The 138,471-nt window shown below is 41.7% G+C and overlaps 16 protein-coding genes across 20 annotated transcripts; 11 read left to right on the top strand and 5 right to left on the bottom strand.

Annotated features, from left to right (window-relative positions):
• Window positions 1-12,098: 12,098 nt before the first annotated feature.
• psat1 (phosphoserine aminotransferase 1) lies at window positions 12,099-17,306 on the bottom strand. The gene is made up of 9 exons (XM_062381501.1): window positions 17,108-17,306; window positions 15,861-15,921; window positions 15,629-15,698; window positions 15,295-15,500; window positions 14,085-14,257; window positions 13,769-13,938; window positions 13,143-13,271; window positions 12,644-12,781; window positions 12,099-12,477 (listed from the first exon to the last, which is right to left on the bottom strand). Exons 1-9 carry the CDS (start codon window positions 17,162-17,164, stop codon window positions 12,375-12,377), a joined length of 1,107 nt encoding a protein of 368 aa, XP_062237485.1. The 5' UTR covers window positions 17,165-17,306; the 3' UTR covers window positions 12,099-12,374.
• A 3,280-nt stretch (window positions 17,307-20,586) lies between these two features.
• On the bottom strand, window positions 20,587-24,989 carry isca1 (iron-sulfur cluster assembly 1). Its single transcript, XM_062381518.1, has 4 exons — window positions 24,884-24,989; window positions 22,971-23,024; window positions 22,382-22,487; window positions 20,587-21,927 (listed from the first exon to the last, which is right to left on the bottom strand). Exons 1-4 carry the CDS (start codon window positions 24,962-24,964, stop codon window positions 21,779-21,781), a joined length of 390 nt encoding a protein of 129 aa, XP_062237502.1. The 5' UTR covers window positions 24,965-24,989; the 3' UTR covers window positions 20,587-21,778.
• A 769-nt stretch (window positions 24,990-25,758) lies between these two features.
• Window positions 25,759-37,338, bottom strand: tut7 (terminal uridylyl transferase 7). The gene is made up of 29 exons (XM_062381476.1): window positions 37,234-37,338; window positions 35,833-36,268; window positions 35,538-35,692; window positions 35,096-35,212; window positions 34,801-34,978; window positions 34,567-34,655; window positions 34,248-34,299; window positions 34,063-34,132; window positions 33,809-33,935; window positions 33,551-33,670; window positions 33,309-33,443; window positions 32,980-33,157; window positions 31,725-32,395; window positions 31,466-31,616; window positions 31,088-31,174; window positions 30,897-30,997; window positions 30,638-30,695; window positions 30,319-30,422; window positions 30,114-30,203; window positions 29,908-30,021; window positions 29,507-29,584; window positions 29,228-29,405; window positions 28,976-29,023; window positions 28,757-28,848; window positions 28,551-28,666; window positions 28,248-28,447; window positions 27,937-28,010; window positions 27,768-27,831; window positions 25,759-27,311 (listed from the first exon to the last, which is right to left on the bottom strand). The coding sequence occupies exons 2-29, from the start codon at window positions 36,248-36,250 to the stop codon at window positions 27,253-27,255; spliced, it is 3,924 nt and encodes a 1,307-aa protein (XP_062237460.1). The 5' UTR covers window positions 36,251-36,268; window positions 37,234-37,338; the 3' UTR covers window positions 25,759-27,252.
• A 3,801-nt stretch (window positions 37,339-41,139) lies between these two features.
• Window positions 41,140-48,686, top strand: LOC133933537 (WD repeat-containing protein 19). The gene is made up of 5 exons (XM_062380674.1): window positions 41,140-45,154; window positions 45,623-45,633; window positions 46,943-47,311; window positions 47,852-48,037; window positions 48,135-48,686. Exons 1-5 carry the CDS (start codon window positions 41,140-41,142, stop codon window positions 48,684-48,686), a joined length of 5,133 nt encoding a protein of 1,710 aa, XP_062236658.1.
• Window positions 48,687-50,594: 1,908 nt separating this feature from the next.
• mcidas (multiciliate differentiation and DNA synthesis associated cell cycle protein) lies at window positions 50,595-52,987 on the top strand. The gene is made up of 7 exons (XM_062380663.1): window positions 50,595-50,678; window positions 50,772-50,844; window positions 50,938-51,017; window positions 51,492-51,552; window positions 51,671-51,897; window positions 52,252-52,362; window positions 52,473-52,987. Exons 1-7 carry the CDS (start codon window positions 50,595-50,597, stop codon window positions 52,911-52,913), a joined length of 1,077 nt encoding a protein of 358 aa, XP_062236647.1. The 3' UTR covers window positions 52,914-52,987.
• Window positions 52,988-57,112: 4,125 nt separating this feature from the next.
• On the top strand, window positions 57,113-68,719 carry LOC133933516 (cell division cycle protein 20 homolog B-like). The gene is made up of 12 exons (XM_062380650.1): window positions 57,113-57,163; window positions 57,730-57,789; window positions 62,352-62,574; window positions 62,959-63,068; window positions 63,484-63,535; window positions 64,395-64,511; window positions 65,044-65,249; window positions 65,348-65,442; window positions 65,666-65,894; window positions 66,668-66,793; window positions 66,869-66,992; window positions 67,169-68,719. Exons 1-12 carry the CDS (start codon window positions 57,113-57,115, stop codon window positions 67,264-67,266), a joined length of 1,491 nt encoding a protein of 496 aa, XP_062236634.1. The 3' UTR covers window positions 67,267-68,719.
• On the bottom strand, window positions 59,494-61,793 carry gpx8 (glutathione peroxidase 8 (putative)). Its single transcript, XM_062381516.1, has 3 exons — window positions 61,406-61,793; window positions 61,004-61,265; window positions 59,494-60,301 (listed from the first exon to the last, which is right to left on the bottom strand). The coding sequence occupies exons 1-3, from the start codon at window positions 61,610-61,612 to the stop codon at window positions 60,138-60,140; spliced, it is 633 nt and encodes a 210-aa protein (XP_062237500.1). The 5' UTR covers window positions 61,613-61,793; the 3' UTR covers window positions 59,494-60,137.
• A 732-nt stretch (window positions 68,720-69,451) lies between the features above and the next one.
• LOC133938661 (uncharacterized) lies at window positions 69,452-73,107 on the top strand. 3 transcript variants are annotated; one of them, XM_062381507.1, is made up of 5 exons: window positions 69,452-69,534; window positions 70,078-70,446; window positions 70,623-70,931; window positions 71,089-71,193; window positions 71,294-73,107. In XM_062381507.1, exons 2-5 carry the CDS (start codon window positions 70,140-70,142, stop codon window positions 71,395-71,397), a joined length of 825 nt encoding a protein of 274 aa, XP_062237491.1. In that variant the 5' UTR covers window positions 69,452-69,534; window positions 70,078-70,139; the 3' UTR covers window positions 71,398-73,107. The 3 variants fall into 3 exon arrangements, with proteins under 3 accessions (XP_062237491.1, XP_062237490.1, XP_062237489.1); XM_062381506.1 differs by having other exon boundaries at window positions 69,452-69,769; window positions 71,092-71,193; XM_062381505.1 differs by having other exon boundaries at window positions 69,452-69,769.
• A 199-nt stretch (window positions 73,108-73,306) lies between these two features.
• Window positions 73,307-75,783, top strand: LOC133938788 (granzyme A-like). Its single transcript, XM_062381515.1, has 5 exons — window positions 73,307-73,616; window positions 73,705-73,846; window positions 74,009-74,147; window positions 74,252-74,527; window positions 74,623-75,783. Exons 1-5 carry the CDS (start codon window positions 73,553-73,555, stop codon window positions 74,779-74,781), a joined length of 780 nt encoding a protein of 259 aa, XP_062237499.1. The 5' UTR covers window positions 73,307-73,552; the 3' UTR covers window positions 74,782-75,783.
• An 854-nt stretch (window positions 75,784-76,637) lies between these two features.
• On the top strand, window positions 76,638-78,731 carry LOC133938746 (granzyme A-like). 2 transcript variants are annotated; one of them, XM_062381512.1, is made up of 5 exons: window positions 76,638-76,788; window positions 76,878-77,019; window positions 77,525-77,594; window positions 77,777-78,052; window positions 78,148-78,731. In XM_062381512.1, exons 1-5 carry the CDS (start codon window positions 76,725-76,727, stop codon window positions 78,301-78,303), a joined length of 708 nt encoding a protein of 235 aa, XP_062237496.1. In that variant the 5' UTR covers window positions 76,638-76,724; the 3' UTR covers window positions 78,304-78,731. The 2 variants fall into 2 exon arrangements, with proteins under 2 accessions (XP_062237496.1, XP_062237495.1); XM_062381511.1 differs by having other exon boundaries at window positions 77,525-77,672.
• Window positions 78,732-83,247: 4,516 nt separating this feature from the next.
• Window positions 83,248-85,582, top strand: LOC133938772 (granzyme A-like). The gene is made up of 5 exons (XM_062381513.1): window positions 83,248-83,379; window positions 83,468-83,609; window positions 83,820-83,958; window positions 84,063-84,338; window positions 84,415-85,582. Exons 1-5 carry the CDS (start codon window positions 83,316-83,318, stop codon window positions 84,574-84,576), a joined length of 783 nt encoding a protein of 260 aa, XP_062237497.1. The 5' UTR covers window positions 83,248-83,315; the 3' UTR covers window positions 84,577-85,582.
• A 273-nt stretch (window positions 85,583-85,855) lies between these two features.
• Window positions 85,856-88,243, top strand: LOC133938729 (granzyme A-like). Its single transcript, XM_062381510.1, has 5 exons — window positions 85,856-86,101; window positions 86,191-86,332; window positions 86,922-87,069; window positions 87,173-87,448; window positions 87,544-88,243. The coding sequence occupies exons 1-5, from the start codon at window positions 86,038-86,040 to the stop codon at window positions 87,700-87,702; spliced, it is 789 nt and encodes a 262-aa protein (XP_062237494.1). The 5' UTR covers window positions 85,856-86,037; the 3' UTR covers window positions 87,703-88,243.
• Window positions 88,244-91,406: 3,163 nt separating this feature from the next.
• LOC133938713 (granzyme K-like) lies at window positions 91,407-92,972 on the top strand. Its single transcript, XM_062381509.1, has 5 exons — window positions 91,407-91,497; window positions 91,579-91,720; window positions 92,063-92,210; window positions 92,315-92,590; window positions 92,686-92,972. Exons 1-5 carry the CDS (start codon window positions 91,434-91,436, stop codon window positions 92,842-92,844), a joined length of 789 nt encoding a protein of 262 aa, XP_062237493.1. The 5' UTR covers window positions 91,407-91,433; the 3' UTR covers window positions 92,845-92,972.
• Window positions 92,973-93,083: 111 nt separating this feature from the next.
• pmpca (peptidase, mitochondrial processing subunit alpha) lies at window positions 93,084-99,453 on the top strand. The gene is made up of 14 exons (XM_062380639.1): window positions 93,084-93,309; window positions 93,480-93,676; window positions 94,964-95,166; window positions 95,265-95,344; window positions 95,474-95,556; window positions 95,691-95,785; window positions 95,917-96,017; window positions 96,459-96,722; window positions 97,082-97,174; window positions 97,268-97,386; window positions 97,487-97,577; window positions 97,781-97,843; window positions 97,943-98,087; window positions 98,178-99,453. Exons 1-14 carry the CDS (start codon window positions 93,241-93,243, stop codon window positions 98,345-98,347), a joined length of 1,773 nt encoding a protein of 590 aa, XP_062236623.1. The 5' UTR covers window positions 93,084-93,240; the 3' UTR covers window positions 98,348-99,453.
• A 47-nt stretch (window positions 99,454-99,500) lies between these two features.
• On the bottom strand, window positions 99,501-106,297 carry inpp5e (inositol polyphosphate-5-phosphatase E). 2 transcript variants are annotated; one of them, XM_062381489.1, is made up of 11 exons: window positions 106,080-106,297; window positions 104,311-105,177; window positions 103,340-103,463; window positions 103,135-103,232; window positions 102,889-103,013; window positions 102,215-102,334; window positions 101,995-102,102; window positions 101,647-101,808; window positions 101,434-101,549; window positions 101,151-101,287; window positions 99,501-100,971 (listed from the first exon to the last, which is right to left on the bottom strand). In XM_062381489.1, exons 2-11 carry the CDS (start codon window positions 105,105-105,107, stop codon window positions 100,839-100,841), a joined length of 1,920 nt encoding a protein of 639 aa, XP_062237473.1. In that variant the 5' UTR covers window positions 105,108-105,177; window positions 106,080-106,297; the 3' UTR covers window positions 99,501-100,838. The 2 variants fall into 2 exon arrangements, with proteins under 2 accessions (XP_062237473.1, XP_062237474.1); XM_062381490.1 differs by having other exon boundaries at window positions 106,027-106,098.
• Window positions 106,298-106,875: 578 nt separating this feature from the next.
• Window positions 106,876-108,905, top strand: LOC133938820 (gamma-crystallin M2-like). The gene is made up of 3 exons (XM_062381517.1): window positions 106,876-107,806; window positions 108,253-108,498; window positions 108,607-108,905. Exons 1-3 carry the CDS (start codon window positions 107,774-107,776, stop codon window positions 108,883-108,885), a joined length of 558 nt encoding a protein of 185 aa, XP_062237501.1. The 5' UTR covers window positions 106,876-107,773; the 3' UTR covers window positions 108,886-108,905.
• Window positions 108,906-138,471: the final 29,566 nt, after the last annotated feature.

Raw genomic sequence — 138,471 nt, 5'->3', positions numbered from 1 at the left:
AACAATAATACTCCTGACATGATAAAACACCATCAGGAAGGGGATATGAACCACACAGCGCTCCCTGCAATAAGATTACAGGCCATCAGCCCTCAGTAGAATTGCCAGCGGGACTCCCCAGTATAATAAAATCAGATTAAAGGACAATCATATTTATTTCTAGTATATACAATATATCAAGGTTGCTCAGTAGCTGTTATTGTGATAGGCTGTGAAAAGGCGAGCGTCTGTGTGCTCTCCTTCCTCTAAGTTGACGTTAGGCTGTGTTTAATGAGCTTCAGGTGTCAAGGAGTCGGGAATGTAACAGGATGTGTTGGCAGGGCTTATTGATTTATTGTTTTTCAAGGAAGCTTTGGTGCTTTTGTTATTGCGCGGCTGTCACTGGTAATGTCATTTCACCATCATTGCAGGTGAATAAAAGTTGAGGGACAGCATGTAAATGTGAGGCCTGTGATTGCTGGATGAGATATTAGAAAGTAAGATGACTCGGCGCGGTTCAAGTGAGTTATGACACGTGAACGTACCTCCTGCTCAAGAGGACAAAGTGTGGTCATATATTCAGAGTGAAAAATCAAAGTGGTTGAAATAAGAAGGCCTAATTAGTCGGCTGATTAATTCCATCGGTAAAACCACCACTAGTTCTGTTTCTACCAACAGACATGGCGCAGGTGTAACAAATCACAAAACACAATAGTTGAAGTTGTGAAAACGGATTTGTTGCACACTTTGATGATTTAATTCCTGTTGTGCTACAAATGTAAATGTTACAGTTGTTTTTGGGGCCAGAGGCTCTGCAGTAAAACAGGCAGGGCAGGTATCACTCCTTCAGTGGCAGTATCGCAAATCCCAAGGTTTAACTGGTTATATATTTATGATACTTTAACAAACTAAAGGTTTGTTAGATAAATGCAAGATAGATACACATGTTAATTTTGTATTGAAGCTGATATAATCAATATTCTGGAAAGGGGTGCTCATGGTAATAAATCCACAGAGATTTATGACCACAGACCAAGAAAGTAATTGTCCTTACATTATTTGTTGTGGTTTTTATTGTCACAAACCTAAACTTCTTGTTCGGTCTCAGCACTTAAGTCCCGGCAGGCAGGTGTTTTCATTGGAAAAGCATCAAAAACCCACTATAGGCGCTGCCTGCACCACACATAAACATATAAGTTATTGATTTGTTGACTAGTTGGTGAAAACAGCAGCAAGTGAAAGATATTTCTAACGAAGGAGGTGGAAACCCAAATGGAGCTAAAAGGAGAGTGAATGCCAGATTTGTATCTATGTGAGACACTTAGCTCCATATCTTACGGTTTGCTAACATTTTTTTTTTTTCATGCAACTACAGATGCAGATTTTATTTACATTACAATAATGGTATACCAAGGTCATTTGAAATGTCCTGTTTATCTTTATAACATTTTATTTTTGAATACACAGACTAACCACATCTTATTCCAGTATGTACCATTCTTTATTGTAACAAGAGTTTTAATGGAAAAAAAAGTTTTTAAAATCTAGTTTGAGCATAACATAATACAACTGTAGTACTTCTGGGTTTGAGGTCACTCGTACACCCTCCTGTGGCCCCTGTCTTCTCAGAGGCCCTTCTTCCCTCACTACCGGTGCCTCCTAACAATGAATAAAGGAGGCTCCGTGCACTCTGCCCTCACTCAGCTTTGTGCTTTTGCAACCAGCTGTTTGTCTGCTTCGCTCATCGTGTCCAGGGAAAGCAACTGTCCAAACAGAGCTTGTATCACCAGATCGAAGCGTTTTTCTAAATCTGAGCCCAATAACATAGGAAAAGGGTTAAAAGCCCAAATAGACAGAGCCTTTATATTAACAGTCTATGGATATAACAGATTTCACCGCAGGTAGGAATGGGTTTTGTGCTACATTGAAGTTTAGGTACAGATTTATGTTACCACTTTCTAATAATTAGTGAACTATACAGCACTCAACCACTAGGGGGCGATCAAGCTGATTAGGCGTGCATCATGACACCCGGGATCTTGCGGCTAATTATTGTCATGGGCTTCAATTACAAAGCTCTTTTTTAGTTTTTGCTTAAATTAGAACCCTGTTGTGATTATAACAAACAATTCCAATTCAATCAAAGCTCTCATTAAATTAGTATTTGTAGTTCACCTCTTCAGCCTCAGGAGAATGGCAACTGTGTTTAATAATCCTTAAACAACAGCCCAACGTGTAGAAGTGGAAGGCTCAGACTTCTCCCTCCTCTCCACTCGCCCACACGACCATAGACGTCCCTCCCCTCTGCCGAAATGCCACGCAATTATGAGCAACTCCGGGTTTGGCAGGCCAAGACGGTTGTGGGGTTATTGAGGAGAGAGATTGCATGTGTGAGCGCGAAAGCATGTGTGCGTGTCTGTGCGTGTGTGCATTGTGTGAACAGAGAAATCATCTTATTTACCCACCTTGGTGTTAGGGGTGGCGATTGCCCGCCCCGTTAAATGCCATGCAAATGCTGCTGCTGCCGTCAAGCTGCCAATCACGCCAGTGTTGGCATTCACGGCATGCCGCTGGAGCATTTACAGCGGCTGTGATCTTTACTAAATGAGAAATAACCCCGGCATGTCCAAGCCGGCCGCGACGTTTAAACAACGCAATCCCCCAAATTCCCTTTGGGGAAAGCGCTGCTAAGTGAAGACAACTTATTGTGCCAGAGGAATGATAAAGAAAACAGAGAGGGTAAGTGGGAGGTGGGTGGATGTGTGGGTGGTAAGGCAGGTGTCTTACTCCCCTCGTACAGCCTCATTATGATGATGTGATTTGCCGGAACGGCAGCAGTAGCTCTCGTCACTAATACCAGCTCCCCTTAGCCAGGAAACAGCGCTTTATTAAACTTTATGAAAGGCTTAGCCGTCCAATTTATGAGCCTGCCTGCTGAGGACATGTGCATGCTGAGAGAGAGGGAACACCGCAGCACTACATCAGATGAGATTACTCAGAACAAAAAGTTTTACCCCTGACGGTACTTCTTCGCTCGCTTTATTCAGAAATGCAAACACACGACATTGGGTTGGATTGTTCTTACAGGAAGTGAGGGAATTGTCTCAGCTCGCCTACTAAAATACGCCCCTGTCATCACGCACAGCACGGAGAATCAAGCTCCAATGAAAATCCTCTTAATATGTTTATTTAATAGAATCATAACATAAAACAACATTAGTGTGTCAAAGTCATGAAACTCTTTGTTGGATAGAGTTCTCTGAAAAAAGAGATTTGTGAATTTTAAAAGATAAATTAGGTCACATTCATTTTGAGTTCATTATTAAAAAAAAGGTACATCATTTACAGATTATTCTAAATATTACTTAAATCGTCCCCAATCAGATGGAGAAAGTGTCCATCCATCAATCTTTTGAAGGTTGTGATGAGGCTGGAGCGAATCCCAGTCGAAATTGGGCGAGATGCAGGGAACATTCATTTTCCCTCGGCTGCATGTCCTCGAGTTATGGGAGAAAGTCAGAGTACCAGGATTTAAAGCCCACTCAGAAGTGGAGGAATTGAACTGACGGATTTCTACATGAAAAAACATAAAAACTAAATGGGATCCATTAGTGATCCCTGAGGAACCCCATATTTGACCTCTGAATAAAAGTGAGAAGCAACTGAAAAGCGTTTATTACGTAGGAAGTGAACAAACTCCAATTTACCAAAGCTATTACTAAACACGTCGACTTAATCAGGTGGAAACAGTTGATTTTAACCTCACTTAATTTGTGATTGAAACTATTTCTGCCCGTTGTAATTGTACTTACCTAAATATTGCTCCCTGCACCTCATCTTGTTTTGAGCTCTTCTGAAGTAAACCACTGTTACGATAAGCATTTAATTTACAACACTATGAAAGCCTTTTTTTTTCATCACTACTCAAGCATATTACTCCTTATTTTCTTTCCCTACACTCATAAGAAACAAAGTCGTGAAAATCCTGATTAGAGGCTGAACACTATTCACATTCTGGGGTTTTCCGGTGGGTCTTCGGGGTGTGAGGTTTGCAGAACCATCCAAAATCAATACTTGGCAAGTGGAATGTTTATTTACTGGAGTGATAATGAATTTGAGTATCCGTTCTGATACGCTGCACGATGGCTGCACAGATTACACACATGACAGTCGTGATTACATCGTGCCAACGGAGCTGGATGCATCATGTTCGGTCCACACCTGGCTGCAAACAAGGCCTCATTAACTCCTCTGTCTTTGCTGACATTCTGTTATCACACACTGACAGACACACACAGATAAACATGTACATTAAATATTCACTAGCTTCTGTTGGCGGAGGGGAAAGCACACAGTAGAAACACACAAGCACACACACACACACACACACACAGACACACACACATGAAGACAGATCCCCAGGCGTCAATTAGTCCTGCCCCAAAAGAGGTCCTTCCCTCATGTCTCTTTGCTGCAGGTGAAAATTGTATTTGTCTTAATGCACTGTCACTGGTCTGATCGTCATACAAGGTGTCAGGGCCACAGGGAGGAAAAAGACACACATGCACTCGTTCACGTGCACATTGAACACACGGAAAACACACAATTACAGAGGGTTTCATTTCTATTCCTGCTGTGAAAGGTAGAATCTCAAAAAGCTGCAGAGTGTGAGTCTGTGTTTGCAGCTGTGAACAGGGTCAAATTTATCTCACAGCTCAGATTAATGTCAGGCTGTAATTTGCTTGTTGCATGAAAGCATGTGAACATTAGAGAAGTTTATCCACAGTACTCCACTACTTTACCTCATCTTCTCCTATGAGGGTGTGCGAGTGGGACTCTGTTTATCCTTCATATCTGTCGTGTTTGACTAAATTCTAACATTTCATTCATTATGTTCCTGGAAAAATCTGAATTTAAACTGATTGAAACCTTTCAATTTAGTTTAGAATAATCACAAAAAGATAAATGCAAAAAACATTATGCATAACCTTTCCTGCATTACTGAATCCCGATTTATCACAGTTATTTATAGACGCAGGGAGTGACTCAGCAAAACCACGACAAAGAAATGTGCAGTGATGCCCGGCCATGACTTTGCCACATGAGTAAGTTGAGCCGGCTCACAGCTCGGCGGCGAAATGACAACGTAGCTCTCGAATCAATGGCACTACTCCGCTAATGAATGACAAGGCTAATTGTGGGAACGGCTTGCTGCTCCTTGGTTTAGATAAATACTTCGACAATTGAAGTGCTTTAATTATCCCCAGCGTGTTTGTGCCTGAGCGCCGTCGCCGCCGCTTCACTCGAGACGCCTGGCGAATGAGACAAGCTAATTAAGAGTGATTTCCCCGCGCCCCGCTCATTAATAACACAACAGCAATTAAGAGGAGCTAGCGGAACATGGCGTATTTGGTGCTAACAAGATTAGCCTCATAGAGCAATGGGTTTATGAGAGAGAGAGCGAGCGACACACACACACACACGCACTCACAGAGTAAAAGACAGGAAATAGATTCATGTGAGAGAGGGAGATATTAGAAGGTCTTGGAGAGGGACATGGCGTTGAAAAACGTATTAAGAGGTATGGAACTAAAACGTGACAAGTGGAGGAAAGTGGGCAAGAAAATTGAGAAGGAGAGAGAGAGAGAGAGAGAGAGAGAGAGAGAGAGAGCGAGAGAGAGAGTCAGAGGAGAGTACAAGAAAGAGAAAAAGCCGTCTGCTTTCTGAACAGAACCTTTTTTCTTTTTCCAGTTTCCTGCATGAATCACCGGAGTGGCCTTTAAATGAGCTGTTGCATAAAGGACATTCAGCTTCATGAGCTCAGTGAATAATAACAGAGGCTGCTGGGAGACTTTGCACAGATGATTGTCACAATCCTCTCCCTGCGAAAAGTGATAAATAAAACCAGCTATGATTAATGAGGCACCAGTTTACTGCATGTATGTAAAACCACCGGAACATGGAACTAGATCAAGCCTATAACCCCAATAACTGCTAACGAGAAAGCAGGCTGTTCAGGATTCAAGGGATTTTTTAATTAAATGAAGTAAAAGGTAAATTAGCGGGTGAGTGATTTGAACCAAGATATAAACAGTTGTACATTTTTGGCAGTTTTAAGGACGCCCAGTTAACGAGCTTAGCTTTTTTCCTGATTGAGGGTCAGTTTGCTTCTTCTTGACGAAACCAGACGATCTGGTCGACGGAGGATTTCTGTGATTTGTCCCGTTCTCACCGCTGTCGCCTAGCAACAGAGCTACAGTTGGACATGACGGGGAAAGTATACATGTCCCATGTTTTTATTTTTACATGTGTGTCATCAGCTGAATCTTTGTACATGTTTAAGCAAGTTTAAGGCTCCTAACGCTCGCCAGTGTCGTTATACATAGAAAAGTTGTGACCTTTGTTGTTCATGGATGACAGGATGTATTCTTAAGAGCCTTTTTCGTGTTTTCCACAGTGATTTACTGTTTTCTTTCCACTTTTTATTTATTTTGTCCATTTATTTTTATTGCTTTTATGTGTTCGTGCAACACATCTCTATATTTAATGATTTAATTTGAACGCTACCTTGTTTCCCACCACCTCAACGTGATCATCAGGCCTCCTTGTCCCCCTGCATCCTGCGTGTGTGATACAAATAGCTCCAGTGTCCTCTCCCATCATGCCAGCTCGCCCTGCACAGACATGGATCCAGCTGCTAGGACACCCACTGCTGGAATGAAGGCAGAACAACAATGTCCCCTAAGCACGCAAAATACAGTATCTATAGAAAAATAGACTTTGTGAACATGCAGACAGTGTGTGTGTGTGTGTGTGTGTGTGTGTGTGTGTGTGTGTGTGCGCGTGTCAGTCACAGTAACTTTTCATGCAGCAGGCATGGAGCTCTTGACAAGAGACTCAATCAGCAGCACTAAAGCCGGCTGCTGCCTCCTCTGCTCCGCCACCCTACTTTTTTGTGTCGACTAATCTCCAGTGTAGGATGTAGAGGAGCCATTTGATATTGTCTTTCCCGGTGTTTTTCATTATCGCTGCCTTACCGCGGCACACCGGTGGCATTACCTCGACATTAGTGGGCTTGACAGGCCGAGAATCACCACACGATCCCGCCGCAACCTCCCATCTCCGGCGTAACCCCACTCGCATTTCAAAGCTCCTCTGCCGCTTCTTATCTTTCACTTGCTCCCCCCCCCCCCCAGCCGCTCTGATCTGCAGCAGGGTCATGGACAATGCTTTTCGGGAAATTACCGAGAGGTTTGGCATTTTGTCGGAATCCAAATTGCATTTAGGCCGAGAGCAGAGTATAAAGAACTTGTCTCTTTATACCTGATGGAAGCACAAGAGCAAAATCTTCATTGGTAAGTCTGAAAATACAATTACCATTGACATACAACATTTTCATCTATTCAAATGATTGAAGTTCCTTTAATTCAGCAGCTGACTTACCTCAACTCAAAGCACAATCTTTTTGTGTTAAATTTGTGCTTCTGGTTTTATTATTTTCTGACTGCCGGGTTTAACAACGCCCAGTTCATTTCAAAGCTATGGGCTCAAGTAAAAATGTTTGTTTAACACAATCACAATTTGCACAGATCCACAAATTGTTGACAAGCCTGTTCTAGTGAACGCTTGACTGCAATTGAAGCTTGCATCCTCTAGTGGCTGTTGTAACTCATCGCAGGATTTTTTTTAAAACCAGATTTTTTTAATCGACTGCAGCTCTTCGATTGAGCAATTTGAAATCTGTTCGGCGTTGCTCATTAACATGCCCTGATTTGATCAAGACTCTTGCTTCGGGTTAAGTTCCATGAACTTTTGGAGGTGTATAGGTATCTTAAAATGGCAGTTAAGATAAATCCTTTATTCCAGAAACATGTTGTGTTATTGCACGTTTCTTGAGACAGAGGTGGAAATGCCTCTCACTGAACAAAAATGAAACCAAAATATCCTGGACACAGGCGCTGCCATTTTGAGATTTTGACGTCACTTGGTGCCAGAGTCAAAGGAGTGACCGTTTCCTGATTCGGTCAACAGAGGTTTGGTGATACGCCCCCTGCTGGATGTGCATCTAAACTGGATATCGAGTTCAAACCTGTCATTTTGGTTTGAATATGAACTTTCTCCCGTTTGAATCAATGTTAGAAATTAAGAATAACAGCGACAGCCCAGGACATCAGACTTTTTTCTTCACATGTTTCCAAGCACAGTGTCTGTGAAGTATATTACACAAAGTATTGTGAGTTAAACTAGGAACTGAGCCAAAAAACACACAACAAATAAGTTAAAAAACAGCAGAGCCAGCTGCAGTTGCTGAATTTGCTGGGAGCCTTGAAGTCTCGCTACACTGAAGAACCAAATCACACTACAGTAAAGCTGGAAGTAAAGGATTTCAGATATGTGCTTATATGCCCCTGTGGCTTTAATAGAAAGTTGCAAAGGAATCGACGGCTGGACTGAAATGAGCATGATGCTAAAGGTCCTCCAGCTGATGGGAGAGCAGAGGCTTCTCCAGGCCACAGTCGGAGATGACCGTGAAACCGCCTCGGAAAAGCTGCAGATATAAAGAAAGTGATGAGTGATGTGTCTTATCGTTCTGATGGTGGGGAAAAAATAACTCATCTCGCTTAAAGCAGCTCCTCGATCTGGCAGAACATTTTTTCCCTTTCAGCACACAAACCTGTGCAGCAGGTCCAACATCTCCCGCTCTGGGGAGCCACAGTCAACAGCAGCATTCAGAGTTCCTCCCCTGCTCTCGGTATTGATATTTGCTAACAGCCAAAATTACTTTTTTGGAAAGAATCATCATGGATGTTATATAAAATAATAACTCCAGGATCAACTTTGCCTTGTGTTTCATTACATTTCAAAATGAAAGTAAAAAAAAAATAGCTTTAGGCTCCCTCCCTCCTCCCTCAGTTTCAGATGTTACTCTTCATGATTACCTACAACCTTGATATATTTCAAATAAGATATAATAAAAAGAAATAAATAGGATGTATTGTGCTTCCATTAAAAGTGGGCTGTAACATAATACACATATTACCATGAGAGTCTAGCAGGTTAATAGTTCAACTCCCACTCATTCACGCACAGATACAGTTGTAAAGCATGAAAGATAAAGAGAGCTGAAAATGGTGCAGCTCAAGTTCTATTAACATCACTGCTCACTAATAGCCTTTTTATACCAGTGTGCATCTGGAGAGCACTCACCTAAATAGCCTGCTCCCAGATATCAAGTGGCTGCAACAACCGTAAACAATCCTCCTTCAAATCTTTTTTTGAGGGAGACGTGTCCAAGACGATAAATAATTTGGAGGTTAGAGAAATGTATGATTTGAGAAAGAATAATGAAGAAGAATAAAGTGAAATAGAGCTTGTTAAAAACCGAAGAGAGACACCAGAGAGAAAAGCTCAGAAGCAGCATTTGCACTCAAAGTTACACACGTCTTTTTTAATCAGAGATTTGAAGTGTCCCAGTGAAACACAATCACAAAGCAGCAGAAGGTTCTGGAGGTTTTCCTACAGCCAGGGCACAAAGTAGAAGAGAGCTGCTCCACCAAGTTCACATTAAATCCTGGAACCTGGTGGAGCAGCCGGAGCAAAAACCACATCATAGCAGCAGTAAGTGAGTAACAGGCGATTACAGATATGGAGGAGTTTGAGAAGAAATAGTTTATATATAAACAACTCTGTCTTCTACAAGTTGGATATAAGGATTTATATATATCCATTATGTTTTCAATGCTGCCACTTTCTTTGGGCTCTGTGCAAATCCTTTGTAGTAAGTAAAATGCAATATCGTTTATGTTTTACATTATATGACTTTTACTTTTGTCATTTATTTACTTTTTTTGAGTGGCCTTTGCCTGTGGTGGTAAGTTGACCTTATCAGACGAAACGAAACATGAATATACGCGTGTGTGTGTGTGTGTGTGTGTGTGTGTGTGTGTGTGTTTGTGTGTACTCGACTTTAATATCTCTTGAGGATCTTGTCCAGCTTAAACACTGACCTTGTCAACTGAGGTCATGTGGTCCATCGTTTGTGAAAGCCCGGTCGGTCATGTCAGCTGCCCATTAAAAAGTGTAGGTTCTTCTATTCGTGGTTTTACGGTACAGGTCTATGCTGCAGGGAAAAGGGCGAAGATTGAACGTTAAATGACACTAATTACGAACGATTGATTATATTTCCATACTAAACTAAATAACCAAGTATAAAGACGTGGAATATTGTATATGTTTATGAGCTTTTTCATTTTGCACTCATAACTTGCTCATATTACATTTTAGCTTTTTAAATCCTTGAGAGGTGACACAGATATTACACCTCACTTGTGTTATATCAAAATCCTACATTTTTGGAAAGTGTGAACATCTCCTGACCTTTTCAATGGGCTGCTTGAGGGTGAAGACTTGTTTTTAGAATTAGAGGAATATTTTATGTCAATGAGGGTCCTTAAGAAAATAGTAGTACTGCTTGTGCTTCCATCTTTGTAAGGTAGTTAAATAGTAGTTAAATACTTAAATAGAATAGCCTGTGTGGGGACATTGAATGATGAGGCAGTAACGTCCATTTTTTCCTTTTTAAACTCAAGATTCTTGTAGAACACCTCCACCTTGAGGACATCTGCAGCAAGAACATCTAGTTTTCATGGTTTGTTCCTTCATCTTATTTTGTTTTTCATAACAAATTAAAAACACTTTTTATTGATGATTCTTTCTCTTTTCATGTCTCTTTCTTTCTTTCTTTCTTTCTTTCTTTTGTGCCGTTATGGTGTCATTCTTCTTGTATATTTTATTTTCTAATTGTTAATTTAGGTTTCGGCCTTATTGTGTCAAACTCTGTGTAAACCTCATTCTGAAAAGCACTTTATAATAAATGTTCAGACACTTTGAATTTCTTTAAAACTTTCTCGTGACACATCCTCTTACTTTGCCCAGAAAAGTGGAACTAGAAGATAAAATCTTTGTACACGTCTGACAGATGATTTAAAACATGTTCATGTTTCTTGGGTTTTTCAGTTTTTCTCTGAAAACTAAAAACAGCGGGCTCACTCTCCAGGGAGGTCAAAGGTCAGAGTCGGATACACACTGGGCTCCTGGAGCTGGGGCGGCTGCAGCGTCGTGCTGAGGAACAGCCTCAGCGGGGCTGATGCAGCAGGAGGACTGGCCTCTGGACGTCCAGATGGAGGAGTGTCTCCCTCGCCACGGGCCGTCCCACCCCCCCCTGCTGATGTCTGCAGACCGGCTCAGTCCACTGAACACGGAGCCGTTCACACTGTCAGCAAAGCAGCTGGAGGTGGTTTCTTAAATTCACATGCAAGAGACAAACTGTGCTTGAGAGGAAGCTACATAATAAACTCGACAGCAGGTTAATTTATAAAATTTCCACTGCTCTCTAACTTTCAAGTCTGTTGCATCACACACTTCATCGGCTGCACAAATAACCAGACCGACCACAGATGCTCCGACACGTCGGGGAATTCACTAAACTATGAATTGTTTATTATAGATGTAAATGCAATCACCCACATGTTAATGCAATACTCTATATACGTAGGGGAACTTTGGGACAGACACTGGAGCTGGGGATCACATCACAGACCTTCTAGTTAAGGAACCACACCTTTCACCTCCTGAACGGAAACCACTTGAGATCGGCTGCAAATGAGTTATTGTTAAAGTCAGCGTAAATTTGATGTCATTTTTGATTTTAGAAATAGCAGGTTGACAGAGGTCCAGTTTACTGAGGCTTTAATGCTCATCTCCCAGCTGCAGCAGCCACATATGAGGGATTTATCCCCTTTCTTGTCTGTGGTTTATTTCACTGTTGGAGGGTTAAATATTCTTTATAGTGTGATAACAACGTCCTCCCACCATCCAGAAATGAAGCTCAAATATCAGAGACACGAACAACGGCATTATGCGTATTTGGAGTTTTAACCAATTACAAGTAAATGATAGAAAGTGTCATTTTAATGGTTACTTGGATTTCATTGGATTGGTTCATGTCACATGGAGGGAAGATTTATGGCCTTTTCAAACAACGAGTTCGTAGCATGTTCGTTTATCATTGACTTCTGTGGTCAGCTAGAAAACAGCACTTAAGAAAACACACTGTGAAATGGAGGTATCACCAAGTTAGATTTACTGGAATGTAAACAGGCTTTCAACAAGTAACAAGACTTAATGAAACTATAAAAGCACTTTCACCCATTACATTTGTTAGAGCTGTAATTCTATGAAACACAGATGTAATAGAGACATTTCTGGGCACTTGAAGGGGTTAAATCTTTTCAGGGAGAATGAATGTGTGTTACGTTGCAGGACTCCTTTTACAGATCCAACACTTTTTAACATGATGAAGTCATGAGAAGCCACTGGGCGATGTGAGGTCTGTTCTATTGGTGCTCTTTGAGGAAATCTTTCATGTAGGCAGCCAGGGTCTGAGTTTCCTCCACTGTCACAGCGTTGTACAGGGATACACGAATTCCTCCAACTGACCTGCAGGGGGAGACAAATTGTCACATTTGAGGGCTTTGAATCAGAAGCGGCACTGCCACAAGACACAAATTGTCATAACATATCATGTAGGACTCAAGATCCTTCCTGATAACTCACATAAGTTTTCACAAAACATCAAGAGGAGGCCGGTGCTCGACAAACTGACCTGTGACCTTTCAATGATATCATTCCACGTTTGGCTGCTTCGTCCAGGAACTTCTTTTCCAAAGCTTCATCTCCGTCTTTCTTCCCCATACGAATTGGGATGTTCATGCGGCTTCGACAGGCCATGTCTACAGAACACCTGGAATGAAACAGTAGCTCTAATATGAATCTGTCATTTCATTGCTCTAATCAGTTTCGTCACTCTCAGTGTTTACTTTAGTGTGTGTGAGGATTTTGTCCATTTCTTAAAATCCCTGGTTCCGTGCATGGACTGTTAATACAGATGTTGATCAGCCCATGGGCTTTTTCTACAAGAAGGGTCACACTGTGTTGGGATTTCATTAATGTACTTTATATAATTTTTTTTTATAAGAGCTCTTATTTTGAAGGTGTTTCTCCAGCAGTGTAAAGTTAAATTAAAAAATTAAAAAGGATATTTAAAAAGTTTAGACAAGTCCTCAGGAAGTTTTTCCTTCACACAAGTTTTGTTTTATACTCACGTATAGAAACCTTTAGAGGCGTTGATGATGTCATAAATTATGGAGGACTTCTGGATGTTGAGCGTTTCCATGGCAGCACTGCCGCCATTGTTCTTGATCCAGTCCAGAACCAGACACATGATGTAGATACTGAACAAAACGATGGCGACGGTTAAAAACACGTAATGCACCTTTTTGTGAAGTTAATTGACAAAGTAAAACTGCAATTTTTTTTTTTCCCACATAGTTTTACACAGTACAGTAAATATTAAGATTAAGATTAAGATTAAGATCCATTTATTCATCCCAAACACATGCACAGGCACACTCATGCAGGTAGGGAAATTTAATCTCTGCTTTTTACCCATCTGGTGCAGGACACACAGAGCAGTGAGCGACCATGTACGGCGCTCGGGGAGCAGATGTTGGGGGAGTAAGGTGCCTTGCTCAGGGGCACTAGACAGGGTAGGGAGACTCTTGGATTTTTGGACAGATCAATCCAGGTTCGTCTTTTGTTGTCTCTCCGTGGAGTCGAACCAGAGACGAACCAGAGACCTTCTCTTTCCATAGTCCAAGTTTCTGCCACTAGACCACCGCCTCTCAATCTGTAGGAGATTGTGATGCAACCAACCGAGGAGCGTCTGTACCTGAAACACGGCGGCGTGTTGTAGAGGGAGTTATTCTCAGCCTGCACCTTGTAGTCCAGGATGATGGGACACTCCTTCAGGGTGTGGCCTAACAAGTCCTCACGCACGATGACCACGGTCACACCGGCAGAGCCCACGTTCTTCTGAGCTCCGGCGAAGATCAGCCCAAACTGCACAACACGATGGGAAACAATGCCTCAGTGATTTGATGTAATCAACGCTAATAACAGGTCTTATTTTCCTTAATTCTTATATTTTAACATGAGAGATGAGAGAAAGAGCTGAATAACTGATTCAGGTCCATTGTTGTCCTCACCTTCGACACGTCCACAGGTCGGGACAGGAAGTTGGAGGACATGTCGCAGACGAGCACCACCCCGTTTGTTTCAGGCGTGAAGTTGTACTCCACGCCGTGGATGGTCTCGTTGCTGCAGTAGTAGACGTATGAGGCCGAGGGGTTCAGAGTCCAGCTGCTGGGGTCTGGGATTTCTGCCAAGAGCGAGAGAGAGAGATTCAAACAAGACATTCGTGGTGAAACCAGAGCAAAGAGTCAGTGAGGACGTGGTTGATATCAACACTTATGAGTTAAACATATGAGTTTAAGGAGATAGCCAAGTAACTTTTGCTAATTAATAAAAGCAGTTCCTGCCCACCACAGATTATCTGAACAGAATTTTAATAAATCAAATATCTGTCGAGCCATTTCTGTAAAAAAAACATAAACGTCAACCTGCTGGTGGCGCTAGAGGACATGTCAGAGAGAACAACCTCAAATGACAGAAACCATCTTTGAGAAAAAACGTCTTTCAGAAATGTCATTGTTGATATATTTCAGTCTGATCCGAGCTAAGTGGCTAAACCTGAATCCAAATACACCTCTCAAAACCCTCCTGCAAAAAAACTGTTTAACTAGTGGCTTTTAAAACCTGTGATATAATTAACACTAATCTAGTGTTAATTATCTGGTATCTTTTCAATTCAGATAAACATCCAGATTCTATTGGGATTTGTACGGCTGCAAATTAAAATAAGCTTCATGACTGATTCATCAACAGATGTTTTAACAATTCGTCCTTTTTTATTTAAAAACATTACTTTCAGATTTTCACTTTAAAGGTTTCAGAAGCTAAAGTTATTTAATATCAAGAACAAGACAGAGAGAAGTGATAATTTAATGTTGTTCCCAGATGAATGTAATTCCAACACAATATAAACGTGTCTCTACTCATCAGGATTAACAAGTGAATCCAATGGAACAGGCACAACAATGTGGAGGAGGCTGCTCACATTCCAGAGCCTTTCATTGGTCCTCGGCTCCTATTGGTTGGTTACATAACCGCCTGGACTCACAGCCAGAGAGCTGCCGTAACACAGCCTGAATGACAATGACCGATTCATACGAGGGTGAACTGTGTGCGACATGGGGATGGTTAAAGGTTCAGTAGGTTGGACTTAGGTGAATGGGATCTACTGGCAGACACTGGATATAAAATAGTGCCAGTGATGTTTTCACTACTGAGACTTACTCGTGTAGCTGTCCAGCTTCGGGTGGACGATGTTGGGTTTGCCGTATTTCTCCGCTTCTTTCGCCGCCTTGGCCGACCACGTGCCGGTCACCAGGTAGTCGGCACACCTGTCCTCCTTGAGGCCAATCAGGTTGAGCGGAACGGCGCTGAACTGCCCGGAGCCGCCGCCCTGCAGGAACATCACCTTGTAGTTGGAGGGGATATTTCTGTGAAAGGCCAAAGGTCCCAGTGTGAAAAAAAGAGTTTACAGAGCAGCCATCAGTAAACTAACTTAAACGCACTGATTCTTTACGAAGTTTGTCATGTGTAAATGTGAATATTAAAAGTAACTTACAACAACTCACGCAGGAGACTCTCTGTTTTGCTCATGATTTTGCTGAAGTCCGACGAGCGGTGACTCATCTCTGGTTCGAAGAGAAATCAACAAATGTCACGAAGGAGGATTTAATGTAACTTTGTTATTGCCTTAAGCTTTAATCTATAGGTGTCCCTAATAAACTGGCAACTGTGTATAGTCCGCTTTCATTATCATTCACACGCAACTCATGTCGTGCTTCTACACTCACCAAGAACACTGATGCCGGTGCCATTGTAGTTGATGAGCTCCTTCTGTGCCTCCAGCAGCACCTGAAACAGGCCACAGCAAGTATGTTAACACTTGGCATCGAGAAGGGATTAAAAAAGTCATGTGTCTGAACGAGGTGGAAAGAGATCAGCGCCTCCATCTGACCCAGATCCAGATGTTCCTGAGAACTCAAGTGGCTTTTCTAACTTATTCTCATGAATCTGACAATTCTCCTTTTCAATCAATCACTCACTCAAGAGTCAGTCACATGTGAAAGATAGTTGGTCATTATACACACAGACAAAAGTGACCCACATTTGTAAAGTTGGAACAGTAATGATTGGCTATTGGAATTAATACATGATCTTGTAAAACACAATAATGATATCAAATGTCAGAAGCCCTCAATGCAATAAAGAAGAGATGAGGGTAATAACAGTATCTGGCATCAGTTTGGAATCAGTTGGGTCACATGACATTTTTTTTAATGTTAATATTCACATAAAATAGAGGACACAGCAAAGTCCATTTAAAAGAAGTGTGTCCAGTTTGTCTTAGGAAGTAATTATATCTGATATTATTCATGGTAGCTATTAAAAACAAATTCAGTTTTTATTTATTTGAACCTCTACGTGAATATCCAATCTAAAAATAAAACTGCAGGAATTCACAGAACTCAATCTGCAGGGATTGTCTTCACAAATCCTAAAGTAATGAAGTTGGAACAATTAACAGATCGAGTAAATGGTTGAAGATCATTTTTCAACAGAGAAACTTTGCAAATACATCTTTAACACAAAGCCTTACACTCTCTGAACAGATTTTTATAAAAATGTTTTAGCAATAAAAGTTGTCTTTGATCTGAAGTGGGTCTCTGGGGGGTTTTGCTGCCACCTGCAGGCGCGTGTGTGTCACCGAGTCGCAAACAAACCGGTTTTCCACCTGAACGGCTCGAGGCTGATGCAACTCATCGCTCAGTTTTCAGGCTCCGCTGCAGCCAGATGTCTCCCCCCCCCCCCCCCAGCACATCTGCACGCCTCGATCATGTTTAAACGTCGTCATCAATCAAGCCGAGGCTCGAGACGAGAGAGGCTCGAGGTTTGAGGATGCGCGTGCGAAATCACCCGACACGACCGAATGAATCAATGCGTTGCTCAGCGACGCGTCGGTGGCCCCTTTCTACACATTCTCTCTCACGCGGATCGATGACGTCACTGGAGAGCGAACCGACGTTGCACGGTAACTCACAGATTGCGGGAGTTTCGCGGGTCCAGCGCAGAAGTTGATGGGTGGTTTCTGCTCCATGGTGAAGAGAGACGTGTCCCGTGTTCTGCTGCTGCAGGCTGAGGAAGAGGAGGAGGAGGAGGAAGATGTGTGTGTGTTCAGCTCCTGTGCTGCTGCGACGTATGGCTGCGAATCACTGGTTGTGCTGGTTCGTTAAAGGAGGCATTCAGGGACACGCCAGTTACTCAGCTTTGTGGAAGGAGGCGTTCAGGAGCTGCTCGTTATTCTGTAAACGTTACGTAAAAAAAACGTGGTACATCTTTTGATCAGTGCGTCGAGGTGCTGCAGCAAGTAATCGATTCATCTGGTAGTTATTTAAAAATGTATACGATTTATATATACTGTATATAATTTATATACAGTGTATATTATTCATATATACTGTATTTGATTTATAAATATACTTTATTGGATCTATAAATGCTGTATATTATTTAAATTTTTTGTACTATCCACTCCAGCAGCACAAGAACACTTTACTACTGGACACTGACACAAGCACATCATTACTTTCTGTACCATAGGATCAGACCCATTCCTGTATCTGTAATATATTCTCCCTATTTATATGTGATTTATGTATGTTTGTCAGTGAGGTATATAAGTGTATAAGCTACTGGATGATCTGAATTTCCCACGGGATTAATAAAGTATCCATCTATCTATCTATCTATCTATCTATCTATCTATCTATCTATCTATCTATCTATCTATATATATATATATATACTGTAGCCTACTTACTGTACTTTATACAATATATATTTACCATTTATTAGTAATATAATTTTGTATACTGCTGTAAATATATATACTATATATATAAACATACATAATATACTGCTGTGTAATGATTCCCATATTATGTGTAATTTGCAGGTAGTTAATTAATCTAGTGATTATTTGAAAGACAGTCGTTCAATCCTGCAGCTGTTTTAGTGTTAAATTTATAATTTTAGCATCTTTATATTCATATCTAATTGTGCGCTATGCAGACACACAAACACAAGTATGTATACAAATACATCTTTACTCATATTCATGCTGTATACAATAACACAATAATACAATTTATAACACAAATTGTCAGACTACCACTTGAAGGCAACACATCGACATCAGCAACCAGAGCCTCCCTATTGGCTGGGGTCCCATGTCTGATTATTAAACTATTATTCAAGCCTCACCAGAGACATGAGACAGACAGTAGTCTCCCACCGTGTAGAATAAAAACTGGAGAGTTTAAACATTTTATACAAAATCCACATATGGAACAGCAGGGAATAAATCCAGGTAAACTGTGACGAGCCTGCGTCCAACATTGAATAAAACAGATAATACACACTTGTAACAATTAACCCATTTAAAAAGGGAAAAAAATGGAAATTCTAGTGCGTCACACGTTAACACCAGGACATTGCCCATGCAGCAGCAAACTCTTTCAAAGTAAATGGAGAGTTTCCCTCTGTCGTCCAGTGAACCGACAGATTCAGTTCAGCTCAGTCAGAAAAGTGTGATTGAGATAATTCAGCAGCTTGTGGAGGTTATGCAAGGAATCTGACTACTACTGTGTGCCCCCTTTTAAGATATCACATGGTGTATGCGTGTGTGTGTGTGTGTGTGTGTGTGTCTGTGTGTGTGTGTGTGTGTGAATCTTGAATCTTGATTCGTGTGTGTGTAAAAACCTGTCACTTAATTGCGTTCTTTATACTTGTCGATACGTCTCTGTAGGATTACAAAACAACTGAGCAGGTTTCTGCTAAACTTGGTGGAAGGCTGTGGTTTGGGTCAGGAAAGAACTTTTTTTAGGTTTTGGGTCAGGGGGCCAATCCTCGAATTCAGATTTAAGGCGTATTTCAACATTTTAATTAATTTCTAAGGTTATAATCCATGGGTCTGATGAAAAGAATCAAGCATGTTTAAGTTTGAGCACAATTTTGGTTATGTGTGTGTGTCTGTTTGTGAGTGTGTACATCTATGCAACACAAACAGTGGACCAGACTCCTCTCATCTCCAGGACAAACTATTCATACACAATGAGTGCAAATGTCCATAGTGGCCATCAGGGCCCAGATGAAAGATAGTTCATCTCTGCTTCTCCTTTGGGTGTCGAGTGATCTATGTCTCCACATTTTGGAGGCATCATGTTCTCAGGTTGTCCATCCCACAAAGAATAACTTTATTCATACAGCACCTTGCAGATATAACAAAGTGCTTCAGGTACACCCATGTCTTTTATTATATAACGGGTGGATCCAAAGCTCAAAGATCAAAGTCAATTTGACATCACAAAGACGGTTTTGGTCAAAACTTAAAATCTCTAACAAATACGCATAATTATGACACATTTTCAAATATCACATTTTACTGCGTCATCATCATGTTTTGTTCGTAAATATTCAACATTGTCAAACGGGGTCAGCAGATTGTAACGTATCTTATATGTTCAGGGACAAATAACATGTATGATGCAACCATTACATCATCAAAGTTGATGGATTTCATAAAAACTAGGTAGAAGTATCTTGTGTGTCTCTCACCTGCTGCAGGTTGTTCACCACTCGACACATAAACGCTCCAAAGAGCCAGAGCAGCTGCTGACGTTTTTGACTTTTTAAAATTCACAAACTGGCTTGTGTCCTGTAAAGCTAAATGTTAACACTATACCAGAATTGTACTATCTCTGCTCATGCATACTATTTATCCTTGTGAAACTGTTAAGATGAGCCACAAACGTAACTGGGCTTGTCCCCCCCAGCCAAGACCCCGAAGAGGCCTTCAGCATGTGTTTGTGTCTTACCTCCTGGCATTTTACTATTCACTCAGTTCACACACATAAGATACATAGTTCACATACATAAACACAATCACACAAACTTCTACTATTCACACACACATCTCTTCCCTAAATCTGCATAAAGAGCACACGCCTGCAACTGTATCTTTGTCATTCCCTCTGCAGAATGCTCTTCACTTGCTGTATGATTGCAAGGAATAAAGTATCCTTAAAAGACTATGATTCTCTAATCTCTTTATTTCAGAAGTCTCACAAGGTCAAATTCCGACTATTGGACATTCTTTTTATCACTGAGAAAAAGAGAGAATTTGTATTTTCCTTCATCAGCATAAATTGAGTTTGTTGACACCATTTGATTTCTTTCTTAAATAAAAAAATGAAGATAATCTTTCTTTGTCTTTGTCTGAAACAATCTGTAACAGGTTGGAAAAAGTGGAGAACTCCCATATATTCTTTGTGTGGGTTAAAAATACACTTCAAGTGGAATATCTGTGCATATTTCCTTCGTCCCATATTTAACCTTAAGCAGAATAAGAGATGAAAGCTTGTCTGTTTGGTGCAGAAACGTGGAGATAGTGAAACACCAGATCTAGTGATGAGTCATCACCAAGACGAGATGAGATGATGGAAACACAGTTGCATAGAACAGAATTTAGCCTTTTATTATTTCATATTTACAGACCTATTGCAAATTATACACTGTCACAAGTTCCAAGCTTTATTCAAGCAAAAAGGAACCTCGTATTTGAGGGTTACATGTTTTGTGCGTTACATTTTCTTGTGTGCGTGTTTGTGTGGTTCAAGGGAGATTTACATTCTTGACATAGAAATAAATAGATACTTAGACATTTCAAATACTATACAAACTGAAAAGCAGTTTCAAGACACTCAAACTCCATGTTTGCATTCTGCTGGGACGAGACACTGAAGAGTGGCTCGCCTTCTCACGCCGGTGGTTAGCGAGCTGTTTATCAAACAGCTGATTTTGGTGGTTCGGGTTCAACTTAACGGAGACATATTATGCTGAAGTTTACGTTTGTGATTTAAATTTATTTCTTGAAATGGTCTATACACTCTAAGGTTGAGAGAACCCATCACTGTCCTCATCCTTTCCATTGCTGCAGCTCCTCTTTTCAGCCTCTGTCTCAAAAACTTTTAGCTTCTGTCACTTTAAGGCCCCCCTCCAGATAAAGCCAGGTCTGCTCTGATTGGTCAACAACCTCCAGTGAGTAAGAAATGCGTTTTGTCTCCTTCTACCTGGTTGGGTAAGCTGGGTGTACAAAACTTTTACATAACTCCTGCCTGAACACACTTGTGGAAAGATAAACTTATAAAAGCATAATATGTCTCCTTTAATAGTATCATGGTTAATCCTTTCAGATTTATCAAGTTAAACCTCTCTCTTCACATCAGTGAGCATTTCCTCCTGCATACAAGTCACGCTGAGATCTACCCATTAAATAATGTACGTATAAGTGTGAAATGGCAAAAAGTCACTAAATATAAAAACACCTTGTTTTCAGGTCCTCCTATGGGGTGATTTTTAAATGCAGATCCAAGAACTAAAATACTGACATCAAAAGGTTTCTGAAACTAAAATCTGTTATGCTGAGGTGTTTTTTTACAACACATATTGTGTTGAAACCTTCCTTTGATCGTAGATATGCATACATGGGCTTCAAACCAGTGTGTGGGCTGCAGGAGAGGAGGCAGGAAAGGAGACGTCCGCATCTCAAACGATTTCCTCGTTTCTAACTTCCTTGTCAACATTCAGTCTCTCGGTCTTTATTTCCGATGGGACAAGCTTTGGAGCAGGGTTGGTCATGGAGGACGGAGGCTCACATGTTGAAACTCTCTCCACAGCCACACGTGCCCTTGATGTTAGGATTGTTGAAGACAAATTCACTGGACAGCTTTGAATTGACAAAGTCCATCTCAGTTCCCAGGAGGGTCAGCTGGGCCTTCTTCTCTATGAACACCGTCACTCCTGCAGACAACAAAACAAGTTTTTCATTATCAAAGCATCATGTAAATAATTTGAGAGATCATCAAGTGGTAGTATTTCAAATACCCTTCACAGACAGTGGTACGTGATCCGAATAAGATGGGATTAGTTTTATTGATCCACATTGGTGAAATTCTATTTGACCCAACGGCAGTAAAAAGGAGCAGCACAAGGGGAAACTAAATAAGAATAAAATAACAATCGAACAGAATCCAAAACAAACAAGTTAAAATAGAAATATTATACACAAGATATGAACTTTAAATAACAATAAATTGAATATTTTTCTATAAAAAGGTGCAATATTGAAATGAAATGCTTGTTTGCTCATTATGTCCCTTAAATCAGGAATTATATGGTACATATGCAAAATGTATTAAATATAGATTATTTATGTCATTTGACCTGGGATTCTTGATAATAAAACATTATTTACCATCCTGCTGCACTTCCTCATCAGACTTGGCTTTCTCCTTGGTGTAATCCAGTGTGTACGTCAGTCCATTGCAACCACGAGTTCTCACTCCAACCTTCAAACCGATCTAAATAACCAAAACACTGCAATTAACATCCTGTGTAATTTACCCTCAAACAATCACTGCATTGTCATTAACTTTACAAAGAGAACCTGTATTTTCTATATGCATGACTGGAGGAGCATGTGATGCAGATGTGTTAAGGTCACATAGGGTGGCACCAGTCAGAAACAAAAATGTTTATAGTTGATCTAATCAACCACATTGAAAAGTAGAGTGAAAAATACAGGAGAGAAAGAAACACTAGTCTTCAAGTACAGTTTCTTATAGAACCTTTAGATTCAGTGGCCTTATATGAACTCAAATACTCTTACACTCCTTGTAAGGACGGAATGAATCGATCAAAAAACATCCATAAACATTGATAACGGTTAATTTGTAACAAACCAGTGCAGAGGAGGATAAGTTCCTCTGATGAGGACAAACCAGTTTATTGACAACTAGCTGATATACCATTTCAACGGACGTTGGTTTAATGTGTTTACTCACATATTCCGGCTTGTCCTGCAGCAACACTCTGATCTTGTTCACAGCTGCTGGAGTCTGAGGAAGAGACAACAGAAGAAAAGGGCTTCAGGGCACATCAGGTGAAAGCACTTAGACCGAGACAACACCCTATCTCCTGATTAAACACCATCAGGACACTTTGGTGTCGAGCCGATGTGTATTGCTATTCCTTAGTATTGCTATACAATAAGTACTGTGATCCAAACATACAATTAACCTTTATATTTGTTTAATGTTTTTGAAAGTAGACAATATGAAAAAGATGAATTATACACCTTTTGGCTAGAAAAGAGTTCCCAACAGGGCCAGCTTCAAACATACTGAGCAGAACAATGACAATAGAGAGACCAAATATGCTGCTATAGTTTAAGTTGAACCTGCACCCCTGTAGCTCCTACTCTGTGGGATTGGATGTCAGTACAGAAAAGGAGGAGGATCTCAGGGTGTGAGCTCTCTCTTGTGGACGCATTTTGGAAACTAGCCATATGGTGCAATACCCTTAGAGCCTCTGTGTTCATCTGGACTTGTTTCATATCTATCAACCAACTAAATGTAATAGCAATGTCCAAAACTCAACATATGGCTTCTGTTAGAGTACAGTTCATAGCAAATATTACTAGTTTGATATATTACAGCTACAGTGCAGCTCCGTGTAATGACATCATCTGCACTTGCCTCCCGATATGTCGTGTTTACTTCAGCTCCCATCCTTTATCACCTCCGGCCACACACATTATCTTGACATAACACTGTGAGGGTGATGTTCACCAACATCCCAACGATAATAACGATCAATGAATCTGCACTAGCAGCTCACTACAGTGGGAGTCGTTTACAGTATAAGTTCACAGTTTACAGATTAGTTACATTCTTTACTAACTGGGACAATCGTGACGATACTGAGCTCCTGAAGTCTCAAAAGATGATTTTTTTAATTTTAAGAAGATGTTTGTGTTTTAATAACTCAGATACACACAGACACCAGATCTGTACTATTACATAAAGACAATTTAGCTCAAATAGTTCCTGTTGCTCTTGAACACAGACGCAGAATTTGTCAGGAATAATTTGATGAAGGAAACAGGTTAATGCGACAGGACTGTGTTTAAATCATAAAACTGGAGAAATTAATAAACACAACTTAGTGTTGTTTTCAAAGCATGGGCCAGTCGAGTCTCTACTGCAGATATCAACTCTGTGCTTGCTCCCATTGGATAATAAATAGTGCGCACAAGATAAACACACATCATATTGTGGGACTTCAGGGGCTGCGCGTGAACTGGCTAAATAAACAATAATATAAAGTTGTATTGTTTTTAGTTGGAGCTGCTGACTTAATAAACAGTCTTGACCTCTGGATAATTCTCATTAACATTGTAGCTTTTGTCCCGAGGAAAAATCTACGTTGTTCGGTTCGACTTCGTTTTGAGTTACTGTTGAGTTACTAACTAAGCTATAACTTAGTATATAGATAAAAACACATATTTATACATAACAGTTACTATTAACTAACAGAAGTCTGTGGCACGTCATGGAGGGACAGTTAGCTTAGCATCCTAACGCTGTACTGCCTGTCAGTAAGGTTAGCATCTAGTAAAAACAAAGTAAATATGTACTTATACAACCTTGTGTTGTACTTGATTTATCACACGAGTTTGTATCGGGCTTAAACGGTCCAAACAAACCCGACGACACTTTACAGAAGCTTCTACGAAAGATATTCGGCGTGTAAAGTTCTAGTCACCGCTGGCTAGCTAATTAGCTAGCTTAGCCAATTCCGGATCACGTAACGTTAGCTAACAGCTGCTGGTGATGACGCCACACGACCTGAATCAACACTGAGCAGATATAAAATAGTGATTTAGATGATATTCGCACCAGTAGATCAAACTTACCAGTGTGAGAGCGGCTCTGGTCGCCAGTAACTTCCTCTTGCTGACCGCTCGGACGGTCGCCCTCACCATGGAGGCAGACATGTTTCTGAAGCGAATAATCACAACAATGGAGTGCGCAGGCGCCTACAGCTCCGGTTCCGCCCCAAACAGGATAGCCGTTCAAAGATTGGCTGGTATTTTTGACGGACGGGCAACTGAACCAATGGGATCACGGATAAACCCTCATGAATTTCTGTTGCGTAAACCCTAATCTCACTGATGTTGTTCTTTTAATTTAAATTAACTCAACTCTTGTCAATTGTTAATTTTTTTGCTCAACTAATAGTTAATTATTTTGTAAAATATCTATTAGATGATTTATTATATTCGATGGGGACATTGCTGAGTAAACAAACTAAATACTTGACAAGCTCATTTTCATGTTGTATAAGGCCAGTTATTACAAGGCAACCTGAGACAAAATAAATGGACCATCTTATATAACTGCATTTAACTATTATTACCATAGCTGTTGTATTAACTGTAGTAACAAATGTATCAAAGCAGATATACGTAGAAAAGTGATTTAATTTATCAATAGTTTCAGCTATTTCATTGTGATGGCTCAGAAACATCTCTTACATAGTCAACACCAATGGTTATCTTAGTATAATAATTATAGTTACTGATAATGAAGAATAGAGTCCTTTATAGATATCTGCATGTCTTGAACAAATTAAAAGAAAATGTATTTTTTCGAGGACAAATTTCAGTTTAATGTTTGTTTGTTCTGGGGCACAGATTGGATTGTGAACACACCTTTCCTGGCAGGACTGGTTTTCCTTAAACTAAGTCTCCCATTTAAGTAAAACAAAAGAAACACAACAAGGCCGGCATTAAAACAAAGCTACTTTTAAAATAAGGAATTTCATTACAATACCATCAACAACACTTTTTTTGTAAAATTGCCATATTAGGGCGACAATAAAGCCAAACAGTCCATAATCAAAGCTGAATGATAAGCAGCTCTCTGAAACATAATCTAGCAGCAACAGAATACGAGGATGTGACCCTCACAGTGCAGCTACCAATCTGTGGCACCATTACTACAAAATTAAGCCTTTGTGGCAAATAAATACATTCATATCTCCACTGAATGAAATTAAATTTCCAACAGAACATGAACATAGCGCTTGAAGCAGAGTATGTCATCAGCAGGAACAGTCAATCGTTACCACTGAGCATAAGCATGGATCTTTCGTAATTACATGTTTTTGCACTGAAGTCACGAAACTTTCTAATGTGTGGAACAAATACAGGCCAGATTTATCACAGGACAAACAGTTTTACTGCCATGTTATCTTCAATTTGCACTTGTTACTCACAGTCGAGGGGAGGTATTTATGCATTCATGAAATCAGGGTGTATCAGTTATGTCCAAAAACGAACAAAAAACATTTATGATCCGGAAAAAAATATCAACAAAACGTTTTTATAAATGCACGGAGACAAGATTCACAAAGAGCTGCTTTCAATTCTGAATGAGAGACTGAGGGACGTCAGTGCACGTGACAAATTAAATAGACTTTAAAAGAAATTCCATTAAAAAATATCCTGGGCATCTCAAAAGTTACACTGCCATTTAAACATTTTTCAACCTTTTCCGTCTTATTTTTGTTAAATCTCAAGATTAATGACCAGACACTCAATCATAAAAACATAGTGATGAGAAATAATGAATAATTGAACTGATGAATGACTTTCTGGTTACGCTGCTCTTGATGAATCTGACCTCAGGACACTTTAAGAAGTAAGCATCACACGTTATCTGTTGTCCGTTTGTCTGAATGCTGAAAGCACCATTTACAAACACTAGGTCTTACCTGTGAAGGCAGTTGAGCCTATAAAGCGCAGAGAAGCGTCATCATTGATTACAACACAAATCTGCAGTAGGTTGTCTGCAGATACCTTCTGATGATGATGATCAAGATCTGAGTCATATAGATGATCCTTCTGAATTACTTACATTTTCTAATTTAAGCAGTTCCACACTGAATCTGCAATGACATTGCTCGAAAGGTAGGGCATATAAAAACGTGACTGGCAGTGTGGGTAAACAAGGACATGAGGGGCATGGGTTAATGGCTTGTCTTGTTAAAACGAAAAAGGTTTAAAAAGCTCCTCTTAGGAGAAGCACTGTAGGGGGAAAAAAAGAATAAACACACTTAAAAAGGCCCTATTTGGCTTCAAGTCTAGGCGTCCTGGCTTTGGCTTTTAATGGGCTCTCATTGGCCCAACAGTTCCATAGAGATTTAGGGTTTCTGGATTTTCTGTCTGCCCGGACAAGTGGAGAACCTCATGGTGTGTGTAGCCACAGCTGCTGCTGTTGTTCATTCCACTGGGCTCTTCCTGGGACCAGAACGACCCACATTTCGGCAGGCGGGACTACCTGAAACAAACCAGAATGCAACGGTCAAGATTATTCCATTACATACTGTTAACCTGCACCTTTCACGTTTGTTCATCTAGAAATACATCTGCCATGGATAATTTTATGCTGATCAAGCTGATAAACTTGTAAGCCGTATTTGATTTAATGCAGTTTTATTTGCACAGAATCCTTTCAGGTTACAGGGATGGTAACTCACAGGACATGTTCTCAGAATGTGTTGAAAAAAAACAGATAAAAACAAGAGCAAAATGCTAAAGGTGAGCCAAAACATCAGCCAGCGTTCAGTGTTTCCCCAAAAAGATTCAACATCAGCCAGTTGCCAAAATATCTTTCTTTCATTCCCTCTAATCACCATTCCTAAAACAAGACAGATGACCCAACATATAAAGTATTTTGATAACAAATCTGTAATTGTGACAGTATCTAATGAATTTCAACTGAAACTCTTCGTACCTGCTTGTTGACTTGACATGACATTCTGCTGCTTTCTCTTCTTCTCTTCTTGTAAAGGTAAACCCTGAAATAGTAGAACGCCATCAGGACTCAGGTGTAGGAGTGCACATAGCTGCCTACAGTTATAAAGTAATAATTCTTAATTGACCTTTAGAAATTGAGATCATACCTGTTTTTCCTTTTCTCTCAGATTCCTCATGTGGCCTGAAGCAGGGTAGTTATAGTTGTCCATCTTCACATTACCTGCCAAATGATAGATCAAAGAGTAAAATTAAACAACTGATTTTTCCCTCTGTTATTTTTTCATTATAATTTCCCATATAACTTCTTATTCTTGTACATATATAATGCAAGAGTAAAGGGAATGAACTTACAAAACTGCCAGTTCTACATGGAGGGAAGAATTTGATCTTGTGGAAGTACTCGACAATACAAATGACAACCAAGTCAAATTAAATAATACAAAAAATTAATGAGAACCTGCAGGATTTCTGTACAGCTGACAGTCCTTCTTAATGTGGGTACTTGATCCACATAGGTAGCAGCAGCGAATTTCCAGTGCATCTCTTTTCCTCCAGTTCTCATTCTTGTGTCTGACCTGATCCCTGGTGTCATCGGCTGAATCCATTCTGTCTCTCTGGTGCTCTTGCCTTTTGTCCGAGTCCCACCTGTGCTTAGACCTGGACAGAAATGATCCACAATACAGGACAACGATGGGATAGACATTTATCTACAGGTCATTGTTTTGTGACTAATTCAGACATGCATTGTAATGATACTCACCTCTTACGCAAGGGACAGTCTTTCATGAAGTGGCCAATCTTGCCGCAGATACGGCAGCAGCGGTCATTGGGCGCCACTTCTCCCTCAGTGAGAACCTCCGAGTCAAAGAAATACTCCTGGGACAGATGAGGACAAATCACAGAACGTCAATGCTTAGAGAATGTTGCCTAAATGTGCATTATGATATTTACAGAGGAAATACTAACCATCTGGCTGGGGTATTCAAGAGGTAAGGATTTGATGGGTGTGCCAAACAATGTTCTGCCGTTGATAAAAGCCTTCATGATGAAGTTAGTCACTGTTTTGAAGGAAAAAGACAAAAAAAATATTTAAAAAATACATGCATAGGAAGAGACAGCAGGAAATGAGACAATAGGACATATTTAAACGAGACAGAACTAAAGAGAAAACAAAGAAAATCATACTTTTCCTGGACAGACCGGCACCCAAATTATGATTCAGGTCAAACGGATCTGTAATATAAACAAAAGAGAAAGAGACGCACTTTAACTATGACAAAGCTTCTTGCACAGCAATACATTCATTCTTTTATAGCATTGAGTAATAATTATATGCATTCAATTAACTGCATGTAAAGCAGCATGTTGACTAGTTTTAATATTGTGCAATAACACTGGTATGCTAACTGTGTACTTTTACATTTTACACACACTGACCTTCAATGACGATGTATTTGGACGTCCACTGCTTGTTGAAGGTGGTGAGGCGGCCGTGCTGACGGATACAGATAACATGCTCTCTGAAGTCGAAGTCCTCTGTGTAAAAGCGGAGCAGGCCGAGCCACAGGTCTCCCACTGACTCGGTGTTACCCCCGTACTGTGACCAGCGACTGGGCTGCAGGTAAAAAAACACAATGCACAGTGTGAAAAACCATGTCAATAAAATGATTATATAGACATATAACAGTGGATTTGTAAAAAATATAAAAGACTCACTAATGTTTTTAAGTCATCAAAGAAGTACACGTTCCAGCCATCAACTAGCGACTCCGGCTTCTTCTTTCCATCATAGATCTGCAATGCAAGTGATGTTTTAAATTGTTTTAATGAAGATATAACAATTGAAACCTCATTATTTGTACATTTGGTAATATAACATAAAGAGATAATAGTATATAGAGGTTTTCTTAGATTAGTCTGCATCCCAAATGAAAAAGCTTCTGCAAAAAGAAACCTATTTGACGCCTTAGCTGTAAAAAGGCCTCAATGGGAGATAAGTGTTTCTGGGATTATAAAATAACAAACCATAAAGTTATTCTCATGGCAATGCCTCTGCGGCATCTAGTCAAAGGGCAAAGAACTGACTTTGAACCTTTTGACAAACATGTAATTGGTACCTCTTGCAGAACAGGGATAACCGGTGGGTTCCTCTGCTGAAGGAAGTAGAGCACCATGAGCGTGTAAGCGTAAGACGAAAGGCTGCCACGAGAGGCATCCCCAATGTCACACATCTGTAATGGGACAATTACAGTGGTACTTCAGTACAACACAATTAAACATATTGTTACAGAAATTAGTGTATATTGATTTCTGTAATATTCACCTTGGCAAAAACCTTCATAACGTAGCAGAGGATCTTCACTCTCCGGTCAATGGCAGCATAGGAAGCGAGCAGGTGCGTGTTGTGCAGCGCCTTAACAGAAGAGTTTCATTCAAAGGTCAATTGGAAATGTGTGATTTTCTCCAACCCCATCAGCTTGATTTTAATGAGAAAACACAGCAGCAGCGTGAGACAGCGAGAGCCCCACCAGTGTGTTGTAGAGGCTGATGTCTCCCTCCAGACCGGTGCGAACATGGTAGAACTTTACAATGGGTACTTTGGCCGTAGTGATGGGCAGGATGTTCTTCAAACCTGGTCACAGGGTGCCGATGAGGTGACGGATTAGCATGTGCTTACATTTTCTATTTGAATACATTTTACTCGATGGGTCATTATGGTGACCTAACTTTCCCTAGGACAACTTGTGATTCCCTCAAACTTAAAGGAACATCAATTGCAAGTTCAAAAAAAACAAAAAAAAAACAATGACAAAAATATAAATCTAGTCATGCTCTGTTTGACCGTACCTGGGTGTTTCCGCAGTAGTCTGGCAAGGCTTTCAATGATAGTGATGCATTCAGCATCCTGTTGGGAAGAAGAAAGCTGTACTTTAAGCATATTCCAAAAGGAAGTCACTAAAATAATTGCTACAAATGTCCCAGAACAAAGTTTTTAATTTTGGGAAATACAAAATTAATTGCTAAACAGAGCCTGACCCCAACAATAGATGTATACCTGCACAATGTGACTGAATGCATGTGAAATGAGCAGTAACATAAAACCTACAGGTATGGTGTCCTGTCCCTCCAGCACCATGCAGATGTCTAGGTCACTCTGTCTGAAGCCGTAGCCATTTTTAGATGATCCAAAAAGCTGTAGCCTAGCTCCTATACATAACAAAGAAAGGGTGAGTCAATAAAATGTTTCGGTCTGAATAAGGGAAGCATCTCAACAGCCAACATGTTAGTTTAAGTCACCAGCAAACTGTCGTCTGACAAAGTTCTCCACGTCCTTAAGGATGTGCTCCCTCACTCCCACTTCCAGTTCATCTGGGGCAAAGTCAGCTGAAGAGGGAAGAGACCTTTAGTCAGAAACAAGGCCTTTTTCGCAGGATACATCTTGACATGTTACAGTAAGAAAAGCACAAGTGTAAAGAATAATTTAGATGAAAGCTTGAATCCATGAAGCTGTTTTACTTTCAGGGTCGTGGTATTTTGAATGCTGGTTTAATGACCCAACCATGAGTCATTGTTAATGTTTAAAGCAGCACCTGTACTCCTCCTACTATAACAAATGTCTGCTGTGAAACAGGCGTCTTCAGAGTTTACTAATTAGTATCATCACATAATACTCACTGTAGCACTGCTCACAGACTTTGTCAAGGCGACCTAGAAAGTCTGATGTCATTGGGGGCAAAGGCTCCAGCTGCACCTTCTTGAAATCTTCCGGGCAGTCTTTTTTCAGATGTCCATCACGCTTACACAAGCTGCACACGACCATGTGAGGCTAAGAGACATGGAAAATAATTCAACTGAGATGATGTACCAATGCTTTGTATAGTTTTAAAAAAAATTATTTGTTTTCTTACACATTAAAGTTAAGAACTAAACCTACCTTTCCTCTGGTGAAAGCTTGTCTGGTGAACTCATAAGACAGTCTTTGTTTTGGGCTTTTGTTTTCTGGCAGCCCGTCTTTAACGGCTTCCTCTGAAGTTTGAAGTGACAGGTTGGACTCGTCCTCCTCCTCTTCCTCATCCATTGAACCAGGTGTGTCCAAATCTGGACCTTCTTCATCAGACAAAAGCTCCTCCCCAGAAATCTCATCCACTAGGAAAATCTCCTCATCCTCTGTGGTGAGGCTGTCTAAGTGGTGCCTGGTATGGGCATCCTCGTCCTGCTCGTCTTCATCCTCTGAGAGGCTGCTTTTGCCCAGATCCACCTTCTCCTTCTCTTCATCCGAGTCGCTGTATTCTTCAACTTCCACCTCCTCCTCGATAATGCAATCAGAGTCTTCAGGACCATTTTCCACAGCTTTAGGTTGACTTGCATGTTGTGACTGAAGGGTGAGCTGACTGAAATCTGAGGGATCTAAGATCCCTTTATTCAAAGCCTTCGCATCTACCCCTTGAATAGGTCCACGCCGCGCTCCTGTCTTACAATTAGCCGCTGGTGTGTTGAGTGGAAGTGCAAAGTACTTGTACGTGGTTTTGAGGCAGTGGACAATGTACTCAAACATTTGCTGGCTGTTCACTGTCCGGGCCACGTTTCTCTTCACAGCAAAAGGGTCTGAGTACAGAAACAAACAGTAGAGGGATCAACCATGTGCGGGTAAGGGTAATATAATTCTATATTCAACAGAAATCATATTGAATTGCATTAATCCTTTAAAATGCAAATAGACCCACATAAACACTAGCACACCAATAGTACATGATCATGGTTGAGTATCTTTCCCAAGGATACATTGACACATGAGCTGGAGTAACCAGGAATGGAAACTCTAGCCTCTCTGCTCAATCTCCTGTACCACAATTGCCCCAATATCTCAAAGCCACAGATACACTATCAATAGTATTAATAATTTATAGCCGGGACAGAATTAACCTCTGAATATTGAGCTGCTCAAGTGTCATTTCATTGGAGCTTCTTTTTTTCAACCTCAGCGTTAACATAGGTGTCTAACCCTGGAGGCTGCACATCCAACAGTGATCCATCTCACCAAGAACTGAGTGACAATAACATGGACTTTTCACTGACATCATTTTCCACATACTAAATTATAAATACATGCAAGTAATCAACCGATTTCTGTAATACCCAAAAGCAAAAAAAACATTTCAAAATCACGCAACACATGAAAAAACTCTGACCTTCCACTGCGATGCGTTTCTTTGGCCAGTCTTTAATCTCTCGGGAGAGGACGGCATTGGTCCGCACACTTATTACATTGTCAGCCATGTTGAACTCCAGCGAGAAGAAGCGAAGCATTTCAACCCAGAGGAGCCCGACTTCAACAGGCGGATGAGGGCTCTGAAACACCAGTGGAACCTGCACGCAAACACACCGCACAGCAATTCATATTTGCCTTGGACCCATTCCATTAGATAAACAAGACAAATCCATTACCTCTGATCTAGAAAAAGGCATTCCATCTTTGTAAAATGTGCATATAGAACAACCCAAACAAGTATATGGTTACCTTTCCCTTGATACAGGAGCCCTCTGCTGGCTGTGAGGAGTCTCTGGAGGCAGGAGTGTAAGTCCAATGTAAATACCCATCTTCTATTTGGACGAGATTTAAGTCTGACAACCTGCCGAGTGAAAACACCTTGATCTGAAAATAATATGATAAGATTAGTTTCTACTGAAAACAACTACCAATGAACAATGCTGAAATGAACACTGAATATCTTGTTGGACACAATGCAAAGAAACACCCACCTCACTGTTCAGGTAGGTAGGCAAGAGGGACTCTTTGCGCTGCTGTAAAAAGAAAATAACCATCAGGGCGAAGACGTACGGTGGCAGCCCACCTTCCTCTGCACGGTCAATTTCACAAATCTAAAACAGAAATAAGAACAACACGTTAAAAAACAAAAGTTATGTTTTACAAAAATAAAGAAATGGATTTGTTCATCCCCTATCTCAAGTTGCCTGTCAGATGAGAGCAAGAGGTCAGGGTATCAGTTGGAAAAATACCTTGGCCCAGCGTCTGAGGCCCAGAACCAGTGGGAGGAGAAGCTGCTCCCGATTCGCAAGAGTAGAAAGATAGGAGGTGGTTTGAAATGCGTTTTCATTCCCTGCGCTCACTTTGCAGATCAAGCCACTGTTGAGAAGAAAAACAGCATTAAAACTTCTACAATATCTGAAAGATTACAAGTTCAGCAATTTACTAGATCAGAGACTCATCAATTAAAAAATAATCTAACTGAGTAGCTACTGGACACACCCACCTCTTTTTCTCTTTGCAAATGACAACAGGCACCCTGGCATGAAAATCTGCTTCCATGTCAACAAAGGCAGCTGAGGACACAACGAAACATGTTCAATTGTAAACTTCCAAAACAGCCCGGCACCTGACTCGAGTTTACAATGGTTCCTATGTTCATTGCAGTTAAATGAGTAAGAGGTGACTCACGGCTCACAGAGAGACTTTCCTTGACCAACAACAAGACGTCCGGCTGATGCAGCTGTGAATACATCCAATTTCAAAACCTTTATACAACATGAATACAATATAAAAAGAGCATGTGAATGTGATTCAATCACTTTTGAAATAACAGCTACATATTCATTCCAAAGTGGGATGTTGTTATATATTTATCCTCTTATCGTGTATATTTTGAGACTGTGAGCTTGTAAAAATCCAACATTGTTTGTTGAGAGCTGTGTTTATTGTCTAAGTCATATATCAATAAACAGTATTCACACAATCAAACTCATTCTGGGCTACTCACATTAGGTGGATACTGAATGTCAATGTTAACATCAGAATCCTTAAATCCAAACTTGGTGCAAGACGATCCATAAAGCCTGAGCCTGATCTCTACAGGTGAGAGAAATAGAGAGGGCATAATGTTATTTACGTTAAAACAACAACTGCCTGTTTGGTACAAAATAATATCACGATCAGGTCGAATTAAGGTCACATCTCTGTCATGAAACAAACACTATGTCCTCTGGTGACGTACCAGGCAGGACGGAGAGAAGGAGGTCTTGCATGATGGAGACAACAAACTGTCTTGTCTCAACATCCTGCTCGTTCATCCCATGCTCCAGGACAACAGCCTCTAGTGCAGCAGTCACTGCACTGATCTGCTCCGGACCTGGAGGCAGAATCTCAGTCAGCATCACCTGTTCTTGCCTCTCCTGAAAAACACAAACACCCATTACTATAACTGCACAATGACATTATAGTCTGATAGCATAACCTAAATGTTCATTGTAATCTTATTAATGATTATGCTAAATAAATACATTTCTTACCCTGACTCTTTTCTTGTGCCGTTTGTCTCTGACATGCTTGTAACCGTCAGACACAGATTCCAAGAGAACATCACACAGAGTGCAGGTGTACACTGCATTGGGGTTACTGTGGGGCTTCTGAGACCGTTTAAAACGGAGGGAAACCAGACATTAGACAATGGCTGCAAAAATGTTGTGTCTATCAATGTTCTTAATTCAGTCACGAATCATATATATATATATATATATATATATATATATATATATATATATATATATATATATATATATATATATATATATATATATATATATACATACATATATATATATACATACATACATACATACATACATACATACATACATACATACATACATACATACATATCTATATATCAAATATTGAATAGCTGATTTATCAAAGCAAATTTACACCAGACTGTACAATGAATGTTTGTACCTTCTTCAAGGAGCAGATCCCGTCTTTGAGGAGTCGACTCTCTGCTTGACGCAGGCTCTGCAGCTCTTGGGTTGATAGTGTGGAGTCTTCATTTACACGGCTCCTGTTCTCTTCACCAAAAGATGTCTTCTTGTTTCTGTTTCTCCGTCTTTTCCCTTTGGATGGAAGAAAAACATGAGTCAAATGTACAAGATGTTTTTGTGGGGATGTAAATCATTAACGATGGATTGTTGGACGTTTCCCTCCATTTAAAAAAAGTGTCCATTTATGAAAAACATATTGTTCAAATCTTTACCTAAATTATGGGCACTGCCATCGGAGTCCTCTCTCCTCCCCTGCTCCCTGTCTTCCTTCGGACCATCGGTCTGGCCACTCCTCCTCCAGTGCTGCTGCTGTGGACGCTCCCTCCAGACATCGTCTCTGAGCCCACCACTGTTCTCGGGACCAGGAAACCAACGACTGTCATCCTTCTGTGAGGGGCTATGGCCGCCTCTAAATCCACCAGGGGAGTAGCTCAGAGGTCCCAGTGGCCCCTTCCTGGGGCTGGCCCGAAAGGGCCCACCCTGATTCTTCTTGCCCTGCTGACCTCCCTCTGGTCTGAAGTTCTGTCCTCGACCCTGGTCTGGGATCTTCCAAGCTTCTTCCTTGTCTGGTGCTCCTCCCCTCTCCCAGCCGCTTGGCTTGGTCCGGTAAGGCCTGCCTGAGTTTTCCATGGTTCACTTGTGCTAAAACTGAAGGATGAATATGTTAAATGTGAAACAGCAGGATATCATGTTCCGTTATTATGGAAACATATTTGACTAAAACTGAGTGTCAGGATCATCTGACAAAGTGCTGACTTATTCAGATGTCCTGTCTACGAAACAGAAGCAAGCTACTGTAGTTGCCTTTATTATCCTTCAGGGCAGAAACCTTCATTGACTTGTTACAGCTCCCAACTTTAACATCCTGTCATTTAATTCAAACCAGGCTGTGGCGGATAAATGCAACAAAAACACACAAGTTTACCACAGTAACTTGTGGAGGTTACTCAAGGAGATGCCTGGCGATAAACTGAGTAATTACAGATTAACTTAACATCAGGTTGTCAGAAATATACAAAACAGAAGTCTAGTAAAGACCGACTTGTGTTAGCAATGAACGCTGAGAGCAGAAATCTGACCACCGTGGGAAAACTGAAGCTACCATCGGTGTTTCTAATGCTACCGGAGGTATTTATGATAAATCATAAACTCCAGGGTTAATCACGATGCCCGATAAACTGTGAATATCACGTTAAACAACGGTTCGAGTCCCTCGGCTAACTGTAACATTAGCCACGTATCCTAGCGTTGTTTAGGCACGCTCTGTTAGCATTAGCTAGCTTACTAGCCTCTGTATTGGCTCCATCGCTCTTCTCCCTTCGTTTAAATGCACAAACCAGTGTCTCGTATGACGTTAAGTCACTGTCAACAAACCGCGGTTAGCCCCTTCCACACGCAACGTTAGCTAGCTTGTCTCCCACATACCCTAAGCTAGCAGCCCCGTTTAGCCTGCTAGCTAAAGTGACGACACCAAAACACCTAGCAGCTAGCACCCAGCTAGCGTGGCTGTTTATTTGAGTTTTCCTGCCGGTGTAAACGTGCAGATGAGGCAGAAGCCAACCACTGGTCGAACTACTGGGTGGTCATCTATTCCGATGGGAGCCATTAGATACCTGTGGTCGGGGAGCAGACATCATACTGGAAGCCTTGTTTAGCTCTGGTGATCGCTGGTCTTGAACTGGAGTTTGAGAGGTGAAGTCCGGACTGATCTGTTTTGTAGCCGTCAGCTCTTCAGTTCCGCCCCCTGCGGAAAAAACAGCTCGGGTTCCTCTTAACCCGGGACAAGGTTGTTTTAAAAAATTCTAACTATCGTCGTAAATGCGACGTGAAACAGAGAGAATAGATAGAATGTTTGGAGCTAAAACTCCAGCTGCTCTGGATAACTTGTGTTGTTCCAGGGTCTGGTTGACCCAGCATGTGTTTGTGTGCGTGTGAAAGTCTCCCATCTTCGCGCGTGGCGAACAGCAACACAAAATATTAAAAAAAAAAAAAATCTTCTTCTTCTTCTTCTTCTTCTTATTAATATTACTTGTTTTATTATCACTGAGCAAGAACAGGCTCGAGTACACAACACTGGCAGCCGGGGATGCTCGCTGCGTGCGGCTCAGGGTCACGGGGACCCCGACCGACCAGACTACGTCTTCGCGTGTGTCTATACAAAAATAATGAAAATGAATTCCTTTTTTTAATTATAATTACTGCACAATAGTCTTCTTCTTCTTCTTCTTCACATCACTGAGCAGGAACAGGTTCAAGTACACAACGGAGGGAGACGGGTCGGTCCGACGTCGCGAGTCTCAGGGTCAGTTAGTCCCCGATCGAGAAGCGACAGGCTCTACATTACACCGTCGATAAGTGTGTGTTAATCAACACAGTGGCATGATGCAGGCTGTGTCTACTCTTTCAAGGCCAAACAGACAAGATAACACTGATAGCAGAGCCAACTTCACTGAACTAGGAAGAGAGGGGCATTACAATAGTGATGCTTTAAGAAAATGCCTCAACTCCAAGTTAACGGTCACAAACTTAATGTAATGGTTGACTCTGGTGCAGGTTATTCTGTGGTTAGGATGTCAAATTAGCCAACATCTTCTGAGATGAGTGGTCGCTTTATATTCTTTCAAATGCGCCGCTCAGTTAGACAAACATCCCATAAGGTTTGAACATGATTTTCTGCTGTCTACCTGTTGCCCAATTAATCTATTAGGAAGAGATTTGATGATTATGTTAGGCCTCAATTTAGTATCCTCCTCTGATGGAGTGACGGTTACACACAATTCTTCTTCACCCACCTTCACAATGTCAAAGACCACACATGAGCAGCTGTTTGCATATCAGTGGCAACTTCCTATAAATGCCTCCACTGATCTGCTCTCCACGTCACACTCTCTTATCACCCTTTTTTCTGATGTTATGCACATGGATTCATTGCACTGCACTTCACATGTGACACAGCAGATCAAGTTTAGGAATATCTGTTTATGCCTTTTTCTGATGATTCTCTAAAAGTTTCCAAAGTTTTTTTGTCTGGTTCCAGAAGTGCAGCAGCCGTCTAACTCACTGACCAGCAGTCGGCACTGTTTTGCGTCTCAAATTCCAGCCCTCACATCCCGCTCTCCAAGTCCCATGATGACCAGTGGCAAGACTTAGGCCCATTTGTCAGATCATGCCAGGCTGCCGTTGATTTGCAACCCACACCCACACCTGACATAATGTATTCCCCCAGTCTGAGTGCATTTGATCTAAAAACATTCTCAAACCTTCTGTTCTCCAGCCACACGCTCATTTGTTGTGACTGAAAATCACATTAATTCTTATGCAATGTTGCCCAGCCCCTCTGATGTTTCTCCTTTACTTTCAGATCTGCCTGAAACACTGTAGGCAAAGGACAAATATGATGTGGGCCTCATCAGAAATTGTGATCCATTCAAAATCACTCAAAAATCTGATTACAGGCCACATAAACAACAATATCCACTCAGACAAGAAGCAGTGGAGGGGATACGTCCTGTGTTTGAATCCTTTTTGCAGGCTGGTGTAAATGTCCCCTGCCCTGATTCACCGGTCCGCACTCCACTGTTCCCAGTTAAGAAGATCAGAGACAAAGGTCAATCTACTGAGTGGCGGTCTGTGCAGGATTTGAAGGCTGTTCCCAACCATACACGCTGCTTTCCCAAATTACACCTTATGCAGCATTGTTTTGCGTTGTAGACTTTTTTTTGTATTCCTTTCTACAAGGACAGCCAGTACTGGTTTGCTTTTAATTTTGAAAACAAGGACACAACCATGGCATCCATTTTGACACCCAGGGTTGTGTGTCCTCAGAGGCTCACTATTCGTGTTACTCATGATCTCCTTGATTAGTGTTTTGCCCATTCATTTGTCTAAGCACACTCCTGTAAATGTCTCTAATGATCTAACGAACTCCTCTTTTCCTACAGTGTCCTCTCAGACCCATAAAAGTGATTCAAGTCCCCTTTATCTGTAACTTATTCCCTATCCCTCCTTACCTGGACACTGACAGCACAGATGATTCTGATGACGATACTCAAATTAAGTTTTATTTGACTCTTTATTTCATTTTCTTTTTATGTTATTTTCTCCCTCCAACTTTCTAAAGTGTTTCATAGTGATGAAACACTTTTAAGGTTGATGTGTTACTTTATGAAGTTTGTACATAATTAATAATATACCCCTTCTGTCCGTCCTGGGTGAGGGATTCCTCACATGTGGCGCTCTTTAAGGTTTCTACTTATTTTTTGCCCTGTGAAAAGGGTTTTTGGAGTAGTTTTTCTTCCTGACCCTTTATGAGGGTTAAGGGCTGAAGATGTTACACCATGTTAAAGGCCTATGAGACAAATTGTGATTTGTGATTGGGCTATACAAATGAAATTTGATTGTTTTATTGACTTATCAATTTAGCTTCCTAGCATTAATTTTAAACGCTTTTACTCGATATTTTCAACCTTAGGTATACTTTATGTTGACATTTAACGTTTTATTACATTTTAATACGAGTTAATTTTACCAATCAATACAGTATGTAACATTTTTATAATGGTTAATTAGAAGATGATTTTGTTTGACCTAATTTCCTTCCATATTTTTTGCATTTTAAATGCTTGCTCCATTAAAGGAAAATAACCTTTTTTTTTTCTTCTCACAAAAACAGCAGTGGCTACCTATTGTGGCCTCATCGCCAGTGATTATGTATGTACGCAAAGTACCAGGGTTGCAGACTCGTCGATTTTCTTCTATGATGTGATGTTTGTTATTGATATTGATATGACATTGATTTATGAGGTGTCTTAATTATTTTTCATTAGTGATCATATTTTTATTGATGATCAAATGGGGGAGTGTAAGGGAAAATTCAATTGACCAAGTTTCTCACTGCTGTGGCCTTGGCAAACAGGGAGTTTGCTACAGTGGACGGACACAGCAGATAGACACAGAGGAGGATTTCATATGTTTTTTTTTATGAAGCACCTCTTTGTATTAGTTCTGGCATGTCTTCTGTTTTTCATATTGTCTTCTGAAACGCCTCTTTGTATAAGTCCTGGCTTTTTCACACTTGCAGCCAGCTGTTCCATTTTTCACACCCGTGCTTGTTGTGTAAACTCTGCAGAGCGTATTATTATAGAGCCTCAATGGCAACTCCAGCAACTCCAGTCTTCGACAAAACACGCTACGCCGCACAAACACAAAGAAGAGACGTCTTCTTCTTCGTCGACTGTTTATTAACATCGCCACTCCGGCTCCTCATAGCCTATTCCTTAAAGGTCGATGTTAGGTAAATGCACCTTTATGTTGTTATATACTAATATCTATATGCTATGATGTGCTACTGATGGTGACCTCTTAAAGGTCGATGTTGAAGGTCGATGTTAGGTAAATGCACCTTTATTTTGGTTCATCAAAGGAAAAGTGGTATAGTGAGTCAAGTGTCGCTCACTTGACTCACTATACCAGTTTATCAACACCTGTTTATCAGCATAAGAAGAATCCGGATCGCAGAAATGAAGAAGGTTTTTACTCTTGCTGACAAAGCCTGGGTGGGTTCTAACCTACTCTATAAGTGGCAGAAAACGGTTGGTAATTTCATTGCTGTTGCCGGAAAAGACAACTCAGTGAAAATATTTGACCGACATGGACACAAGTGGACTGAATTAAACCTGCCAGGGCGCTGTGTGGGTATGGACTGGGATAAGGATGGCGACATTCTGGCTGTGATAGCTGAAAAATCCAGGTCCATCTTCCTCTGGGATGCGAGTGTCAATAAGTCTTCCAAGATAAACAGCGGCATGAGAGATCAGATGTCTCTGATCTTGTGGTCAAAGACGAGCCCAATGTTTGCTGTCGGGACGGTCAAAGGAAACCTTATGATCTACAATCAGCAAACTTCATGCAAGATCCCTGTTCTGGGTAAACACTCTAAAAAGATCACCTGTGGGTGCTGGAGTGCTCAGAACCTCCTGGCTCTCGGAAGTGAAGACAACACGCTGAGCATCAGCAATCATAAGGGGGACACCATCAGACGGACAACACTTTGCGGTGAGCCTCATGAAATCGACTTCTCTGTGATGAAGACAGATGAAAGGTCTTCTCCAGGAGAGAGCACTGTGAGTGTGTCTGTGGGAAAGAAGATATTGATGCTTTTCAACATCAATAATCCTGATAACGGGGTAGAACTGACCTTCCAGCGCCGCTATGGGAACATCGTGTCATATCACTGGTATGGTGATGGGAACATACTCATTGGATTCTCCAATGGATACACAGTGGTTATTTCCACTCACCTCAGGGAGATTGGGAAGGAGCTCTACCCGGCTTACAACCATAAAGATAGTCTGAACAGTGTGGCTATCTCATCATCATTAAACAAAGCTGCCTCCTGTGGGGACAACAGCATAATGATCCACGACCTGTCTGAGCTCAAAGATAACACCAATGTTGTTCGATTGGATTATGAGACTAAAGGTCTGGACCATCTGAGCTGGACAGATGACGGACAGCTACTGGCTATTTCCACACAGAAAGGGACACTCCATGGTTTCCTCACCACGCTGCCTATTCTGGGTGACAGGTTTGGAACACGGCTGGCGTACCTCACCTCCCCGCTGGAGGTCACCGTCTCCAACCAGGTGGAAGGAGAGACCCCTGTGGCCATAGAAGTGGACATCGAGCCCACTTTCATTGCAGTCGGACCGTACCATGTGGCGGTGGGGATGAACAAGAGAGCCTGGTTCTACGCACTTGTAGAAAATGAACCTGGTTTTAAGAAGCTTGAGGACTTTGAGTGTTTGGGGACGATAGCCAGCATGTGCCTGAACTCCAACTACGCAGCAGCGCTCTTTGAGGGAAAGGTGCAGCTGCACATGATCGAAGGCAAAGACCACAAGGAGAAGAAACAGATGAAGATGTTTCCTGATGATGACAGGTATGGTCGGATCCTTTGCCACGCCCTCACTTCTGACTTCCTGTACTATGGCACTGATTCAGGTAATGTAGTGTGTGTCCTGATGGAGGACTTGAGGACTGTGAGCAGCTACAGCCATTCAGTCGGCGTGAGGAAAGTGTTCCCTGACCAAACTGGCACTCGGCTGGTCTTCATCGATGACAAAAACAACGGCTTCCTGCTCTCCCCTGAAAATATCAAGGACCCCTGCATCGAGCTCCCCAACTTCTCTCCCACCATCACAGGAGTGCTGTGGGAGAACTGGTATGCTGACAGAGGAGTGTTTGTAGCTTATGACAACGACAAGGTCTACACCTACGCCCTGCATAAAACCACCATATACGGTCCCAGAGTGGTTCTGGTGGGAAGCACCACGCTCCTGTTTCCCCAGAAGCCTTTGCTATTGTACAACGGCGTTCTGACTTGTCAGACAGCAAGTGGGAAGACCAGTGAAGTGGCTCTGAGTACAAACTCATTCCTCAAGCACTCAACCAAGTGCACAGATTCGCCGCCTGAGTTCAGCAAGCAGCTCACACAGGCTCTCATGCTGAAGAGGTTCCACGAAGCCTGGGATCTGTGCAAGTCCGCAGGCAGTGATGCAGACTGGGCAGAGTTAGGCAAAACGTGCCTGCTCCACATGGAGGTCGATCTGGCCATCGAGGTCTACAGCAATAGTGGGAACACGGACATGGTCCTGTTTTTGCAGGGTATCCAGGGTACAGTGAATATGAATCTGCTGGCAGGACATTTGGCCAAGGTTCTGGAAGACTACAACCAGGCTCAGAAACTCTACCTGTCCTCAAACTGCCCAGTCGCTGCCCTGGAGATGAGGAGAGACCTGCAGCAGTGGGAGAGCGCTCTTATGTTAGCGAAGAGGCTAGCAAAAGATCAGATCCCTTTTATATCAAAAGAATATGCTGTCCACTTGGAGTTAATTGGAGACTATGAGAACGCACTGGCTCACTATAAAAGAGGCATGACCCGCAATAAAAAATTCCAGGAGCACGACGAGGCGTGTCAAGCAGGTATAGCCAGGATGTCCATCAGAATGGGTGACATCAAGAAAGGAGCCGCACAGGCTATTCGGCACCCGAGCAGTGTGCTTAAGAAAGTATGTGGAGCCATACTGGAGAGCATGAAGAAATTCCCTGAGGCTGCTCAGCTCTATGAGAAAGGCCAATATTATGATAAGGCTGCGTCACTTTACATTCGTTGCAAGAACTGGTCGAAGGTGGGAGACCTACTGCCACAGGTTTCCTCTCCCAAGATCCACTTGCAGTATGCCAAGGCCAAAGAGGAGGATGGAAAGTATGAGGACGCAGCCCGGGCCTATGAGAGCGCGAAGGACTGGGACAACGTGATCCGAGTTCTGCTGGACCACCTGAACAACCCTGAGGACGCTGTGCGCATCGTCATGGAGACGCCGACCATTGACAGAGTAAAAATGGTTGCCAGGTTCTTCCTACGGTTGAACGACGAAAGCTCAGCCATCCACTTCCTGGTTCTGTGCAAGTACAAAGATGAAGCCTTCCAGCTGGCAGCGCAGCGCGGAAAAATGGAGGTCTACGTCGACTTCATCGGCTCTGAGGCGACACAGGAGGATTACCAGAGCATCGCTTTCTACTTTGAAGGAGGAAGGAAACATCTGCAGGCTGGAAAGTTCTTCCAGAAGTGTGGACACTACAGCAGAGCCCTGGGACACTTCCTGAAGTGTTCCAACACAGACGACAACCTGGCAGTGGAGATGGCCATTGAGACGGTGCGTCAGGCCAAAGACAGCTCTTTGACCAATCAGCTGATAGATTACCTGATGGGGGAGAGTGACGGCATGCCCAAGGATGCCAGGTACCTCTTCCGTCTCTACATGGTGTTGCAGCGACACAAGGAGGCTGCTCGAACGGCCATCATCTTCGCCAGAGAGGAGCAGTGTGCAGGGCACTACTGTAATGCCCATAACGTGCTGGTCAGCATGTACACGGAGCTGAGGGCCCAGAAGGCTAAGATCCCTAAGGACATGACCACCGATCTGATGATCTATCACTCTTACAAACTTGCGAAGCTGCATTCAAACAGAGGAGAACACCTTAAAGCGGGCCACATGCTCCTTCGAGTCTCCAACTACATCAGCCGGTTTCCTAAACATGTTGTTACCATTCTGACGGAAGCAGTCATAGAGTGTCACCGCTCCGGGTTGAGAGACTCGGCCTATAAGCTTGGAGCCCTGCTGATGAGACCAGAGTACCGAAACGAGATCGACAAGAAGAACCGGAGGCTGATTGAGTGGTTGGTTCGACGTCCCGATAAAGATCTGGAGGAGGAAAAGACTCCATGTCCGTTCTGTGGCTGCAAGCTCCCACAGAACGAGCTGCAGTGTTATTCCTGCAAGAACAACGTGCCCTATTGCATCGCCACGGGTCGTCACATGCTGAAAGAAGACTGGTCAGAGTGTCCTCACTGTGAATTCCCTGCTCTCTACTCGGAGTTCACTCGGTTGTTGGAGACGGAGGGTGTGTGTCCGATGTGCTCAGAGACTGTGAGGGTCAAACAGCTGAAGAAGATCTCGGATTGTTCCCAATGTGATCACATGAAATTACCGTCATCTCTTACAAACAGGGACATGCATACAGGTATAAAAGATATTACAAAAGCCGGCATGGAAAACAAGAAATAAAATGATCAGTTCAACCCCCGTTGCAGGCCTGTTTACTGTGTTCTTCTGCGCCCAGTAAGGGCTACTCACAACCACAATCTCAAAGAAATGAGTTTAATAAATTGATGAATACATTATTAAATTATTCAATAAAAGAATGAAAGATTAAAAGTCTGTTGAAGTGTCATTTAAGGGAGAGCGGGGTAGTGTGAGAAATTTTTTGCATTTGCTCCCCTTTAGGCGAGCGAAAATTATATATCAGTAAAATTTACACATGTCCCATTACTTCAGAATATTTTCTAGCAATGGAAAAGATCAGAATGTCTTCAGGACAAAGGGCAGTGAAAATATGATTGTTTTTTAAAAAGTGGTCTTGTGTCTCACTCTACCCCAGCTAAGGTTAAAGTGAGACAGACTAGAGAAATCAAGGGGGTAAAGTGAACCACTGACTTTTTCCACTTTAAAACTACCATAACAAAACATGTTGCAATTGTTAAAATCCTGACAGCTAGATTTACAACCACACATTCCCAAACTAATATTGGACTAGTAACAGAATCATGGTGATTGGTCAATTAAGCACATTTATGATTATTATGATTCATGTGATCTCTTGCACAACCTAGCTTACCTGCACATTGTTTCTCTGTCCAATTGGCAGGGACTGGGATATTGTTTTTCTCTGCATATTCAAATGCCAGTTCACAGCACTTAATTGGAGCAAGGCCATGAAACTGGTCAGCTAGTTGTTTCAAGTGTTTGGCAAGCTCCTCCTCCATCTCATCTGTGAATATTCTCGTTGCCTCAGCTACTGCAGCCCAGGTTACTGATTTTACTTCCCCTTTCTCTTTTTTCTTTATGAATCTTTTGAGGCTTGTCTTATCAATAATTCTATCCCTTCCAGCTTTTCTTAAGGACTTCTTCCCCTGCATGACCTCACTCTCCATCTCTGCGAGGGGTGTTTGGCCCCAGGTTGTCTTCCTGGTGTAGTTTCTTGGCATGATGGCTTTTCTATAAGGTTTATGACATTAAAAATAAAACATATGTAATGTAATATTATGCAATGGTAGGGGGTTGAAAACATAATGGTCACATGACCACAAATGTGTTCCGTTGCCTAGATACAGGGGGTGTCTCACATTACCCGATATCCCATATTACCCCGCTCTCCCCTACAGGGGAAAGAAAACTTAGATGAACTCACTAGTGAAAACATCACAAGGATTATTTCATATTCAATATCTGCCAATAGATCCATTTCACCTAAATCCTACAAATTGGACCTTTAATTCATTAAACAGATGACAGGGACTCGATAAGTTTAAACTTCTTCTTCCTTCTCAGGCATGATTTATATAGTTTGTTGTGCATTTCCTCTTGTTTGCTTATAAAGATAACTTATGGGAAATAAACATTCAAAGAAAGTGTGGTGTGTGTTTGAAACGACACATTCATTTTCTTAATCTCATGACACCTGCAGCACAAAGGTCTAACATATGGTTGAGTGTAATTAGAACATGGGGCGGGGGGGGGGGGGGGGGGGGGGAGTTGTCTGGCCTCGGTTGCCTGGGGCGACGGGAGAAAGGTGCGCTGCACGAGCGGGGAAGACCCCGGGAAAGTGACGTCAGCGGGCGGAACTCCCCCCTCAGCGTCCCGCAGCTCAGTGAACTGTCCTCAGTGACTCCGCTGGGGACCGTGTGACCGTGTGACCGAGGAGATGGTGTCTGTTGTGGACGGTGGCTGCGGATCGGAGGCCGGACACAAGCGGAGACGCACGGGCAGCTCGTCCCCTCCAACAGACGCGCTCACCCCGGCTCGACAGCGCAGGTCAGAGGCCAGGCACAGGAAACAGAAACTCATATCCAGGCTGAGTGACTCCGGTTTCCAGGAGGACCTGGGAGACTCTCCGGTCTCAACCCCGAACCAGACACCCACAGTGTCCCCGCTCCGAGTGCCGGAGCCTGCAGCAGGACAGCAGCTGTCCGGCGGCTGGTTCCTCCAGTACGGTGACATCGGCTTCCGCGTCCAGAGGGAGAGAGAGGATCACTTCCATCCCTGCAGGAGCTTGGCACGGCAGCCACAGGTAGGACGTTTGAGACAGTACAGTTATAATGACATAGAAATGTGGATTATTGGTGCAAATCACAATATATATATATAAACATGAAAATATTAGTTGTTTCTATAAATTATGCTCCACGACCTATTTTGTATAATCAAACTTTATTTAGACTATACAGCACCTTTCAAACTATTTTCAAATGCTATTCAATATGCTTCACAGGTGATCGACCAAACATAGGATGTTACAAATTAATTTAAAATTGGACATGATTCCATTATCAAGCATCATTGACAAATGAATGTCACTGATGCATGATTTTCAAAGTTCTTTATGAAAACTAAAGTAAAATTGAAACATGCGCATCTTTGCTACATTTTGTATTCTGGAAAATAAAAGTATTCATATCAGCAAACATGAGCATTAATGTCTATAGAAGGTTAATCTGAACAGATTTTAGTTTTTAATGTCCATGAGTTTCACAATGACAATTATTATGTTATTTTATATATAAAAGGTGTCACGTTCATGCCGGTTCTAATGGATTCTGTTTGCTTGCAGCTGACGGCAGAGGCGCGCTGTAAGCTCGTCAGCTGGCTCATCCCTGTGCACAGACATTTCCGTCTGTCGTTCGAGTGCTGCTGCCTGGCGGTGAACATCATGGACAGGTTCCTGGCGTCCACAGCGGTGGCTGCTGACTGCTTCCAGCTACTGGGGGTCACTGCACTTCTTTTAGCCACTAAACAGGTGAATCTACGAGTGTGGAAAATGCTGAAGGAAATAATAGGTTTGCGTGTTTGGCTTTCATTCACAATAACACCATCTCTTTCTCTGTGTCATCAAGGTGGAGGTTGGCTCGCCACGGATCAGCCATCTCTTGTCATTGTGCTGCGATGCCTTCACCAAGGAGCAGCTCTGCAACCTGGAGTGTCTCATCCTCCTTCGCCTCAACTTCCGCCTCGCTGCACCCACCCTGGCCTTCTTCATAGACTACTACACCAACTGCATGGAGGCCGCCCAGAACGAAGCTGGTGGTGGTTTTGCAAGAAGAAAACTGGACACAAAAAGACCCAGGCGGTGCAGCGACCTCGCACAAAAGGTGTGCGAGCTGAGTTTAGCAGACTATGCTTTCAACAAGTACCCAGCATCTCTGACTGCCAGCTGTGCACTGAGGCTCGCCAGTGAGGTAATGAAAACAGAGCAGGGGCTCAAAATCCAGTCAGGGAAAGACCAGTGGGACAGTTTTGTGGATGAGCCATGTGTCCAAACAGCCTTATCCGAGAGATCTGTAGGTCAGGAGGGCCACAACCAGAATCTGGCTCGGGAATGCAAAGACAACCTGAAGATGCTGGTGTCTTTAAACCAGGAGAAACTGGACAGGATGTCCAACATGTGACTGCAGTGAGCCATCCAGATGTTTGCAAAATGCCAAAACTCCTCTCTAACTTTGTATTTTAGAGATTATTACAACAAAACACAGAAGTGAGGATGAAGTGCCTCATGTTTATGTGTTGATGAAGGTTCATCATGTCCACTCGACCTCAGCCATACTTGATACCAGTCACTGAATGTTTTACAGCTTATTGTTTACTGTTTATTGATAGTAGGTTATTGTCTATAAATGAAGTATTTTATGCCTTGATTAATTCTAAATCAAAATCTTTTTTATGCACTGACTTGCTGCTGGTTTACATGTTATATTACTGTTGCAATCTCTAAATGAATGTGTTGAAAACTGTGCTGTACTGAACTGCTTGATGTTGTGAAATAAATGATCAGTAAATCAATTTGTGTTGGTGTCAAATGATGAAGAATGAATTAAATATCAACTGAACACTATTACAGTGTCAGGAAGTCTCAATGACATAATGCAAATGCTGGAAACTTAACTGCAGATTTTTGACTTTACTCACTTGGATGTTCTATAACTTAGGTGAGAAGTAAACTATGGATAATATTAGGTGAGATGATATAAATAAGATCATTCATAAGAAGTCAAATCAGCGAAGGTGATATACCAAAAATAAAGGAAGCATCAGTATAAGAAATTAACAAGAATGATAAACATAAGGAAATATAAACATTTCAGAGAATAGCAAAGATATTTTGAATGCAAACAAGATATATTCAACATAAACTGGATTCCATGTGAACAGTTTTGCATATGGTATAGATTTAGAAATCAGTACCTAATAAACCCATTTAAGTAGTCTCTCTTAAATAATGACTTCATTACTGTAAATCTCATAATTACACATCACATTCCTGTGAATGGGTTACATGGGTTACTCAGGTTTCACAGGTACACAGCCCCTTAAAGGACAAAAGAAGGAATAAATGCTTTTTACCAAGTGTAACTGATTCTTGTGTCTTTCAGTCTATTGTGCTTGTTTGCCAGGAGGTCGGTTTAAACACGTTTTTATTCAACGTTGCATCAGTGTCATTCTACACTGAACTGTGCCAACACAGCCCGGTCAATTGAGCCTGGGCTTTATCTGATAATCCATTACGCGTGGCATCTCGACCCGCTGACACGGTGTCGACCACACAGGTGCATTCAGCGTTAAGGGCCGAGGAGCCCTGCTCGTGTTTGTTTACTAAAAGAGGCATTTGTCAGGAGTGTTTACTGACCTGTCTGCTGCAATTACCCCCTTTTCCTTTTCCACTTCTCTTCAAATGTGTCAACAGGCGGTGACCTCAGCCAGGCAGGTATTTTACGCACGGGGGATAGAGATTAAGCGCGTAATACCGTGGCCACGCGCACTATTACACCCTTTGAATCTGCAACAAACACATTAAGTAGAACTGATATCAAATGGTATAATGCCATGCGTCCCCCTGAAAGCAATATAGCCACTTGCGGGTTTTATCCGTGATTTTATCGGCTGCTCTCCTTGTCTTTATGTTATTCAGACTATAACCATGACATAAAAGGTATTAGGGTATTTTAGATATAACATAGATGTTGTAGGAAGAGGCCATGACAGCCTACATGCGCCCGTGGAAGGGCACTGCATGTGGAGATTTGGCCCCAGGCGGAGGGAGGGCAAATCTGGCGCAGAGAAAACACCTGCTGCAACGGCGCCGTTTTTGCGCGGTGCCACTTTACACTTCAGACCTTGAAAACCGTTAGCCTGCACCATTTTAATCTCCGAGGACGCGGTCGCTCCCTGGAGACCGAATAGGTGCACGTGATTGGGCCAAAAGTATGAAACGGCGGCACGCAGAGATACAAACCGGGAGAATGTGGTGTATATATCAGCTCTCGATCAAATCATGTCCCCTTCACTTCTGCAGCCCGACGATGCCAAGAGACAGAACCGTGTTTGGTGCGTCCTGCCACAGCCAAATGTCACAGCACGGGAGGAGAGCTGCAGTGAACAGAAAGGTATGAGACGTCTTTCTCTTTGTAAGGATGCACACCTCACGTGTTAATCTATATAATAGAAAAGACGTTTAAAATGTCTTTCTACACCTGCAGGATAAAGCGCTTGTGCCAAGGAGCAGCAGCCCGATAACTGTGTACGTGGAGCTCCCCTGCATAATTGAAGAAGGTGCGTGAATCACTGACACCATTCTTCTTATTGTGCATAACTAAAAATCATATGTTGCAAGTAAATTATGATTTTTTTTTTGTTGCATTACAGCTTTTTCAACAATCGCCTGGGATGATTTGGAGGACTGCGCATCTGCAGTGAGGAGGGACAGTAATTCCCTGGGCTCTCAGGTGAGACAACAAACTCTTCTGCACCTTATCCTTCATTTCATGCATATATTGTTGTTGTACATCTCGTAAAAATCCACGCATTTAACCCCACTTCGCATCTGGCTGAGGGAATGGGCAGATCTTCAGCTCTGCTTCCCTCCCAGGCTGTTAATGTTTGACACGGTGTGCTGGAATCCTGCACGAATGGCCGTCATAGTTTACTCAGGACACGCAGGCTACCGCTAATTGGCTGGACCTCGCGAGTTCTGTCCACAAACTGCCTCTTTGGCACAGATCACCGTGCTGAGCTCATTACGCATTACGCATTACGCATCTGCACTCCACTCACTGAAATGAGCACCATGACATGTTCTGCCATTAAGCCATGTTTTACTGCTTGGTGGGATTTCCAGGTAGAAACCAATTTTTCTGCTTTCTTCATCGAATGGTTATTTTGAAGTATGTGTTTTAATCGTCAGTTTTATTTGTGCACAGGTGAATGAATCTGATCTAGATGACCAAGACTTTGGAGATTATGCGCTGGACTTTATGGCAGGTGAGCAAACAGAAATGTCTCCTACCCAGTGAATGAATGTGTGTCACTGTTACAATCATCATCTTCATCTGAGGGGACGGTCTGACTGAATCCCTGGATGTTTTTCTCCCCTTGTCAGATTCTCCCACCACACTGGAGAGCAGTCTGTCTCCAGCTGAACTGGTCCCGTTTCAGGGATGTGTCATTCCTCCCCTCACCCCTCAGCGGGAGTTCTCTCCAGAGGAAAGTCTTATCGACCCATTCACCCAAGCTGCCAACCCACCTGTCCAGGATGGAGCTCTATGGCGGGACATCGCCCAGTGTGAGGGCAGAGCTTTTGGACAGGCTGTGGAAGTCAACAATCAGGTGAGATTTCTGACCCGTGTGCAGTGTGGACATCTGGACTTGATGAGAGTGGTGCACATGCTGAGGCAATGTTTATATATGATTTGTGCTGTAGTGGATCAAGAGTATGCATTGATAATATATTAATATGGCAGAGCTATATATACAGTAAATGCCAACGCCTTGCTGATGACCATTCTTTATTCTTTCAGTTATGTTTGAGAGCTTTATATAAGTTTGGAAGATTTTTTTATTTACCCCAGGTTACATTTGAAATAACTGCATATTCCTGCAGTTTATAAAAAGGTCTACATAGATTTAAATGTTGGTGAAATGAATTATTCTCAAACCAGATTTTGCTTTATGCCTTTGCAGCTCAACGAGACTCTCTACAGACAACAGGAAGAGTTTGACTCTCTGCAGGAGAGAAATCTCCACCTCAGGCAACTGGCCAGTCGAGCGAAGCACTTGGCCTCAGTGCTTGAAGTGAGTGACAAACACAGTTTCATCCTGGATACTTTATAAATTCTAATTGGTATCCTCATAGACTAAATCTAATGTATACTTATGTTTGTTTTCCATCTTTCCCCCTTCAGAAACTGATGACAGTCAGAGACCCAAATGAACGAGAGCCAGTTCTGTCCTGTGGTGTTAAACCTTCTCTGAGTCCCTGCAAGCGTCAGCGTCTGGATGAAGGATATGAGACCGAGTCGTCCGACTCAGTGGAGGACATGCTCAGAGACATCAGCACACGCTGCAATGCTGTCCTGCACAGCTCTGCCACTGCAACGAGCACACAGCAGGAATCGGAGACTGTGCGCATGTTCGGTGCGTTCTCTGGCCTACAGACGTCTGTATCCAAAGCCACGAGCGTGAGGAGAGACAGAGCAGAGGCTGAGGAGAGTGTCTTGTCCTTCAGGACTTCTATCAGAGAGCACAGCACCATAAGGACTCAGGTGTTTCCTCATGGCCGAGCCTTCACATCGCGGAGTCAGCAGGGCGGATACAGATTCCGCTGGGTTCCCAACGACAGCTGAAACTACAGTTAACAAATGTAAAAATAATTTCCAATATATGCTTGAAATGAGTGATGTGAAGCTGCTCTGAAAGACTGGAGGGATGTGTGGGTGGGCAGCAACTGTTAATGCTTAACTGATAATCTATAGTGATATCTGTAAATGATTAAATTATGTCTTCCTCAGGTAGCTCCTAAGCTAATTGCTGGTGCTTGACAAAGGAAATAATACTGCCCAGGCTGTTGTTTACGTTGCCTTTCTGTTGACAAGGCCCAATGTCATGTTTAGTTTTCCACCTCACAGGATGTTTTTGTCTCCAAAGATGGAAAGTTTGGGAATAAAAGTTGTGATTTATAAAAAACTGACTTGAGTTTGAATTGACTTGAGTTTGAATTGAAAAGGTTACATTATATAGGTCAAACTATTTAAACAAATGGAAAGAAACCCTTTTCCTTGTTTAACCTTGTGAAACAAATGTGACCCTGTGACCTCTTTAAAAAACAGGGACTTCCTTCCCTTTTGTCTCCGTCTGAGTGACTGTGTGGTCTGAGGCCAGTGTCATGGTGTGTTGCAGCAACATCCTTGTTTGTAGCCTTACAATTTGGAAATTTAAACAGATTTGTCCTTTTCTCTTATTGTGTGATAAAAACAATATAAGTATAAACCTTATTCTCCAGTCTCATGTTTCTCTTTCAATCATGGGTGAGGAGAAAACAGAGGAAGTACAAACATGAAGAAAAGAGGGACTTATCTAGAGAGGATGTGACCTTCTGACCTGCAGGTATCAGTGATAGTATCTTCCTCCAGCCTCCCCGTTGAGAGCTTCTGCTGTAAAACGCAGGATTGTGTGAGGCAGCGTGGCAGAGGACAACGTTACACCTCTGTTAAGACACCTGTTTAAACTCCCCTGACTCCCCCTGAGCTGTGTTTACTTTAGAGCAGTGAAGGCAGCGCTGCAGCCCCTCACAGTACTACTGCATGCAGCTTCTGTTGTGAGCACCAGGATTCCACAAATCAAGATAAGTAGAAATTAATTAGACAAGGAAATCGGGATGTGTGTTCAACGTGTAAATTAAAATTCAGTTCAGGCCAATTTCAAAGGCCTTTGGGGGACCCCATGCAAGAGGAACCAAACCAAGTCCCACCAAAGGAAACACACAATACCAAACCACATCATTCCCCTCTGCAAATTGTTATTTTATCATCAAAATTATTAACAAAGCAGTTTGTGCTTACACATAAACAATAAATGAAAGTCAACAAATAAACAAAGTAGTAAGTAAAGTTTAAGTGCAGACACCCTATGCCACACCACACAAACACGTTTATACAGTATAGTCTTCAACAAACTTCACTCAGCTCGGGCGTCAGGTGAGACCGATGAGATATACTGTGATATGTGAATATGGACTATACAATTATAAATGTATTGATTGATTGGATTACCTGTTTTGCGCATATGCAATGAATCCCCTGCAAACATGTGGAGCAGAGCCATAAGTGACTGTTTAAAGCTAGAATGTCAATTAAAATTTGTATAGCCCATATTCACAATTCCCAATTTGTTTCATGAGGCTTAAGAAGGTGGGACATCCTCTGTTCTTAAACCTCATCAAGAGTAAAACTACCAAACAAAAACTATTAACAGGGGGTAAAACGTCAGAGAGAGACAGAAGTGCAATAGATGCTGCATGTAGCTGAACCCATCAGCAAAATTATTATATTTACAACATTAGTTTGAAGGAACGGTTCTTAACATAATGGAAAAGTGTGTCAAGTATTTATGGATAAGAGAATGTCTGATAGAGATGAAGGGAGAAGCAATGACAATGGAAGCAGAGGAGTTAATATTAGAACATGTGAGTATAGGCATATTGTATATCAAGTTGTCTTGTTGTAATCGTATAGTGCACGATCGGTTGCCCCCCATCTCTTCACAATGCACCGTCATGATCCACGATCCTGGATCTGCACACGATATAGGACAAGGACTGGGCACAATGAGTGATGGACCAAAGGGATGTTCAACCACCACTGAAAAAACAAAATGACTAAAAACTTGATACAAAATGACCCAAGAGGCAGAATCACTGAGGAATATGTAATAAAAACTAAAAAAGCATGTGTGCAGGGGCCTGTTGTTGTTTTAGAGTAGACTGTCCCAATGCTAACTACTCCTCATGCATGGTGCTCCATATATCCTGACTAACCCTGACCCCAGTTGTTGACCACAGACTTTCACGGCTAACGATGTATGTTCCTGCTGCCAACGTGCACCAAGCAGGAGGCTGTTGTTGTCAGACCCTCAGGTCAGCTCAGATCAACACCAGCAGGTCAATGCTCCAGCCTCTTAACCTGCAACCAGCCGCTTGTTCTCTGAGCTGCAGCGCCGCACACACGCAGCTTCACACCGCAGCTTTGTTTCATAAGCTGCCTGTGACACATTTGACCGGTTAAGCTACCGCCAAACTGCGGGGGGCGGTGCGCGAGGGGGGGCGAAGTGAAAACACAGACACAATGAGTCTCTAAGGTGACTTAAGCCAAACCTCATGGAGCCTGCAATCCAGACCGAGTCCCGCGGGAAGGAAGGCGGAGAAAGTCCCTTCATTCACTGTGGAGGGAGGGTGGAGGAGGAGGGTGGGAAGCCAGAGGTGCACGTGCCATTTACAAGGTTTATTTATGTCACGCATTTAAATAGTGTTTCTTATCGAAGCGGATCATAGATTTAAAACACTAGACAACTATTAACTCGAAGCAACAAAAAGGAAACACGATAAAACACGATAATACAACAATCAATACAAAAAAAACACCAGCATGGGCCTATAACATTTCATTAGACAATTGTACAGGATGTCATTTATTAAATGTTCTCAACATTTTTAACTGAAAGCGGGAAGTTTAATTAACTGGTTATTTTTTTTAACGTCAAGTCAAGTCGATTCTATTCATAAAGAATAAAGGAAGAGATGCACAAGAATAAAATATAATAGGATAAAATAAATCAAATAAAAAGACAAGACTGAAGTCAAAGCCTGAGAATGAAGTTGGATGATTTGAGAGAAAAAAACAACCCTTGATGATTGACATGATTATTATCACAGGTTACATGCAATCATCCACGGGTCACAGCGGTCACATGTGCAGTCTATTGATTGCTGTTGCTAATGGACGGATTCAAGTATTTAAAGAACATGTTTCCTGCTGCTCTGGTGATGGAGCAGCTCTGTTCTGTGCAGAGCGCGCACCTGGTGCACAGGCGCGAGCCCGCGGTGCGAGCGCATATGGAAGTGACAGGTGGCGGCGACGTGCGTCCGCTCGCGCCGTTCAGAGAACTTAGCGCCACAGCAGCTCGTCATTAAACTGGCACCTGAGGGTCCATTTATACATAGAGGGATATATAGAGCTAGATATATAGATTTATACATGTATACATATATTGATGTATAGATGTATAGATGTACAGATGTATAAATATATAGATGTATAGATGTAAAGATGTATAGATGTATAGAAGTATAGATGTATAGATAGAGATGTAAAGATATAAACCATTGAGCCAAAATATCTATTCAGTATATTTTGCTTTATTTTAATGGTGTTGGTGTTTAGTTTATATCAAATTATAATTGTTTCCCTTAACTACAAGAATAAGACAAAGATAAATTAAATAGACCAAAATAATCAAATATAATGCATCATCCCCTTTGTCTTAACTTAATAACTAGTAATACTAAATAAGCAAAAACATGTCTCTTAAAAAGATATACCTTTAAATGCATGTAAGTTATTCTATTGTAAGTTGTACATAAAGAAAATAACATTTTCATTAAATACTGTTACTGTTATTATTGCATGGTTGTCTAATTTTCTGCCTATACTGTTAAAGTTGAAATAAAATGTTTTTTAATTATAGGCCTTTAAATAATAAGCATTCCTCCTTTTACATCATTTAACAGGTACGTGTAATAATGATGATGATATTATTATGTTGTTATCATTATTATTGTCGTAATCAATCATCACAATGTCCTCTGTTAAACACTGATAATGGTCCCAGTGTGTTTGGGTATTTACACGACAAACAGTGAAATAAGCGTCTGTCCTGGTGTTATTAAGTGATGACAACACGCTGCCGCTTTACAGCATCACCGCGTTGCTCTTTTGTTTTCTGTGTGTCTTTAGTCTCCAGTAGAAACCAGGTCCACGTGCAACCGCCAATGGCAGCCCGGAGGACGGAGCTTCCCGCGCCACCGTCAGCCCCGGGGAGAGTATTTAGAGGCCGGAGTCCGGAGAGGAGCAGGAGAGGAGGCGACAGGTGCACCAGGCATGACCGGCGCCCAGTGCTCCCAGTGCTCCCACTGCCCGCACACAGGGAAGGAGACACAGACATGAGCGCTGGAGATGCGTCTGGAAACCACAAGATGAATGGGTGAGCTTCAATAATCCAGAAAATAGCATAACTCTCTTAACTGTGAAATGTCAATGGTTATTTTATATATTCCTTACACTTAATGCATGTAACTTATTACTTACTGAGGCCTATTTTGACTCCTGCTTCTGTAATACTGCAAATGTCCCGATAGTGGGACTAATAAAGGATTACCTTATCTTATCTTATCTTATCTCATGAACTATATGTCCCTGTTTGCACTATGTGGCCTGTTACTGCTGCTGCTGCTACCAGGCAACCACTTCAAACTCTAAACACACGACTGCTCCTCTTTGCGTTAACATGTTATTCAGCACGGAGCAGACAACACATTATATATAAATAAGTTTTGCAAATGGGGAAAATCACCTTGACTTATTCTTTTGTTTGTTTGTTCATGACCAGGACGACATGAGGGACATGTTCAGGGACTCTGTGGGGAAGAGGAGGCACTACCCCTTCCAGGTAAGAGGGGAGAACAATGTATAAAACTGGAGTGATGGTTTATTCCCACTACGCACCCTGACCGTTCCTGAATGTTCTTGCTCTATTTAACATTGGTGAGTGTTACCTATCACCTGTGTCACTGACGCAGCTTGAAATGTCAGAATCAGGTCCCGCAAGTTTAAGAGTTGTGGATGAGTTAAAAAGACTTAAAAGTCCTAAATAAACTGTGTTTATCTCCAATATTCAGCAGGACTCTTTAGAATATGAAAAACTCTAAACAAACTTTGGCAGCTTTTCTGGTTCAGGAAGACGGGGGTCGTGGGTTACACCTTGATAGTGTTTGTTTTTTCTTGGCATGAAAACCAGTTAATCGCTAGGAAACAGAGCCCAACAGAAACAATCCCAACGTCTGGCTGCAGGGGGCGCTGTTGCTCAGCAAAAGTTACATAGTGTTGCTTTAAAGAAAGTGGCCCAGATCCCCATCCTGCCACTAAGTTTGATGGAATTGGGTTTTATTAATTCTGCTAACAAATAAACCAAAATTATAACCTCCTTGGCAAAGGGTAGCTCCTGAGCAGCCAGAAGGGTTAAAGCTGTCTCTCTGGCTTACAGACTTGATTAGTTCCATCTTAAGTTTAAATTGTATTAAACTGTATCTGTCATATCTAGTATTAGTGTGGTTTTATCCCATTTTATTGACTTTTATTTCTTCTTATTTGTTCTATTGTTTAAAATTTGTTTTATTTTTCAAATCAGCTAATTATCTTATACCCAATTAAAATTACTTATTGTTTTCTCATTGTGCACAGTTTGATAGATAGATAGATAGATAGATAGATAGATAGATAGATAAACAGATAGATGGATTGACCTGGTGGTGACAGTGTGGCAGTGACCGCTGCTTGCTGTGTCACTATATGATTGACAGCTGCCAGCTACACTCCTCACTGTTGCTTTCAACTGACCTCCGAGAATTTGTTGCTTTTATACAAGAAAACCTCACATTTAACAGCTAACACCACAATTAACAATCATCCCCCTCATCCGTTCAGCAAATCCATGTAATTTGCACAAGGCCTGATGGGCTGTGACTGGTTGGGAGGCAGTGTAATGTTAGCTGACGTTTCTTCTGCCAGCTCACTCTGCTCTGCGACCTTAACAGTCACATTTATCTTCAGCGTCAGACTCAAGCATCCTGATTCACAGAAGACTGTTTGAAAATGGGAGAGAATGAGGTTTATTTTGAGGGATCATCTGTGTGATGGTTGTTCAGCTGTCTTGTGGTGGGTGGCTGGAAGGCAGTGTCTTGTTAGCTGGTTGACTGTGTGAGTGCCAGCTTACCTGCTGCTGCCCTCCAGCTTTCCACATGTACATCCTCACCAAGAACTTCTTACTTTACTGTGAACTTCTACTTATTGAAACACATATAATATCAGCGTCAATATGCAATTGTGTTGCATTGCTTGCAATTTGGTGTCATAGACTGATGCCCCCTAGTGGTTGGCTGCAGCATAGGTCATAAACACCACAATCGTTGTATCAGAGGATGGGTCAAATAAAGTACACGTTTGATAATGTTTTTCTCAAAGATGGTTTCTGTCATTTGAAGTAGTTTTTTTTCCCACACTGATATTTGAGTTTCAATTCTTCTGGTAGCTTGGATTTAAATTTTTGAAGCTACAATAACAGAGTAACCCATAATGATTGACAGCTGAGACTGACTTGCAATTGGTCAAGCTTGTATTATGGTACCAGGCAAGATAGAATAAGTGGAAACGCATCATCAATCTTTATATACAGTCAATTTTTGGAATGGCATAAACATTCCAGGCCGAAATTTTAATTTGCTAATTAAGAAAAACATGTTTCTCAGTTGCAGAGACATCAAAGATTCCAGGCTCATCAGCTAAATCAGATAATGCAGAAATCGTTTTATTGCTGGATGGATGTTTCACAATTTGCTGGGCTCAAATCAGTCAGAATTGCCAAATTGGAACGCTTCACCTTAACAAATAGAGGAATGTAAACATTAGGGAAGTAGAGATGAGACTTAGACAAAGTAAACAAAGTGTACAAATCCAACACTTAAAAATTCTTCAGCCGCAGCAGTGGTCATCAAATGGAGTGTTCATCATCATTGTCATTAGCAGGATGGTCCCCATTACACACAAATATACACACATATCCTGACGTGCTTTGCTTTGACACTGATGGTATTTGAGTCTGAAGCTAGTGGATCATTTGGTCTCTCATGTGTCTGAAGACGTCGCCCAAACCCAACTCACTGGAGCAGCTCCCAGTCCACCGCTCATTAATCCAGCTCAGGAAACACTGACATGAAAACAGCCGTGTGTCAATAAGCTCCGTCATAGCTCCACGCGTTTCTTTATGATGATTTCCCGCACCAGCGCTGTGACCTCCGCCCGGACGCTCTCCATGGCCTCGTCAGTTCGCCAGAAGCGGACAACTTTCCCCTCGGGATTCACCAGAAACTTCCAGAAGTTCCACTTTGGGATTTTCTGCACAGAATCTGGAAAACAATATGGTTTCACAGAGTCATTAAAGATGCATTGGAAAGTTTGAGTTGAGCCATAAATCACGATAAATTGTTATTTTAGCAGGAGATGGACGAAATAATCCTGAAGACTTGTTATGTGTCAGGTATCTTAAAGTTATAGATGAGGGGGCGGGTCTCTGAAGTGATACCTGAATTAATCAACAAAGCTATTTACCATATCCACTGGTTAGATTCATTTAAACCACACAACATTGAGAGTCAATAAAAACATTCAGTAATTATAAATCAGTACCAGAGCTAACAATCCCTCAGGAGTTCATAAATGAGTCATAAGCATTGATATTAACTGAACTCCTCAGGAAAAAAAATGAGTAAAGTGAACATAAAAGGGGGAGATCTACTTCTTCTACATTTATATGTATCTTTGTGTATTTTCACAGACAGTAAGCGATAATACAGCTTCACCTTTTCATTATGAGCTGAATATTAGTGGCCACATGTGCTAGATAATAGAAAGTAGTTTAGAATCTGATTAATAACTTGATCATATGAAAATAAGGTGGAGACCTGGTGTAGCCACAAATAATATCATAATCTTCTTTAAACACAGTGACTTCACAGTTTGCTCCCAAATAGTTGAGCTTGTGTGCACACGTGTAATTGCGGACAGATCCGTGGACAGATGTGTGGACAGATGTGTGGTGTCTCTCTGACCTGTGAGGAACCTGAAAGCAGGGTCCGCCTCTGAGCCCATAATTTTGATCTTGCTGAAGAAGGGGAAGGTGACCCCGTGCGTGGACTTGGCGAAGGCCTCGATGTCCCGGCTGCTCCCGGGCTCGGTGTCCCCGAACTGGCCGCAGGGGAAGGCCAGCACGTTGAAGTGCGAGGTGCCCAGCTCCCGGTGCAGCTCCTGCAGGGACAAGTAGTTCATCTCCGTCTGCTCGCTGAGACTCGCCACGTTTACAACCAAAGACGCCTGGACACCGAGGGAGCAGCGCGTAAAAGTTTGGTTATTGGACAAATAGGACAGATTTGTTATAAAAATCCCCTCACGGTGGTTAACCAGGACACGGTCCCCTCAGATGAACCCTGAGGGGATTGATGATGTGGACTTACTTTTCCTCGGTACTTCTCCAGAGAGACAGACCTCCCCTTCGCGTCCTTCACCTCGAAAGAGTAGAAGTCTTTGGGTTTCCTCGGCTTGAGCAGCTGCGTCTGCAGAAGGAACAAGCAGCCCACACCCACCGTCATGCTCAGTAGCACCCTCAGCCACTTGGCTCTGGGGCCGGAGGACTTGGTGGGGTAGCCCCCTAAGGCCTCCATGTTGGAGGGGGAAGAACAGACCGTGAGTCGGTGTCAGGGGCTCCAGACGTGTCGGGGCGGATGGAGGAGGGCGCTGCGTAAAAAGACCCCGAACTACACCAGGATGGAACAGGAAGCACGGGGAGGAATCTGTCAAAATAAAACCAGTCGAACTCTTACAACTATTAGAGAAAGTATGACAGAGTATAAGGACCATATTGAAGAAAAGCAATATTGTGATATGAATGAAGTTGGAGTTGAGAACCCTAATATTACATGGATAATGTCATAATTTAATAATTAAAAAGTCATAATATTGAGGGTATGAGAATTAAAAGGTATAATGAGAAAATGTCATCCAAAGTATTACAACATAAAGTCATGAGAAAAAAGTACTAATATAATGTGGATAAAGAAAAAACTTTCATTCAAAATAGTTTTTTTTTACAGTTTTTAAATAATAAGCTATATAATTAAAATGATTCAATCCTACTTAATCAATTACAAAGTATTTGTATCCCTAGAGCAGGATTTATAGGCTATACATTTATATGTTGACTGGTGTCTTTAAGAGGAAAACAAGGGTCACAGGTTTATATCAATGCTTTTGCTTTGAAAGTTTCAACCAGAAGTACTGATCTTTATTTGGCCTCATTGATGCTGTGGTGTAGTTTGAAGACGTTTGAAGTTTTATTGTGTTTTTGTATACATTTTTGCAGTGAGTTATAATATAATTCATTGTTAGTCTTTGTCTTCTCAGGAACAAAACGAGGCTTGTTACCTTTCATACAAACGTTTCAGGAGGTGGATCCACTTCCCCAGGAGCGGCACAGAGGCGCCTGCTGTGAGCACACCTCTGACCACTGGGCGGCGCCAGAGGGAGTGGAGCTTCGAGTTGGACACCGTGTGTCAGAGGCTGGAGTTGGACTCTCCACCCGCACACCATGAAGCAGCACGCGGAGGCCTGCAGGGGGCGCTGCAAGGTTATTATCTCCACAACATCCTAACATCACTGTCCTCTTCAGACCTGCCTGTACTTTGCATGGGCCAGAGCCTCATCATTACATCACCGTATACTTTACTGTCTACGTCTCTGATTTCCCAGAAACGACTGTATACATACTTATACATTATATGATATCCTATATATTCATTAATCCATTAAGTCCATACTGCTCTCTCTCTCTCTTAATACACATTTTTACAAATGAATGGACACAGTTGTGCAATATAAAAGCAAAAATAAAACGTCATCACTCAGTATAGAGCACATATCCCTAGCCAAACAGTCCCCTCATGAAACCACAATTAAAATTAATCGTCTCTTAATTAATGTCAATATCTGTCTCATCATTTGTCCTCATCAGAGACAACACTGGAGGGAGGTTTGTCCCACTGGGCGACCTTTACACATCTGAACACGTCACATACCATCAGGGACAGGGAACGACCTGCGCCACCCAATATCCCACAACAGGTTTGTTTCAGTAACAATATTTCTCTGTTTGCGTTTGTGTGTGTGTTTGTGTGTGTGACTCCCACATGGAAACAAAACATCCGCTGGCATCAGAGATTAAAATGTTTGATGGGGTGTCTCCTCTTCCTCCTGCCATGCTGGCTATCGCCCCTTCATGATGAATCAGAAATACATCGTGTGACGACAACGAGAACCTGTTGTTTCTTTGTGAAAGGATGACTCGATATGATACTAAATCATTTCAATAACATTATTCAACTCCTACTTGTGTTTTTTTATGCCACAAAATACAGGAAACAGTGGTTGAATATGTCCGAAACTTTGATAACATTTATGGATAAATACGTTTGAAAAACAATATAATTATATCAAATCATGTAATGTATCAAATCTAATAATAGATATCTGTTCACAGGGATGGATGTGGAGAGCAGCAGTGGAAAAACCGGTCAGCACACAACAGACTGGTAAAGCACCAGACCTCTATTTTTAACTTTTTGACACACAACTCCATCCAACACACACACAAACACACACACACACACACTTGCACACAAACACACAAACACGCACACACACACCAACCCACAAGATGTGGGAAAGTGTCTTACATCACTCCAGGAAACAAATGGCCTAAATAAAAATACAACTTCTTGAGAAGTGTCATGCGTGTATGATTGTCTTTCTGATATGATTGTGTTATGTTAATATCAGTTCAGATAATGGAGTCACAAAGTCCGCACAAGATAAGAGATAAAGACACACACACACACACGCAAGAAAGTTGTTTCACGGTTGTTTAAACATTTGTGTCTCTGTGAGCCTCCGTCCAACTTTAGTCACTCATCAACAATCTGAAGAGTTTAATATTTCTTGTTTCAAACCTGACAGGCAGAGTAACTTTCTGGATGTGGAGTTTGCATGTTCTCCTGTATCTGTGGGAAATGTCTCTGACTTCTCCAGCATCCTCCCACCAGTCCAAAGGCCTGGAGCTTAGATTAATCTAAATTGTCCATAGGTTAGAATGTGCACCTGAAAGGTTTATCAGCCCTGTGATACGCTGGTGACGCATCAGACCCCAATGTCAGCTTGGCTCCGGTCCGTGATCCTCAGTGGATAAGCGATACATGATGAAATCAATTGGTGTTGAATCTGCTTTAATAGGGATGTTTGCTTTCATTCTGTTTTTAATGTAAACCTTGTTTTTAAATGACACAACAGAGGACTTTCAATTGTTGGCCGTGAGAGAAAACGAATGTGTTTGAAACTGTCATCAGTAAATCAAAGATGAAATGCTGATGTGAAACTTTGTTTTTCCGTCAGCAGAAGCTGATGTGAGAAGATGTAGTTTGCAGCCATTCACAGTTCTGGACAAAGCTCCCGAGAGTCCACATGGAGGGTCAGTGATGCAGCTGGCAGCGCCGTCACTTCTGAACGACTACTGTAAGAGAAGATTCAAATTCGGCTTTATATACACAAATGTATGAGGAAGAAAACAGAGCCTCAACGACCCTGAGAAGATTAGAAGTTAACACCTCCTATGCTGTCTGTGTGTCACGCTGTACAGAGTACTGAGTAAATACTTTGTTGGGGAATATTTTCAGCCATGAATGAAAGAATATGTCACTCAGTGCAACAATATAATATGTATTATTATTAATGTATAATATGATATCTCCAGTCTTGTCCTTTTTAATTGACCTAGTACCTGGGGATGAAGAAGATCCAGGGCAATAACAGATGTCATTTCCCAATATTTTAGAAACCAAGACCATTTCTGTCAAACACTACTTGTACTTCTTCTGTATTGATTCATTAACACATGGCAAAGTGAGCTAACAGCAAACAGCAGACCCTGATTTCTGCAAATACATGAAAATATAAAATTACTCCAGTGTCATTCTGTCAACAAACTTGCATCAGTGACAGTAGAGCATCTCTGGCCCTTCCCTCTTTCCCATCTCTTCCCCCTCAGACACTAATGTTCTCGACTGCAGTTGTAACGGTACGGTTGCATTAGCCCTGGGATCTTCTGTTTTCCTCTGGAATTCAGAAACCCGAGCTCTGGTGGGAAGTCTGGAGCCGAGGCCGCAAACAAGACGCCACCAGTCGGTCTTGTCTCTGTGCTGGAGCAGAGACGGCAGAGCTCTGTGCATTGGGACCAGGCGAGGGGAGGTTGAGGTAAGGACTTCACTAGAAGCTGATTCATACAGATTGTGGTTAAAGGGGTCTATGCAAAAGAGGGTTTGTGATTTCTTCGTCTCTCTTTGACTCTTCAGCTGTGGGATGTTGAAAATAAGCAGAATGTGAGGCGTCTGCCGTCACACCTTTCTGTGGTCGGAGCCCTTTCCTGGCAGCAGCAGTTACTCAGCAGGTACTGATGTGTGTGTGTGTTTTCAGTTTACCATATTACATAGAAAACCATTTTTTATAAACGTCACTAAAGCAGAAATTAATCATTATCGGTTTAATTCCTCAGCAAAAATAAATATAGGTGAATTTGTCCTGAGCATGAAAGAAGCAGGACATTTATTATCAGTGTGAAGTATGAACTACTTCTCAAATGCGGGGAAATTACATTTTCCACAATCTGACAGCGGCTCAGTTCTCGGACGCATCCATCACCTTGACCCTCGGGCTCCTGCACCTCTGGTTGGTGTGGCTGTGCAGGATGAGGGGATCTGCAGCCTCCAGTGGTCACCGGGAGACGACTGGCTGGCCAGCGGCTCCACAGACGGCCTCCTCCGTATATGGGACCGGGACATCGCAGGACCCACAAGGACAAAGCAGCCGGTGATGACAATGAAACAGCCCAGTGCTGTCAAGGTCAGTGGACTACAAACTGGGACATGAGTATAAGAAACTGCTTGTGCGACATTTCTGTCTGGGAAAACTCAAGAGTTTTTAAATTCTGTATTGGTTGATTTGAAATCCGAAACTATTGCCATTAACTCTTTGATGACAAATAATAAGTCACAGTAGGACGATGAATCCTGGGATTGGCTACTCGTGCCGCTGTAACACAATCAGTCTTCGAACGCAGCCTCCGAAGGAAGCAGCCTCGAATTGGGACACAGCTATAGACTGAGTTTAAAGATGGATGCCATGAAGGCGAGCCGAAAGTGAACCCAACACCTTTTGATTGCCCCCAGGTGGCTGGCTGCGGTATAGACCATAAATCCTGCCTCCTCCATGTTAGCAGATAGGAAATGGACCAAACTAAGACAAGCACACATGAAGTAAAATGTTTGTCAAAGACGGTTTCTGCCATTTTAGATATAATGTCAGTCGTGTTTGTTTAAACCTTCATTTTTTTGGACTGGTTTGGTTTTAAATAGTTGTTTGATCCTATAAAATCACGCTGAGCCGCCATGATTGACATCTGACTCATGATTGTGCAGACTCCAAGTTGCGTCACCAATACAAGATGGCAGCGCCCATATTCAGAATATTTTGGCTTCATTATTGTACAACTGGAGGAAGGGGCGATTTGTCATCCATCTTTATTTACAGTCATGTGCCATCTTGTGGAGCCGGATACTGGTTGTTGAAACACTGTTATTAAATCTTACAACTATTCACTTTGCACGTGTGATTAGGCGATGGGATGGTGTCCATGGCAAGAGAAGATCATCGCTACAGGTGGAGGATGGAAAGACGGAGAGCTGAGAATCTGGGACACACAATCGGGGACTTGTGTGAATTCTGCCAACACCAACTCGCAGGTGCTTAAATTATCACAGAAGTACTTTACCGTGTGTACCTGTTGGATGGACAAGTCCTAATGTGTCCAGTTGCAGATCTGTTCTCTACGATGGGCTGAAAAGAAGAAGTGTCTGGTCACAGGTCACGGCCTTCCTCATCACCAAGTCACCTGCTGGAGCTGGGGGTCTGCTTCCCTCCAGCCGGTCTGTCAGCTCACAGGTAAGAGAACCGGAAATACGATCAACTAGAAGTAGAGCTCACACCCCCACCAAGGCCCAACACCTATTGAAATCAAAACAGATAAATCAAAAGTCAAGAACACAGAATCGTGACACATTATGGGGAAACCATGTAATTCAACATTGACCTTAAATCTTGCTGTTATTGTTTTTCAGGTCATTCTGGTCGAGTTCTGCACTTGGCCTCAAACCCCGACAGTACTCAGATTTACTCTGCTGCAGCCGACCAGTGCTTCCGCATCTGGGACCTTTAACATTCAGCATCACATCACTGATGGTGACTGTGGTTGGGGAACTGGTCAGACCTGTTTTGCAACTTATGTTCACACACACACAAGTTCGCAAACTTTCTTGGTAATACCACTGTCTGGGGCCTGTGCATTTCCTGTGCCCCTGCTCCGAAGTAACCACATTACCTCCAAGTTGAAAGGGTTGTCACACTAAGATAAGACATAAGCTCCTTCATGGTTAATTTGTACAAATCTTTGTGGATGTTTTTTATGTAGCAGTTTACTTTAAAATGTTGAGAGAGCATGAAACAATAACAACAGGACATATAAATGAAAGGACACATAGCACCATCAACCCCAATGAAAACTGCAGTATTCATTGTGGTTGCCTTTCAATGACATATCATCAGTTTTAACGCCACAAAGATTTCACTGCTAACCAATTAGCAAGTGTGCGTTCATTTCCTTCCCTTTAGCAGTGGCTGTGGCTGAGGGGAAGAGCAGTCGTCTTCAAACCAAAAGGTCGAAGCTTCAAATCCCAGCCCCAACGACTAATTGGAAGTCGCTTTGTATAGCTACATGTAACCGATAATGATTATTTAATTGCCATTTTCTGTGTAATGTGAATAAAAACACACAACCTCATCTGTGAACATGATTTTCAGGTAGATTTCCTGCTTCACGACATCAAGGTCTTTTTGGCTCGTTCGTTATTGTTTTGATTGAGAGACCCCTAGAGGCCGAAGTTACTTATTGTACATTATAGAGGTAGTACCACAACACAATCGTATTATACAGACAAATACGGTACATCTAGACAATCATTTAAAAATTGGGTTTTTCTTATGTGAATGTATTGTGTATGTGTGTGTGTTTGCGTGTGAACTGGAACTGCTTGACTCTTTTCTGGCAGATAATCAGAGTGCAATTTTTGGAATTCGTTTTAGGACTCATAAACAAAGAAAAAGCTCCCACACTTATGTTTCACATCGATGAAATGAAAGCGAATCAAAAGCCTACGAGTTGAAAGATATTTCGTTTAGAACTTGTCATGTCAGAATTGAAAGAACACTTTGTGCCTTTTGTGGAAAAAGTGGTGAAGACTTCCTTTGAAGACCCTGAGTGAAATAAACGTAGAGCAACATGTGAGGTTTTAACTTTGTCACCTCAGGCATCCGTTTCTCAGACTGCACCAAACCACTCTTCATCAACACACACATTCACAGACAGAAGCTGTGCAATGCACACTTCCTGAGAAAACATATCGAACTTTAAAAAAGGCTTGTGAATTTAGAAACTGAAACGAGGTTAATTCCTGCAAACTGCACTGCCTGCAGGACCCCAGCTATTACCGTGGTTGCTCGAAGAATAAAACTGAAAACGTTCCTCTACGTGCAGATGTCGCCTGTGGGGCTGCAACTGATGCAAACACTCATCTGTCCTAATCACCTCAGGGATCATGTCAGGAAGTAGAAAACCAGAGGACTGATGATATCGTTTTCTAACTGCATGGTTTTTGTGTTATACATTATGGCTATTTTGTCCATCTTGTGTCACGATGATGGCTAACACATATAATAAATTGATAAAAAGATCAAAATATAGATTAAAATATTTCAATTAGTATCTGAAAATGTCTTTCTTCTTCTTCTTCTTCTTCTTCTTCTTCTTCTTCTTCTTCTTCTTCTTCTTCTTCGAGAGAGAGAGAGAGAGAGAGAGAGAGAGAGAGAGAGAGAGAGAGAGCAAGTGAGTACCTCATCATCATATATTCACTACACTGAGCACAGGTTCAAGGATAAACTAACAAATCAAGATCTCCTGAAATAGGATGCGCCCTTGGATATCACTTACTTGTTTTCTTTGCAATAAGGTCACATTTAATAGCCAAGATGGCAGATGTACCTTCTATGAAGACATGTCATGCATTTTCTCACACTGTGGATTGTTCCAGCATTGTCAACTCATTGTCGGATTATGTTCCAAAGGGCGCTCGATTTAATAATATACAGGCTGCTTTATAGCACTTGAATCAAGGAGGGGCTATAGAAGGCTATTTTTAGGAGCTCCTACAAAAGCTGGATGCCTTTATCCCAGTGTTCAGTTTGAGTTGCATCATCCAGCCTGTTCAGGAACTGGACCCTAGCCAAAGTACAAAGTCTGTTCTTGCACCATCAGAAAGGCTAGAAACCTATTTATAGCTCTTATTGGCCCTTAAATAGAAACACAAGAGCTGAACCATTGTAAGGTAGTGAACAGGAAATGGAGTAATTCTGGAATGCAGGGAGCCAGCAGGTGAGCCACGCCCACCCGATCTACCTCTTGCATCTCCTCACACGGTCGAGAGCTGATTTAGTAAAACGTCCAGAGCAGCAGGAGTTTTAGGAAGACGACAGGGGAAAGAGGATGAGTGTTTGGCCTAAAGACAATCTCCATACTCAGAATTATAAGATCTGGAAAATACTGCTGGGAAAAAAAGATCTGATGTTTGCCTGCGAGATGCAGATTCTGCTGCGACTGGCTGTTCTGGGTAAACAAACATGCTTTGACTTATAGTTAATTTCCACTCTGAATGATTTAGAGAGATCATGCACAAGACTTGCATTGTATTTCTTTAGCAGTTTGCAGGGGCATGCTTAATACTATAGCACTCCATCTAAAAGATGACTTTGTGATATGAAAGAAACAACTCAAATTAAACAAATGCTGGATGTAGTTGGAAGACATTCCAGCATTAAAATAGAGTAATCCATCCATGCCCAGTGATGGAATCAGGTCAGAAACACAGATGTTAATAGCTCAACCATTCTTCCTTTCTGTTTTGTCCCCCTGACCCAGTGGTGAGCCTTGTCGTAGCGGTGGCTCAGATCCCCTCACCTCACTTCCTGTTCCAGAGACCCATGTCCTGGTCCAAAGCGCGGGAGTTTTGTCAGCGGCACTATGTGGACCTGGCCGTGCTAAACACAGAGCAGCAGTACTTTGCTGTCCTCAATGCCACCCTTGCAAGCAAAGTCAGCTTCTGGCTCGGTCTGCGGCGTCAGAGCAGCCTCAGCAACTGGACCTGGGTGAACGGGGAAGAGCTGAAGTACACACACTGGTACAGGAGGAATTACAGAAGCCTCTGTGCCAGTTTGGAATCCATGTTGGATAAAGACAAGAAGATGCTGGCTCGCTTCTGTGACGAGCCGCACATGTTTGTCTGTCAGGGTGAGTAATGCTTCATCGTAGTTGTTTACAAGTTATAAAGTGGTAAATATGATAAATATGAAACATGAAAATCATATAGATACACACATTACACATGTGGATACATAATACACATTATGTATCCTCTTCATACTGGACTACAAGTGGGAAACCGGCTTGTTTATTCTCATTCACAGGTCCAGTTGCTCCACAGACAGTGAAGGCAGCATCAGTGGGCAACGGTCAGTTGAATCTCAGCTGGAACATCTCTGCCTTTATGCAGATGACACCACACCATTACAACGTGACCATGTGTACCAGCACATGTGACACAGTCCTGTACTCTTACACCGGTCGCTCGGCCTTCATGAGCGTCAACATCTCCAGCCTGACTTCAGCCCCTGAGACCTTCATCCAGGTCGCTGCTTTCCTTGTTCGGCCTGACGCTGTGACTGGTGGTGAAAGGATCCTTCAAAGTGATCCCACAACTTTACACTACGAAACGGGTAGGAAGGGCTTCGTGTAAACTACATCTTTATCTGTTGTTGTGGACTTTAGGAAGATTTGTTTTGTGAAAATGACTGGTCAACACTGAAAACATAAAAACCTTCTGCTCGTAAACTCTTATATCGTTTGTCATATAGTGTCATCTCTTCTCCTTAGCAGATTCTACTAAGCAGCACGACGTGATCCATCTCATTTTGAAGCTGCTCCAGATCGTGTCCCTGGTTCCTCCGCTGTTGATTCTTTATCGTATCATCAAAAAAGGCAAGTCTCCTCTGTTGTGTAAGAAAATGAATATCCAATAACTTTCCAAACAAACCAGCCTTTTAAACATGCATCCCTCCTGCCTTTTCTTCTTCTCCAGGTTTTGAGCTGGATCATGACGTCTCAGAGGAATTGAGATCAGTGGAGAGTGTAATTATTGATCTGATCCCTGAGAAACCACAGGAACTGGCTGAAAAGGGCTAAACATCCATCACCTAAGGGAACGGCAACACGAAGAATCCAGAAAAAGTTGAATATATAACTTAAAGGAAGAGATGAGCTTTCCAACCTGGAATAACAGGACCAATGTTTGGAAGTTCTTGAGAACCTGACCAGTCACCACGTTAGTGAGGATTAAAATGATCCTAGTAGTAGATCATTGTGCAGATGGCTCAGTAGAGCACCTCAGGCTGCTGTCTGCTCACTGCCGCCTGCTCCCAGTGCATCGCCACGATCTCCTCCACCATTTGAGTCTGTGCAGCCAATGACTGGAGCTGCTGCGGAGCCGTCATTCAATCGGATGTGTCGGGGCGCCATGTTGGGCCCCATGTTGGGCGCCACTGTGGCCCTCACTAATCATCAGCAGAGAGACGAGAGGCGTTTTAGGAATCCTCTCATCTTCTCATCTCTTCCACAAACACTGAAAGAATATACCTGCAATGTATTGTTTCATTAAATCTGAGCTCATATCCAGCCATCGCTAATCAAAGCTAATCGGTTAGCATGATTAATCGAGGGTGGACACATTGATGAGTACACTCCTGTGAAACAAGGTGGGATATATGAAACCCTCTTTCTTTAGAGAGTAAGTGAATGTTGACATTAGCACTGTGAGTTCAACACAGCTTCTTAGCGAAATGATCTCAGAATGTTTTTTTTATTACTGAACTGATTTGTACTTTAGCCTTTTTTTAAACTTTTTTATCAAATAAAACCTCAGACCTTTAAGTTTATTTCAAAAGGCTTAATGTCAATAAATGTGAAATGTTCCATTTGGCCAGAAGTTACATAACTTAAAGCCACGTCATACAAAACGTCACTATCATGTAGATGTGGTGGCAAATTCTAAAAGACTGTATCAAAAAGACACACGTTTTTTCAAATAGTATTAAACAACACTTTTGTTTGTTTTTTAGATTTTTTTACATGTATTTTTTTTATATTGGTGCCTGCTGCCTACATCCAATGATGTTTTGGGACCAAGGCCAAAGCTCATTGAAAAACAAACTACGTTTATAACGCTGTTATAAAAACAAAAAATATCTCAACTCAGATACTGAGACACTGATGAGTCAAGAAATTGAAAAGATTTTATGTTTTTCAGAGAAAGTATTCTGTGCAAAAATATTGCCGTTCTCGCACCTTCACCTTTAGGTTTGTTTGGTTTCATATACGTTGTGTATTTTGGATATTTTAAAGTAGAAATGTACTGTATCAGAGTTATATTCAGTGTCTAAGACCTATACTTACACTAAAAAGCTGTTTCCCTAGTCATACCTGACAATGTGTAGGTACGGTGTAATCACAAAGCGATTAGTTAGTGTCTGTGGTGGCAAACTGTGTCAGTAGGAATTAACTAATGCAGTGAGATTGACGACTTGATTGATGAGTTCTGTTCATTTGAAGATTATTAAAGAACATGATGCTTATTTTTTTTCTGACACAGAGTTAGTGAAAGTACTACCACTCTCTTACCTGTGGAAAAAAGGTGAAGCTACAATCAGATGCTAATTATCTTATCCAGTGTAAAGTCAATAGGAACCTTGCCTTGTGCTAACTGATTGTTTTTTCATAATTGGTTGATATCCCACATTTTATAAGCTGTAAGGGTTATGTGCCTGTTTTAAATTTGCATTTTTGTACTGATTAAAAAAAACAATTTATTCAGGGTAACAATAAATGGAAATAAACCTTTCTATGGTTTTGTTTGTTTGTGCATTTGTCCTTGCCGCCTTGTGTCATGTTCACTTTCCTCCAGCAGTCTAGGTTTCTGCTGAGTCGTGGTTAAAGACACTCATAAGGAAAGAGAAGCCGAGAAGGTTGACACTAGCTCCTCCACGTTTAGCAGCTGCGTTCTGGGCCCGACCTCACTGACACCTCTGCACCCTGATCATGACATGCATCACTTATAGTCTCCACCCGACCAGATGAGCAGTAAACGATGACAGCAGTTACCACAGATTTCTGCACAGAGATGATTCACATCAGTTCTCATGTCAAGATTGCGTCCAATATGCTGACTCATGAGTTTCCATGGTCAGACCACATCCTTTGACTTCAAGAGATAAAGACGAGTGAGAGCACTGAGGGGGGGCTTCAGTGCATCTCACCATCACATCAAAGAGAGAGAAAAGAAGACATGTCCTGCCTGGGGGCTTTCACCGGTCTCTACTCCTGCATGGTCCTCCTCATTGTCCACTCAAGTGAGTAGAACATTTTTGATTTAAATATGTCAGTTGCTACTTTTCCTACGTTTTTTCTTCTGATGTATCATCTGAATTTTGGTTTTAGGTGATGGCTCTGAGATTATCAGAGGGACAGAAGTGAAGCCCCACTCGCTGCCGTACATGGCTCTGCTTCAGGCAACCAGACCAGTATGTGGAGGGATACTGATCGATAAATCATGGGTCCTGACTGCAGCCCACTGTAAAGAGTGTGTTACCATAATTACAACATTTCAGAACATGAAATACTGTAATTTGATCAATCTAATGAGGCATATACTCTCCCACTGTATCTATTCTGTTGTATATCAGAGTGCAGAAAAGTTATGTGATTTGTAATCAAACACATTACTGTGTTTTTGCTCTTGCAGCATTAAGACCGTGTTGCTTGGGGTGCATTCCATCAAGGCAAATGAAGACAAGTCCAGGCAGGTCATAAAGGTTAAGAAGAGTGTTCCACATCCCTGCTATGATAACGTTACAAATGTCAATGACCTCATGTTGCTCAAGGTAAAATAACATTACAGCATCAAAGTTAATGAATAAATGGAACAATCAGCCAATATATGTGAAGAGAGTCAGTATTAATACATGTTGTTCTATTCTTATTTCAGCTTGGCAAATCTGTGAAGGAAACCGACACGGTGAAGTGTCTTAAGTTGGGTGATGCCATCAAAGAACCAGCAGCTGGGACCAGCTGCTTGGTGGCAGGATGGGGCAAAACCAACCACAGAGTTAAGAAAATGTCAGACGTCTTGATGTCCGTCAATGTGACTGTAATCGACAGAGTGAAGTGCAACTCTGCTGAATATTACAACTGCAAACCAGTGATCACCAGTGGCATGATATGTGCCGGTTCAGATGGGAAGAATACAGCTGACACTTGTCAGGTAAGTAACAGTGAATGTTTGTGTGCAGGGATTTATGTTCCGTCCCTCCTGTCAGTGACTGGACTGCCTGTCAGTGACTGTGGTTTTCTCTGTAGGGGGATTCAGGAGGCCCACTGGTGTGCAGCGGAGGGCTGGTTGGAGTCACTTCTTTCGGAAGAGGGTGTGGCCTGATTAGAAAGCCAGGAGTGTACTCGTATCTCACAGTGAAACAACTCAAATGGATCAAAAAGACAATGAAGAAGTCTGACATTTAATGAGCACCCGCTCTGAAGGATTTTGCATTTGCAACCATATTAATCGATTCTATGTGAGGTGATACGAGGGAGATTTCTGCTTCTGCTGTAACAAAACAGGACAAGGTGATTTTATTTTGAAATCTAAACTGGAGAGACATGTGTTTATCATAACAGAAAATCGTCTTCCTGTATAAAGAGCCTTATTTGAAACTGAGGCTTCAGCTCAAGTCTTGTGGAAAAAAAGTGTTGCAATAAAGATCAATTCTGGGCCATGATGTTTTTTCTTATCCAGTGATTCTCAACTGGTGGGTCGTGACCCAAAAGTGGATTGTGGACCCGTTTCCAGTGGGTCGCGGGCCTTTGCCTGGTCCACCAAAAAATGTATAAAAAATTCCTGTGCTTTTATTTAGAAGGATTTTTTTATGCAGCGGAGTGCCGTCTCATAAACCTCCTTAACAGTATGTTGTATTACCTTGTGTCACTAAGATGCACTTTTTGGTTTTTAATTAAAATGAAGCTAATTGAGTGTAAAAGGGATAAGGTAATCAGAAGAAACAGTTAATTTTGTGTACTTGAATCTTTTTGAATTTAACTTTTTGTTTATTTTATTTATAGTTTGTGGATAAAAGCTGCAACTCAAGACACTGACTGTTTTCCATGGTGCAGTGTAGGTTGTCATAGATTTAGTGAGTGAGTTTCTCAGCTGAAGCTTCATAATTTGAGTCTTATTGAAACTACTTCTTAGTAGTAGGACCTTTTTATTTCATGGTTGTGCATGAAAGCGCTATTGAGTCTGTTAAAACCGGCTGAAATTACTGAGTTGCTATGTATGTTGTGTTACCTTGTGTCCTTAAAATGCACTTTTTGTTTTTAATTGAAATTGCAGCAAATTTAGTTTAAAAGGGATATTTCCCTCTCTAGCATCGCCACCTGCTGGTCGTTTTTGTTTATCATTAGACTTGTTTTCTCTGGTTTCAGGGTCCTAAGATGAGGGTTCAAATAAAAACCGATCATTTTTTATGTTATGTTTTCTTTCTCTTTCTCTTCTTCAGATCATCTGTAGTTAAGATGGTTCCCACAAACCTTCTCAAACATATGATTCAATTCAATAACTTGTCAAGAACATTCCAGCCCTAGTTTGCTCACATTCAAGGTTTGGTTTGAACTTGGGGGAAATACGGCCCTGATTATGTACATTATTGATCTGAGGTGGAGTTTTCAAAAATTGCCATTCCTATCCTTTCTTAATAAAGGTTTAGAGTAATATTCACATTTAAAAACACCAAAAAGAACTGTGTTAACAAGGTGATGTTTTAATTAAGATGAAGCTGTTTCCCCAGTCATACCTGACAATGTGTAGTTACGGTGTAACCAGAAAGCAATTAGTTAGTGTCTGTGGTGACAAACTGTGTCAGTAGGAATTAACTAATGCAGTGAGATTGATGAATTGACTGATGTGTTCTGTTCATTTGAAGATTATTAAAGAGCATGATGCCTATTTTCTTTCTGACACAAAGTTAGTGAAAGTACTACCACTATCTTAAATGTACGATAAAGGTGAAGCTACAATCAGCTGCTAATGATCTTCTCCAGTATAAAGACTATAGAAACCATGCCTAATGCTCATTGATTAGTTTTTCATATTGGGTTGCTTGCTGTTTATACAGTTTATAAGCCGTTAGTGTTATGTAAATGTTTTACAATTACATTTTTGTACTGATTAAAGAAACTGCATCACTTATAGTCTCCACCCGACCAGATGAGCGCTAAATGATAACAGCAGTTATCACAGACTTCTGCACAGAGATGGTGCACATCAGATCTCATGTCAAGATTGTTCCAATTCGCTGAATTTCCATGGTCCGACCACGTCCTTTGACTTCAGGACATAAAGACGAGTGTGAGCACTGAGGGGGGGCTTCAGTGCATCTCACCATCACATCAGAGAGAGAAAGGAAGACATGTCCTGCCTGGGGACTTTCACCGGTCTCTTCTCCTGCATGGTCCTCCTCATTGTCCACTCAAGTGAGTAGAACATTTCTGATTTAAATATTTCAGCTACTCCTTTTTCTTTTTTTTGATTATTGAATATATCATCTGAACTTTGGTTTTAGGTGATGGCTCTGAGATTATCAATGGGAAAGAAGTGAAGCCCCACTCGCTGCCGTACATGGCTCTGCTTCAGAGTCCCACACAATCCTGTGGAGGGATACTGATCGATAAATCATGGGTCCTGACTGCTGCCCACTGTATGAGGTGCATTACCATAATTACAACATTTTAGACCATGCGCCAACAATAGTCTTCATTTCCAACAGACAGTGTAAAAGACATGATACTGGTTAAAATCTAAGACATGTTTACGTGGTTATAGAAAATGCAGCAAATGTGTTGGATAAAATAACATGTTAACAAGATCTGAATGCATAAACTAATTATGACTTAATCACAGTTACTTTATCATACTGGACGCATATGAATCTAATATATCATACTGAATATATTATTCAGTATGAACAATATATTCATACTCTATATTCTGTTTACATACCAGTTCTTTTGTGTTTCCTTGCACTTATAAATATCACATGTTCACTTATCATCACTTCACTGGTGTCTATTTCTGACTGTCCTCTTTGCTGCCGTCCTTGTAGAGGGACTAAGAAAGGATTATCTTATCTTATCTTATCTGAAAACGCTTTAAATATCAGCGTGCAGAACAGTTCTGTGAATTGCAATCAAACAAAATACTGTGTTTTAGGGGTTCCAATATTAAGACCGTGTGGCTGGGGGTGCACTCCATCAAGGCAAATGAAGAGGATTCCAGGCAGGTCAGAAAGGATCCTAAGCATTTTCCACATCCCTGCTATGATAATGTTACAAAGGTCAATGACCTCATGTTGCTCAAGGTAAAATAACATTACAGCATCGATGTTAATGATTAAATGGAACAATCAGCCAATATAATTGAAGAGAGTCAGCATTAATACATTTTGTTCTTTTCTTATTTCAGCTTGACAAACCTGTGAAGGAAACCGACACGGTGAAGTGTCTTACGTTGGGTGATGACATCAGAGATCCAGCATCTGGGACCAGCTGCATGGTGGCAGGATGGGGCAAAACAAACAACAGTGTTGAGAAAATGTCAGACGTCTTGATGTCTGTCAATGTGACTGTGGTCGACAGAGTGAAGTGCAACTCTGCTGAATATTACAACTGCACACCTGTGATCACCAGTGGCATGATATGTGCCGGTTCAGACGGGAAAAATACAGCTGACACCTGTGGGGTAAGTAACAGTGAATGTTTGTGTGCAGGGATTTAACTGCCGTCCCTCCTGTCAGTGTCTGGACTGCCTGTCAGCGACTGTGGTTTTCTCTGTAGGGGGATTCAGGAGGCCCACTGGTGTGCAGCGGAGGGCTGGTTGGAGTCACTTCTTTCGGATCCAAAGTATGTGGCCAGATTGACAAGCCAGGAGTCTACTCGTATCTCACAGAGAAAAAACTCAAATGGATCAAAGAGACAATGAAGAAGAACTAAAACTGGAGAGACACGTGTTTATCATGACAGCAAATCGCCAGTGGGACATTGTTGAGTCCTTCAACTAGACTGATGTCAACCAGACAGATTCACCACATCCTGCATCAAGAGCCTAATTTGAAACTGAGGCTTGAGCTCAAGTCTTGTGGAAAAACGAGTGTTGTAATAATGATACATTTTGGGCCATGATGTTTTATCTAATCATCACTGATCCATGTTCTTATACTGTGTTAAAACCCCACATTAACATTTCTGTCTTCATAGAGGCAGAGGCCGAAATAAAGAGGGCACATTGTCTGTCTCTCTTTCTCTCTCAGCTTTTCTTTCTCTCAGCTGACTCTTTTACGTTTTGTTCTCCCTCCCAGTGCCGTGTTTTCTCTGGTTTCAGGGTCCTAAGATCAGTGTTCAAATAAAAACAAATCATTATATGTTGTGTTTTCTTTCTCTTTCTCTTCTTCAGGTCATCTGTAGATCACAAAAAATGATATGATGATCATATTTACTTTTGCAAATGTCAAGAGAACTCAGACATTTTCTAAAATAGCCGTTCCTCTCATTCTTAATAAATGTATAAAGTAATATTCACTTTTATAAACACCAACAAGGACTGTATTATCAAGGTGATGTTTTAAATCAGATGAAATTCTCTTGGATGTGAGTCGTGACAAGAGATTGAGAATCACATGAGATGAGAAGAAAAGGAGGAAGCCCATGGTGCTGGAGATAGGGTGTGTGTCTGTGTGTGTGTGTGTTGGGGGGGGTGGGTGCAGCAGGTATTCAGTCCAATTGAATTATATCAGGCTGCACCAAATTTTACAGACTCATCGATATCAGAAATCTATAAATATGTTGAAAACCCTCTTATCTCACATTGTTAAATGAAGTGATGAAGGAAATCCTGGATCTGTAACAAAATGTTATAGGTTCTATTTTTCACATCCTTCCACCAAGTTGTTGTATTGTTCTTGTTCATATTGAATTCATAGGTAAAACATTGACAAAGGGTATTAGGTATGACAAAAGTGTTTGCAGTACATTAGCACTGTGGGTTCAACAAAGCTGTTTGGCTAAATGTTCTCTGAATTGTTTTGGGGATTACTGAACTGATTTGAGCTTTAGCCATTTTTTTATCAAATAAAACCTCAGAGCGTTTATTTTATTTCAAAATTCTTAATGTCAATAAATGTGAAATGGTCCATTTGGCCAGTAATATTATATAATGCCTTGAGGAGATAATTTCAGTGAAACGATATAGGAATGGAAGGATCCACTTTTGTTCAAAATCAATTCTGAAAGGGAAACGTCACCATCATGTAGATGTGGCGGCAAATTCTAAAAGCACACGATTTTCAAATATTATTAGCCAATACTTTTTTTATATTGTTTGTTTTCAGAATCTTTTACATGTATTTTTCTACATGATGTCAACTCAGCTAACCCTTGACTCAACAAATGAAATAGATTCTATAAACATCTTCCCTTTCTTTCCTAAACTGACGAGGGAGCTGTCTTTAATCAACTCTCCTCCTATCTCCACCATAATAACCTTCTTGACCCTCACCAGTCTGGTTTCAGGACAGGCCACTCAACTGAGACTGCCCTCGTTGCTGTCTCTGAACAACTTCACACTTCTAGAGCAGCCTCTCTCTCCTCTGTCCTCATCCTTCAAGACATTTCTGCTGCATTTGACACAGTGAACCACCAGATCCTTATCTCCTCCCTTCAGGACCTGGGTGTCTCAGGCTCTTCTCTCTCCCTGCTCTCTTCCTACCTCAATGAACGCACTTACCGGATTACTTGGAGAGGATCTGTGTCTGAACCTTGTCTTCTCACTACTGGGGTCCCTCAAGGTTCCGTCCTGGGTCCCCTCCTCTTCTCCCTGCACAACAACTCTGTCATTCACTCACATAGCTTTTCCTACCATCACTATGCTGATGACACCCTACTAATCCTCTCTTTACCCCGATCTGAAACACAGGTAGCAGCAGGAATCTCTGCCCGTCTGACTGACATCTCTCAGTGGATGTCCGCACACCACCTGAAAATATACGTTGACAAAACTGATGTTGTGCAATAATGCTTTAAACGTGATACCATAAAATGGTGTGCCTTTCGGCATTCAATACATTTATAAATCTAAATTAAATATTAAATATTAATAATGAAAATATTGTAGAGGTTGGAAAAATTCACTTATGCAACATTAATAAAAGATCAATTTTTGAAGAAAGACATTTATTATGAATATAATAATGTATAAAAAAACACAATTACTAACAATGTACTAGATAAACAAGGATGTGTATGTGACTGTGTGTCTATGTAAATCAGAGTGCTCCCAAAATGGCGGCTGCCCAAAAGAATAACACCTTCCAGTGTGCTTCTAAAATGGTCGCTTGCCAACCTTAAGATAACGCCTCCCCCCCTATTATTGGAATGATTGCGACAGGTAGAGGGGATTTGAGCTAATTAGGTGAAGACAATGTGTTTGTCTGTTTGGATGTTAAGTTAGAGAAAGAATCAGAGAGATATGCAAAGAAAGACTGTGAAGAGTATAACTAACATTAACTTTCAAATAACTTGTTAAAACAATATTACAACACATGTCAAACTTAGAAACTTCACACAGAATCGAATAAACAGTCTTGCTTAGCCTGGTATATTTATTAAGCCCAGTTGTGGAAAGGGGAAAAAGGAAGTTGCAGTTCAGTTCGCAGTTCTGTGATGTCTTCATGGCTGGTTGTTTAGTGTCTGCCTTCGCGGGTCTGTTGAGCTGTGGGGCTCAGGGGCGGACTGGCCATCGGGAATACCGGGGACATCCCCGGTGGGCCGATGGCCGAAAATATAAATCCAACGGCCCACCACTATGATGTACCGGCCCACGCCCATCATCGCATCAGCCCTACAATGGTTGAAACAGCGGCACAAGCGTAATTTTCTCCAAGAGCTATACCTATCTATTCGCACTGACTGCTTTTATACTGCTACTCGCAATCGGTCTTCACACTCATGGTGACTATTTTTCGATTTTTTTTTAAGTGTCTTTTAATATGTGTTTTACAGACTTCGGAAGTCCAAAGTAAGAAAAGATCTCCACCTTATTAATAAACACCTCTAAATTGGTTCTTACACAGCCGAAGTGTAGAGAATTTGGATTTGCATACATACACGCAACGCGGCACCCAGTTATACGCATGCGCACCGCCGTGTATTGAGTGGGCCGGTCTGACAGAAACTCCCGGGCCACTTTTTTCCCCCAGTCCGCCCCTGGTGGGGCTCAGTTGCTGCTTGAAGTTCTCCTGCAGGGCATTGAGTGCCGTTCTCACACCTTCACCTTTAGGTTCGTGTGGTTTTATATCCATGGTGTATTTGGGATATTTTAAGTAGAAATGTACTGTGCCAGAGATATATTCACTGTCTAAGACTGTTAGGATTCTACATTTTAGCTGTTGTGTGGGTCTGACTGTACTCTTTGCAATAAAGACAGGAGGGGGGGGCAGGAGCAGGTTGGGCCAGATATAAGGCATTTATACAAATCATTAATAATAACCTTTTGGATCTTAGTGTTTAATATTTTGAATTAGCTAAAAATGTATGTGTGTCAAAAACGCTGGTCAGTCTCACTGCTGTCTCGATAGGAGGTCTGGGTGACTTTGTTATGGCTCAGTTGGTACAACAGAGGGAGCAGAAGCATAACATTCTCTACTCAAGGCTAGTTTATGAAACACCACATCGAACTGTCAGGAGAGGGAGAGTTGTCTAGCAACCGGCAGCGTTGGGTAGGACAGTGACGAGGACGGCTTCTTCTCACTTCCTGGATTCCGTGACAAGAGGCGGGGCACTACAGATATGGACCAATAAGGGAGAACCAAATTTGTTTGCGGTGACACCCCTCCAATCTTTTATAAACAATCACATTAAATCTACTGTTATAATTATATCAAACCCCTTCTGTTCGAGGCCATTATGACTACCTTTTGCTAACTGATATAGCCGAGGCTGTATTCATAATTGTCCATGGCTATGTTGGTAAATTTTCATTGCATCTTAATAAATACTTGAAATGGACCAGTCCGGCTCATCTCTTATTTAGGATAAACCAACACGCCGACAAGACCTAAACCTACACTAAAAAGCTGTTTCCCCAGTCATACCTGACAATGAGTAGCTACGGTGTAATCAGAAAGCAATTTGTTAGTGTCTGTGGTGGCAAACTGTGTCAGTAGGAATTAACTAATGCAGCGAGATTGATGACTTGATTGATGTGTTCTGTTAATTTGAAGATTATTGAACAACCTGATCCTTATTTTCTTTCTCACACAGAGTTAGTGAAAGTATTACCACTCTCTTACCTGTACAATAAAGGTGAAGCTACAATCAGATGCTCATTATCTTATCCAATATAAAGACTATAGGAACCATGCCAAGTGCTCACTGATTAGTTTTTCATAAATGGTTGCTATCACACATTTTATCAACCGATAGTGTTATGTGCCTGTTTTACATTTACATTTTTGCACAGATTTAAAAAACTATTTATTCAAGGTAACAATAAATGAAAATAAACCTTTCTAAGAGTTACAATTTTTTGCATTTGACCCACCCGCCTTGTGTCACGTTCACTTTCCTCCAGCAGTCTAGGTTTCCTCTGAGTCGTGGTTAAAGACACTCATAAGGAAAGAGAAGCCGAGAAGGTCGACACTAGCTCCTCCACGTTTAGCAGCTGCGTTCTGGGCCCGATCTCACTGACACGTCTACACCCTGATCATGACCTGCATCACTTATAGTCTCCGACCGACCAGATGAGCGGTAAACGATAACAGCAGTTACCACAAACTTCTGCACAGAGATGGTGGACATCAGTTCTCACGTCAAGATTGCGTACAATACGCTGACTCATGATTTTCCATGGTCAGACCACATCCTTTGACTTCAGGACATAAAGACGAGTGTGAGCACTGAGGGGGGGCTTCAGTGCATCTCACCATCACATCAGAGAGAGATAAGAAGACATGTCCTTCCTGGGGTCTTTCACCGGTCTCTTCTCCTGCATGGTCCTCCTCATTGTCCACTCAAGTGAGTTGAATATCTCGGATTTAAATATTTCAGTTACTACTTTTTCTATATATTTGTTTCTAATGTATCATCTGAATTTTGGTTTTAGGTGATGGCTCTGAGATAATCAATGGGAAAGAAGTGAAGCCCCACTTGCTGCCGTACATGGCTCTGCTTAATGCAACCACACCAGACTGTGGAGGGATACTGATTGATAAATCATGGGTCCTGACTGCTGCCCACTGTAAAAAGTGCGTAACGATAATTACAACATTTCAGAATGTAAATCAACAATAATCTTCACGTTCAATGGACAGTGTAAATGACACTATGTACTGATTAATATCTAAGAAATTTTACCCGGTTATAGAAAATGCAGCTTTATGTTTTTCTCAGATTTATTTGCCGATGCAAAGGTTGATTAAATAATATTCCATATTACTGTGTTTTTGCTCTTGCAGCATTGAGACCGTGTTGCTTGGGGTGCACTCCATCAAGGCAAATGAAGACAAGTCCAGGCAGGTCAGAAAGGTTAAGAAGAGTGTTCCACATCCCTGCTATGATAAAGATACAAAGGTCAATGACCTCATGTTGCTCAAGGTAAAATAACATTACAGCATCAAAGTTAATGAATAAATGGAACAATCAGCCAATATATGTGAAGAGAGTCAGTATTAATAAATGTTGTTCTATTTTTATTTCAGCTTGGCAAATCTGTGAAGGAAACCAAGACGGTGAAGTGTCTTAAGTTGGGTGATGCCATCAAAGATCCAGCAGCTGGGACCAGCTGCATGGTGGCAGGATGGGGCAAAACCAACAACAGAGTTGAGAAAATGTCAGACGTCTTGATGTCTGTCAATGTGACTGTGGTCGACAGAGTGAAGTGCAACTCTGCTGAATATTACAACAAAGTTCCTGTGATCACCAGCAGCATGATATGTGCCGGTTCAGACGGGAAGAATACAGCTGACACTTGTGGGGTAAGTAACAGTGAATGTTTGTGTGCAGGGATTTATCTTCCGTCCCTCCTGTCAGTGACTGTGGTTTTCTCTGTAGGGGGATTCAGGAGGCCCACTGGTGTGCAGCGGAGGGCTGGTTGGAGTCACTTCTTTCGGATCCAAAGTATGTGGCCGGATTCACAAGCCAGGAGTGTACTCGTATCTCACAGTGAAACAACTCAAATGGATCAAAAAGACAATGAAGAAGTCTGACATTTAATGAGCACCCGCTCTGAAGGATTTTGTATTTGCGACCATGTTAATCAATTCTATGTGAAGTGATACGAGGGAGATTTCTGCTTCTGCTGTAACAAAACAGGCCAAGGTGATTTTATTTTGAAATCTAAACTGGAGACACACATGTTTATCATGACAGCAAATCGTCTTCCTGTATCAAGAGCCTTATTTGAAACTGAGGCTTCAGCTCAAGTCTTGCGGAAAAAAAGTGTTGCAATAAAGATCAATTCTGGGCCATGATGTATTATCAAATCCCGTGATTCTTAACTTGTGTGTCGCGTCCCAAAAGTGGATTGTGGACCCGTTTCCAGTGGGTCGCCTGCCTTTGCCTGGTCCCCCAAAAGATGTATAAAAATTCCTTTGCTTTTAGTTAGAAGGATTTTTTTATGCAGCGGAATGCCGTCTCATAAACCTCCTTAACAGTATGTTGTATTACCTTGTGTCACTAAGATGCACTTTTTGGTTTTTAATTAAAATGAAGCTAATTGAGTGTAAAAGGGATAAGGTAATCAGAAGAAACAGTTAATTTTGTGTACTTGAATCTTTTTGAATTTAACTTTTTGTTTATTTTATTTATAGTTTGTGGATAAAAGCTGCAACTCAAGACACTGACTGTTTTCCATGGTGCAGTGTAGGTTGTCATAGATTTAGAGTGAGTTTCTCAGCTGAAGCTTCATAATTTGAGTCTTATTGAAACTACTTTTCAGTAGTTGGACCTTTTTATTTCATGGTTGTGCATGAAAGCGCTATTGAGTCTGTTAAAACCGGCTGAAATTACTGAGTTGCTATGTATGTTGTGTTACCTTGTGTCCTAAAGATGCACTTTTTGGTTTTGAATTAAAATAGAGCTAATTGAGTTTTTGAGAATATTTCCCTCTCTATCATCACCACCTGCTGGTCGTTTTGGTTTATCGTAAAACTTGTTTTGGCCTAATGTGATATTCTGTACTATCTCAGGTTCAAGTCAGTAGGAATTAAATAATGCAGTTAGATCGATGACTTGATTAATGTGTTCTGTTCATGTGAAGATTATTGAACAACATGATGCTTATTTTCTTTCTTACACAGATAGTGATCCATTATGAAGACTATAGAAACCATGCCTAATGCTCATTGATTAGTTTTCATATTTGGTTGCTATCCCACAGTTTATAAGCTGTGAGTGTTATGTGCCTTTTTTACAATTACATTTTTGTATTGATTAAAGAAACTGCATCACTTATAGTCTCCACCCGACCAGATGAGCGCTAAATGATAACAGCAGTTATCACAGACTTCTGCACAGAGTTGTTTGCACATCAGATCTCATGTCAAGATTGCTTCCAATTCTCTGAATTTCCATGGTCCGACCACATCCTTTGACTTCAGGACATAAAGACGAGTGTGAGCACTGAGGGGGGGCTTCAGTGCATCTCACCATCACATCAGAGAGAAAAAAGAAGACATGTCCTGCCTGGGGGCTTTCACCAGTCTCTTCTCCTGCATGGTCCTCCTCATTGTCCACTCAAGTGAGTAGAACATTTCTGATTTAAATATTTCAGCTACTACTTTTTATTTGATTTGATTTTTGAATATACCATCTGAACTTTGGTTTTAGGTGATGGCTCTGAGATTATCAATGGGAAAGAAGTGAAGCCCCACTCGCTGCCGTACATGGCTCTGCTTCTGAGTCCCAAACAATCCTGTGGAGGGATACTGATCGATAAATCATGGGTCCTGACTGCTGCCCACTGTATGAGGTGCATTACCATAATTACAACATTTCATGAACATGCACTAACAATAGTCTTCATTTCCAACAGACAGTGTAAAAGACATGGTACTGGTTAAAATCTGAGAAATGTTCACGTGGCTATAGAAAAAGAAACAAATATGTTGAATAAAATTACATGATCTGAATGCATTAACTAATTATGACTTAATCACAGTTACTTTATCATACTGGGCGCACATGATCACTGTAATATGATCAATCTAATGATTGATCATATTACATTATGATCAATCATTAGATTTATCATACTGAACTTTGGTTAAGTATGATCAGTCTAATATATCATACTGAATATATATTCCAGTATGAATAATATAGTCATACTCTATATTCTGTTTACATACTAGTTCATTTGTGTTTCCTTGCACTTATAAGTATCACATGTTCACTTATCATCACTTCACTGGTTTCTATTTCTGACTGTCCTCTTTGCTGCCGTCCTTGTTGAGGGACATAGAAAGGATTACCTTATCTTATCTTGTCTAAAAACACTTTAAATATCAGCGTGCAGAAAGGTTCTGTGAATTGTAATCAAATATAATACTGTGATTTAGGGTTTCCCATATTGAGACCGTGTGGCTGGGGGTGCACTCCATCAAGGCAAATGAAGAGAATTCCAGGCAGGTCAGAAAGGATCCGAAGCATTTTCCACATCCTGGCTATGATAATGTTACAAAGGTCAATGACCTCATGTTGCTCAAGGTAAAATAACATTAAAGCAACAATGTTAATGAATAAATGGAACAATCAGCCAATATATGTGAAGAGAGTCAGAATTAATACATTTTGTTCTTTATCGTTTCAGCTTGACAAATCTGTGAAGGAAACAGAGACGGTGAAGTGTCTTAAGTTGGGTGATGCCATCAGAGATCCAGCAGCTGGGACCAGCTGCTTGGTGGCAGGATGGGGCCAAACACACGAGAATGCTAAGGAAATGTCCGAAGTCTTGATGTCCGTCAATGTGATTGTGGTCGACAGAGTGAAGTGCAACTCTGCTGCATATTACAACAAAGATCCTGTGATCACCAGTGGCATGATATGTGCCGGTTCAAACGGGAACAATGAAGCTGACACCTGTGGGGTAAGTAACAGTGAATGTTTGTCTGCAGGGATTTAACTGCCGTCCCTCCTGTCAGTGTCTGGACTGCCTGTCAGTGACTGTGGTTTTCTCTGTAGGGGGATTCAGGAGGCCCACTGGTGTGCAGCGGAGGGCTGGTTGGAGTCACTTCTTTTGGAAAAGGGTGTGGCCGGATTCACACGCCAGGAGTGTACATGTATCTCACAGAGGGAAAACTCAAATGGATCAAAGATACAATGAAGAAGTCTGAAATTTAATGAGCACCTGCTTTGAAGGATCTCGTATTTGCAACCATGTTAATCAATTCCATGTGAGGTGATACGAGGGAGATTTCTGCTTCTGCTGCAATAAAACAGACCAAGTTGATTTTATTTTTAATTCTAAACTGGAGAGACACGTGTTTATCATGACAGCAAATCGCCAAAGGGACATTATTGAGTCCTTCAACTAGACTGATGTCAACCAGACAGATTCACAACTGCCTGCATCAAGAGCCTAATTTGAAACTGAGGCTTGAGCTCAAGTCTTGTGGAAAAAAAACGAGTGTTGTAATAATGATACATTTTGGGCCATGATGTTTTATCTAATCATCACTGATCTATGTTCTTATACTGTGTTAAAACCCCACATCAACATTTCTTTCGCCATAGAGGCAGAGGCCGAAATAAAGAGGGCATCGTCTGTCTCTCTTTCTCTCTCAGCTTTTCTTTCTCTCAGCTGACTCTTTTATGTTTTGTTCTCCCTCCCAGCGCCGTGTTTTGTCTGTTTTCAGGGTCCTAAGATCAGTGTTCAAATAAAAACGAATCATTTGATATGTTGTGTTTTCTTTCTCTTCCATTTTTTCAGGTCATCTGTAGTTCACAAAAAATGAAACTATCATATTTACATATACCAATGTCACGAGAACTGACATTTTCTAAAATAGTCGTTCCTCTCCATTCTGAATAAAGGTTTAAATTACATTACATTACATTACATTTCATTTAGCTGACGCTTTTATCCAAAGCGACTTACAATAAGTGCATTCAAACCCGAGGGTACATACCAAGGACGACAAGAATCAAGAAAATACAATTTCTTCAAATAAAGCAAAACTACAAAGTGCTATAAGTAAGTGCCATTTAAGTGCTACTAAAGTGTTAGTTTCAAAAAGTTAGTTTTTTTTTTTTTTTTTTTTTTTTTTTTATTCAAGGTAAAGTCGGAAGAGATATGTTTTTAGTTTTCGGCGGAAGATGTGTAGACTTTCTGATGTCCGGATGTCAATGGGGAGCTCATTCCACCATTTAGCAGCCAGGACGGAAAACAGTCGTGTTTTTGATGAGTGTTTAGCTCGCAGTTAATATTCACATTTAGAAACACCAGCAAGGACTGCACTATCCAGGTGATGTTTTAAATATGATGGTGTCTTGGAGGTGAGTCATGACAGGAGAATGAGAATCACATGAGGCAAGAAGAAGAGGAGTAAGCCCATGGTGATGGAGATGGTGGTGGTGGTGGGGGGGGGGGGGTGCAGCAGGTATTCAGTACAACATCCTTCCATCAAGTTGTTGTATTGTTCTTATTCATATTGGTTTCATAGTTCAAACATTGACAGATATGAAAAAAGTACTTTCATTACATTAGCACTGTGAGTTCAATAAAGCTGCTTGGCAAAATATTTTCAGATTTTTTTTCGAATAAAACCTCCTAGCGTTTAATATATTTCAAAATTCTTTACAACGCTGTTATAAAAATTATAAAGATCTCAACTCAGCTAACCCTTGAGTCAAGAAATGAAGTAGAATTTATGTATATCTTCCCTTTCTTTTATAATCTGTCGAGCGAGCTATCTTTAATCAACTCTCCTCCTCTCTCCACAATAATAACCTTCTTGACCCTCACCAGTCTGGTTTCAGGACAGGCCACTCAACTGAGACTGCCCTCGTTGCTGTCTCTGAACAACTTCACACTGCTAGAGCAGCCTCTCTCTCCTCTGTCCTCATCCTTCTAGACATTTCTGCTGCATTTGACACAGTGAACCACCACAACCTTATCTCTTCCCTTCAGGACCTGGGTGTCTCAGGCTCTTCTCTCTCCCTGCTCTCTTCCTACCTCAATGAACGCACTTACCGGGTTACTTGGAGAGGATCTGTGTCTGAACCTTTTCTTCTCACTACTGGGGTACCTCAAGGTTCCGTCCTGGGTCCCCTCCTCTTCTCCCTGTACAACAACTCTGTCATTCACTCACATAGCTTTTCCTACCATCGCTCTGCTGATGACACCCAACTAATCCTCTCTTTTCCCCGATCTGAAACACAGGTAGCAGCAGGAATCTCTGCCCGTCTGACTGACATCTCTCAGTGGATGTCCGCACACCACCTGATAATATACCTTGACAAGACTGAACTACTTTTCCTTCCAGGGAAAGGCTCTCCCTCCCACGACCATACTATTAACTTTGACAACTCTCTATTAGCCCGGTTAGCCCCACCCAGACTGCTAGGAACTGGAAAGGAAAACTTCACTGATCAATGTCTCAATGTTGTTCTAATCTTCACATGTGCAACTGTGTGCTGGGTTTGATTCATCTTTCTGTAGCAGTGATACCAGGCAGCAGATATTTTCCATCTACTTCCTGTTTTGTTTCCTGTTCATCACATTGTATGAACACCTTCCTTTTTAACTTCTAGTGGTTGCACTCTGAGCCATGTTGCTGACTGTGTAACCCTCTGCAAACCTAATAATTAAGACCTGATCTGTGCTGCGGACAGATCGGGTCCAGGCTACATCCAGGACATGGTCAAACCTTACACGCCAGCCTGTTCACTCCGCTCTCCATCTGCCAATCAGCTCGTTGCCCTCTCACTGCGAGCTAAACACTCAACAAAATCATGACTGTTTGCTGTCCTGCCTCCTAAATGGTGGAATGAAATCCCTGATGACATCAGTCTAGCATAAAGTTTATACATCTTCCGGAGCAAACTAAAAACACACCTCTTCTGACTTCACCTTGAATGAAAGTTTAAACTAACAATCTAATAGCACTTAAATGGCACTTACCTATAGCACTTTGTAGTTTGGCTTTCTTGAACAAAATAATACTTTATTGATTCTTGCCGTTCTTGGTTTGTACCCTCTTGGTTGAATGCACTTATTGTATGTTGCTTTGGATAAAAGCTTCAGCTAAATGAAATGTAAAACATTTTTTCAGAGAAAGTATTCCTTGCACAAATATTGCAGTTCTCACCTTCACCTTAAGGTTTGTTTGGTTTTATATCTGTGGTGTATTTTGGATATTTTAAAGTAGAAATGTACTGTACATGAGTTATATTCACTGTCTAAGACCTACACTTACATTAAAAAGCTGTTTTTCCCAGTCAGACCTGACAATGTGTAGGTACGGTGTAATCACAAAGCGATTAGTTAGTGTCTGTGGTGGCAAACTGTGTCAGCAGGAATTAACTAATGCAGTGAGATCGACGACTTGATTGATGTGTTCTGTTCATTTGAAGATTATTAAAGAGCATGATGCTTATTTTCTTTCCGACACAGAGTTATTGAAAGTATTACAACTCTCTTACCTGTACAATAAAGGTGAAGCTACAATCAGCTGCTCATTATCTTATCCAGTATAATGACTATAGGAACCATGCCTAATGCTCATTGATTAGTTTTTCATATTTGGTTGCTATCCCACAGTTTATAAGCCGTTAGTGTTATGTGCCTGTTTTACAATTACATTTCGGTACTGATTAAAAAAACTGCATCACTATAGTCTGCACCCTACCAGATGAGCGGTAACAGCAGTTACCACAGACTTCTGCACAGAGATGGTACACATCAGATGGTGCACATCAGATCTCAAGTCAAGATTGCATCCAATATGCTGACTCGTGAATTTCCATGCTCAGACCACATCCTTTGACTTCAGGAGATAAAGACGAGTGTGAGCACTGAGGGGGGGCTTCAGTGCATCTCACCATCACATCAAAGAGAGAGAAAAGAAGACATGTCCTGCCTGGGGGCTTTCACCGGTCTCTTCTCCTGCATGGTCCTCCTCATTGTCCACTCATGTGAGTAGAATATTTCTGATTTAAATACTTCAGTCAATACTTTTATTTTTTTCAAATGTGTCATCTGAACTTTGGTTTTAGGTGATGGCTCTGAGATTATCAATGGGAAAGAAGTGAAGCCCCACTCGCTGCCGTACATGGCTCTGCTTCAGACAACCAGACTAGAATGTGGAGGGATACTGATCGATAAATCATGGGTCCTGACTGCTGCCCACTGTATGAAGTGCGTTACCATAATTACAACATTTCAGACCATGTGCCAACAATAATCTTCATTTGCAAAAGACATTATGTACTGATTAAAATCTGAGAAATTTTACGTGGTTACAGAAAATTCAGCATTACATTTATATTCGATTTTTTCTTGCCTTTGCAAATGTGTTGGATAAAATAACTGTTAACATGATCTGAATGCATAAACTATTTCTGACTGTCCTCTTTGCTGCCGTCCTTGTTGAAGGACTAAAAAAAGATTATCTTATCTAATCTTATCTAAAAAATACTTTAAATATCAGCGTGCAGAACAGTTCTGTGAATTGCAATCAAACATAATACTGTGTTTTAGGCATTCGAAAATTAAGACTGTGTTGCTGGGGGTGCACTCCATCAAGGCAAATGAAGAGAATTCCAGGCAGGTCAGAAAGGATCCGAAGCATTTTCCACATCCTGGCTATGATTCAGATACAAAGGTCAATGACCTCATGTTGCTCAAGGTAAAATAACATTACAGCATCAATGTTAATGAATAAAGGGAACAATCAGCCAATATATCTGAAGAGAGTCAGTATTAATACATTTTGTTCTTTACTTATTTCAGCTTAACAAATCTGTGATGGAAACCGACACGGTGAAGTGTCTTAAGTTGGGTGATGCCATCAAAGATCCAGCATCTGGGACCAGCTGCTTGGTGGCAGGATGGGGCCAAACAAGCGAGGATGCCATGGAAATGTCCGACGTCTTGATGTCCGTCAATGTGATTGTGGTCGACAGAGTGAAGTGCAACTCTCCTGCCTATTACAATAGACATCCTGTGATCACCAGCGGCATGATATGTGCCGGTTCAACCGTGGAAAATACAGCTGACACCTGTGGGGTAAGTAACAGTGAATGTTTGTGTGCAGGGATTTATCTTCCGTCCCTCCTGTCAGTGTCTGGACTGCCTGTCAGTGACTGTGGTTTTCTCTGTAGGGGGATTCAGGAGGCCCACTGGTGTGCAGCGGAGGGCTGGTTGGAGTCACTTCTTTCGGATCCAAGTGTGGCCAGATTGACAAGCCAGGAGTGTACTCTTATCTCACAGAGGAAAAACTCAAATGGATCAAAGAGACAATGAAGATGACTGACATTTAATGAGCATCAGCTTTTCTTTCTCTCAGCTGACTCTTTTACGTTTTGTTTTCCCTCCCAGCGTCGTGTTTTCTCTGGTTTCAGGGTCCTAAGATCAGTGTTCAAAAAAAAGAAAATCATTTTATATGTTGTGTTGTCGTTCTCTTACTTTTCTTCAGATCATCTGTAGTTCACAAAAAATCAAACTATCATATTCACTTTTTCCAAATGTCTCAGCCATTTTCTAAAATAGCTGTTCCTCTCCTTCTGAATAAAGGTTCAAATTAATATTCACATTTACAAACACCAACAAGGAGTAAATAATCCAGGTGATATTTTAAATAAGATGAATGTTTCTTGGAAGTGAGTCATGACAAGAGAATGAGAGTCACATGAGGCGAGAAGAAGAGGAGAAAGCCAATGGTTCTGGAGATGGGGGGTGCAGCAGCGTGCAGCTCATTCAAACACAGCATCTGCTCCAACATTGGATGAGTCTCTGCACAGATGCCCGGTAAACCATACACTGTAGTGACGACAGAGACAGAGTCGACATTAGATTCAGGGGAATTACCTCATGAAGCCAGATTCCAAAGTCATTCTGTCTGAATAATGGATTAAATTCTCCATCCATGTTTTTTCAATAGTAATATCACCATTTACTTAGTTGTGCAGACATTATAATTGTGATAAATTTAAATAAATCTAATAAATGTCGTTATTATTTTCTTAACCTTTCGTCTAAAGCGGAAGTGCTCGTGTGGTCTTCATATTTCTCATCCGGGTCGACTTCCGGTCACAGGAGATCGAAGATGGCGACTCACATGTCGAGGTGTAGATCCTGGAGTCGTGTCCAGAGGTAACAACGCGTTTCAACTCGTCTCTGTAAACCGTCACCGGACTCTTTAAATCACCGTGAACATGACGCGGTGCGCGTGATCAGTGTCACGACTCTGTGTTCCCCTCAGTGCAGTTTAGCTCCCTCGGTTAGCACGATGCTAACAGGCTGAGCTAATGTTGCATCAAGCAGTGGATACAGTTAAAAAACAGGAGGAGGCTGTCAGTGGGCTTTGTTAAGGGGGGTGTAGAAGACAGATGGTTTGTTCATTCACTGCTGTTATTCAGCTCCGTCAGTTAGCTGCTGTCTGTTGATAGTGAGCTGAAGCTAAGATTTGAGAGCAACAACTTTAAAAAACAGCCAAATATAACACACGTAATCAAACTAAACGCTGTTTCGGTGCCGAGCCTCATTTTAAATCTCAGTTATGAACAAAAAAAATTCCTTTAATTGACCTATGCTCTTCTAAATGTTCTAACCCTAACCCAAACAGCTGTGAAGTGAAGGTTATAATGTTAAGTTTATTAGAGAGATACTGATTTAACTTAGATACTCGTAAGAGCTGCTTTAATATTCATTCACCTAATTCATGTCTATTATTGTGGACACCTGTCAAATTGCTTTACATGAAAATTGTATTGTGATATTTACCGATACTGTGTCATCATCCAGCTCTAGTTTCTTCTAAAGAAATTAATTTAAAATGATCCAGATTCTGCTTCTCAAATGTGAATGTACTTCTTATTTTGTCCTTATTTTATATTGAATTGAGTATATGTTTAGTTCTGGATTATTTTTTTGATCAGCTCAGCAGTGCAATAGTTCAATTAAAATAAAGCAAGGTAGAAAGAGGTTACTTTAAACCAGTCTAACACAAAATGAACTTTATAAACCTTCAAAGGTGCAGTGGGACATTCGTTGCAAATGAATTAACAACTTTAGCTGTATGGAGTGTGTGTGTGTGAATAGTTATTGCACGTGTGAACAGGCAGGAAAACTTGTGTGCAGAAGGTTGTTAGTGATGTTCAAATGTTGTGTTGGTTATTTTCGGCTCACATGAAACTTTAAATAACCACAACCTTTACAGAAGAGCAAACATCAGTCTTTAAATGTAAAACAATTTCCTAATGTGACATCTATTGTGATAATTAACAATATTGGCTGATTTCTTTGTCATATCGGCCATCCCTACTCAAACATGTAGTTGATTATCTATATTTTAATATTAATCAATTCATTGTTCTAGCTCTGTACTGTTTCCACGACCGCCTGAGGTTTTGAAGATGCTTTTCTGTGTTGTGCTTGAAGGTTTGGGATCGCCGCCTACAGAGAGTACAGCAGTGTCGGCAGATACTCGAATATCTCCCTGTCCTCGCCGCTGCCTGGGATCCCTAAGCCGGTGTTTGCATCCGTCGATGGTCACGAGAAATACGAGACCAAGATCACTACTCTAGAAAATGGCCTCAAAGTCGCTTCACAAAACAAGTTTGGTCAATTTTGCACAGTTGGAAGTAAGTTGCAGGATTCATATGCTAAATTTAATTTCTATAACTTGTTCAGGATCTGGTCGATGTTAATTAATTGTGGATTCTTTTTTTTTCTCTTTTAGTTTTAGTAAACTCGGGATCCAGATATGAAGCAAAATACCCGAGTGGAATAGCTCATTTTGTAGAGAAACTTGCCTTTTCTGTAAGTACTTCAACTTGTTAGCTTCCTTTGGCTAAAAAAGGTTTATGTTTACAGTAAAGCCGAATAAATAAAATAAACGGTGATCATCTTACATGAACTCCTGTTGACAGCAGTCTGTTTTATCCTCAGTCTACAGCTCAGTATGGAAGCAAAGATGAAATCCTGCTGACGCTGGAAAAGCACGGAGGAATATGTGACTGTCAATCATCAAGGTAGGAGATCTGTCAAATGTCTCATTGTGGTAAAATCTAACACTTGTTTATTCATGCTGTCCAAGTAGAAGCTTGTTATTTCCTCTGTTATTAGTAACACAACACTTTGGGATGCGTTCTATTTTCCTATGCAGAGATACAACCATGTATGCAGTGTCTGCTGAAGTGAAGGGTCTGGATACAGTGGTTAGTCTCCTCTCTGATGCTGTACTACAGCCTCGCCTACTGGGTAAGTCAAATAACGACCCTGTGCGTGTGTGTGTGTTTGTTTCTGTAAGTGCGAGCAAAATCACTCAACAACACATGAACAGTGGGGGTCTTCACCTTTTAGTGAAAGTGAAATGTGTTGGTTCCATGCAGATGATGAGATTGAGATGACCAAGATGGTGGTGCGCTTTGAGTTAGAAGACCTGAACATGAGGCCGGACCCTGAACCTTTACTCACCGAGATGATCCACGCTGTGAGTCACACATGGATCTGACACCAAAACACTACCTCTCTGTTAAAGTAACCTTAAATAATCAAAGATCTTTATCAGTGTGTTTTTAACACCAAGAGAGTTAATCATGGGGAGGCTGCAGCTTTTTGGGATGAATTGTAACATGTCAGAAAGTGTTTACAAGTTTTCTGTCAAGCTCAACCTGTAGATTAAAGATTAAGAATCATTTCATAACTCCATCAAACAAAGAGACAAACTAATGTTAGAATTTTAAGATTTCACAGCTAAACCCGTTATATATTTGTATTTTATTGTTCTCACGTTTCTAGAATCTCACCACTATGTCTTTGTCATATAAAGGTTTCTATGTAACTGCACGACAACAGAAGTAAAAGCCCAAAGTTGTAAGTCTTACTGAAGTGTCTTCAAACATGTCCCTGAGTCCTTGCCGTTTGTTTCCAGGCTGCATATCGAGGCAACACGGTCGGACTGCCGCGCTTCTGTCCTGCAGATAACGTGGACAAGATCGACAGGAATATGCTTCACAGTTACCTGAGTAACTACTACTGCCCTGAGCGCATGGTGTTGGCCGGGGTGGGCATCGAGCACGAGCAGCTGGTGGAATGTGCTAGGAAGTACCTGCTGGATGTGAGGCCGGTGTGGGGAGCGAGCGGCGTGTCCAATGTGGACCTGTCCGTGGCCCAGTACACGGGGGGCATCGTCAAGGTGAGTCATCGGTTTTATTGTGACTATCTTTGTACCAGATTTGGGCCCAAAGGTCTCTTCAGGTTTCCAGAAGGGTGGAAAAGACAAGAAAAATATCTGTTCACATTAACAGAATGTGGAACAGAACAACAACCATTAAAATCAAATGCGTCTCATGCTTTAAATAGAAAAACACACGTATAAAGTTTTCACTGCACTACACAGTTTGCTTTCATGTAGATAAATATTGATTGATAAATGAATCTATATGTGGTCCAAATCTAGTGCTAATTATTTTTAGTTATAAAAGATAGTCTTCTTTATTGGCTGTATTTACGAGTTTTGCTAATACGATAAAGACCTTTTTATTCACCTGTTAGATGGAGAAGGACATGTCGGACGTGAGCCTCGGCCCCACCCCGATCCCAGAGCTCACCCACATCATGATCGGCCTGGAGAGCTGCTCCTTCCTGGTGGGTGTTTGTGGTGCTTTCCTTCACTCACTTGTGTGATGCCTGTTAGCTACAAACCTTTTTAAAACGTGCTTCTTGTTTTTCCCTTTCCAGGAGGAGGACTTCATCCCGTTCGCAGTGCTCAACATGATGATGGGTGGAGGAGGCTCCTTCTCTGCAGGAGGACCCGGTAAAGGCATGTTCACCCGCCTCTACCTGAACGTGCTCAACAGGTCAGCATCTCTGTGCATTTTAGTTTCAGCCTTTGCTTCACAAATACAACTCCAGACAACAGGTTTTATCATTGTGTCTAATTTGGCTCATCTGTTGTAGGCATCATTGGATGTACAACGCCACCTCCTACCATCACAGCTATGACGACAGCGGTCTGCTGTGTATCCATGCCAGTTCAGACCCCAGACAGGTTGGTACTGGTCCCAGACGCCAACAGAGAGACTTCTGTTTTTTTGTAATTTGACCCTTAGTCAAGTTTCTTAAAGCTACCTTAGCTCGGCTATATGTCATATATACACACACACTAATACTGGTATTGATTGTGTTGTTCTAGTGAAAATCATTCCTGTTAATGGTTAATAGCTCATTTGTTCATACGTTAATCTTTTTCAGGTTCGGGAAATGGTGGAAATAATAACCAGAGAGTTCATTCAAATGGCTGGAACCGCAGGAGAGGTAAGTTTCATCGCAGGGAAACTCCAGTACAGAGTTTGTGATCTTTTAACTTGATCAAAGAGTAAGCAAGTGATTATACATTTCCCCCTGTGTGTCCAGATGGAGCTAGAGAGAGCCAAGACTCAGCTCAAGTCCATGTTGATGATGAACCTGGAGTCGCGACCGGTTATTTTTGAGGACGTCGGTCGCCAGGTTCTGTCCACGGGAAAGAGGAAACTGCCACATGAGCTGTGCGACCTAATAAGTGAGTCCTGAGAAACATGTGTTGACTGGGAAAGTGTCTCTAAAATATTGTAAAATTCATTCTTATTCTATTTGTCTCATTCATTTCCAGGCAACGTGACAGCCAGCGACATCAAGAGAGTGACCACCAAGATGCTGCGTAGTAAACCCTCAGTGGCGGCTCTGGGAGACCTGACGGAGCTGCCCTCGTACGAGCACATCCAGGCCGCCCTGTCCAGCAAAGACGGACGTCTGCCCCGCATGTATCGCCTCTTCCGATAGACTCACCTCCCTCCCAACACCACCACCACTATGTGAACTGGCAAACATCCCTGTAAATAAGCTGAACTGGAAGATCAAGTGTTCCCTCCTCACCCAGAGCTCCGCAGAGCTCACCCAGGCTGAACCTTTGCGACTGTGGATTTTAAAGAGATGGTACATTTTACTCAGATGTAGTCTACATACGGTTGGATTGTATGTATTTATTGTTTGGTGGGCATGAAGCCACGCGTCATTATTTACTGAGGGTTTGCAGGAGCTGGGTTGTAAAGGGACAATTCCCCCCCTTCCACCACCACCACGGGCATAGTTAGAGTAATAATTTCCTGTTTTAAAAACCCCTCAGTATCGATGTGTTTAGTTTTTACACAGAGGAATCAGCATAGAGACGAGAACATCCGCACCACGGTCAATGCTTTTTATTGAGCCGTTTGATTTTTTCAGTTTTACAGACGATCCTGCTCTTAAGAATTCACAGAGCTCCAACTCATAAGATAAAGAAACTGAAAAATCGTACTATTTATACAAAGCACTTCATAATCTCTGAAGGCTCAGGAGACACAATACACAGTGATGGTTAGTTATGACACTAGTGGTAAAGACATTGCTGGCCAACTGAACATCTGTGGACTGAGATCGTGGTTTCTGTCCCAGGCGCTTTGTGAAGAGACGGAACTCTACAGTCAAATCCTTTTCTGTATTTTATGTTTTTGTTGGTGTCCATGTAGATTTCAATAAAGTTCAAGGGGATAGATCTAAAGCCAGGTTTGACAGGAATTTTTTCTGGGAGAGCAGTGGTAATTACACAAGTGGCTGTAAATTGAGAGGATTCACATGAAGAGTTAATATTTAATGCTGTCCTGTGTTTAAACGTACACTTGATAACAGAATAGTAAAGAAACACCATAGGTTTGTGAAATTTAGTCGTAAGTAAAATAAAATTCCGGAGGACGCCCTGCTAAAGCTAAGATTGGTAAAACTGGAAAAGCAAGAGAAGGCCACACGTTGACAATATGCAGCCAATACACCACATGTGACCTGTAAACAACTGCAGTTCCATTCTGTCAAAAAATATTATCTTTTTTAAATAAAAACAATATATTCCAAAAGCTCCAGCGTTGCAGTGTGATTTACGACCATTCAGCCGACAAACAAGTGTTTTAAAATGTTTATTAACCCTGTGACATCACAGGCGAACATAGAAAAAGACAGAGGTCCTGAGGAAATGAAAACAAGACCTACAGGCACTTTTCGTGGAGCCCACTGCTCTTCATGATGGAAACATTAATGTGACATAAAGTACATGGAGAGGTTACAGTACATATGAGGTTACGCAGCAGGGTGGTGAGAGGTTAAGGCAATGAGTTAGAATCTGCTGTAAAGGATCACTTGGCCTGATAAGAGAAACATGTGTGACAGGCAATAACGTAAATAAATAAAATCCTCCGTCTATTTTACAGGAAGTGAATTCCATAAAAAATAAAACATCAGATACACTTGAAATTCAACAGTACCGTGTAACGACCGCATCCCTGTAGTGTTCGCTGACTTCATGCCCTTTGACTCGATGACACAAACAAGGGAACAGCTCCCTTCTTCTTCTTTAAAGGTAAAAACCGAACAGTGTGATATGAGGTGCAGCTAAACGTTTACTGCACTTACCTGTGATTCCCTAAGTCACAAGGCATTACAACAATAATGACAAATTTCAGACAAACACATTAACACTGGGTTTCATGATGCTTTTTAAATGGCTAGAAAATGAATTAGAATAAGAATTAGCAAAAATGACAAACGCCCCCCCCCCCCCCCAAGGCTGTACCTGTTGAGTTTGGGCCGAGGGGGCTGAATAAATAAAGGCCAGACTGCAGCTGTGTCTGTGAATCTCTGCTTGTCTGAATAACCTCAAGGTCCCTGCCCTCAAGGACAGTCAGACACTCCCTCAGCGCACACACACACAAACAAAGACACAAAAAGTTCTCCAGAATGTCCAAAAGAGGGCGCCGTCTGCTCAGTTACCACAACCTGCACTTGGTTCTGTGTAGTTAAAGCCCCACTCCGGTACTTTAACAAATCCCCAAAAAGATCATCTTTGTACCTCAAAATGAAATATTCAAAAGTTTTAATGCCTTGAATACAACTCTACACGTCCCTTTCTTATTTCGTGATCTGTGATTGTGAGGAAAGTGAGGCCTCCTGCTCCCCGTCTCAGCTCACCTGTAGCTGAGCCTAGCTCAGGAATGGTTTCTGAACCTGCCTGTTCGAATTCATTATTTTCAGACTGGCCTTTGTTTACTGCAGTGCTACGGTATTAAAATGTCTTCTGTCAAATAAAAAGGCACAAAGGGGAAGTGAAAAACATGATTTTCCCCGGAGCGGGATTTCAAGACAACTCTGGTTTCCCTTTTGGTCCTTTTCCATCTGTTTCTGGAACAGTTGGATCCAGTCCAGCCTGATCCAGTCTGGCCTGGTCCACAGAATCCACCTTAAGGGTCTATGAGATGGCGCAGACTGAGCTGCTACCTTGGTTCTTCATGGCTTCCCTCCTCTTCAGCTCTCTGTTGATCCTCCTCCGAATGCCCTCCAGGTACACGCCTCGGTCGAACTGTCCCGCACCCAGAGGAATACTGACAAACGGAAGTAAACAGAGAACAGCAGATGTCATGAGGTCAGAATGAGAAAAGTATCGAGTTTAAAAGGCAGAAAAAAATATTCTTACTGTCCAAACATCTGAAAATGGCCAAAATGTATGAATAAGATTAAATGACATACAACAGTGAAGCCACTGACACTGTATGTGACTCACTTGTCTCTGCCCGGTCTCAGTTTGACCTGGAAGACACCGATGACGGGTCGATGGTCTGAGGTCTTGATGCCGGAGCAGTTGCTGTATTTGACCACTTTGATTTCGTCGGCCTGTCTGTTCCTGAACAGGATCCTGTCCTGTGAACATGAACAGAAAACTTAAACCCAGTGGAGATTTAACAGGACCTGAGTCCAGATGCAGCAGCTGAACACTGTATTTGACTCGTTTTGGAGATTTAATGACTAAATTAAGGGAGCAGAGAGTTTTTCTTTTTTCCTCTTACAGTGTACGAAGGCGTTCTCTGTTTAGAAGTTGTGTCATAGACGTCGCAGCCGCTGTCAAATTTGTACGTTGGGGGAAAGCGTATCGGTGCCTCTTGAAAGCCTTTAAAGATAGAACCTGGAGAAACAGAATCGAATTCTCAGGATCAGACAAAACAAGTCTACTTAGTACAAATCTTTTCACAGAAAGGTAACCCTCCGTCTTTCATGCTCACCCTCCTTCATCTCCTTAGAGAGCTGATCGTGCTCCAGCAGGGGGCCCATGTCGCCTCCTGTGGTGCGGCTCATGATGCTCTCCACCTCGCCGCGGTCCTTACTCAGCCGGAAGTTAAAGTCTCCAAACCAGAAGACCTGATCGAATCTCGTGGTGACGTCAGCTGCAATTAAAAATGACTGGATCTCAATATATTTAAATTTAACAGTTTAAAGACAATTTTGAAAGTGACTTAAATACATGAAATATCATGTTTGAACAACGAGAATGAAGTTTACTGCAGCAGCTGTTAAAGTCATCATGTTACACTATTTCTAAATCACGAAGGGGAAACTTAAATGAGTCTTACACTGCGTGGAGCGATAGGGGTTTGTGTCTGGAAGACCTTTGGGAAGAGCTAGAGCCTCGATGATCTTGTTGTAATCGAGGATTCTCTCGTAAACTTTGGCATCTCCAGCTGTACGAGGAACAGAGGGACAAGTTAGAAACACTGGAACTGCCACATCCCTGCTTCACTTCGGTAGAAACGTATAAAACCAGTCCTTTCTACAGTCCAACTTTCTACTCACAGGTGAAATGGGATGTGATGAAGAGGAAGGAAGTTCCGAAAAAGGTGAAGGCGATGCCCACGGCCCCTTTGGTCTTGATCTGAGAGATGATCCTGGTCGTGACTGTGGCGTGTTCTACTTCTGCATCAGTCAACAGAATGAAGGTTAGCGACAAATCAGATGGATTCAAACACGAAGAAGAGAAGAAATATGTCATCACATTAAAATCCTTTTACACCCAATAACAATGATGATGATGATCTGGTGTCTGATTCTAAATGTGGATTAAAAGTGAAACCACTGAATTAAAAACAAAATGACATAATCATTTTACCACAATCTTATCTACACTAAACCTATGAAAGCATGGATCAATGTGGGAGGAGTCTGAGACTTATTTTCATCATCAATTAATCAGACTTTCTTTACATTTTCCAAAAGACAAATGTGATTTCATCATGTCTTTATATATCCGTACAAATAATAAAATATTCGGTTTACTATCACATAAATAACAAAATCAGCGAATACCCAATATCCTCAAGAAGTGAAATGAGTCAATTCTGGGCATTTTTCACTAAAAATAAATAGTTGCCAAATATTTCTGTAGATCAACTTATTGCTGAAGTGTTTCAGCTCAAGTTAAATCCCAGAAACTGACGTCTATTCCATGTTTTACGTGAAGTAGCACTGACCTGAGCAGAACCAGATGAGGTCCCTTCTGACGAATACAGTGAGAAACAAAACTCCATGTGATGCTGCATACAGCATGACGTAATAAGGTCCCAGTGTCTCCTGAAGTCGAGTCTCCCACTCCCTCCTGCACACACACACACACATCTGTTCAGAGCTATGTTTACATCCCTGATAGAATAATCAATCATGACATACAGCACTTTTATTCAGTGAACCTGAATAAAATCCAACAAAGCATATCATACCTGTCAGGACAGCCCTCCTGAACCCCGATGATATAAAAGTCTTGTGCAAATTCAGAGTCAGTTGGAAGGAGGAGATCGTCTAAGTTGAGTGGAAGCCCCTGAGGAATGACAAAAACTCAGTTACATCCCAGTTGGTGCAGGAAGCGTCAACACTTTACATGTTTCATGGTTTGTGAGGCCCTGCAGAGCCACGACTTCCTCGTACCTTCTCTCCCTGCATGTTCCACGTGGCGATGAAGACGCCCAGTCTCCTGTCGGGGAAGTAGCGGTCCAGCTCCTCAGCCCCAAGCAGCGCCCCGCTTCCCAGCACGCTGCCCTCCAGAAAACTCCTAGAAAATACAAGTTGGACAGTTAGCACTTTATTAGAAGCATAGCGTGTTTGGGTTTGACTGATAACAATTAACTCTTAATAAACAATAGAAGAGAAGTGAAGACTGTGGTTTCAGATTTGATAACAAAAGGTATAAAAACATTTTACTTTTCCCTCCTGGGTTTGAATGTGTAGCAAGACTTTAGGCTGAAGCAGTTTTTTTTTGCTCCTCCTCATGTCACAAAGTGTGCTGAACAAGCATCTCTTCAGATCCTGTGTTAATCTCCCTCCACACTGTCACGTTCCCCTTTTCTCTAAAAGATGTGAGCGCTGCACACACACACACACACACACACACACACACACACACACACACACACACACACACACACACAAACAAACAATCTACTGGTGTCCCTCAGTCCTGATGTTGAGCCAAAGATGCGCTGTGCTGAGCCAAAACATCCAAGCAGAGGTGACTATTAATCTATAATCTAAATTCTAATAGCGGACATAAGATACTATGTCTAAATGGTAAACAAGTGTGTGTGCATAGTAACCTTTCCTTGGATGACAATGATACTAGAGCCTGGTCAGAGCTCCCTGACCAACTATAGACAAAGTTAACTAAATGTGCAAATTAATAACTGTATTGCTTTTACAAAGGATGAAAATAATCAGACCCAGTTCTAAATTGGGCTCAAGGTGTCACTGACCTACGTGTAAACTAGCAGCTTAGGAAGCATCGGCAGAAACCGGTTTCTAAAAACGCTCTGACACCAGAAAGAATAAACTGAAGGAAAAAAGCTGCACATTCAGCCTGAGGAACACTCCAGCAGAATCCTCTCCATGTTCTGCTACTGTACCTGTTCCTGACGTCCTGAGGTCTGATGGGGCTGAGCACGCTGTACGTGGACCTCATGGAGTTGACAGAGGCGCTATCCGACCCCATGTTCTCCAGGAGCCGGCTGTCGCTCAAGTTCCTGTGGAGTCTCTCCCCGAGCTTCTCTCTGGCCAGCACGGCATAATCCAAACAATCCCTGTCAATCCTATTAGCTGCCTTTAAAGTGGTTGCCACAAAGCCCTTCTCCAGAGCGGGCAGCGGCCCCGTGGGTTGCACCGGGGACAGGCGCACCTTGGTGGACTGCGCCCGCTGGTCCGTGGGGTCGCTCTGCTGGCTGTGGGGCCTCCTCTCATATTCTGAGAGACTGCTCCCTCGCTCCCGGAAGAATTGGGATCCTGTGGAAGTGGCAGAGACGGGTCTTGCACCGCAGTCCTGGTTCTTGACGGCTGCAGAGCTGCTGACGATGAACCCACCTGGATTTGGTCCTGTTTGGTCGTCTCTAAGCGAGTCTGTGGAGGAGCCGGTCTCAGCCGGGTCACTCAGGCTCTCCTGGCTGTTTCTCAGCCTCCTGTTTCTCACCGTCTCCTCAACGGAGACACTCCTCTTGGACTTTGTCTGCCTGGGTATTAAGGGCGGCCGAGGCTGGTAAGGAATGAGCTCTCCCTCTCTGTTCCTAGCAGTGAGTTTAAGGGCATCATGTTGTTGCTTGACATCCACTAAGGGGGCCTTGAGTGGCCGGCTGTCCTTGACAACTGAACCCCTTATGTCAGGAGCTTCACTGAGCTGATGGACGCCGCCGTCCTCGCCATTCTCAGTCATCCTCTTGTCACGTCTGAGACCCGCTGTGGTCAGATGGTAAAACTTCTCTCATCGCTTAAGTGACACAGACCTGAAGATGTAAAGCAGAAGGGGATTCAGTCAAATGTAAAAATGTTAGCAGAGGGATATGTAAACACTGAATCTTAACTTAAAATAAAATCTGTCAAATCCAAGACAAGCAAGTGACTCATCAGTTGTCTCCTGATCATTTATCCTACATAACTTTGATTTGTCTGTCAAATGAGTGATGATTATTACTGCTTTATTATATATTTATTGACATAATGCAGGTTTCAGCGCAGATTGAAGCACAACCACTGTAGTGAGACATGTCAGATCTGGACGAGATTAACAGTCACAGCTTCCGATTAGTGGAAAATCTATTTTCTTTGTTGAAAAACCAACAAAAATGTCTTACAATCATATCTAGACTAAATTAACTCAGAGTAACTAAAACCCCAGTTTCAAATTAGTCAAAAACCAAAACTCAGATGCAACAAATCTGAAGCGTCATTCATTCTTCATCCAAAACACAGAATCCCAATAAAAGCTTGTACTGTAGTTTATCAATTAACTATACAAACATAGTGTCATCATGACAACACGGACTATTAGTTATTTAGTTGGTTGATAAGCGTTGACTGATCAGTAGCAGCTAGCTAATGCTAACCTTAGCCAACAACACTGTTGCTATCCAACTACACAGCTGAAGAGAGACGCAGTGATTTGTGCTAAGCTAGCTGTCGTTCAGCTAATGAGTAGCATATACATGCTCACGTTATTTATCAATCTGGATTAATTTAGCAATGATACAACTCTACATGTTAGCAAAGCAGGAGTTCTACAAGTTAGCAAAGCTATTCCATGTTAGCGCTGCAGCAGCTAGCCGAGCTGTAACGTGTACAGCGGATGTTTTTACAGTTTGTTGATAAACAGGTGATGTTCCCGTCCTCGCGCCTTGTTGTTGTTTACCCTCTGAAGTGAAGTTACGTCTCGCGCTCAGCTGTCTGCTCTCGATGAGGAGAAGTTTTTACAGAAGCAGCTTCGACTTCCTTAGCAACGTTTGACAACAAGGATCCAGTAACCAAGAGGAGAAGGTCCCACACAGCCGAGTCTGAGTCATTGTCACAGCGCCATCATGTGAGGACACGTGGAACTGCAAGCGAAAACTCCGCTATTCTTCTTATTCGCAAATAACTTAAAATGATAGATAAAAAGAAGAAGGTAAATTCACTCATTATCTACTCACTACTAAGCCGATGAAAGGTGGGTGAAGTATTTGAGTCCATAAAACACTTTTGGAGTTTCAGGGGTAAACAGCATTGCAGCCAAATCGAACACAATATAAGTAAATTATTTCTTCAAATGTAATAATAACACAAAAGTGTCCGTAAACCTGGACATTTATACTCAACTAAAAACGACTTAATTTACACTTCACCCCCCCCCCCTCCATCGGCATAGTAGTGAGTAGATAATGAGTGAATTTTCATTTTTCTGTGAACTACCCTTTGAATCTTGAGACGAGTTTACCCGAATGCTTCAAATCTCTATTTCTGTAGATATCGCAGCGATACTGCAGACTTCCAATGTTTAGTAGAAAAAAATCTGATGACTGAGAAGTAGACATTTGAAGATGGGAACAATTTGGCCATAAATAGATGCAAAACACTGAGATGTGACACAAACGGTCTGGGTCCAAGAATTCACACGAATTCACACAAATTCTAATCTTAACACCTGTAGCAGAAATCATGAATCCTCAGACCAGTCTGCTTTTTCTAGTTTCCAACTGTCCATGTTTGTTGAGCCTGTGTCCACTGCAGCCTGAGACTTCTGATCTAAGATGATAGAAGTGAAAAACCTGACGTGTTCTGCTGGTTTAATCCATTTGCCTCAGGGTTTGTTGTGTTTTCTGACATTCTCGGTTCTGATATAAAACCTGGCTGGGAAACCTTCTAACTGTGACCTCGATACACACAATAGGGGAGTACTGTATTTAATTGTACTGTAGTTCAAAATAAAAGACGACCAAATTAAGGTGTTTCAAAATGCATATGTGGAATCATGAGACGATAACTTCTTGTATTACTGAATTTGGTTTACGTTTGTGTAGAATAAGATAAACCCTAAAATCACTTACCCAATATTTCTCTGTGAACTAATAACTATAACTCCACAGGCAGGATTTTGCTGTTTATTGTATGAAACTATTTTTACAAGGTTTAACATTCAGGGTTGTATCATCCCTCTGTTTTTACCTGTAGTTTTTGTTCATGTAATGTACAACAGTGAACACAGGGCGACGTCAGCGACTTCACAAATGACAGATAATAAATCAAACAATGTTAAAAAAAACATTCAGCACAGGGAAAAATGTTTTTGCTGACACCACCCTGTCTGTGACAATGACAGAACAACGTCAAGGTGAGACCCCCCGATTGTTAACCCCTTCCCCCCTTTCTGTGAAACAGTATGTGTTGTGCAATCCCTCCATATTCTGTGCATTTCTATGACGTCGTTGCTGGCTCAGGGGGTTTACACAAAGGGCCAGTCTGCGGCGGCAGGTATAAAAGAAAAGGGTTAAACCAGGCAGGGTACAGTTCAGTGCAAGAGCAAGAACAGCAGCAGCTCCAGCCACAGCAGAGACCCACTGACCAGCCAAAATGACTTCCACTGGAATGAACAACATGGGCAAGGTAAGTTCTTCTTTTCAATAATATTATTATATTTCAATTGGCAGAATATTGACAAACACAACATTTGGACTTCTAATGTCCTGTTACTTTCATTTTTTTAGTGTATTTTAGTTTATTGTTTTGGTAATTAACTTTCTTTTCATTCAGTTATCCAGTGGATTATTTTGGTCAAGTAGCTAAAATGTCCGAGCAACAAACAGTAGACAAAGTTTGCATCTGGACAACAAACATATGGGAGAATTTAATCCAAAAAAAAGAAAAAGACATTTCCCGTAAAAGTTGGTGGTGGAGAACAAAAACTGAGCAAAAAGCTAAAGAGAGAATGATTGACTAATGGGGTCTGAAGCACAACTCGTGTCACTCCATATTTACTGGGTTTACTTGACCTTGTGCCTCTCGTGTACCTCACGCCTGCCAAACCAAAGCCTCTCCCTCTGTCCCTCCAGATCACCTTCTACGAGGAGAGGAACTTCCAGGGCCGCACCTACGAGTGCATGAGCGACTGCCCCGACATGTCCTCCTTCCTGAGCAGGTGTCAGTCCTGCAGGGTGGAGAGAGGCTGCTTCATGGTGTACGACCGCACCAACTTCATGGGCACCCAGCACTTCCTGAGGAGGGGCGAGTACTCCGACTACATGAGCATGATGGGCACCAGCGGCGACTGCGTCAAGTCCTGCCGCATGATCCCCATGGTAAGATCTCACACCTGGCTAGATTCCCTGTAACTGAAATTGCTTGAAATCGTATTGCAAGTAAGCCATAGAAGAGCTTGAAGATAAAGCTCCTCTTCTGCACCACAGCACAGAGGTTCCTTCAGGATGAAGATCTACGAGAGGGAGAACTTCAGCGGCCAGATGCACGAGCTGATGGACGACTGTGAGAACATCATGGAGAGGTTCCGCATGTCCAACTGCCAGTCCAGCAACGTGATGGAGGGCCACTGGCTGATGTACGAGCAGCCCAGCTACAGAGGCAGGATGATGTACATGAGGCCCGGCGAGTACAGGACCTTCATGAACTCCGGCATGAGCGGAATGAGGTTCATGAGCATGAAGCGCATCAACGACTCCTGCTATTAAACTCTTTGCACTGAATAAAACTGTCACAACCTAAACTACTGCATCCTGTCGTTTTACACACATTCACAAAGTGCAGAGCTGGTTTTTCACCCTCATTCAAATAACCATGTTTAAATGTTCATTTCCCAAACACATTTTTAACAATAATCAACGATCTCAGGTCTGAGTCTCCAATCTTCTGGCAGATAAATGTGCCAGATCATTTTCATTCAGTTGAGTTGTGTGTCTGAACATAAAACCTTGAACAATCTTCAAACAAACAATTCAAAGTACTTGTACAATGCGCATAAGGACCAATGAAATAAATCAATCAAGGATACAAAAAAAAACAAAAAACAAGTATAACATCAAAGTATACAATTGAAAACCTAACTTTCCAAGTAGAAGAAAAGACCAGGGTGTGTCTTCATATTTAAAAAAAATCACTTTACAAAAAGAACATTTATATAGAAATCAAATCAGCAGAAGAGAAAATAGCATAAATGACAGTTGTACAGTTGTAATGACTCAAATCCAACAATAACCATCTTTTCAAGATCATGTCTGATAGTGATTCTTTCCATCTGTCATAAATATTTCTATTCCAAAAACCTGCACAATCTAAAACATTGTCATTTTAATGTGTTCTTTTAAATTTAATGTTTAGCATTTTTTTTCTGCTTGGCCAGACCAATAAGATTGATAGAGCCTTTACACAGAAACAGAACTGCACTGTTTTTTTTATTGTATATGGTCTGTGACTGCGCTTTTATCAGAGAGTAGAAGGTGGAGTCAGTGAAACATGAGGGCGAGGCCATGGGTAGCCAGTTGGTTGTGTGTAAACAACTTCACCACTAGATGGCACTAAATCCCACGCACTGAATCTTTCAGGTATGTCTGGCTATCATAGGAAATCAAAGATGAATACAAGCTAAATATCTACATTAACAAATTGTTAAACCAACACAATGCTCCAGAGTGTTTTAACTTTGGTGAAAAGATCAAGGGTTCCTTGATTATAACTATGTGGATATAGAAATACCACAAGCTGTTAAACCCAAGCTGCTTGTCTAAGGGCAGAGAAGACATTCAAATAAAAAAAACTGGTTTACATGTAGGGCAAGTGTAAGGAGTCGTTCGATTTCCATCTGTGAAACATTCAGACTCAAACTGACTCGTTCTCATTATAAATACTGAAATGGTTTCACTGAGCAGGAGGAAGTTTAGTCTGAATCTGAGTGAACTGTAAACCATTGTGTCTCCGGCCTCACATAGGAAACTTGGACGGTGTCGTGTAAATACTGGAATCACCGGGATTCACTGATTATATTTACACTGCTGCAGTTGGGCCGCTGAAGGACAATGAGATGTGAATAATTTGTTTTGAAATGTTTCTGCTCGACTGTGTGTTTGATAATGAGGTCACACAGGGAGATGACTCACACCACCAATCAGATTCAATGACATCATCACACATCTCCAAGCCATTAACATGGAGGAGGCAGAGTTTATGAGCAATACTTCAGTCAACCACCAGATGGCGATGGTGACGCTTCGGCTTCACTTCTGTGGATCTGTCATGTCGTCCATCTTTATATATGATTCTATAAAGATCAGCTATATACCCCAACGAGATATAACCCCATACATGCAGTTTTAGTTTGATGTCTCGGAGGACCACATTAAAGGCACATGCCTCTTTCTTTCTTTCTCTCTTTCTTTCTTTCTTTTCCTTTTTCTCTCTCTCTTTCTCACTCCTTCCTCTCTCTTCTTCCTCCAGAGAGCAGCCAATCCAGCGAGCGAGTGGGGAATCGATGCCCTGATATGAGATTCAGCCTAATGAGGATCAGAAACATCTTAATAAAGACCCGTAATCCACCACTTAATCCCTCATTACAGAATCATCTACATTCAGTGGTCCTGCTCCGTACCGCCGCAGTGACGGCACATCCAGGCCCATTGTTCTGCCTCGCCTCATCTCTCACCGAGGGCCACGTCTCCCTTTGTCTCCCCTCGGTGTCAGTTATATTTGATCTGCTCTCATTAGACTTTCAGACGAGATGAGCAGAAAGGCCTGAAAATAGTGCTTTTGTGTGCAGCTTCTTCCCTATCTCCGCTCTGAAATGGAAAGTGAGACATATGCTTAATGAGGGGGAGATGGACGGGGACCTGGGAGTTGCCGTCCGACGGAGAGATAGGGAGCGCATTGTGAAGTGAGGGAGTGCCGTGACCGATACCGCTGAAGGACACGCTTTCCAGGCAAACGTCCGCGTCAGTGATTATGACTTCTGAGAGAGAGAAAATTAGTCTGAAGTGGGACACATGGATTAAAGTTTAACGCTGAGCCCTGGAGACGCTCTGAGGCCGCGGTTTGGTTTAGTGCAGCATTAACACAAAAGTTGGGGGGAAGTTTTACTCAAGTTAAAAAGTATTCGTGGTACATACAATATATCCTTGATGGGCCGGGATTTAATTTCCCAACCTCTTTGTCATGAAACTGTTTCTCTTTCTTTTCAACACGATATAACGTTTCCATCACCCGCGTGTGAAGAGTTATTCAGTTCCTTCAGTCAGAGTATGTATCACAAAAACACACTCAAAGATTCAAAAGTAAAAGTATTCAACGCTTTGAGTGTGATCATTTAATTGACTATTATTACTAAGCAATAGTTGGTTGAGGTGGAACTAGATTTAATTAGTTGTTTGGTTTAGAAAACATAAGAAACTTGTGAGAAATGTTCTCTACAACTGTCCAGAGGTCAAATGTCGTGCTTTATTTTATTCAAGTCCCCATTTATAATATGAGTACCGTTATTAGTTAACAAACTAACCTGTCATCACCTGTCATTTAGATTTGGTCATATAATTCTGGTGTGGATCTGAATCTGGGGGCAGATCCAGGAACTTCTTGTAAATTTCCTAAACATTGCAAGATGAGACGTTTTTCATCTGATTTCAACGATTGTGTGAAATTTAGTGCTGCTTGGTTGAATTTAATGGAACTGGAGAGTATTGGTGGAGAAATGTGTTTCTTGTTACTTGAAGAAGGGATTCGGTGAAACTATTAATTACTATCAAGTAAAAGCCAAACAAAAGAATATTTGCTCAGGATTGATTTCACACTCTTCCTCTTTGTCCACGAGTAAATTTAGAAACAGCAGCAGACAGACGCTCAACATTCAATGTGGACTAACAAAGGAGGTTATTATAGAATTATGTGGCGAGGGAGGAGGAGGAATCTCTTTTCCTCTAGGTGAAGCTGTGAGATGATCCTCACGGGGGTCGGATAATTAGCCCCGCGAAGGTGTAGAGACGTCTGATTCCTCGTTTCTCTGCTCTGAGGTGAGCGGGAGGTGGAGGAGGATAAAACAAAACAAATAAAACTCATTAAAGGTGCCTGTGTGGCTACAGATCCCCCGCCGCAGTCTGTGCTTACACACCACAGACATCATTAGCCGCGGTCAAAGGAGCCCAGATTTATTCAGCCTGGATATGAACACAGATCAAAGTCGGCTTCGGGTCATCGTCTTTTAACCCGAGGCGGGATTCTTCAAAATCACAGCTCGCTTTCGTTTGGCAGGTTTCCATTTTCTCCCTCCCTGATCCCGACCTGTGGAGACTCGGAAAATCAAAAAAACACACAATCTAAACGATTTCTCTACTGACGCACCCGTGGCATTTTCTTGTTGTTAGGATGGGAATTAATTTTTAAAGTTGCAAAATGAGATAAAGGTTCTTTTGCAGTTCTATCAAAAGAAGTTTGGTGAATCTTCATAGAAAAAGAGATCGTTTTTTTCTCACGTTTTTGTGGCTCTGTGGCGAATGTCTCAAAATATACAGGTTTTGAGAAACATATCTTGATTATCAGCAGGATTATAGCGTGAAATTCTGAACATTTATTAATGTCTTCCTGAGAAAAAGCAGACATGACCCAAAAATGTCCAATAATTTGGTGCAAAAGACGCTGAAATAAAAGCCTGTGCATAATAAATGTGACGACTGACCATTTTAGAAGCGTCCCAAAAAATAGCTTCAAAAGTCATAATAGCTAATGATGAAAATGGTTCAGCACAGTCTGGTTTAATGTCCTTTTTAAGACTTTCATTTTTAAATGAAAAGCATTGGATCGGCTATGCTATTTCATCATGACTTTCTAAATTGATAAGGAATCATTATCTGATCAATATAAGCTTTAGATCATTCCTCTATTAAACCGAAAATAGTTTTTGGGATCACATTTTGTTGACCTTGAACTTTGACCTTTCAGCTCCAGTAACAAATAATCTGGAGATTTCCTCCAAAGTGATATCAACCCTGGTGAAAATGTATCCAAGCGTAAAGTTATTTTGCACACACACACACAAACACACACACACACACACACACACACACACACACAGACACACACCTTACATGCACTTGGATATATGCAAATACCTTGTTATGGCTGATATGTGTGATCGCTGGAGCCACTTTCTGTTGGAAACATTGTGTAACTCTGATAACCATCAGCAGGTTTTCACTGATGTTCTGCTCCAACATGCTGGATGTGTTCCCAGTGGCGTCACATGACTCATCCTCTGGGCTCCATCCCTGTGGCCCCACTGAGCTCAGTGTCTCTCCTCAGGTATCGTGGCCTCTACTTTTCCTGACAACTTGATCTCCTCCATGCAAATGCCTTCATTTACATCCCACACTCCCCCTCCTGCTCACACACACACACACACACAGATTGTTTTTTCTACCTGTGTACATCGGGCAGGTGCAGGGTGTTTCTCCTCGGGGCGGCTGCCAGCTGTGACGGCTGTTAGACAGAGAGGGAGCATGTGCCGACAGATGTGCTGTTCACTAATCACACATGATAGCATCTCCAGCCAACAGACAGCAGGCACACGTTACAGACCTGAGGCACAGCAGCTCGGAGCTGAGGGAGCGACCGCAGCCGGCCGTGACCAATCAAACACACACAGAGGAACGCATACAGGCCAGGGGACTCGCTTTGTAACATGTTTGCAGAAATGTAAAACCCTGGCTGAGATGGAGCTTGTTTTCATGCTGAGAAATGTAATCCATCACTAATGATATCTGTAACTGAGGCACAACAAGGAGAGTAGCTTGTGTGTTCCTCAGAGAAAAGCTTGGTTACACATTGTTTAGATAAACCACTGTTTCCAAAGTCAAGAATAAACTTCAATCATTTTGTAGAATAACTCTTAAATTAGACTTTTAATACTTAGATAATACTTAATTTTTCCATTCATGCTTCCTTGTGTTCTGCAGGTGGAGGTTTTTTCATTCAGGTGAAAATCAGATGAGGCCTGATACAGAAATCATAATAAAATACAAAATGTCATAACCAACATAACCAACTATGCAAGTTCACAACCTTTTTATTGGGGGCCTTTATTCATTTATTTAAAAACATATAAGATGAAGAAAATCAGCAAAATCCTCACATTTAAGAAGCGCAAACTGACGATATCTATAATGGGACATAAGAAGTTATTCAATCATCAAAAGAGGCTATTGATCATATTGATTAATTAATTGATCGAATAAATCAACTAATTGTTTCTATTTGGCATTTGAGTCATGAAAACGTATATTTTCCATTTTTACTACATGGAAAAGATGCATTTTTGTTTATAGTTCATGTGAAAATGATTATGTATGGATTCTGTATCACTTAAATCAAGCTCTGTATATTGTTGTATAGTTATTTATCTTTAAGTTTATGGTTAAGCTGTCAAATATAAATCCTTTTTATAATAAGGGTTTTATAAGTTTTTACTCCCTCATATTGGCATCAGCCCCCCGAAATTCCATATGGGTTGATAATTTAAAATGAATGGAGCAGAAGCAAAATCATGAATTCCAAATACTCCTTAAACCTGTGCTCAGATAAATCAATCGTTTTAAAGTATTCACACTCTTCATTTTTCCCTCATCTGTTTCCAGCATCACGATAATAACCCAGGTGGAGGAATGTCGTTCTGGCGCTGAGTGTTTGTCCTCGATGACTTCTTCCTCCAGCTTGTTTCGGTTGGAAGCTTTTTGGGAAAGAAACAAACTGTGGAATCCCGTCTGCTCGTAACAGCAGACATCCAGGAAGTGCAGGGTGAACAGTGGAGGTGCCAGGACTATTGTGTTCCCATTGTGTAACCAAACACACACACTCACACACACCCTGCACTGGTCAGCGGAGGTCAGACATCGACCTCTGACCTCTGACCTCACGATGAGCAGGTTATCAGCACTGACAGGGAAAAACACAAACCAGCTTTGACCCATGAGAAACGTCTCTTGTGCCAAAATGATGAATTCATGTTTTTAACTGTTCGACTCCTCATTTTTAATTTACTATACTAATTATACTAATACTGATTATAGCAGCTTTTAAAATAAAAACAGTAATTTCCTGCCATAGCTTCTACAAGAAGTTTGAAAAGGTGAGTTTGAAAAGTTAACCCTAACTATTCTCTGTTTACTCGGCTTTGTCCAGATGAGGAAGTGAAGGGGTGAAAGAAAGTCTTCACAGCCTCTGAGACGGCTTCATCAGATTAACCTCTGACCTTTGTCACATTAGCCACTTAGCAAGTTGAGAAGATAAACACGGAGAGCACCGGGAGCTCACAGGTCACCCGCAGATCGAGTCTCTGCTTCAACATGAGAACTCTTCTTTATGTTTCATTCATGCTGCAACACAGTGAGCTCAAATTCAAGTTACAGGAAGAGTTTTTCTTTTGTGTGTGTGTGTGATTCTATTTTGAGATCTGAGATCTCAGAGCTTTGGCATTCTCGCAGAAGAAGAAATCGTTTTAAAACATGAACTCTTGAGGAAATTGTGCGGAAAATTCAGTTCGGACATTTTCCGGAGTTGCATTTCACTTCCCGAGGAACGCAGAAGGAGAATGTTGACGACAGTAAAGTGATTCTGACCAGGGATGGGGTCTGGGATCGAGCACGCAGGTCAGCACGCCCTCTTGCTACATGTGAAGTTTACAGACGTGCCCCTGCTGTATCCACACACAGGCTCTCTGACATTCTCCAGTCATTTTCCTCGGGTCAGGCAGGAAAACTTCTGACTTTGACATTGTGCGCTCTCACACGCAGCCCCTCTGGACCTCAGTGCGTGTCTGAACCCAGCTCACGTCGACTTGATTCCACTGCCGACTCCACCTCAGGGAGTCTCGGTGCACAGACACTGATGAGGCCCTGACGACCCACGGCGACCTCTGACCCCTGATCCCTTTTACATTAACCTCAGCTCATCAGTTCCATATTGTGATCCGGAGAGGAGAGCCCACTTCAGAGCGATTTAATTAGAACTCTGCCCGTGTGTGGATCAGTGGAACATACCAAACCTTATGAGGACGAGGATGATCAAAGCAGTTAATAACTGCACTGTAAGTTACAGAGTCAATGTGTAATGAGGAAATAACTGCTTCTCTTTCTTTGAAGCCTGGTTAAAGACTGACAGCTTTTTTCACTCAGCGTTGAAACACAGTCATTATTAGAAGGAAGCTTTTTAGACTGGGGCTTTTTTCCAATACCGCAAATGTAAGGATTTACATTTTATAACTCGTAAAATCTGCAGTTTGCTGTTGGAGTCAAACATATTTTTATCTCTGCCCCTCGGTGATACAACAGATTGTCAGTGTCTGCCGAGCCCGTGGCGTGGGCCATGCTGTTGACACAGCTGCAGTCGGGGTGTAAACCAACGTGTTCAGGATACATGTCGGTGCTGCTCGCCAGCGGAGCGGCTTCACCCAAAATACAAAGACTGGAAAGATCGTGTCTCCCACCCAACATGTGAAACCAGTCTGGGAAATGTTCTCTCTCACTTTGTTTGACCTTAGAGGAAAATCTCAGATACTTTACGATGGGTGGAAAGGACATTTAGTTAGATCTCCAATAATGAACAACTTATCACTGTACTTTACAATATGGTTTCATCCAGAATAGGGGTGTACATTTCTTTACTTGCGTATTTTTTATACTTTTATACTTCACCTTCCCAGTGGAAGTACTGGACTTTACTCTGGATCTTAAGACACTGAAAAACTTATGGTAGACCATGTGCTTCCAAAATATATTTAGCTTCTGCCCGCCACATAAAGAAGTAGTGCCTCATGGTCGGGGCCCCCTCGTCCTGTTTCAGATGTCAGCAGTTAAACCAAACAGTAATTTCCCCGCTAGACGTTGAATTGAAAAGAATTTAGAAAGTCCATATGTGGATCCTAATCTATGAAGCTGAACTTTGTCTTCTTTCCTCTACCATCAATCATCTCCTGACCCCTCAGATTGACCTTTTGACCCTTTGTGAGAAGCAGGAACCTATGTTGGGAAACACTGGTGATTGGTACTTCTGTGTGGAGTCTGCATGTTTTCCCAGTGTCCTATGGGTCAGGTTGATCAGAAACTCTAAATTGAAGGAATGGGTGTGAATGTTTGTCTGACTCTATTTGTTGACCCTGTGATACACTGTGACCTGTCCAGGACGCACCTTCCCTCAACCCTCAGAGGATAACTGTTAAATTATATATTGTTATATGATAAAATATCAGTCACAGCAACCCCTTCTCTGCAAAATGCGTATTACTGTATGATGTGTTAAGTGCATTTAGCTGAAAATGCCTCTTTTCTTTTACTTGTGGTTGTACTGGAGCAGTTTTACCTTCCCAGTTGTATTTAAAAAAAACAATTTGGGGTTTTTCTTCTGTCTCTGCAGCAGCAGACGCTACAAGATCTGTGAATTAAAGAATTAAAGTATATCTTAACGTACTTCATAATCCCTTCTCTGGTGTTTGTTAAATTTTCATATTCAATTTTGTTTCCTTCTTCATATAACTATATTATTATTTGCACAAAACACAACAAAGCAAATTCCTTGTATGTGAAAGACGTACTTAATAAACCCAGATTCTGATTCTGGAGTCAGGAAGCAGCCCTGGCCCATAGAGTACCACTCATGACCAGAGGGGGGCAGTGTTTCTATGACTGAATCCCGGTTGAGGTTGATTCTCCAGTTCTCCAGCGCCACTCACTCACCAGATATCTTTCAAAGAACCAAACATCTGAAACTAAACCTGACAAGGAAGTCAAACTCTGACCTTTTGTCAGCAGCAGATCTGAGACTCTGCGGGATCTTTCTCTTTGCTCTGGTATCATGGCTTCAGTGACAGGGAAGCCCTGCCCTGTAGGCAGACAGACACAGGGAGAGGAATCACCCTTTGTCTAGCCCCTCCACTTGTCCTCAAGCCGGGCTCAAACATCCAGCTTTGTGTGAGAGTGGGTGTTAATGTACCGGGGGACAATGGTATCAGATGGACGCTCCACGGGGACAAGTGTTCAGAGATCTATATTTAACACTGTATGTCCCTGAGTTGTGTTTCAGAGGAGGATAGAGTTAAATGTATTGTTGTGCGTGGGTCGGGGGCCTGGGGGGGGGAGAGGACATCCTCTCGGTGAAGTGAAACAGGTGCTGTGGGGACAGAGCTTCCCCCGAGGACCAATCACAGGGAGCCCTGGCTATACGGTGCACGGTTTACATGTGTGAGAACAGAGAGGAGAGAGGGAGGATGCTTCATGATAATAAAGAGCAACAGCAAAAAGTAGACAGATGCACATTCTCATCTACAAACATGAAACAAAGCTCAGGAACCAAAGAGTCAACACATCCATCAATCAATCATCTTCCTCTTGGACTCTTACGTCTCTCACGTTCTGACTCTGTTGTATTAATGTGTTAATCATTCATCCTTTTCCTCTTGATGGACAGTCACTGCAACAGATCAACCTAGAGGCCAAAGATGATACGTCTGATTTGATGAGTAACGAGCATTTGAGTGACTCTTCATCCATGTTGACTTCAAATTTCAGTTTAACCGTTAATTTATAAATGAACAAAAACTCAAAATATCCTTGAAAGGTTAGTAAGGGGACAATAAGTGGAGATGAATGTGTTAGAAATAAGTTATTAAACCCAATTCTCTATCTCTATCAAAGTCACTACTCCTTTGCCTTGGCCTTGATTGCTATAAAACACATATAAATTCATAATGTTTCTGGGTCAAAAAATACAGAACTGAGTTTGTGGTTCTGGTCAGATCATCACTCAACAGGTTTGATTTTTTTCTCAGTTATTAAATTGTTTGCGGGAAATAGTGAAAAAAAAAACATGAAATCACGTTGATGTCCGAGAAGGGAGAAGGTCCCTCAGGATCTGAGCGTTTCCGTTTGACAGTAACTCCTCTGGCATTTTTCACAGAGGATCTGAGGTCATTTCCTGTTTGTTATTCCTGATGCGATCATCCTGAATGGCCCAGCAGTTGTTTTCCAACCATCCGGGAAGTCCGCTCTTAATTTGTTATGCCTCCATCACCTCCTCTCCTTTTATTTCTATCTCCCAGTTGAAACGGGGCACAAAGGGAGCGGCTGCTTATCAGCCACAGACTTTAAACATGTTTATTTGCAGATCATCAGGGATCTTGGTGAGAGGCCTCCGAGAATACTGCCTGCTGGTCTTCAAACCCGGGGATTGGGTCCCTCGGCGCGGCGGCGGAGGCCGTGCTCCTGCTGCCATGTCTGATGGGTGTCGACAGCCACTCGCGGGGCTTCAAAGAGAAATGTGGCGGCTGTAGATGTGTGACTGCTCACAGGGTCCTAATCTGTTCAGAGGAGGGGGGATCCAATCCGGATCTTTTTCATCCAGCCGCACAGAGACGGGGCTTTTTCCGAGAGGCCCGCTGTAATACTGAGCATTACTGAGATAAAGGCCTCTGCTCACAGCTGTCTCCTGCTGACAGACTCTTGGAAAAACTGGCTCTGGGTGGATCTGGGAGGATCCCTTCCTCCTGCTGTATCTCTGCCACAGGTTTCTTCCTCTGCAGCCTCACACTTCCCTTCCAACCCTTGAGTTTGGCCTTTTTTCACCCGTAAATCCCCGTTATCATTGTTTTGATAAGGTCTCCTCGTGGTTCTGGTTCATGACACTTCACAGCAAAGCCACAGACATTTTTCTCAGACACATTTTATGACTAAATGCTGTGAGACAAGAATCACTTAAAAAAATACCAATCAGCTTATTCTATATTAGGGTGTTTAGTATGGCAGCCACAATGTGAACCGTCATGCAGGAATTTAACAGAATCAACTTATCTATTCTCATTAATTAGTAATAAGTATTTCAAAATTCTATTCATATTTAAGACCATCTTATATACTAATGATATGAAGACACTTACTAACATGTTTTGTTTGAGAGTTAATTCTCTACTCTTGTGTTGTTTGGAGAAAACATTCACGAAATAAATTACGAAAACAATATGAACCATGAATTTCAGAACCAAATACATTCTCCGCCACCTCGAATTTAAAATAAAAAAAGTCTAAATGCATTAAAATAAGAAACCACATCTGTAAGATCTTACTGGTAAATGGAAAACTAACTCTTTAAAATGAGCGATGGAAATGGAAATCTGTCATTCATATTTGAACATTTGCTAATTCAACAAAGCATCTTATATAACTTGATTGAAAAACATGACATTCTTAAAAAGAAAACTTTTAAAAAACACCTAAAATTTTAATGAATACTTAACAAATTAGCTTTATTTTCAACAATGAGTCATAAACATTTAAACTCCTCAAAGACACAGAGATGAGCTCTCTTCTGATTGGGCCATAATAATGAGGTTAGATAGCTGCTCCGGTCCAATAAGAGTCAGCGATGTGTATGTTGTGTTGTATTTATAGAAGCCCGAGTGATGGATTGAAGTCTTCCCTCCTCGCAGCAGATAAACCAGGACGTAGAGAGGAGGACGTCCAGCCGAGGAGACCAGGGAGGAAGGGAGGAAGAGATGGAGGAGAGGTGGGAGGGAGGCTGTGGGCCCCAGACGTCACATCTGCTACCACTACTCCCCAGGGGCCTCCAGGGCATGGGAACTTCGCTCACCTCCAACCAGGCCCCAGCCCCCCACGCTCCGACCGGTCCCTCCGCCGGCCTGAGACCTGTATTCACTTAGATATATACCACAGGTTTATTTTAAGGTTTCACATACAATCAATTACAAATTAATTTTAGCCGGTCATCCTCAAGGGTCAAAGTCCTTCACTGTTCGGTTTCTGAGGATGTGAAGACTTGAGAAAACTCCCTCTCTTTAATAATTTCCCACAATACACCGAAAAAAACAAGAATATATCATCCTGCTAGTAAGTACTGCAATACGTTTTCAAGAAACCATAAAAATAAAATCATGAAGCCAAACATCATGTTTTTCAACTTTAAATCGTTTGGGAAGATTTTCACTCCAAACCACACTGGAAAGTTTATCTTGATTTTTATTTTTTTATTTTTTTTGACAATGTTCAAGTTTCCTTTTTGCAGGAGCCTTTTACCAATTCAAAAAATGAAAATCACATCTAGACGAGCTTGTTTTCTTGAGTTTTGTTACACTGAGGACTGAGGACTTAGAAAATGTCCAATTTGAGTTTCTTTTAATTTAACTATGGCCTGATGACTCACTCGTTCACAGACATGTTCATTCCGTCCTAAAAAAGAAGCTTTTCTCGGTTATGAATTATGTTCATACTTCTGATAACTCAGAGATGGACACGGCTTCTTTCCAAGTCGACCCAAACTAAATATCTGTCACACTGTTGCATTGACTTCCCAGTTTTGACAGTTCATGTTACCATTGTCACTTTATCTCCTCCCCCTTTGCGTGTCTGGGGTAATGCAGCACTTAAACCCCCGCCAGCTGTTAACAATGGCGAGCTGTGTGTGAGTGTGTGTGCACATGCATGTGCAGCAGCTGTTGGCAGCACGTCTGAAGTTCTCAATCTTCCAGTGGCCAAAACACAGCGGCCGGCTGCTCCCAGCACTCACAGCACGGCGGCCTTCACACGTTTACTGCTAACTGCTGCCGGCCCTTTACACCGTGTCAGTGTTATTACAACACGTCCCAGCACTTGAACCAAAAATATCTCAGCGTATAATGGGCCCGAATTAGCATTTTGGAACAATTTAGTCTGTAATCGCGGCTTTCTGTGCAGAGCAATACTAAGACAATGGCATTTTTTTAATTCTTTAAGACTGTAGCTGCTCCCTTATAGGAAAAACTCACTTAAATTAATTTAAAATGTTGAACTTGATATATTTTAGAAGAAATGTAGAATTTATGGCTAACTGTTTGATGCTAAAACTAGTCAAAACAGAATTTACTGGAAAAACTAAAGACGAACTGACATCAGAGTGATAAAGACATAAGCTACCTACCTACAAAGACAGAAACCATCTTTGATGCACATTTATTTAATGTGCAGTTTGCCCCCGTCTATCAACATGGAGGAGGCAGGTGGCGATCAAGATGATTGGTTTCACTTTTGGGTAGCTGTCATGTCGTCCATCTATTTATACATTCTATGGTATTTTCTTATACATTTTCTGAAAGCCGTTAATGTCATTACCAAACTTCAAGTCCAATCTTCCTATAGTTGTTGAGATATTTAGGTCTAGACCAAAGTGGTGGATCTGACAGGCATTGCCAATCAAAGAAATCTAAAACAATCCTGATTAATTAAGTATAACTCTGTAATTCTTGCTGTTTTTTAAGCAACAAGCCCTGGATTGCTTGTCTGTTTTTTGTATGAATCGTGTGAACGAGCCAAGATAACCCCCCCCCCTCCACCAGCTTAGCGGTGGTTGAAACTTCATAAAAGTATAATGTTTCATCTCAGACCCACAACAAATCAACATCAAACAGACGACACATTCTTCTCTCGCCTCAGGTTTCACAAAGCTGGTCTGTGTCGCAGTCGGGGGAATAAACAAGCTCCACATGCCACAGTGCGGTTTGTCACAGTCAGGCCACACATGTCTGCGTGTCTCCTATGTGACTAACTGCATGTTGAGAATTAAACACCTCTGACCTGCATGTAGACAGAACAGATTTGGGACAAGCTTGTTTTCATGCAGGTGCAACGCTCCGGGCTTGTGTGCACTTTGCCGTGAGAAACAAGTCGCTAAGGTTTTTCCATAGTTTCCTGCAGAATGTCTCGTCTTTAACAACAATCTCCCTCCAAGAGCCGTCTGCGGATCTTCACGCTCCCTTATTGAGCGACTTGTTCATATAGAGTCTTGTCTCAAGCTCTGTAAATAGAGTTGGAAGAAGAGCGACCACCTGAAATGAGACAGCGCTTCACTGGAAATGACTTAATTTCTGAAATGTGGCGCTGCATCGAGGGCAGGAGCAGAACTGAACTGAAACTTGATCCGTGTAAAAAGTTCAGAGTTGACTGGTGAGTGGTTATATTATAGAGTTATAGTACCCTGGTTATAATGAGACTAGATATTTAAGATGAAATCAAATACAGTGATGATTTCAAGGATACATTCAACATCAATATTCCTCAGTAATACATTAAAGTGATCTAGAGACTACAATTCAATTCAATTAAACTCAATTTAAATTTGAAAGTGGCAAATCATAATAGACCTTAACTCAAGGCAACTTTACATTGAAGGTCCATGTACTTCAGCTGTATCCCTCGGTGTTATTTCTTTGTCGTCCAGTGTTTTGCGGTGAACTCGACTCCGGCTTCCTGCCGACAGATGGGATCTGAACTCAGGGAACAAACTCGACACTTTCCGGAGATTCTTACCCTCGAACACAATCAGGCCTCAATTACAGCTTATCACTACAGGAACAATGTTCTCATTCAGGTCCTGGACCTAAAGTGCAAGGAACTGGTCCAGCAATAATAAGCTGGCACACACTCACACACACACAAACACACACATACACACACACACACAAACCTATATTTATGTACTTATGAGGACGTCCTATTGACATTGAAAACACTAAAACCAGTTCTGATTATATTCACGTGACCTGAAACTAAGTCTTAACCATGAAATAAACCTTGTAGGGATTTTACTGTGAGGTAACAATTCTATTTTGTTAGTTGTTTCATCAGAAGCTCAGGTTTGAATGTGTGATTAAGTTTAGGCAACAAAAGCCCAAAAGATTATAGGAAAAGAAAGTTTAATTTAAATTTGCTGCCTCAAAATGTGTTTTCATTGTTAGAAGCAGCTCGAGAGGCGTCGCATTTCTCTCAGGAGCCAACAATTTGCGGCGGGGTTGAATTTCAAGAAACAAGAACTACAGGTTTAAAATGAATGATCTTGCCAAAATGTAAAAGTTTCAGTTTTTCATTTACTGTTTACATAATTTCTTTATGATAGAAATTGTTTTTTATAAAGAAATATAACAAAAAACAATCATAAAAGCACAGTTTCAAAGAAATTATATTAGGAAAAAGTTGAGTAAGGCTTTGTGTTTATATGAGATAATTACATTGAGAACACTGAGTGTAAAGATTACTTTACAAAAGCTGACATAAGACTCCAAACCTCCTTTAAACCCTGTTTGTCACCATCTGTCACTTCACCTCCTCTGGGAATCTGTGGCGTTTATCAACTCGCCGCATACACAGTAATAAACCCCCTCATTTGTCAGGAAGTGTATCCAACACCTTGTTAGAATCTGGTTCTCTCCGAGACGCAGCAGCTGAACCACATTTCCCATGGTGCCCCGGTGACCACTGGGAGGGGAGAATTGACTAAATGCCCCTTTTAAAGACGCGGCCTTCTTAATTGGCACGGTGCCACAGATGGTCCTCCTGCTGATATCGGAGATGAGTGAAGCAGGAGGCATCGTGCTCACATGGTCTCCTCTGCTCTCTGCCCGCACACAGAATCAAGAGTGATGCTATAACTGATGAAAAAGAGGGATGACTAAACACAACAGGGGGCATCAGAAGCTGGAATATCAAGTGGGAAAGGAAAGAGATTTTTTCTTAGAAGGAATATGTGGAAAATAACATCATCAAGAAAGTTTATAAAGGAAAAGGAAGCAAAACAAATTGTTGCACGTTCCCCGTCTCTTCCTCCTCAGTAATCCTCGTGTTGAGCAGAGGCGGCCGGGAGATTGGCAGCTCTTCAGTCCCTAATGAGCGCCCGTCTCCCTGACCCTGCCTCGTCCCTCTCTTCCTCCTCCCATCCTCCGTTCAATAAAGCCCTCGCTCCAAACCTCCAGCCTCTGCCGGCCTCAGTCCAGCCAGCTCTCCGCAATTAGGAGAAGGAGCAGATATAATTGCAAAGAAAGGAAGGGAGCCTGTGTGGCCCACGCTGTCGGGCCCGGCCGTGTCAGAGCCAGACGCCTGGCCGCTCTCGCCGCTGTCCATGAGCACACAGTGAGCGCCCTTGTTCCCGGAGGAGAGCAGATAGAGGAACACGATGACCGGTGCACCCGGGCCAAGAGGAGGCCTGTCCTGCAGAACCCTGCTCCTTTAATCAGGCTTGTGTCTGATACTGGGAACATGGAGTTCTTTAGGAGTGCAGAACAAATGATACACTGCTGAAGACCTCAAGCTCTTCACGCTCTATGTTAGACACGGAGATAGACAAAGCTCCTTTCATGAATATTTGTACACGTCTTCTCAAAGCTTGCGGATACGGACTAACAGAAATGGAGAAGTGCCAACGGAATTAATGGGAGAGGGGGGGGGGCAGTGTAGTGGATAGTTCCAATGACTGTAGGACAGGAGGAAGAAACTTCAACAATGGAGAAGACATGGCGAGCGGTGTGTTGTCAAAACTCTGCCACCGCCGCCATGTTCGTTGTGGGCAGGGTTAAACCTAATTTATGCTTCTGCGTTGAAGTTACACCGTAGCTACACACATGGCCGAGCATTCATAGTTGTGCATAAGGTGTGTGTGACAATTACACATCACAGAAACGCTAGTTCAGTAGAGTTTCTATGATGGTGACGAGTGATTTCCGGTTTATGGTGCGTTTATTTATATATTCTGTGTTTACTTCAGAATAAAGGTTTGTGTTTGAGTTGGAGCTGAAAGATGTTGAACAGCAATCACTTTTTGAGAGTGTCTGTGTATGTGTGTGTGTGTGTGTGGGGGGGGAGTGTGTGTGTGTATTTGTGTGTTTGTAGCTACACCAACATAAAATAACCAAAACATTTACACAGCTAGTTTGATGAAATTCTGTTATGCAAAACCTCTCACTGACTGATCTGTTGACCTTTCAGAGGATAAACATTCTTATGCAAAATTATTACAGCTGCTCAGTTTTTTTCTCACCCCCATCAAACACAACCGGTCGTGAACCGCGTCTGAACCTCGAGAGGCTTTTTAAGTCCCTGCTCCAGACCTGCTCCAGATCACTGCTAAATATCTTTCCATTTTGTGTCGTGCACGATATAAAAAAAACAACTTGTGTGTTTGTTGCAGACAGCAGTGAAACCCGAACCTCTGTCAGGTACCAGGGAAACCACTGTGTGAACATCAATATGATTTCCTCACTCAGGAGTTTGTTCCCAGGCTCTGGAGGAATTTGGTTCCTGTTTTGAAAAAAAAAAAAAAAGAAATGACTGCAGAGCCGGAGAAAAAGATACAGGAGTTGGTTGGTAAACAATAGCCAGTAACCCTGAGGCTTTTCTCCTTTGTGATGCTGCAGGAATGGGGGGGGGGGGGGGGCGACGCTGAGAGTGATTTGAAACAGGATGACAGGTGTCAGATGGTCTCAGAGATACTAGACGGCAGCAGGGTATGAGATATATGTACACATTATAAAAAAACATATGCAGCGTCAGCATTTACAAAACAATCCCAACAGAGGGAACGTGGTGAGCAGCCGACTCTGTGGGAAACTGATGAGAAGATTAAGTTTCTCACAATCGCCTTTTCTGGCTAGTGGTATTTGAGGATTTTATTAATATGAATATCCCCCAAATTACTAATAAATAGCCACCAACATTCTTTAAGAACTATTTATTTAGCATTTTTCAAGTTTTACATTACTGTACATTTCATCTACTAATGTCTGATGCATACTTCCTGAGAAATATGTTGGCTGTAGAGCAAAAAAAAAAAAGTGCCGGGAACAACAGACAGTTTCCTGTCGTGCAGCTCTGGCGGAGACAGATGATTTCCCCACGCAGCCTCCTGCAGATGTTGGCCAGTGGTCCAGTGGTCCAGTGGTGTGAGCTGAACCAGAGGAGACGGGTGTTAATTCATGCCATCGGGATTAGAGCCTCTAAAGACCAGCGAGTGCATAAAGAGAGCAAGATATGTTCTCACCAAGGAAAGAAAAGATGACACTGGTCGTTTTAGTGATCGTTTGATTTGCTTATTTTGTCTTTTCTAACATTGTGACCAGGATGGGCCATTTTAAAAACATCTTTGTGAAGAAATACTGCAGAAATGAGACATATACATGACTGTGTGTACTTTTGTGCAGCTCAAGGGGACTGTCTGGCCTTGGCAGGAGTATGTACTCGAACTAGTGCCTTTCTAGTTTTTCATTTGGCCTTAATTCAACCAATAGTTTCTCCAGATCGTTATCTCTCCTTTTCAAAAGAGTCTTGATGAGCATAGCAGCAATGACTGAGACATTGAGAACAAGGATCTGTCCACATGGTCTCTCTTGGTGAAAGTCCTGAGGGGAGGCTGTAGGTTTATTTAGTCATTTACCTGTTTTGGACTTGAGAGGGAGACCTGTGTGACACCTGAGATGATGCAGGGTGGTTCTGTTTTTGAAATACGGCCTGGGAGATGAGCTCCGAGCATCAGAGAGTTTAAGAAGAGTGACATTCTTTAAAAAACTCGGCCTTTGCATTTTGTTTTACGACTTAAAAAATCTTATGTCAAAGTAAAATCTGGTCTTTCTGAGGCAGAGTAGCTCCATCCCAGCGTCTCTAAGGCAAAAAAACAGGAAATCAAACATCTCTGGGAACAATTACCGTCGACAACATTTGTTTTTGAGCAAGACGAAACAAAATCTTAAACAAATTTCCACAAAACTGGAAGGATGCATTGTGAGTCAGGGAATAATCCATTCAGGTTCGGTGTGGATCTGGATCAGAGGGTGGATCTAGGATATTTTCTTTTCAATCTGTTCCCAGGCCGTTCCCAGCCCTTCAATACTTAAATTGAAGGGCTCCAAACACCAGAGAGTCGTATGTTCCTTTAAAACCTGCATTTAAAATCTTGTTTTCTGCAGCTGGAGCTCTGGTCCGTCTTGAATCTGAACGACTGCATCACAGTTTGTGAAAACAAGGGAACAAACATGTAAGTGAATAATTCCTGCTGACGTGTGAGCTCAAATTCGAAAAAAGTTCAATCCGAACACCTGTCAGTCAACTCTTTGAACGAGGTGTCGGGGAAACACTAAATCCATTGTTCTGTTTCTCACTTGTTTGTTTGCAAATGAAAGGATTTCACAGTTAGTGGCGGTGAAAAGGTGCAATAAACCTTTTATCAGCCGAGGAGTTTCTCACCGCTGCCTTTTCAGGATCAATGCCACTCAATTATGTCGTTAGGCTGGATAAAATACATTTCCCACCGTGGTGAGATTGTCTGGTCATGAGAGCCAGCCGGGGACAAACAGATCTCTAAATGCAGACTACTGTATTTGTCTATGTGTGTAGATAGAGGGGATATTCAAGTACCCTGTGAACTGCTCTGGAGCTGGAGCCTCAAATAGCTGTTTTCTTTTAGGAGCAGGATTAAGTACATAAGCAAACAGTCACCAGCTCTATAATTCATGTAAGTTCTTGGAGAAGTTTGTAGGTGAAAGTGGAAATGGGAACTAAAGTCAGATCCAGATGTAGGACCTGAAGGAGAGGGGCACTTTTTTGTAATTTTTTTTTTCAAACCAGAAGCTAAGGGGCTTAATTGCAGAAAACAAAACAGTTACTTCCTGTGAAGTTTGTACGTGCTGCTGGGAAAAGCGGTGCAGTGCTAGATTCTGTCGGCTCGGTACCGCTGAGGAGGAAACACACACTCCGTGTTACTACTTATCACCCGTTCGGTCACAGGAGCCATTGTTGTGTTTTATGTTCTCATGCTGTGTCCAGGTTTCCGTCAGTCATCTGCACCCACAACACCCTGCAGGGTACTTTAAATAAAGTAGTCCAGAAATGCAAATTTTTAGTTATTCCTATTGATTACTGTGACACTGGAATTGAAAATGGCCTTTTTTCATTGTTTTCAAAAGTACCTTTTGTCATTATATAATCTAATTCATACTGCGCTACCAAACTGTGCAGAGATATCTTTATTCTAAATCTATATAATGTACATGTATGAAAAAGACATTAAATTAAATTGTGCTGTCATCTTGGGTTTGAGTTTTTGTAAATTTGCACAAACACAAACAAAGAATCAGAACCTGAGGACAATACAGAACACACATGTTGTATATATCTTATGTTGTCAGACAGACTATGTGAGACAACACAACTTGTAAGCACCTATCAGCTCTACATTGTACAGAGAACCAGAATGACTTATCACCAGATTTAAAAAAGGATCTGCACCAAACTGCAAACGCTCATATCATGAATTCCCCTAAACATTTTAGTTTTCTCCTCTAAATCCATGAACTAATCTGATCTGGATAGAAATTTAAAGAGGTGCTTTCCTGACTTACACCACATCCTTCCTCTAAGTTCCATCCTAATCCATTTTGTACATTTTGTGTAATCACCCCAACAATCAAACAGATAATTACAGTGTTTAAGTCAATGTGAACCTATATGTTGAAGAGAATATATGTAAAATCACGTTTGAATGAACGAGTCGGTCGCACATATCAATTAAACAAGATCAAATCTAATTGTACCTTGTAACAGTAAAACATATTTGACGACCCCCCCACCTAACGGAGAAGGCAAATCTCATTGTCGTGAATAAACGAGATGTGTGTGAAATTCCTCTTTCCGTCACTTCCCCGGGCTGAAACCTTCAGGTGCTCCATTGTCCCACAATGCTCCTGGTTTCCTCGCTCTTTGTGTGGCAGCGTGTCACAGGCTCCCACACTGTTCTCATTTCACAGCAGCTCACAGAGGAGCGCTAATCCTCACCCTTCCTTCCCCTGCCCAAACGACAATTATGAGATTACTCCCACAAACAAACAGCACACACACACACACACACACACACACACACACACACACACACACACACATTACTGGGGCTTGCAGATATATTGTACAAACTCCGAGGATTTGAGGAGACATCAAATCTTAGAAAAATAAACCACAGAGCATCAAAGTCTCAGGGTAAACAGTTATTTTCCAGCAGATATTTTCCCTCCAAATATATACAGTGGGAAAACGGGTGAGAGAAAGATGCTGAGGGTATTTCTGTATATTTTGCAGAGACAGAAAAAGAAGCAGGGGGGGAAATAGTTCCACGAGAGACAGAGTCCCTAATGAGAGCGAGACAGAAAGTCCCTCTCGGTCCGAGCGGTGACCTTTCCCCGGTTAAGTCCATATCAGTAACCCCCCCCCCCCCTGCAATCACAGGCTTGACAAGGAGCTATTTCATTCCCATGACTGGGCTGCAGATATTTACCCACAATCCCACATGGTCACGGAGCCAGTGTGTCCCACAGCCTCCCACAGCTCCCCTATCAGTGCACCATCAGTGGAGAGCAGCTATCGGGTTAAACATCTTTCAGTGAGAGGACGACAGGTGCAAACGTTTCACTGTCGAGACAAGATGTTCAGATTAAGTATGAAGGAAATATTTTATCAAACTATGGAAACTTGAGTTGAACTAAAATTCATTTTAGGTTTGGGTGATAATTTAAACCTTGCTCTGCCTCAAGGGACTCTTGAGAACTGGAGCACAATTCCTCTTCCGGGCCCTTTACATTGTTTCCCATCATGTCAACATGTGCAGCTGTGGTTCAGGAGCTGGAGCGGGTTGTCCACCAACCAGACGGTCGGTGGTTTGATCCCTAGATCCTCTAGTCAGTCAAATCCTGTATGAAGAGGGAGGAGGCATCTCCACTACTTCCCTTTGAGCAAAAGTTTGGCTGATATATACAGATACAGGTTTGGAAACACGTGCTCGACTAATTGTGAGTCAATCTCAGCCAGTAGTCATGATGTCAACTTACTGGAAAGATGAACACTTGAACAAACAACAATGTGATAAGAGCTACAGGAAAATGATGTTTGACGTGTTTTTTTTACTTTTTAGTTTGGTCCCATCTGCTAACATGGAGGAGGCACGATTTATGACCCATCCTGCCGCCAGCCACCAGGAGGCAATCAAGAGGGCTTTGGCTTCTTTTTTCCGCTGAGCTGTCATTTCAGGATTTGCACTCTCACACTCAGCCCCTCTGGAATCTCATAAATGCCAGTTTGTTGCACTTTGTATGAAGTTCATTGACAAATACAAACTTGTCATAGTATTTTCAAAAGCATCCTCACTTAACTTGTTGTGTCTCAAACGTGAACAGTTCTGTCTAAGGATTTTTAAATCGAGGTTTTTCATCCAGAGCAACCTCGTGCAACAGTAAAGAATCACACCCTCACTTCTCAAGCAGACAGGTTTCACTGACAGCTCACGTTGTACTTTTTACCTCTTTCCCCTTAATTTCCTGTCAAATGGCGAAATGTCTCTGAAATGTGGGCAAACGAGGGGCTGGGCTCTGTGAGGACATTAAAAAAGAAAATTGGGAATGCCAAAAGTGGAGCAAAATGGGCCGTGACTGGGGAAAAGGTGACGCACCTCGCCATAATGTGAGGTGGTGGCTCTCATTCCGCAGGAAGTGATTCAACATGGGAGAATATGGTGCCCCTTCGGTGACATCATTGGGTGAAATTTGGCATCGATGAATGAGTTTTTGTTTTTGCAGATTTAGACGATTTAAGACTCAAAGGTTCAAAGCTTCAACCACAGTGATTATCAAGATTATCTCATCAAGCACTTGCTCATAAAGTCAATATCCGACACCACATTCCTGCTTTTGATTGAGATTTTTTAGCAAGAACTCTTTTAATGGATTGTGAATTAAGCCTGGGAGTTATTTTTATGTTTGACTGGAAGTTCCAATTTAAAACTGCGGTGGAAAAAAAGGGGAATTAAAGTTCCTTAAGTCGCCTCTGGGAATAAAACAAGCCTGGACCTCATGGCAGCAGCACTGTGTGTGTGTGTGTGTGTGTGTGTGTGTGGGAGGGAAACATTAGTGGCTGGCAGCTGAAAAATAGAAAGAGCAAACAGAGAGGGAAAGATTCATAAGAGGGGAGTGAGTGGCATCATCAGGATGGTGGAGGCAGAAACGAAGGGAAAAAAGTATTTCAGTGAGAAGAAAGCTGAAGTTTGAAAGAAGGAACCAGTGATGGACGGATGAAGAAGTGGAATCACAGAGTCCCTCGGGAAATCCCAGAAAGGGAAAGGCCGCATGTTTCCCAAACCTACTGAAGCCCAGACGTTTTTCCTGGCTGCACCTCCGGCAAAGAGCCTCAACACTGGGAAGTTACATTTAAAGTTACATTTAATCCCCTCAACTTCCTTAAAACCAAGACTCAGATGTAACTTTTTCCATTAAACCTTTTTGTGAAAATGCCTTTTTGCATAATGTCGTGGTCTTCACGCAACGGAGCACATGGAAGTAACGTGTGGTGGTATGCGGGGGGGGGGGGGGGGGGGGGGGATTGCTCTGTGGTAGCCATCAGATATTTGAGGAACAAAGGGATGGTGTTCTCATGGGAACAGTGGCTCAGAGGTGTGTCCCACTACGTCTAAAGCCACAACAAGCGGAATGCATTCCTCCAAGAGCTTCATAGTGTTTCATTATGACACACTGCACGTTCTGTGGTGAGACTTCTTTTATCATCCGGTGTGAAAAACTGAGTTTCATTTAACCCATCAAAGCTGCTTTTTTCCATTTCGGTAAATTTCAGATTTGAACTTCAGATATAGTCTGAGAAATTGGTTCTGGATATGTTCTAGAGATTGTCTGAATAGGATGTGTCCACAACAACTTGAAAACATCCAGAACATTGAGGTGAGGGCTAGGACCTCAGAAGAGCAGGACATAACGTCTGAATTCCCCCTGAGGAAATCATAAGTTTTGTTGAAAATTGGATTATTTAATGATTTGGGATTTTGTTTTAATAGAGAGATTGTATGTTTAATGTAAGTAAGTTGAAAGAGAAATGAATGTGTTGCCATACAAATCCAGTAGATGTTTTATTGTTTCAATATGTAAACTAATACATTTGACACTATCGAAAAAAAGAGCTAAAAACATAATTAAAAAAAGTGAAACTAAGTTCTTGTTACAAATGGCTACATATTTTTGAAACATTAGTCACAACTAACTTCCCTTTTGATTTGTTTGATCCTTTGAAGAAGATTACAAATAAACAACTCATTTTCAGTGGAATCTTTTGTTTGAAACAAGAAGATGAAATGTGTGTTTAACATCCTGAACGAAGATGAACTGATGCAGACTGAGAAACAGAAGGGGCTGAAGTGATGGTGGCATTAACATTGCTGCAGCTTTAATTCAACCCCCCCTGTAAACAAAAGGAGGAAGTGGCCCTGTGCGAATGGCTTGCAGGGACTTCCTGTTTGTGAATTTATGTCCAAAAACAGAACCAGGGTCTCTGGACCTCCCACGACACTGCTTCACTCAGAGCTGGAGAACCACTGACCCGCTGCGTCTGGCTGTCCGCACATTGTGCTTATGTAGCCGGGGCGCCACAATACTGGGAAGCAGCTGCCGCAGACATAAAAGTGACAAATGCATGTTGTTAATGGCGTGCAACACTCCAGCCATCATTACTGTAATTATCTCAATAAGTAGTAGCACGGGAAACTCGTAATGACAGTTGAACTCTCTGCGACCATTTTTAAAAGGTTCACTTTGTTCCCATCGGGGGTGTTGAGAGGAGTGTGATTGTACTTCTTCTTAATGGTGGCAAAATAAAAATGAGCATCAGATAACCGATCGTGGAGAGTTTGTTTCAGACTATACTGTTAAAGAAAATCCTCAAAACTGATCTACTGGTTCCAGTCTTTATTCTCACTCTGACTGCTCCACATGTTACAGCCACAAATCTCTTCCTCGAAATAAAAGCCATTTTCAGACACGACCTGCGTATAAAGTCCGGAGAATCGGGCCCCCATATAATCCGGAGGCTCTCACTCGGAGATTTGTGTTCACACAAGCACCTCCTCCGGAGAAAGTGCGTTGAATCTCCACAGTTCAGTGCAAGTCTGAGAGCAGCTCAAGTCTCTCCTTTGGAGCCTGAGTATTTCAGATCCCAAAGATTCTCAGCAGCCGGCTCCTTCCCTCGACCTTGCCTCCGCAGGAAAGCAGGAGCCAACGACCCTCGCCTTCATTTCCTCACTTTTGGAGACATTATCAATGATTCAACAATAAAGTGGGTAAACCCTCCTCTCTGATAAGAACAATACCGCAACACCAGGATACATTAATCTGTGCTTGAAACACTCAGGAAATAATACGAGTGCAATACAATGGTGTGTTTCCCTTCCCGCAGGTACGCTTTGTACGGTGGTGGACATCTCGCTTTTAAGATCCGTCGCAGTCCTACATGCAATACAGACTTTGACAGTAGCTTCACTGTTTAAGGTATGAATCTGAGGAAACCCAGTTCGTTTACAGGGAAAAGGAAACACAGACAAAAGAGCTGATCGAGCTTTTGTTCGAGTCTCACACCGTCCATCTTCTTAGAAGCTAGAAATAGGAGCAAGAGGGTGGATGAACTGATTCGTCACTTCACACACTTGTAGCCTCATGGGAAAATTAAAGATCCAGTAATTCATAGTTCATATCGACAAGTTTAAAGCAACACAAGGTCGTTTGTACACCTTCAATTAACAGCTTCAAAATCCTCTTGGTGATAAGAAGACGTTATGTGAGAATGTGATGTTTGGCATTGGACCAGTATTAGTGTGGACATCTCTGCACCAAAGAAACCGAAGAGGACTTTGTCGGAGGACAAGTCATAACTCATAACGCTTGTTTGCTTTGTCTCGATTGACCTTGGACTCCGAAGTTTATGACTCGCTAGTTTGTAACCAGGAGCCTGGTGAACCTGTTTCAATCGAGGTTTAGCTAAAGTTAGCCAAACAAACACCGTTATACTCATGTGAAATCTCTTCCTTATAGGTCAACATCGTTCTTTGGCTTCGGAGGTTGATGGTTGCGTCTCCGTCACCTTGTAAAAAAAATGCTTGTGTGTCCAGCTGCGTGCATTGGGAGGCTCAGACCACACATTTTACGACAGTGAATTTCCGATCCCACCTGTAGGGGGAGCACGACTATGGCGAATACTCCACTTTGTTACTTTAATATCATCGGAACATTTCATCCTGTATCTGTTGCTTTACCATTTCGTTATTTTAGAAAAATATTGATAACTGACGAAAGAAGGACAAGGAGGCAAAAAAGAATAGAGACATAATAATAAGTAATCTGATTACATAATGCAGCCCACTCTGTTCCTTGTCTTTAAAGACCTTTAGCTCAACTGGACTTGAGCGATCTGGTCTAGAACTAATGAGGGTCCCTCTGGGAGTTGAGGGTTAGGGTTGATTCTTTCCACTCACACAGCTCTTTACAGGCCTGTGAATGTGTAAGTAGTAAACAAGATGGTGTAATTAGAAATGCTCTGGTTAAGGACATTTTCTGGAAAGAAACAAGACCACAGAGCGGAGAGAAGCTTCCGATGATATTGTTTAGGGCCGCTCGCATCCTTCAGAAGGGATATTTTGATTTGTGGGAGATTTTTATATTCCTAAACATCTGGAAGTCATCACCTCGAGGTCGTCACCACGTCATCAGCTACATATTCAGATAACTAAACAAAGAGAAGAAGAAATCGTATAGCCCCCCCCCCCCCCCCCCCCCCCCCCCCCACAATCCCTGACGATGAGTGAGGCTGTCGTCTGAACAGATGCAGTGAAGCCGTCATCAGTCGGAGGCCAAACACAGGAAGCTGCTGTGTTGATGGGTCAGCGGATTAAAGCAGCTCAGTTTTCAGGGGTCATTTACTGTAAGTGTCACAACTTCACTTCCAAGATGAAGAGTCGCGATATGAGTCACTCTGTGGGATGAATACTTGAATTGGGTTTTATTCCCGTTAAAATAGTCAATGGATTTCCCGAAAATCCTGGTGGGAGGATGCTGCACGTCCTAAAAAGGGATTAATTCAATTTTAGTACAGATCTGGACGAAAGGGCGGATCAAGGACTCTTATCACCTCCTTGACATTGCCAGGTGGTTTTTCGTCAGTTTCACAGATTTCCAAGGGAATAATGAACTCGACTGAGACTGGTTTTTAGATTTCTAGGTTTATTTAAGCAACTCTTCTGGGAGTTATTCTATTTTTATTTATATTTCTATCTTCCTGGCCGTGAAAAACATCCAATACATTGCTGTTTTTTTGTGGGAGTTATTGACATAAAGGAAAAACTGAATACAGCTGAAATGTCTTTTCTTTATTTTGATATATTACTAAACAGTGGAGGATGAAATTGTGATGCAGACATGAGATAAATGGGCTTTAAATAACAAAAACTTCTCCTTATGGCTTTGATCATCTCTGTATCTTTCTTATTAGCTCAATGCAAAATCACATCAACTCTTTCACTTTTAACTTGGAAAGTCACACTGACAGAAAGATGCTCCACCAGTTATATATATATATATGTTATGATTTCATACTACATAAAACATTACAAGCTGTTTGACAGTTTCCACCTGAGGGAATATTTCAGCTTCCTACAGTAGCAGATGCAAAGAGAGGAGACAATCTGACTTGTAGGTCACATGACATCGAGCTCCGTCAGCGCGCCCTGACTTGTCCCATACACGCCACATCTGCCGCTCGGCGCCCACCCACACACTTTCTCAAAAGGCCAAACAGTGGATCTATTATGCAAAGTGGTATTAACTTTGTAAGCACTTGGCAGAACACTTGGTGAAGACATTCAGGGAGTTGAACGAGGTTATATTACATCACAGACGTAACAAGCAGCCAAAATCAGGAACTAAATGGTCGTTACACTAGATGAATGCATGATTTTATATATATAACTATATAAAAGTTACGATAATAAGTCATAGAAATACATTTCTCAATGTAAATGGGTATATAAAGATACTATATTTGTCTAAAATAAATCATTTTTGCAGGATATACAATCAGAACATCTGTCATTTTAAATATTTTAACTTCATCATGAACCTCAGCCCTGATAAATAGATGACAGCTGAACTATAGTAAATCCAGGCTGACATATGAAACCAACATTATACATTTAATATAGTTTGGGTTGCAACCATAATGGATTCCTGGACAGTAATGCTCCACCGAGTCAACTACACATGTTAATCTACCTTGACTTTGATTGTTCTTTAGCTCTTTAGTTATGGGGCTGCAACAACAATTATTGTTATTATCGATTGCTGATCTAAAACAAATTATCTGCCATTTATTGTCTCGATTAATTGACCAGTTGTCCATAAAATGGCCAAATAAAAGCACTTGACTCCAACGATTAATCAATTATCAGAAACGTTGTCCATTATTTCGTCAATTAGTGATTGATTGACTAATCACTCTGACTCCACAGCTCTCCTGAGTTATTTGAAGGAGGAACACACAGACAAAAACAGACAACAACTATATTATTGATGGTCACTTTAAGATATTCATTGACATAAAGATCTACAGGAGATAAGATCAGCCGGATTCCTTTAAAAAATATCCTACAATTAATGTAAAAAGACTTTGAATCATAGTTTGGTCAGTATGTTTTTCCCATAATTTAGAAATTAAAAAAGACCCTGAGGTCACTGATCTTTTCACATGAGGAGCAGAAGGGGCGACAAGCACAGATCTGTGAGATCAATATTCACACTCTATTGTGTGATCCGTCATCAGATGGCTGGAATTAAAAATAAATCAGTATTATACGATAATATCTTCTTAATAAGCCGATATCCATGCGTCGCTGGGGGCCACTGAGGCAAACAGATTGTTTCTCCGATGTGATCCAGCTGTCTCTGTTTTACGAGGCTGATAAAGTAGAGCAGTTCTCTCCATCTGTGTCGTGGGGACAGAGCCCAACCCCCAGGTCAACACAATGAGCAGGAAATCAACACAAATCCTGTTTACTCTCCACCTCACAATGTGATACAATAAACACGTTTCCCCATTGTGCTTATGCTCAATGAGATATCAATGTAACGCAGCTTTTAAAGGTAGATGGAAATATGCCTCAGGAGGGATGAAGGGTTTGATATTGGTTGTTTGTTGTTAAGTGTGATACTGCCGTGAAATGTTCAATAATTTAAAACTAAGAGTACAGATTAACACTGAGGTCAATTTTTTATATATGTTTTATTTAATTGAACAGGACTCTGTGGGACCGTCCTGCTTAAACTATCACATTCAAATTATCTAATGAATTGAATCTAATTTGGTTTCTCATGTTTGTTTCACATGCATCAAATAAAACCAGGTTATCCTTTAAAGTGCTTAGATTAATTGAATGATTGAGCTAAATTCTCGATGGGTTAATAACCAAACAGATGATTATGAGCTTACCGGGGTGAAGACAACCAGACTGAGACATTTGCATGACAATACCCACAGAGCAGTATTGCTTTAATCAGATTACCGTGATAGAAAAATGTAGGTTACACACGGTTACACCAGCTTCTCCTCGTGCCCTCCTTGTTTTTA

The sequence above is a fragment of the Platichthys flesus genome, chromosome 3, assembly GCF_949316205.1.
Source record: "Platichthys flesus chromosome 3, fPlaFle2.1, whole genome shotgun sequence".
Taxonomy (NCBI): Eukaryota; Metazoa; Chordata; class Actinopteri; order Pleuronectiformes; family Pleuronectidae; genus Platichthys; species Platichthys flesus.
The sequence above is the reverse complement of the archived record's forward strand: the minus strand, read 5'-3'. Positions and strand labels throughout refer to the sequence as shown.

Excerpts from the sequence above, each read along its gene's own strand:
- mcidas (XM_062380663.1), top strand. The coding sequence starts at position 50,595 with ATGCCAAGAGACAGAACCGTGTTTGGTGCGTCCTGCCACAGCCAAATG. Across the intron at positions 50,845-50,937 it reads CCCCTGCATAATTGAAGAAG|CTTTTTCAACAATCGCCTGG; the intron begins GTGCGTGAATCA and ends GTTGCATTACAG. Across the intron at positions 51,898-52,251 it reads CTGTGGAAGTCAACAATCAG|CTCAACGAGACTCTCTACAG; the intron begins GTGAGATTTCTG and ends ATGCCTTTGCAG.
- tut7 (XM_062381476.1), bottom strand. The coding sequence starts at position 36,250 with ATGGAAAACTCAGGCAGGCCTTACCGGACCAAGCCAAGCGGCTGGGAG. Across the intron at positions 33,444-33,550 it reads CTACCTACCTGAACAGTGAG|ATCAAGGTGTTTTCACTCGG; the intron begins GTGGGTGTTTCT and ends TATTATTTTCAG. Across the intron at positions 30,423-30,637 it reads ACTACTGCGGAAACACCCAG|GTTTGAAGAACATCCTGCCC; the intron begins GTACGGTCAAAC and ends CCCTGTGACCAG.
- LOC133938661 (XM_062381505.1), top strand. The coding sequence starts at position 69,646 with ATGAGTGTTTGGCCTAAAGACAATCTCCATACTCAGAATTATAAGATC. Across the intron at positions 70,447-70,622 it reads GCACATGTTTGTCTGTCAGG|GTCCAGTTGCTCCACAGACA; the intron begins GTGAGTAATGCT and ends TCTCATTCACAG. Across the intron at positions 70,932-71,088 it reads AACTTTACACTACGAAACGG|CAGATTCTACTAAGCAGCAC; the intron begins GTAGGAAGGGCT and ends TCTTCTCCTTAG.
- LOC133933516 (XM_062380650.1), top strand. The coding sequence starts at position 57,113 with ATGGCAGCCCGGAGGACGGAGCTTCCCGCGCCACCGTCAGCCCCGGGG. Across the intron at positions 63,069-63,483 it reads CACCCAATATCCCACAACAG|GGATGGATGTGGAGAGCAGC; the intron begins GTTTGTTTCAGT and ends ATCTGTTCACAG. Across the intron at positions 65,250-65,347 it reads CCAGGCGAGGGGAGGTTGAG|CTGTGGGATGTTGAAAATAA; the intron begins GTAAGGACTTCA and ends TTGACTCTTCAG.
- LOC133933537 (XM_062380674.1), top strand. The coding sequence starts at position 41,140 with ATGAAGAAGGTTTTTACTCTTGCTGACAAAGCCTGGGTGGGTTCTAAC. Across the intron at positions 47,312-47,851 it reads GCTTGGCACGGCAGCCACAG|CTGACGGCAGAGGCGCGCTG; the intron begins GTAGGACGTTTG and ends GTTTGCTTGCAG. Across the intron at positions 48,038-48,134 it reads TTCTTTTAGCCACTAAACAG|GTGGAGGTTGGCTCGCCACG; the intron begins GTGAATCTACGA and ends TGTGTCATCAAG.
- inpp5e (XM_062381489.1), bottom strand. The coding sequence starts at position 105,107 with ATGACTGAGAATGGCGAGGACGGCGGCGTCCATCAGCTCAGTGAAGCT. Across the intron at positions 101,550-101,646 it reads CTCTAAGGAGATGAAGGAGG|GTTCTATCTTTAAAGGCTTT; the intron begins GTGAGCATGAAA and ends CTGTTTCTCCAG. Across the intron at positions 100,972-101,150 it reads CTGAGACCGGGCAGAGACAA|TATTCCTCTGGGTGCGGGAC; the intron begins GTGAGTCACATA and ends TCCGTTTGTCAG.
- LOC133938788 (XM_062381515.1), top strand. The coding sequence starts at position 73,553 with ATGTCCTGCCTGGGGGCTTTCACCGGTCTCTACTCCTGCATGGTCCTC. Across the intron at positions 73,617-73,704 it reads CCTCCTCATTGTCCACTCAA|GTGATGGCTCTGAGATTATC; the intron begins GTGAGTAGAACA and ends TTTTGGTTTTAG. Across the intron at positions 74,148-74,251 it reads ATGACCTCATGTTGCTCAAG|CTTGGCAAATCTGTGAAGGA; the intron begins GTAAAATAACAT and ends TTCTTATTTCAG.
- pmpca (XM_062380639.1), top strand. The coding sequence starts at position 93,241 with ATGGTTCTGGAGATGGGGGGTGCAGCAGCGTGCAGCTCATTCAAACAC. Across the intron at positions 95,167-95,264 it reads TCAATTTTGCACAGTTGGAA|TTTTAGTAAACTCGGGATCC; the intron begins GTAAGTTGCAGG and ends TTTCTCTTTTAG. Across the intron at positions 96,018-96,458 it reads TCACCGAGATGATCCACGCT|GCTGCATATCGAGGCAACAC; the intron begins GTGAGTCACACA and ends GTTTGTTTCCAG.
- LOC133938772 (XM_062381513.1), top strand. The coding sequence starts at position 83,316 with ATGTCCTTCCTGGGGTCTTTCACCGGTCTCTTCTCCTGCATGGTCCTC. Across the intron at positions 83,959-84,062 it reads ATGACCTCATGTTGCTCAAG|CTTGGCAAATCTGTGAAGGA; the intron begins GTAAAATAACAT and ends TTTTTATTTCAG. Across the intron at positions 84,339-84,414 it reads ATACAGCTGACACTTGTGGG|GGGGATTCAGGAGGCCCACT; the intron begins GTAAGTAACAGT and ends TTTTCTCTGTAG.
- LOC133938729 (XM_062381510.1), top strand. The coding sequence starts at position 86,038 with ATGTCCTGCCTGGGGGCTTTCACCAGTCTCTTCTCCTGCATGGTCCTC. Across the intron at positions 86,102-86,190 it reads CCTCCTCATTGTCCACTCAA|GTGATGGCTCTGAGATTATC; the intron begins GTGAGTAGAACA and ends CTTTGGTTTTAG. Across the intron at positions 86,333-86,921 it reads ACTGCTGCCCACTGTATGAG|GGTTTCCCATATTGAGACCG; the intron begins GTGCATTACCAT and ends ACTGTGATTTAG.
- LOC133938820 (XM_062381517.1), top strand. The coding sequence starts at position 107,774 with ATGACTTCCACTGGAATGAACAACATGGGCAAG. Across the intron at positions 107,807-108,252 it reads GAATGAACAACATGGGCAAG|ATCACCTTCTACGAGGAGAG; the intron begins GTAAGTTCTTCT and ends CTGTCCCTCCAG. Across the intron at positions 108,499-108,606 it reads CCTGCCGCATGATCCCCATG|CACAGAGGTTCCTTCAGGAT; the intron begins GTAAGATCTCAC and ends TCTGCACCACAG.
- psat1 (XM_062381501.1), bottom strand. The coding sequence starts at position 17,164 with ATGGAGCAGAAACCACCCATCAACTTCTGCGCTGGACCCGCGAAACTC. Across the intron at positions 15,501-15,628 it reads AGTCTCCTGCGTGAGTTGTT|AAATATCCCCTCCAACTACA; the intron begins GTAAGTTACTTT and ends GGCCTTTCACAG. Across the intron at positions 12,782-13,142 it reads GCCTCTAAAGGTTTCTATAC|GTGTTCTGTAGACATGGCCT; the intron begins GTGAGTATAAAA and ends GTTTCATTCCAG.
- LOC133938746 (XM_062381511.1), top strand. The coding sequence starts at position 76,725 with ATGTCCTGCCTGGGGACTTTCACCGGTCTCTTCTCCTGCATGGTCCTC. Across the intron at positions 76,789-76,877 it reads CCTCCTCATTGTCCACTCAA|GTGATGGCTCTGAGATTATC; the intron begins GTGAGTAGAACA and ends CTTTGGTTTTAG. Across the intron at positions 77,673-77,776 it reads ATGACCTCATGTTGCTCAAG|CTTGACAAACCTGTGAAGGA; the intron begins GTAAAATAACAT and ends TTCTTATTTCAG.
- isca1 (XM_062381518.1), bottom strand. The coding sequence starts at position 24,964 with ATGTCTGCCTCCATGGTGAGGGCGACCGTCCGAGCGGTCAGCAAGAGG. Across the intron at positions 23,025-24,883 it reads CCAGAGCCGCTCTCACACTG|ACTCCAGCAGCTGTGAACAA; the intron begins GTAAGTTTGATC and ends TCTCTTCCTCAG. Across the intron at positions 21,928-22,381 it reads TGAGGAAGTGCAGCAGGATG|GAGTGACGGTGTTCATAGAG; the intron begins GTAAATAATGTT and ends TGTTGTCTGCAG.
- gpx8 (XM_062381516.1), bottom strand. The coding sequence starts at position 61,612 with ATGGAGGCCTTAGGGGGCTACCCCACCAAGTCCTCCGGCCCCAGAGCC. Across the intron at positions 61,266-61,405 it reads TGGAGAAGTACCGAGGAAAA|GCGTCTTTGGTTGTAAACGT; the intron begins GTAAGTCCACAT and ends CTCGGTGTCCAG. Across the intron at positions 60,302-61,003 it reads TGCTTTCAGGTTCCTCACAG|ATTCTGTGCAGAAAATCCCA; the intron begins GTCAGAGAGACA and ends ATTGTTTTCCAG.
- LOC133938713 (XM_062381509.1), top strand. The coding sequence starts at position 91,434 with ATGTCCTGCCTGGGGGCTTTCACCGGTCTCTTCTCCTGCATGGTCCTC. Across the intron at positions 91,721-92,062 it reads ACTGCTGCCCACTGTATGAA|GCATTCGAAAATTAAGACTG; the intron begins GTGCGTTACCAT and ends ACTGTGTTTTAG. Across the intron at positions 92,591-92,685 it reads ATACAGCTGACACCTGTGGG|GGGGATTCAGGAGGCCCACT; the intron begins GTAAGTAACAGT and ends TTTTCTCTGTAG.